The sequence below is a fragment of the Lissotriton helveticus genome, chromosome 7 (assembly GCF_964261635.1).
Source record: "Lissotriton helveticus chromosome 7, aLisHel1.1, whole genome shotgun sequence".
In the NCBI taxonomy this organism is placed as follows: Eukaryota; Metazoa; Chordata; class Amphibia; order Caudata; family Salamandridae; genus Lissotriton; species Lissotriton helveticus.
The window spans coordinates 135,922,324-136,036,677 of record NC_136068.1 but is presented as its reverse complement, the minus strand read 5'-3'; the positions used below and the strand labels follow the sequence as shown (position 1 = coordinate 136,036,677).

The 114,354-nt window shown below is 46.9% G+C and overlaps 1 protein-coding gene across 4 annotated transcripts; it reads right to left on the bottom strand.

Annotated features, from left to right (window-relative positions):
• Nucleotides 1–22,417: 22,417 nt before the first annotated feature.
• On the bottom strand, nucleotides 22,418–113,645 carry C7H20orf96 (chromosome 7 C20orf96 homolog). Of its 4 annotated transcripts, none has more exons than XM_078651732.1 (12): nucleotides 113,072–113,645; nucleotides 81,155–81,307; nucleotides 80,590–80,644; nucleotides 79,201–79,324; nucleotides 75,977–76,104; nucleotides 47,038–47,199; nucleotides 36,109–36,208; nucleotides 35,615–35,772; nucleotides 28,270–28,371; nucleotides 27,025–27,111; nucleotides 26,005–26,123; nucleotides 22,418–24,294 (listed from the first exon to the last, which is right to left on the bottom strand). In XM_078651732.1, the coding sequence occupies exons 3-12, from the start codon at nucleotides 80,626–80,628 to the stop codon at nucleotides 24,234–24,236; spliced, it is 1,080 nt and encodes a 359-aa protein (XP_078507858.1). In that variant the 5' UTR covers nucleotides 80,629–80,644; nucleotides 81,155–81,307; nucleotides 113,072–113,645; the 3' UTR covers nucleotides 22,418–24,233. The 4 variants fall into 4 exon arrangements, with proteins under 4 accessions (XP_078507858.1, XP_078507860.1, XP_078507859.1 ...); XM_078651734.1 differs by having other exon boundaries at nucleotides 113,405–113,645; XM_078651733.1 differs by lacking the exon at nucleotides 81,155–81,307 and having other exon boundaries at nucleotides 80,590–80,642.
• Between the last annotated feature and the right edge of the window lie 709 nt (nucleotides 113,646–114,354).

Here is a 114,354-nt window from a genome sequence, read left to right as displayed (position 1 = left end):
ATAACCCCTGGGTGCTCGTCTGCCTCGCGTGCACTCTCCAGCGTTCTCTGACTGCGAAAGGGAGTCTATTTCCTCAGCTCTGTTTTCCCATATTCTGGGTGTCCCTTCTTCCAGTCTCTAGCGGCTTTTCTGTCCCGGGTATTTCTCACTCTTTGGAGCTGTCTTTGTAGGGCTGTCACTTTTGCAAATTCTGCTTTCCCAGGCCGGTCCTGAGTGTCGCAGGTTCTAGCCCAGTGGTTTTTCTGTTCCGGATATATATATCCTTACTTCTTTTCCTCTGTCTCCGGAGGGGCGTCTCTTTTCTCAGGATCTCACGTTGCCTTGTTTTGGGTGTCTCGGGGCAGAGCTAGAGTTGTTCTGTGTCTGTTCCTCTGCAGCTCTCACTTGTTCTGTTTTACTCTGTGTCCCAGGCAGGGACGTGCAGCCCCCAGAGGAGAGGCCCCGCCCCCACCAGGAACATGACACCCCCGCGAGTCGATAAACTACGCCCGCCCGACAAACTCTGCGCAGCATCCTTGAGCCCGGGTACCAGCCTGCCAGGCGGGGGCTAGGGATACCCTACCACGTGACCCGGCTCCTGGCAGCATCTCACTTTGACTCAGAGTGCACACTGTCCAACACACCACAACTGGGTGGCAAGAAACACATCAGGTTATAATTTGAGAAGTTTGTAACTTTGAAAGTTGCAACATATTGTAGATTCGTGTTCAGCCCGAGGGATGCTGGCAGGGGGCCCGTAGACCCCCTGACCTTGGGGTCCATGCCTTTGCTGCAAGTGGAGTCTGCCTGTATTATTTATTTATGTATTTATTTATGCGTTTTTATATAGAGCGAACTTTACCCGAAGGTGTCAGAGCGCTTCACAATAGGAACAGAACTGATACATGAGAACATTACAAGTGAGCAAATTACAAAAGCAAACGTTACATTACATGAGGCAAAAGCGACAATCGTGAACAAACAAAATACAAGAGGTAGCAAACGGTGCACTACAGGAGGAAAAAGTGACGTGTGCAGGTTACAAAAGCGTACAAAGTACAAATAGAGGTATAATACTGCAACAAATGGAGGACACTCAAACACAAGAACAAACGTTACGTAGGCAATGGTGGCACTTGTGCAAGTATCGAAAGCAAACAAAATGTAAGAGGTAGCAAACAGTGTGTTACAAGACAAAAGTGACGTGTGCATGTGATAAAAGAGTACCAGACAAGAATAGAAATTTTCTATACTATAAGGACTTCCTTCAGATAATACAGAGGGCGTGAATTAACTTTGGAAGTGTCTTTGAAGGAGGAGAACTTTGAGGTCAGTTTTGAAGGCCTGGGAGGAGGTGGTGGTCCTTAGGGGTCGGCTGACCCCTAAGGTTGTAGTTTTTAATACCACAATCATATGTGTCCCACAGTCGACGCTTGCCAGCTGAGTGGTCGCTCCCTTTGGCTGCGGTATCGTTGCTTAGCGCTTCTTGCTGCAAACTGTGTCTTTTAAATTGCCTGCTGTGCGCTTTGTGTTCCGCTTTGATTGTTTCACTGCTCAGATTGCCAGCGCGACTTTCCGACCTTTAAAGTGTATTCCCCCCAAGCGCCCTCCATTTTGTTGTTGTTGTGCTCCTACCTAGCCCGCCCCGCCTCCCAGCTGAGACGCCCTCGCCCCTCCCCCTCCACTATCCATATATGACAGTAGCTCCCGCGCGCAGCGTCCACGCGCAGCGTTCGCGCCCAACCCTCGCCGAAGGTGCGCCAAAGGTAAGCCCGTCTACGCCCGTCCGCGCCTGGACCGCGCCCAGCGCCAGACCCCCTGCCCCTCGCGCTGCCCAGCCCCCCCGCATTACCTACGATGCCGCCACCCTCCTAGCCCTTAACTCCGGTCGCGCCCCAAACTGCGTCCAAGCCGCTCCCGGACACACCCATGGACCTTTCTCCTGCTACTCCTGCAAATTCATCGGCACCGACAACATCTCCGCCACGACCACAACACAGACTCCTGACCCCAACCACCTACAATGCATCCTTCTCAACACCCGATCAGTCCACAGACACGCCATTGACCTATGGAACCTACTAGACACCATCTCTCCGGACGTCGCCTTCCTAACAGAAACTTGGATGAACGCTTCCTCCGCCCCAGACATCACCATTGCCATCCCTGAAGATTATAAGATCATTCGTAAGGACCGCACCGACCACACAGGAGGAGGAATCGCTATCGTCCATAAGAAGTCAATCCGCATCTCAACCAGCTCTGACGCCAATCTCACCAACTCTGAACACCTTCACTTCCAGATCCACATCGACCCCAAGACCACACTCAGAGGCTCCCTCCTCTACAGACCACCAGGACCCCGCGCAAAATTCAGTGAAGACATCACAGACTTCATCACTCCTCACGCGCTCCCCTCCAAAGACTACATCCTTCTGGGAGACCTCAATTTTCACCTTGAAAAGATCAACGACCGCAACACCACCACCCTCTTGGACAATCTCGCCAACCTCGGACTTAAACAACTGGTCACGTCCCCCACCCACATCGCAGGTCACACACTCGACCCCATCTTCACCTCCAGCAATCATGTCTCCTTCAGCCACACTACGGAGCTCCTCTGGACTGACCACAGCTGCGTTCACTTCACCTACAACAAACCAAAACCCACCAACCACCTCCAACCAACCCTGCAAAGAAACTGGAACAAAATCACCACGGACCAGATCTCCGCATCGCTCCTTCTAAACACCCCAGCCCACTCTTCTAACGCAAACGAAGCCGCCGCCAACCTCACCCTATGGTTATCCAACACCGACGACACCTTAGCACCACTGAAGAAACGTCAAAACAAACCTGCCAGCAAAAAGGCCTCATGGTTCAACGATGATCTTAAGAAGTCCAAGAAACTCTGCCGCTCCCTCGAAAAGGCCTGGAAAAAAGACCCAACTACTAGCACCAAGGACGCCTTCAAAAACGCCACCCGCACTCACCACCAACTAATCCGAAAGGCCAAGAAAACAGCATTCAAGGATCGACTTGACAACAACGCCCACAACAGCAAGGAACTCTTCAACATCGTCAAGGAATTTTCCAATCCCTCGGCCAACTCCAACGACATCACCCCCTCTCAAGCCCTCTGCGACTCCCTAGCCTCATTCTTCCACAACAAGATTGCAGACATCCACAACAGCTTCGACAACCAACCCGGAGACCAACCCACCCTACCTTTTGCTGAACATTCTCCCCCCGTGAACACCCTTAACGACTGGAACCCAATCTCCACTGAGGACACAATCCGCCGGATGAATTCCATCCACTCAGGATCCCCCACAGACCCATGTCCTCACCACATCTTCAACAAAGCAGACTCCGTCATAGCACCGCACCTCCGAGACGTCATCAACAGCTCCCTCAACTCCGCCACCTTCCCGGAAGACTGGAAACACGCTGAACTCACCGCCCTTCTGAAGAAACCCACAGCGGACCCCACCGAACTCAAAAATTACCGCCCCATCTCGCTCCTTCCATTCCCGGCCAAAGTCATCGAGAAAGCTGTCAACAACCAGCTCGCCGCCTTCCTCGAAGCCAACAAATCCCTCGACTCCTCACAATCTGGCTTCCGAACAAAACACAGCACTGAGACCGCCCTCATCGCAGCAACAGACGACATTCGAACTCTACTGGACAATGGAGACACAGTCGCCCTCATCCTCCTCGACCTCTCTGCAGCATTTGACACAGTCTGCCACAGCACCCTTTTACAACGCCTCAATAACATCGGAATCCAAGGAAAAGCACTTGAATGGATCACCTCGTTCCTCACCGGAAGAACTCAGAAAGTCCGCCTCCCACCATTCAAGTCCGAGGCCACTGAAGTCATCTGTGGCGTACCACAAGGATCCTCACTCAGCCCCACCCTCTTCAACGTATACATGAGCCCCCTCGCGGCCATCGCCCGCCAACACAACCTCAACATCATCTCTTACGCGGATGACACTCAACTTATCCTTTCTCTCACCAATGACCCCAGCACCGCCAAAACTAACCTACACGAAGGAATGAAAGAAGTTGCCGAATGGATGAAACAAAGCCGTCTGAAACTGAACTCAGACAAAACAGAAGTCCTCATCTTAGGTACATCCCCCTCTGCATGGGACGACTCCTGGTGGCCGGAAGCCCTCGGAAAAGCACCCATCCCGACAGACCACGCACGGAACTTAGGCGTCATCCTGGATTCTTCACTCTCAATGAATAGACAAGTCAGCGCCGTATCCTCTTCCTGCTTCAATATTCTTCGCATGCTTAGAAAAACATTTCGCTGGATCCCCACAGAAACAAGGAAAACAGTCACCCATGCTCTGGTCACGAGCCGACTGGACTACGGAAACACCCTCTACGCAGGCACTACCGCTAAACTCCAGAAGAAACTCCAACGAATCCAAAACGCCTCAGCCAGGATCATATTAGACATCCCACGCAACAAACACATCTCTGGTCACCTTAAAGACCTCCACTGGCTACCCGTCAATAAGAGGATCACTTTCCGACTGCTAACCCACGCACACAAATCACTCTACGACATCGGACCAGAATGCCTCAACTCACGACTGTCCTTCTACACCCCCTCCCGCCAACTACGTTCTTCCGGCCAAGCCCTCGCCACTGTACCTCGCATCAACAAGACCACCATGGGAGGCAGATCCTTCTCATACCTGGCTGCTAAAACATGGAACTCACTCCCCGCTTACCTTCGCCTTACCCAGAACCACCTAGCATTCAGAAAGCAACTTAAAACGTGGATATTTGACAAATAATCCTCCTCCCCTTTCTAAGCGCCTTGGGACCCTCTGGGTATGTAGTGCGCTATATAAATTCTCTGACTTGACTTGACTTGACAGTGCCCGCGGCTGGCGCTGTCCGATGTAAAGTATTGAGTAAGGGTGGGCGTAGTTCGCGAAGTAGCGCTACGCGAAGTGCACTTCGCACTACGCGAACTTCACGTAGCACTACGCGAGCTGCGTAGTAGCATGTTCGCACTGTGCAAGATGCGTTTTCAATGATTGCACAGTGCGGACAAGCATCCGGCACTGTGCAAGCATTGAAAACGGCATCTTGCACAGTGCGAGCTGTAGTTTTCTGCTGCTCGAGGAGATTATTACTCGAGCGGCAGCTTTCTCAACGCGAACAGGTAGTTTCTCATTGAGAGTGGTCGCGAGCATGCGCAACCAATCACAATGAGAAACCTGACCTCCTCGCGTTGAGAATCTCGCCGGGATGTCATTTTGCTTGCTCGCGGTCGCGAACATGACGTTCAGGACCGCGAACAAGCAAAAAATGAGCGCTGCACTACGCTACGCTGCACTACACATGTTCGCACTGTGCTACGTGCCGCTCGCGTAGTGCGAAGTTGGAAAAACTTCGCAAACTCCGCGAGCGGAGCGTAGTGCTTCGCCCAGTACTGAGGCGGGCTGGGCTGTCCCAGTGCATGGAAGCCCGGCTGGGAAGAGTTTGTCGTGTTTCCCCACAGTTATTGCGGCAACACCTGCTCGATTTCCTAAACCCCGAAGAGAAACTGTGGCCTCATCAGAGAAAAGAAAACCTGGGAGGTGTTTCTCGCCCTCTTCACCGAACCATGCTTCCATGATAGAAGTGCATTAACGGGGCGGGTACTGTTTGGTACTGCGTCCCCGTCAGAGTCCAGAGACAGCACTAAAGACATTAGGTTGGACCATTGTTCATTGTTGGGGGGGGTGCGGTGGAAGAGGTGAATATTTTGGTTACTGGATTCATGAACTATTTTCAGAGTTCTCAGTCACGTGGGCTCAAACACACCAGGTGGCCTAGCCTTGCACCCAGTGCTCTATGTAATTAGAACAGACATATTATATCCACCTTAAAACATTGTTCCACTCGATTTGGAACTTGGGTGATTGGTTGTAGTACACAGAGCCCACAGTAAACGCCAGAGTTGAGCACTCTGCTGAAGGACAGATCTATCTAGACCTGTACCTTAGCGCATAAGTACACTGTTGGTGTTTGGGGTCTGGGACCCTCTGTTTTTAGGTCTCGCCTGTCGATGCGCATGCGCATCGAGCAAGCGAGACTATAGGGGCTCATCGACTCTTTATCTAACTTGCAAGGAATCGTGGCGATTCCTTGCAGTGCCCGTGACTTTTAAGCTCAATGCGCATGTGCATTGAGCTTAAAAGCGCGTGCACAGCCGCCCGCATTCCTCCGACACCTTTGAAGTGAAGCTTAGCTTCACTTCAAAGGCCCGGCTTTTTCACACCCACATGCCGCTCTGCCCCGCTCCGCCCCCTCCCCTGAGTCATCCTGCCTGCCCTCGACGTTCCCCCCGCCCCCTCCCGCCACGCAATGCCGAGAGCTTGTTTGTTTTTCTTTTCTTTTTTTGACAAAGGAGGAACAACATCAGCGGAAGACTTTAGCAATGCCAAAACTTCAGGTAAAGCCATTGACCGGTGAAGCCTATTGGTTTTCCAATGCCTGTTGACTTGGTGACTGTTCTATCGAGTGGAGGGGTTTCCTCGCAGCTGAAGTCAGGTTTTGACAATCGACTTGGAGATGCAGGCCTCTTTACTATTGCGGTTGCTTTTTTTGTTGTTTTGCTATGATTAACCTCCTGTGTCTGTCTTGTTTTTTTTCTGTTACTGATGTAACCACTACAGTTCCTTCTGGGAGGCTTTTCTATGCATAAATGACCTTTCTGTAAATGACTTCTTAATTTGTTCTTACCAGGCCTCTCCTAGAGCTTTGGAAGTACTCTTCTCATCCATGCGCATTCAGCTGTGTGAAAGTACATTTGAGACCAGTTTGTAACTGGCATTTGTATAGCGCGCAATACCATCATTATTGCTTAATAGCGCTAGCTCAATCAGGTTCACTAGTCTGCGATGGATAAGGAATTGAGCTTTGTACTGACTTTTTTGACAATTTACTGTGCGTCCTGTTTGGTTCGCAAAGCATCCGAATATGTATTCATGATAGCTTTGTGCATGATGTACGTTCTGTTGTGTTTTCCGCGCATTCGCTGAATATGACTTTGTTCTGTCTGCACGCACCCACATTATTTCTAAGTCACTTTTCACCTTTTTGAGGCACAGCCTCGGTAGATTCTAGGTTCATGTTAAATTTTGTTAAATTTGATGTACAGTTTTAAGCCATTTTCATTGTGCGTGCTATATCCAGCATCCCATGTTAATATAGTGCTGAATACAAACTTCAAAAGTAAATTTTAAAATTTTGTCCGATGGGTTGTTGGTCAGAAATTTCCAGAGTGGAAGGGAAAAGCTGTTTTAAAAAGAAATTACAAAACAAATTCTTGTAGAAAGCGCACTGCACTGCTGTATTTTTTTTAATGCATATAGTGCTACTAATCACTTGTTTGATACTTATAGGGTCGATGTAGGGAATAACCATCTATTGTGTGGTGTACTCCAGATTGTTGCTCTGTTTTTGCTGGCTGTAAAATTCTGTGCACTTTACTCATGCTAACCAGTCGTAAAGCAACTGTGCTCCCCATTTTATGATTCCACTCTATTTACTTATCCACCTACATCCACTGTCTGGTCAGGACCCTCACTCACCCTCACCCTCACTCACCCTCACTCACCCTCACTCTCACTCACCCTCACTCACCCTCACTCTCACTCACCCTCAACCCCTCACTCACCCTCACTCACTCACCCTCACTCACCCTCACCCACCCTCACCCTCACTCACTCTCACTCACCCTCACTCTCACTCACCCTCACCCTCACTCACCCTCAACCCCTCACCCTCACACAGTGCAATAGGTCTCGGAGCATTTGAGTTAGAGCTTTTACATTTGTTTATGGCTTTTTTTCTTTGTAATTCTTTAGCATTGCCTACAGGAAACAAAAATGCTAAAGATTTACAAAAAAAACCCATAAACAATTCTAAAAGCACTAACTCTAATGCTGCGAGACCTATTGCATTTCCAATGCTTGTTTGTTATTCCTTGTTTTAACTGCCCTGCCTAAATTGAGCTTTTACTGGACATTAGGATTAATCAGAGCGATTTCCTGCACCAAAGATTATCTTAGTTCCAGCCACTTTCTAGGATAGATCTTGAACACATTAGTGTTTTATAAGTAATAATTCAAATGGGGCAGCATGAGTATCCAGTTGGTGTGCAACAGCACCAGTGTCCCTGGGTGACCAGTGATAAACAACCATACCACTGCAGTTACTATCCAGTACCATCTGAGTGCCCCAGAACCCACAGGAAAGGCTTCACATTGATGGACAGAAATGAGGATTTACATCAGAAACTTTTGCAGATGAAGACTCGATGCTGGGTTTCTGATGTAAATCCTCATTTCTGTCCATCAATGTGAAGCCTTTCCTGTGGGTTCTGGGGCAATCAGATGGTACTGGATAGTAACTGCAGTGGTATGGTTGTTTAGCCAATTGGAGGGATCTGTATACATTATTGATTTATTGTATTACTTTGTGCCATAGTAGAGTTAGATCCACTGACTATACTGCCAATCTTAGGCACATGGATCAGATTCTCTCTGAGTGGTTCTCCTGGATTGTTTGAGGGGACACTTATTTGTACATATACATCTTTGTGGGTTATGTTATGTGTTTATTTGTGTGTTGATTTCATATATGTGTGAACAATTGTATTGAGTAGTTCGTTTCCACTGTTGATGAACACTATTGCCGTTTCAAAAAATAAGATATATTCATGATGAACAATAGTCATCCAAGAGAGAGTAATTAAAAGTACTCGACTCAAGTTCAGTTTGTTATATTCATTCCTTTGATACCATTTTTTACTTATATATCAATTTGTCCTTTACCCAGGTATTGAAGGGTTAGTTGGGTATATCCCTGTGGTTTGTTTATGACCTCCCGACATATGTCCATGACTTGGTTGAGGCCACTCTAGAGGACCCAAGCCCCCACACATTCACCTGGACAGAAAGCACCAAGTGGCTTCGGTTGGAGGTCGCCAACCTGTGATGTCCTGACACAGGTCCACTTCTTCGACAACAAAGAGGCGCTTATGAAAAATACTTATGAAGGTGGAAAGATGGAGCCAACAATCACCTTAGCCAAACTCAGGTCCTTCAAGACAGTCACAGACATTTTATGATCTAAGGGGATGAGCTACCAGTGGGGCCACCCGTTCCAACTCCTTTTCCAATGAGAGAGCAGAGCATGGTTCTTCACCTAATGGAGGCAGCCCGGACGCTACTGGGGGTTCCCCTTCCAGGGGATTCATAGGGACCCCAGGGCACACTAGAAGGAGGGAGAAGTGGGCCACGGTGCTCCGGGCCGGTGGGCCCAGAAGCCCAATGATAAGGAGATTGAGGTTAGCAAGGAGAGCCTCCTCACCCACTTGCGAGGAGCTACTGGAGAGTGTCTGGAGCTCCGACAGAAAGGGAGGGCGAGGTGACCCAGGCGCAACACGATGACGATGCACTTTGAGGTTTGGCAGCCATATGCCAGATAAGGCACCAGCTGGCTTGCTCCATTCGCTTTTGGGGGTGGAGGGGGGCTGCGGGTGAATGGTTGGGTCGCTCATACACGGCCAATACTCACCTCTGACTATACACTTACTGCCCATCAGTAGCGATCTGGATGAGTGGAGACCGATTCCCTAGGGATAGATACCGTCCGCCATTTTCATTCAACCTCGGTTATTTCATGTTGATGTTTCTCATTTTGTTAATATGTTGGGGTACAATAAGTGATACAGCACCACCTGGAATTAGATATGTGCACATGGAAGCCTGCTTGTGCAGCATAGTGGGAGACCCCCTTTGCCAAAGCCTAGTAGACTGACCCAAATACATATGACACAGATACTGAAGGTGACTACATATAACGTTAGGAGCCTAAATAAACCAACCAAATGACTCAGTATTCTGGGGGAATTGAATAGATTGGGGGCAGACATATGCCTGCTTCAAGAGACACATTTACTTCAGGGAGACCAATACCAGCACTGCTCTAGAGCCTTCCTGCTACAATATCATGCCTCGGCGCGATGAAGACTGCATGGGTGGCCATCTTGTTTCGAGATGCCACAAAGTATAGTGAAAGATGGGTCCTGACTGATGACCAGGGTAGATGGGTGTTGGTGTTAGGGGATTGGGAGGGTACTCCCATATCGATTGAAAACCGATATGTCCCGAAAATGGGTCAAGAGGCTTTTTTGATCCCCATAGCTTGTAAATATACCGGGGTTAGTGTGCATCCCCCAAATTGGGGGAGACCTCAGACGTGTTAGGCATGCAGCACTAGACAAATCTCAACAGAGAGTGGGGGAGAGACTGACTTTCTCCAAGACGGGCAAGGCAACCCTTGATAAACTGGGCCTGATTCACTCTTGGCACTATCATCACCGAGTAGAGACTGATTATTCCCACTTCTCGGCAGCGCACAACGCTTACGCCAGAATTGTCTATCTCTCCCTGACCACAGACTTCTGACCCATGTGGAGGAGGTAACTCAAGAGCAGATGACCATTTTGGACCATGGCCTGGCCCAGATCACCCTACGCTGGCCTGGGCCCAATGCAGAGCGTCAAAGGGGTCTCTGGAGATTGAATGACACCCTTTTGAAGGACCAAGTAGTGCAACATGAGATTACAGCGGCAGTGCAGGAATACTTACAAATCAATTACACAGGGAAGGTGAGACCCCAGATAGTATGGGATGCTCTGAAGGCAGTGGCTTGGGGTGTTTCCATCAAGGAGGCGAGCCATTTAAAGCAGATGAGAGAGACTGAACAGCTCTGGCTCCGGGAGGACCTTCTCCGGCTCAGTACGGGACCATAAAACACACCCTTCCAAGAAACCTTGGAGGAAACTTACAGCACTCAGAGGACAGATTTGCACCTTGGAATAGGATAATTCCAAATGCATTGTCGCTCACTCTGGCACCCAGTTCTATGAGGGTGTAAATAAAGCTGGTTCACTACTCGCTAATAAACTACCAGCCCAGTGAACTAGGGGGTATGTCCGAGAAGTTAAAAACTCCGCAGGGGTCCTTCTGCTCCTTGCAAGAGAAGAAAATAGAGGCAGCCTCCTTTAAATCGACCACCTTCCATATCTGGGAGTGAGCCTAGCTCCAGACCTGTATACATGCGCCAGAAGCAACTTCAAGCAGCTGGCGTAATCCCTCAAACCAATGATTTCTTCCTGTCGCTTGCACACCCTTTCTTGGGTGGGGAGAACAGCCTCTTTTAAAATGAACACCCCCCCCTATATGTTTCAGGCACTCCTGCTTTAAAAATCGGCACTGGCACAATTGACGGGGATCTGTAAATCCTTTATTTGGGCCTTTATTACCTGGCGGCTCAGGTGCGCTATTGATGGAGTGGCTCCCCAGAGAGAAAGACATACTCTGGTGCTTCATTGATCAGAACATAATGGCCAGACCACTTGCTGAGGTCCTCTTGCTTCCCAGGAGGCAAAGATCCTGTAACCATTATGTCTCGCCGGTCACGAGGGCTACCCTTGAGGAATGGGATTACCTCTGTCGGTTTCAGGGAGTGTAGTGTCGTGTGAGTTTGTAATGACAGAACCTTTGTGGCTCCTGATGGACTCCGTGGAATTGTGACATAAGCATTAGAGCGGAGTGAATTGAATGTAGATTGAGAACGTAGTTTTCGCAATAAAACGCAGAAAAATAAAGACGTGTTATACTAAGCTCCATATGTGGCATAGTCATGGTGAGTACCAGAGCTGAGGATGACGCTAGTGGAGTAACTACCGTTCCATCTCCCCTGACTCTGATTCACAGCAACAGGGACTTTTCTCCAGTTTGAAGAGATCCCGGTTCCTGGCGAGGATCTCAAACAGCTGCTTTCGCCTCAGGGATTTCTTCCATAGGGATTCCATCCGCTCATTTGAGTAAATCAAACAGATATCACACAAGTTCGTTCGATCAGAAAGAATTTGTTTTTCTTGGGCTTTAGGGTGAGATCTGAAGGATAAATCCGTGCCCGCTGTCACATAGAGAGACAAGATTCCATACTCCTGGCGGCAGTATGTGTGACATCCACCGCAATCGCAGACTGCGAGTAAGAACGTTCGCTGCCTGTAGCTAGCCACGGTGGTATTTACCTATCTAAAGCAGACAGCCATATTAGGACATTTTTGTTGTGCCTCTGTCCATTTTACCCGTGCCTCTTTTCTGCCTTTCCTTGGACACCACTCCCCTCTCCATTTCACCAGCCTTGGTCCTCATGACTAGAGTAGAATGTTAGAGGATATTGATAGGGACATGAGATCTTTCACACAGGGCCCTCTGAGATCCCCTACAGCAGTGGTTCTTAACCAGTGGTCCGAGGACCTCTGGGGGTCCGCGAGGCTTACTCGGGTTGCGCAACTGTTTATATAAAGGTAAATAATCTTAAAATGAATACAGTAAAATTAGTAAAGAAGAAGCGCAATTGAAAATCTAGAACTTTTTTTCATATTTGATTGTGCATTAAACAAAATATTTAAATTTGTACTTGTTTGTGTATTGTTGAGAGGTTGAAATTCTAGAAATTGTTTAGGCTGGGGCTCCCCAGCTTCCAATAATGACTCAGTGGTGGTCCCCGGATTCCAGTTAGTCCACAAAAGTCAAAAGGTTAAGAACTGCAGCCCTACAGGGAAGCTACATCCTAACCACAGACACACGGTAGTCTTGGCAACTGAAATGGACATCCAACGTCACACTTCCTCCTGCCTTGAGTAAACCCTGCGGAGCAAACCTTTCTTGCCATTTGAAATACATAGTATATATTTGGAACGGTGGCATTGCAATTAGAATCGTATATGGAAATTTTGATGGGAGCAAAATAGAGTAATTTATTCACTCACGTTTATACGCTCATGTTTCCAAAGTGCAAATAAAGGTGTTCACAGGCGTCGTCTAGCATTTTAGTTGTTTGCTAAAGCCACAGACAGGGCACAGTACTACAGGGTGATCAGTGACAAGCATTGCAGCAACCATAACACATTTTTTTCATCATATTTATTTAGCACGAACTCGACCTGAAGGTATTGGAGCGCTTTAAATGAGCACCAGTTACATTAAACAAGGATACATCATTTTTTAGGCCCGGTGAGATTAAGTGATTTGCCCGCAATCAGAGGATGTTGAGCCGACGCTGAGGCTCAAACCTGGTTCCCCAGCTCCAAAGTCGGCTGATCTGGCACTAACGCCACATCCTCTCACACTGGGTTTAAATAAACAGACAGTGTACGGTTAAATCAGGCAGCCAGAGAGTACACATTCATGTCAAACAATTTCAAGCTGATGTCTTACATAACAGTTTGATTGTGGGTTTTACTTTCCCGTCTCTCAACCCACAGTAGCTCGAGATGCTGCCTTCTGCTGCCATCTTGTGGCCTTATTGAGACTTGAGACTTCGCAGATCATGGGTGGTGTAGGTAGACTCCATAATGCCTCAACTTTTAAACCGGCTACCCCTGCCCTAGAGATATACAAAACACAGTTCAGGTCTGCTGCGTTGTATGCTGCCGAACTCTGGGGACACACTAATGCAAGCAATCTAATGAAAGTAGAGCAGTCCTTCATGCGACATCTGTTTGGTCTCCCACAAAGCACACCCCTCCTACCACTACGCCTGGACCTGGGTTTGGAACCTATTACTGACTTGGTGGCTGCAAGACCCCTGCTCTACTGGAGAAGGCTCTGGTCTGTGCCAGAGCTTGAACCCTTTAGAGCAGAATTTAACACTATTTGGGGGCAGCTAAAGAACAAGAATATACCTTGGTTGGTCCATGTCAAGACTCTCTTTTATCAAATTGGCCTTCCCCAACTTTGGAACACACCGGAGGACAGCTGCATGAGGATGCAAAGGACTGTATTGGTGGCAGCTGTAAAATCGCACAATCTTAAATTGCTACATTGTTCTACCTCCCTGGGCAGACTGTCATCCGAGTTCCTCACAGTAAAAGTTGAATACAAGACAGAGGTGTTTCTGGACCTGGTGCAGCCTCCATTGGCAAGGAAATTATACATCCAACTGAGGCACGGCTCGTTACCGGTTGGGGCACTGACATCCAGATGGGCAAAAATGACGAAGGCCAACTGCCCTGCCTGTAACTATGCCAGAGAAGACATTGCACATATTCTTTTCTTTTGTCCAGCATACAGCGAAATTCGAAAATGCTGGATCATCCCATTATGTAAAAATCTTGGTTTCAGACACTGTGCACACGCCTGTAGAGAGCTAACTTATGACACTGCCCCTCCTATTGTTTTTGCCGTTTCCCGGTTTCTACTAGGCATGTGGCGGAGAAGAACTGTTTTTATACACAAGAAATAATGGACTGCTGTTTTCTATCCTTTATCACACCTTTGATAACCAAAGTTTAATAACTTTTTAATTCTAATGTATTTATGTTTTATCATTGTGCTTGTATATATTTTATTGCACTTTTATGGTCTCTGACCGAAATAAAGTTATCAAAGTGAAAGTTTGATTGTGGGTTTTACTTTCCCGTCTCTCAACCCACAGCAGCTCGAGATGCTGCCTTCTGCTGCCATCTTGTGGCCTTATTCGGAGTCGGGGAGAGATTTCCTAGCAACGGAAATAGAAAATCTGTTAACTTGTAAGCGGCCTTCAGGTCTATCCAAACCTTGAGCTCTCCATTGGCAACAAGCATTGGCAAAGTCTACAGGTCGTGCAATTGAGACCTTTTGGCTTTGTCAAGGAATGCTGTGTGTTAGACCTGGCATTTCTTGGCGTGATTACCCCTGACTTTTTGCCTCTACCTCCTCTATTTTTGGTGCTGTGGTAGATTTTGTTTTACCAACTTAGATGCTTTGGACACTTTGCCACTGCCAAACAGTTTCAAAGTGTAAGTGCTCCCTGTATAAAGTGTTATGGTAATTGGTTGTCCACGATTGGTATGTTTGCCTTACTAGTAAAGTCCCCAGTAAAGTGCACTATGTGTGCTGGGGCTGGTAATGCACATGCTACTACTAGGCCTGCAGCACTATTTGTGCCACCCACACAAGTAACCTTAAAGAGGGAACTCAGGCCTGCCATTGCAGTGCCTGCGAGCAGTTTGTGAAACTGCCATGTTGTCCTGGCAACTGCACCCACTTGCCAGACCTTACCCTTCCCTTTCTATGCACACCCCTATGGTAGGTCCAGGGTACCCCCTGGACAGCGTGCAGTGCATGTGAAATGTAGGGCATGTACCAAGGTGTGTACCATGTCCTGACAGTGAAAAAATCTCTATTTCGTTTTTCACAGTTGAAAGGCCATCTTGCCCATAGGATAGAATGGGAAGGCTGTGTAATATGTTTTCCATCCTATCTTCCCAAAGGCTTAAGATGGAAAGGTGAAGTTTATTATGCCTAAACTCACAAAATAATAACACATCTTTTTATGAAGGTGGTTTTTGCATTGTGTGTTTATAAGCCACTCTTTTAGAAGTGGCTGGGTTTTTGTGCTCTAACATTTGTGTGTGTCTCTGCCTGTTTGTGGATTGACTGTCTGGAGTTGAATGCGATAGGATCTGGGGAATGTCTTGACTCAGGGGAAGAGGTGAGACAGCAACAGGCTGACCTGCATCTGGAGTGTAGAGGGAGGAGTATCCCCTAGAGGTGAAGAGGCCTGGGTTGCTGTTATAAAACAATTGTCCCATCTCCTGCTGAGTGATTGAAAATCCAGACCCCACTAATCAAAGGAAGGTGTTACTGGCAGGGAGGCACCCAGAACTGGTTTGAACAGGGGTCAGCAACCCCTGAACAAAAAGACTTCAAAGCCATTGAGGGGTATAACTATGACAGCTGAAGCCCCTGAACTTAGGAGAATGGCTTGATCAAGATTGAACAAGACTGGAGCTATTTCGTGGTCAAGAGGAACCTTTGCCAAGGAAGAAACAACTGAAGAGACTGAAGGAAAGGACTGACCCTTGCTGTGTGTTCTGGGGCTGTCCTGCAGTTTGCTGTTTTAACCTAGGAAATGCTAAAGGGACTTTGTTGTGTACCCCTGCTTGAAAGGCCATTGCTGTGCTGTGTCCTGAAGTAACTTATCCCCAGGGGCCCGAGTTGAGCTGGCTGCCTGTTGCAGAAAGACAGGAACACAAAAGTTTCCAGGAGAGTCTCAGCGGCACTGTGTGTGCGTACTTGTTGCAGCCTGAGACCCTCGTAAGGTGTGCCCTGTGATTGTGGGCATTTGGAGTCCAAGCAAGGATCAGCAATGCAGTGTGCGTGTGCTTTTTGCAGCCTGAACCCCTTTGTGAGGATTGTCCAGTTATCGTGTGCACCAGAACCCAAGCGAGTCTCATCGACGCTGTGTGCGTGTGCTTGGTGCACCATGAGACCTTCGTGAGGATTGCCTTGTTAACATTTACCCGGAGTTTAAGTGAGTCTCAACGATGCTGTGCGCATGATCTTCGTGCAGCCTGAGACCTTCGTGTGGAGTGCCCGGTGATTCTGCACCCGAAGCTCAAGGAAGTCTCAGCGACGCTGTGTGCATGTGCCCTGTGGCAGCCTGAGATCTTCGTAAAGTAGCGGCCTGGACTGGCAGCCCCGGAGGAGCAGAGCCGCTGGCCCGAGCCCACAGTTGCCAATTCACAAAGTTTGAATTGGAGGCCCAGCCGCTGGATGAGGAGCGGAGTGAGTTTGCACCCCCCAGGTAATGTGTGTCGACTTCTGGGGTGGGGTGCGGGCTCAGAGGGAGACGCTCGCCTCTCGGCCTCTCTCATTTCAGCAGCGCGAGCCTCTGCTTTGGCTCGTATTGCGGCCCGTATTGCCAAGGGAGTGGCATTACCGGGGTCGGAGGGCGGAGGTGCACTTTTTTACTACACCATACCCGTGTCGGGGCAACTGTTGAGAGGCTGATTGCAAGTCAAAAGGAGTGGTGGATAGACCGCCTAAGGCACCGTGATTGGTGCCTGAGTGCATCACGCAATATTCTATTTCTGCATAACGGAGTACCTGACTGTTGTATTACACATTGCATAATTTCTGCATAACGGAGTACGTAATTAGAGTATTACGCATTGCATTATTCCTGGATAACGAACTACCTGATTAGTGTATGACCCACTGCATTGTTTCTGCATAATGACCTACCTGATTAGCATAATATGCATTGCATTATTCCTGCATAACGAACTACCAGATTAGTGTTTGACGCATGGCATTATTTCTGCATATCGAACTACCTGATTGTCGTATGACGCACTGCATTTGATTCTGCATAATGACCTACCTGATTAGCATAATACGCATTGCATTATTCCTGCATAACGAACTACCAGATTAGTGTATTACGCATTGCCTTATTTCTGCATAACGACGTACCTGGTGGTTGTATTACGCATTGCATTCTTTTTACATTGCAAAAATTCCTGATTCTAGCATTACAAACTGTATAACATGATATTAGGGTTACAGGAGAATGTTTAGAGGTGCTCTTTAATATCGCCAGAACTTACAAGGCCTGGCTGGTCTAACAACCGGCCAGGAGAAATAGTACACAAACTCATATGTTGGATTTATATCATGTGGTCTTATCGTATATCTTTTTATATTAAATGAATACTCGTTTTTATAAAACTTGTGTGGAGTCTATTTGTGGTGTCATCATTGGGTTGCTGTGAGCATGGTTGCAAATACTTTACACATTTGCCTTGAAGATAAGCCTGGCTGCTCGTGCCAAGCTACCAAGGGCGTGAGTGGGGCTATCTCAGAAGGTGACCTTCCTTTCCCTGACATGGAACTGCAGGTCCCTATTTGGCCTAAGGTCCCCACCTCAGCCAATCAGGGATGCAGGGTCTAACACTGTGCACCATGGTTAAAGAATAAAAGGAAGAAAAAAAACGTTGATGCCGCGCCTGAATATTCACCATCGAGCAGGTGTGCTTATCTTTCTTTTCTAATGGATTGATGGAGCAAGGTTTCACACGTACAGAAACTTGCTTGTATTCAGCCCTCTCGAAATAACTCATAATTAATTAATCAACATGTTTGTCTACTAACAGTAACCCGAGTGTCCTAAAATGGCCGCCGAGAACACGGGAACTTTACTGCGCATGCGTCTGCCACATCTACGTGGGGTGACGTATCTTTAGCTTTGGTGGGAAACTCTCGCTTCTGCGCACTAGTGCCAAGAAGGCTGCTTCATACTTACTCATACTAATGCACATGCAGCTGCTTGTACCAAACTTTGTTCGTTCTGCTTAACCATTAATGCTATAGTATAAATAAAGTAATGGGGTTAGAGTAGAGATAAGTGGTATACAGTGCATTCATTTATTTTTGTATTCTAATATGTTTCTCTTTGACTTTGTTACTAGCTCGTATTTGGGCCTGAAAGTGACACGAAACTCCATATTGAAAGAGCTGCGCCTGCGCAGAGAATCCCTGAAAGTCATGCAGCTACTGTCATTGAATGGCTGCCAACACCCTTCTTACCCACGATGTTCCTGGTAACCTGCTCATCTGACCTCTAGAGAGGAAACGAACAGACTGTTTCAAATACAATGTATTTAATTTGTATACCAATATTGCTGGGTAGAATAAAATCGTGAGAAAATAAATTATGGGTGGGAACTTGATCAATATAAGTCAATAAAGAATGATCTCATCTAAGTCTCCTCGTCTTTCCAACCAATCACTGAAGGGGAACACATAGATTTGCAAAATTTAGGGGTGTTACACTGCCCTCAAAATGGTATAACTAAGGTAGGTTTATTTAGAAAAATTGTCCGACTTGTCTGAGTAGCTGACCTGTAACCGACCCAACGCATGCTATAGGAGATCGAGAGCAGAGGTGCTGGCGGAGCACTCTGTCAGAAGAATCGAGGTGTTTGTGGGGAAATTATTGATTACCCAGTCAGGGTACCAAATTTGCTAGAGAGGGGTGTGACGCTGGCGTTGCACTTAGCAGAGGTCTCTTGTCCTGAACTGCACTGGTCTTGTCCCGTGGGCAACTGATTAGTCGGGAGCCCTGTCTTTTGCCGGAGCCCGTGGCCAGGATTGGTCCTTGCAGCATTCTAGGTAAATAGTATCCATGTGGTAAGTCCTTATGCAATTTCCTTTCTCACCCTTCCCAGGTACCAATGTCTAAAGATGTTACTGTGATTTCTTGCAAACTTTTCATCTTATTAATCTTATTCTTACTTATGAAATTTATGATCTCCGTAATTTGGAAGAAGGCTCACCTAAAACTTGCATAGATAAAGCTTCTAAAACTTCTCCTGAGTCTGTGGTTATTACAGCAAAGGTAAATTTGTTTAAAACTACTTATTTATTCTAACACCCTTTCTATCCCTAGGACTTATAGCTAAGGTGACAAGGATTGGTAAGTCATGGTTTACAGATATAAGTCCTAAAAGGACTCAAAGTACTGATAGGCTAAATATGGTAAACAAAGCAGGACTACTAGTTCAAAGTGTGAATGTTTTATGGGCCCAGGTGAGTATGGTAAATTGAGCTAGTGGTCCCACGCTCTATCACCGGGTCTAACACTGTGCACCAAGGTTAAAGAATAAAAGGAAGACAAAAAACGTTGATGCCACGCCTGAATATTCACCATAGAGCAGGTGTGCTTATCTTTCCTTTTCCAATGAAATAATAAATCGTTTCCACACTCTGGTCTGGCTGTGGGGATCAGTCCAACCGCCGCGACCAGCAATCAACATGAGGGGTAAACGGAAGCAAGGATTTTTTTTTCAAATAATTTCTTTTTAAAAGGTTAATAAACTGCCCTCTCTATCTTAAAAAAAAGGGGGAGACAGTATAGCGACAAATGCCCCACCGATTATTATTATTATTATTAACGAATTTTGTACCGCGCACGGTTACCCAGGGGCATCCCAGCGCCTATAGAGACCTAGAGCAAGCTGCTAAAACAGAGCAGAAAGAGCTACACTTATTCTGGAAATAGGTAAGTTTTCAGAAGTTTCCGGAACCTAAGAAGATTTGATTCTTAGGTTCCGAGGGGGAGCAGTGGAGAAGTGAAGCTCTGTGTTCTGCCTCTAGGGGAGAAAAGCAGGCTAGTGAGGTGCAGGCAGGAGTGGTGCATGGTGAAGAAGAAAGAGAAAAACACAGGAGATTCAGTATGCTTGTTAACATAAACTCTCACTTTTAAGCAAAGCTTTCCAGTCTGCCTGCCTCACAAGCAAATTCCAACCAACTTGGAAGAAGGGAGAGAAGGATGATAAATTAACACGTACATAGCACATGGATTATTGGTTCTGAGTTCAAAGGTCCTGAAGACCAATGGAAGAGAATTTGAAAAAGACACCTTAAAACTTGCAGATATATACCTCACCTGCTGGGTGCATGTCCTTTTCTCAACCTCAATTTTTTGCTCTTCAAAAACCTTTGAAACTCCAACAAAACTTTACATAGATGGTTTTGGTGACTCTCGTAATTCTTAGCATTATGTCAAGGGCCGTAGTCATGTGGAACGTGATGGAGTACACCACAAACTCAACTAATACCTCTGCCTTTTTTATTGAGGAGAAAAATACCAAATTCATATTGTCCGTCAGTCATTATGAACGTTAGATCTCATGAATCATCAATTAATCCCTAAGTAACTACAATAAATATTAACGTCTAAAAAGGGGAGGCCATATTTACATGATACATTTGATTACTAATTCATATTCAGTCCGCATAGTCACAGATTTTACGGAATTCCTTTTGTACGGATGCTCCTTTTGCTCAGTAACTAGCAGCTTCTTGCTATAAGGTCTTTTCTTATCTTTCTCCTTTCCACCCTGTCTTCTCTCTTTGTTCAGTCTGGGGACATTTAGAATGTTGTATGATGTCACAGAATGTGGGGTGACTTATGTTAGTTGACTCCAGACTGAGCAGAAGGAAGTGGCTCCTGGTGGGGCCTTCATATCATCTTACTTACTGGCCTACCTACCACCTTGGCAACCAACTTCTTCACCTCTGTAACCACTTCCTGAATAAAGATACTTTCTGGAACCACTACCTGTTTCTTGTGGACTTCATACTACGCCACTTCTAATTTAAAAAAAAGTGCCACAGCAGACCCCAGCTATGTGTAAGGGATAAGAGGCATTCTTTTAGTCCATTTCCGTGCCACACATTCAAGGAATGGTTATACCCACAAACATGGCACACTAATTTGGGATATTAGCATCACTTTCCAATACCTACGCAGTTAATGTCAGGTCTTTTATAGGAAAACCAGAAGCCCCTCTAGAGGATGGAGTCCAAAAATCATCAAGATGTGGGCAAGCATGTGCAACTCATTGACGAGTGTGGACCATATCAAGAACATTTATGTTCTGAAATCTTACATTTAAAAACAATAATATGGAATGTAATGCAACTGGTTAATCAGTTTATGTTGTTGCAGCTTCAAGTTGACACTTTTAAATGGCCGATGACCCATACTGATTGCCTCTAATGTCTTGTATGCTCATAGTACTCACTAATTTTCCAGAATATTTTGTAGCAATAGTAGTTAATCCGTCATCAAGCACTTTGCTAAATGAGCAATACAAAGCTGTTATCCCTAAACATCTATAATGGTTGTGTAATACATCTGAAAATGCGATTCTGTTCATTCCAATGTAATGTATCCAATGTTGTTAAAATAATCCCTTGTTTGCATGTACTTGCAGAAGCTATTCTGAGGAGCGTTTATGTTTATGTTCTTTAAGATAGGTCTCGCCTGTAATATATTTACCTATTTTAATTTAGAGCGTGAATACTGAAAAACAATAGACAAAATGTTTTCTTTAATTTCTTTCCCATTCTATCGTTCTTCCGCCTCCCTCCTCACAATGTTTAAAATGTTGTAATCCCTGTTACATTACCCTACTTAGTGAAGCTTTTACAAATTATTAAATATTTTCATGCTTATCATGCCATCTTTGTTATATATGATTTCATATCTTTTCTATTTTCAAATTTTAAAATATTAGCAGAATTATCTGTTATTAAATAATGATGAACTTTAATATCAAGGATGGAGATTTTGGGAGTGTGAACGGTCTTACTGACTGCTCTCGTTGTCCAATACATAAATGACTGTTCTGGATTTCGCTGCATTCATTCTTTGCTACTGATAATGAAGTTCATTTAAATTGCTAGCACACCTCCACTGTGAGGCCTTTCCATGTAAACCCTTGTGCTGAACACTTGATTCTTATCTTTACATTTTCTCTCAGCAAGGCCTTAAGGGCCAGCACTTATGGCCCAGTTTTAACTCCACGATCCTCCTCTTCCCATCCTTGAGCACATGGGCAAATGTTAATACTAATGTGCGAAATAAATCTCTATTTAGATATAGGTTATATACATTTTGGTTCACCGATTATTGACTATCCATTCCCACCACTGCTCTACACATTCTACTGACCGAAATTATGTTGTAACTATTATTCACAAACTTTTTTGTAGAAATGTGCTGAATTAAAAACATATTGACTTTAAGTAACAGGGTATAATAAAATGAGTTAACAGAAGACTATACATAGACATGCCAAGAAATCACTTACAGGGAAGAAAACAGTGAAAACTAAATACCACCAGCTTAGCCTGCCAATAGCAGCATCCCTCAAAAATCCAGACTGTGCAATTCTCTAACAAATACACTAAATATAGAGACTCACATGGATTAAATCCCCCTAATTCTACTGATTACACAACAACCGAATAATCCGTGGTCTATAAACACAAGAGGTGCCTCTAGATACAATTCTAGAACCACAAACCGCCACTAGTGCTAGTATCCTAAGTGCAAAAAAAGGGTCAAGATGCAAAGTAGAGATTCATATAAAAAGTGAAATAGAGAGAACCCATTCAGGATTATTGGTATCCCATCATTTCACTTAAAGTGCCCAGTGTCATCATCTGGGGTTCCAAACAACTCTTCTTCTCTCCTCACCAATCAAAGAGGAATGTTGAATGAGTTATATCCTCTTGTAGGGTTCTTACCAGAGGAATAAACATAAAGGGAACTCTTTCTTTTTAGAAAAGTGCAGTGAAAGAAAACGAGGAAATGTGTAGTTAAAATAGGATAGGCATCAGAGACAGAAGATGGTATTCCTCTTTGTTATAATCTCAAATTGCGTTCCCACTTAAAAACAGTGCAAGAGAAAGACAGCAGTTATAAATATTCACTGCTTGTATCTACGGTCGACATGTTTCAGCCAATGGGATAACTCTCCCTGGTGTTTATAGACCACAGATTATTCGGTTGTAGTGCAATTCTCTTAACACATTAACCGAAATGGAGTACACTTTGAGCCAATCCAAGGCCAGGTTTCATGCCCATCATTAACAATTTAGCGCTATTTACAGTCAATCCTTATCAAGATATAAAACAGCCAGTCCCACTCAGATGCTAACAGGCGCTTTGAATCCGGATAGTAATGGACGGCTCAATTCACAACACAACCCATCCAAATCAATGAGCAGCCAATTGGAATGAATTGATTTATTGGCTGACTTCACAGCTCATGGTGTGGAATATTGGTAAAGTCTGTGGTTACATTTCGTAGCATAAAGGAAGAAGTGATTATCTGTTGTATGGAAAACGTCTAAATGAAGGTCGACGAGGAAAGCTTTCCATTATTGAATAACAAAGGATATTTCTCATGGAATAGTAGGAGGAAATTGATAGAGGATTGTTGAGGAAAGAACAAGAAGTTACAGCCTTTTTAGATGGTAGGTGTGAATCTTGGTATTTCTGAAAAGGTAGTAGTAAAAGGTACCCATTAGGTGGTGGAAGAGAGGCTGCTACATTTTGGCAAGGATGGTGGAAAAGCGACAGCCAATGTTGGTGGTGAATGAGTATTAGCCAATACTAATGGTGGAACAAATTGGTAGTTGTGGTATGAATGATGAACGTGATGAATATGAATGGAAGAGTGCTATCAAGCATTAATGGTGAAGGAGAGGAGTGCCATTTGATGTTAATGATGCTGGAAAAGAATGCTAACCAATGATATAGGAGGGATAAGAGCTCCCTTATTTCTCCACTGCAGTGGCAGAAAGTGATTTTCATACAATGTTTTAGAGAAGTCACGAGGCACAAGGGAGGACAACCATACATTGATCACTTGGGTATGTGGCAGGGACAGAGTACAGCTTTATTGGAAGGATGAAAGGGTTTGATAAAATAAGATGCCATCTTGTCCTAGGACAGTCCATGTTCTTGATTGTAAACTCCTTTCAAAGGTAATGTAACATATTCTAGAGTTCATTCCATGGCTTTTGGAGCTATATGGGAAGGCGATTTGCCAGCGGAATGTCGAGAACAATCTCTGTGTCCGGTAGACATCTAGAGGGAAGGAAAAATGGAGAACCATTAGGAGAGATGGAACAACTGAAAGTCTCTTCAAAATCCCTGCCATGTGTTGAAAAGCAATAGCTCACTATGAAGAACTGGTAGACTTCATACAGGCTGTTAACTCTATAAGACCTGAACGGCTGTAGCATAGCTACCGCAAAATAGGCTTAACAATGCAGAAATTACCAAGCAGTGGCTTTACCATGCAAATGCCAAAAGAAAGAAAGAAAGAAAGAAGGAAAGAAAGAGAGAGAGAGAATACAGATACACACATACACACACATTTAGGTTTTAGGTTTACTGTTGGGTAACTGTTTAAGGTTTAGGGTTGAGTAGGGGTTTAGGGATGGGTAGGGGCATAGGGTAGTAAAGGTATTTTAGGTTTTAGGGATGGGTACAGCTATAGGGTTGTATGGGTATTTTTAGGGTTATGGGTGGGAAGGGTGATTTTAGGGTTGGGTAAGGGAATTGGGTGGTAAGGGTGTTTTTAAGGTTTAGGGTGGGTACGGCTATCGGGTGATAATGGTGGGTTTAGGTGTGGGTAAGGGTATTATGTGATAAGGGTATTTTAAGGATTTAGGGGGTGGGTAAAGGTATTGGGTGGTATGGGCATCTTAACCACTTGGATGCTAAGGCCTATTCCATCGTTGCCATGTAATTTCCATTGAAATGAATGGCATTTCCATGACGAGCTGAGCTCGTCATGAGCGTCCAAGGGGTTAAGGGTTCAGGGGTGGGTAAGGGTATTGGATGTTAAGGGTAATTAAAAACGAGGGGTTTGGGGGGTCTTCCCCCTAAAAATAAGAAAGGTACAGATGTGTAACACTTACCCTAATTATGCTTACCTTAAACAGACTTTTCATGTGTGGTACAGGCATGCGTGGTAAAGGCATATGTGTGGTAAAACATGTGTGGTAAAGGCATGCTGGGTAATTGACAGCATTGTAATGTCAGACAACCCGGGCATGTACAGCCTGACGTGATAGACTCTCCATCAGCCCTGGAGACCTTTCAGATGCTGGAGCCTAATGTAAATGCCTCAATATCTCTTTAGACCAGTCCACTTTCATCAAAGACATCCTTATTTAAAGTGTTCTTCTTGTTCAGTAGATCTGCATAGAGCAGCATTCAAATCAAATGTAACTTTTATTTGTATTTTGAACACAACAAAAATCATGTAACGAAGCCCTACTTGGCAGTGCTAGTCATTGTTTTATTTGGAATAAAGAGACACTCGAAATATTAAAATGTGACTTTAACTTCCCCTTTCCTTGGCGCTCAGAGAAAGGTTACGCCTGGTTTGATGTCTCTGAATGTAGAGCATCCTTGTGCTACAGAGCAAATCTAATTGTATGAAACAGTGTTGTATGTGTTAATACACTAAACAATGCAAGGACATCATTTGCAACCTTTCAAAAGCTGGGTTAGTGCCCATTGCTTCATATTTACACCAGATGAGCAAGATGTAAATTATCACAGCAATTACAGGTGGTGACATAGATGGAAGATATTTGGAAGGGAAAGCAGTAATCCAGATGGCATTAGCTGCCAACCCTAGGATGTCTTTGCCAACAACTGTGGCTGACTGTGGATCCCTCGAGCTGGGCAGGATCCGATGGGAGGCTATAAATACTGGTGCATGGCTGAGGTCAGGTTGAAAGAAATGTACTCCTAACTTGGTTAATCTATTCTTTAACATACCTGGGCCTTAGAAGCATGACATCTGGAAAGATGAGGAGTCGCCTTTGTTTGTAGCAGTCAAGCAGCTCAGAACGCTTCTCTTTAAGGTTCGCTATGTCCTTCTCCAGATGTCGGATTGCCTACAAAATCACAGGAGAAAGTGCTTTACAAATTTAAGCTCAGAAAAAGATAGGCAGAGGAATATGCAGACTGCACAAGCTCTAAACCTAAACAAGACTAGCTCTTAAATTATACTCAATGAACACTGACCATATTATATATGTTAGTTGTTTATAACCTTTCAAAAACATTTGCAAGGATATGAAGCCGTGAAATAGGCCAAAAGTTGTTGAGATCTCCAGCATCATCTGAGGGTTTCTTCAATAGGAGAGAGACTTGGCCAATGTTAAGGAAATCTTTGAAGACCTCCTGAACAAATGATAAATTCACTTGTGTGGCCCAATAGGATAATATCTGATAGCTCAGAGATTTAGCAATGACGGGAAGAATAGGTCCATGGAAGTGGATTGATAGTTTCACTTTTAGATTATTGGTGCTTCAATATTGTTTTGAGAAAAAGTTCTTTTAGTTTTAAAATTAATAAAGTCTTGCTTGTATAGGCTTTTGGGGGCATTTTGAATATACTGAACATTCATCCACTACATGGATCTATAGACATATATATTGACATGAAATGTTCTGGGGTCCCCATAGGCAGATGGGAATCACTGTAAGGTTTAGGACTATCAATGTAGATCCTATGGTGACCAATCTCAGATTTCAAATTGACACTGTTTTTTATACATTTAGGTAGTTGAAGCAAAACACCATTCATGGATTTAACTTTAACATCAAAGAAGTACCTATCTCTTCCCAATTACATACAACTTGCAAACACATTGATTCAAACCTCTGTAACTCAAGACACTTTGGTGTTGGGACCATTTCCAGCTTTGTCAACGTACCTCTATTTGAACATAATTTCCCAATCTCAGTGTTGTCCCAGAGTCCATCACCTTTACAAACAGCTGATCCGCTCACCTGTTTATGCTCAAGCACCTCCTTTGCCATGACCTTATTATGAAGTGACATTTGCGTCACCTCTGTTGGATAGCAGCACGTTGCAACCTTCCTCAAAAAGAGAAACAGAATTCAATCAAAGGGAAGAGAAAACATGAAACTATCAAAATTGAATGAATGCCCTGGTAAAATGTCCACCCAACTTAACTGAGTATGTGGTAGACCACATCAAGTAGTAACTGTAGAACGTTGTCTCTCAGATTAAGGCGATTTCACAAAAAGCGGTGCAGCCTAGTGTTTAAACAGATGTTAAGCACCACTCCCCGAGTCATAGAGCGTTTTATGGAACCTTTTCCTAAAATATAACAACCATTCTTCAGACGACGCAATGATTGGAAACAATCCTTATCCATTATCTCACGCAGCTTTAACAGAACACCTTAGGCAACTCACAGAGATGGCCAGTATTTTCCTTGTCCACTTCATGCATGGATAAGACATCATCCTTTTAAAGTATTTACCCCATGCTGCCAGATCATCCTTCTTACCAAGCATGCAGAAAACATTGTCTCAGGACATCTTTTTGGGCCACCTCATCCAGTGTCTTGAAAATCTTTTTAGGCCACCATACAGTGTTTACAAGCACTTTCATGGGCAACAAATACCACAGAAGTTCTGTAAATGCAGAGCTTCACTCCACAACATCTCACAGCAGTTGCAGGCCTTTCTGTGACATCTCATCAGCCATCACAGCGCATCACTGGAGATCACACTGAGCCTACTGACTACAAATGTTCTGCCTTATTCACTGTAAAGAGGCCTGAGTCTCATTCGTCATTTCATCCAGTGACTGCACCATACTATATTGGGCATGTACTAGAGAGCAATCCCTGCACAAATTCACTCAATTGAAGATGATTTTCTGAGCCAATTTCCCCTGGTGATGTGGACGGATCTTCTCAGAATGTAATCCACCATTTCAGAATATCCTTTCAGAAAATCACAACCATCATGGTATTAATCAAAACGATTGAGGTGATCTAACTCCTTCATCATGCCTGAAAAGCTAGAAGGTTACACCGGCATAGTTAAGCCACCCACAATTTACAAGCCTGAAGTTTGTAGTCTTAGTACTATTCAACCCCACTCCAAAACTCCATCAAAGTGCAAGCTATCGTTCAGGATACAAAGAAAACCCCAGTACTGAGCTTGAGGACAGACAAAAGACACAGTCTTTTCTAGAAAATGTGCACAGGCTAGACTTACTTCTACAGTTTTGTCCAGTATCTCTTTCTTTCTGCTTTGCACCATGAGTGATAGCTTCTCCATTTCAGTGTCTACCAAAGCTTCCACATCTACTCTCTCATCCTGTGGAGAACAGTCACAGCAGCATTTAGGAAATGAATGCATGGATCCTTGGCACACTTCATTGTCCCTCACCCTCCCACCACACTCTGCAGAGGATTCACTCTTGGTATTATCATAACCACTTGTCCGCATATAATTTTACCCCTACCACCACCACCACACCTATCATCTGCTGTTATTTGGGAAACCTCACATTGCTGCATTCCTCTTCAAATGAATACTTTAACTTTATTGCGTGTTGATGGACGTCACATGAGGGAGCCCAAGGGAATCAGTGATTCCCAAATTGGAGTGGGGAGGAATTGACCCTGTCATCATATTGAAGGGTGGCAGTAGAAAGAGAAGAGTTGGAGGGGTTATCTGTTGCAAGACGAAATGAGCTGGACTCCTGAATACAGGATGAGGACTCCTGAACAACGTACCAGAGCCAACCACAGCCTGAACCTATACTTTAAGAGTGGAACTGCGGGGGGAGGAGCTTCGCGCGATTCCAAGATGGACGCGTGAGCTAAGGGCTCCCGAGACCCTTTCCGCCTCCTGCGATTATCCTGCTAATGATCCTGATTATGACGATGGGTACTTTTTATTGATGCCCTGCTGATGTCCATGCCTTTTTCAAGAATTGATTTGGCCGCCGGATAACGGACTTGCTTCACTTCTGAATTCGAGGCCTACATTGTATGCAAGCCGGGGGCTTGAGTCCCCGAGGTACCCAGGTGGCAATCGAACAACAACGGCTGATGAGCCACGCCCTCTGCCCCTGGTGTACTTTCGGTTTCGTTTTTGGTCACTGTTGTGAACGCCCAGTCGTCGATCGGCACTCCAGCTCTGTTCACATTGCCAACTTTCGGCCAGCGCTGTGTCCCTACCCTCTCACCGTTTCGAGCGCGCCGAGACGGAGATTGTTTTGGCTAACTCCTACAGACCCAGTCGGAGCTCATTGCCCGTCATGCCGGCAGGGCGGTCGTTGAGAGGCGCGCCGCTAGGGGGCCGTCCCGAGGGAGGTTGCCCAATCTCAGACCATCGATCGATTTACTCGACCTAGGGGCTCCCCGGGCGGGTCGAGTGGTGCCCTAGAAGAAGCTGGTGATGGCACTCTTGAAAACGAGGAGCCAACTCTGAAGGATATTATGGGCGCTATTGCGAGTGTCCAATCCACCATGGGCCAGCAATATGAAACCTTGGCGGCCAAGATAGACACGGTGGCGATCGATGTCACCCTCATTAGAGCGGACCTGGGGAAAACCAACGAGCGTGTCAAATCCCTTGATATTAAGACTGCTAGTTTGACCACGGATGTCTCGGATCTCCAGACCACTGTCCGCAATCTTCGGACTACTTGTGATCTGTTCGCCAATCGGCTGGAAGATTTCGAGGGCCGGGGCAGACGCAATAACGTCCGCATCGTGGGTGTCCCGGAGAACTCTGCAGATTTGCCTGTTGATATCCTGGTGGAGGACCTCGTGCTGAAACATTTGGCACCAAAAGGCCTGAGTAAGTTCTTTGCAGTGGAGCGAGCTCATCGAGTCCCGGGTGGCAAGCCGAAGTTGGGTGCCGCTCCGCGGCCCATAATTGCCAGGCTTTTCAATTTCCGTGACAGAGACGCTATCCTGCAAGCTTCACGAACGACCGGTCCCACTAAATTTGACAATGTATCGATCAGTTTTTACCCGGACTTCACCCAGGCAGTCCAGAAACAACGCATGGGCTTCACGGGCGTGAAGAGGCGTCTCAGAGAACTGGGACTGAAATATGCTATGCTTTTCCCGGCCTGCCTGAGAATTGAGCATGAAGAGCGTGCGTTCTTCTTCGACCGCCCCGAGGTGGTTAGTGACTGGTTGGACACTTTGCCGACGCGCCAGGAGGACCCGGAGAACTCGAGAGGCGCTGAAGGAGGTTTGGAGGACCAGGAGCAGTGAGTCTACATCGGCGAGCCTGATTCCATGGCAGTGGCTCAGAGACTATGTTCTGTTATGGTGTGCGTGTCCGGGGGTGGGGGGGGGGTTTGGGGGATCTTCCTCCTCTGGGGATTTCTCTCTCTTTTGTGTAGGTTAGTTTAATGGGGCGACAGGCACACTGCAAGTTGGGGTGGCTTTTAGGTCTACCGCAGGGGTGCAGGGTGGGGGGGTTGCGTTTGATGGGTTCACTGGGGGTGGTGGGGGGGTTCCTTTTTCTTTGTTTGTTTCTAGGCTGTGCTTTGTTTTACATTTGTTATTATGTGGCTGTTTCGAGGTGGGGAGAGCGGTCCGCTTTCTTCTGGGATGGGGGGTGAGGGACTTAGGGTGTTGAGCTGGAATGTTAATGGTCTTGGGGACAAGATAAAACGTGGGATTGTACTACAATATTTGAAGAGATGTTCCCCGGATGTGGTCTTGCTCCAGGAGACCCACTTGGTGGGCAACACATGTCATGCGCTAAACAGACGAGGTTACCGTTTGGTGGCTCATTCCGGCTTCACCTCTGGATCGAGGGGGGTTGGTATCCTGGTTAGGAACTCCCTCCCCCTGGAGATAGATGGCACGGTGTTGGACGATAGAGGCCGCTACGCAGCTATTATTGGGAGATGGGAAGGGAAGTTGATTTCCATACTGTCTATTTATGTTCCGCCTGGCCTGCAGTCTACTACCTTCACTGATTTGGGTGAGGTGATTTTGGGCCTGCCCGATGGCTTGCTTGTGGTGGGTGGAGACTTTAATTCTGTGGTGAACGGTGAGAGTGACCGTAGCCCTCCCATGCTCCTCCCTACATCGCAGCTATGGCTGGGTAAATTCTTGGACGCCTTTGGGTTAGCAGACTGTTGGAGACAACTGCACCCTGGCCGGCTTCAGTGTACTTTCCACTCGGGAGCCCATGGAAGTCTCTCGAGACTGGATTGTGTCCTGGTGCCGGTGGTGCAGTTGGTCTCGGTGCGTGAAATCGGGCATTTGGCTAGAGGGATTTCGGATCACTCCCCACTATGGCTCCACATCGATATACACCTGGGGGCTGGGGGCCGGGTCGCCCCGATCAATCCATGGCATTTTCACAACCCCAGAATCAGATCGGAGGTGGTCAAGTGTATGAACTTTTATTTTACTGAAAATGAGGGGTCGGTGTCCTCCCCGGTCTCCCTATGGAAGGCTTATAAAACTGTGATCCGTGGTCAGACCCTGTCTTTGGTTGCTGGTGAGAGGAGGCGAAAAAATGAGGAGGTGGTAAACTTGGAGTCTGAGATTGCCGTACTGGAGGTACGGTTGGAAGCAGGGGTTACACCCGAGAACTTGCATGTCTTGGCCCTTAAGCAATCTGATTACAGGGCCTTGGTGACTGACTCGGCTGAGGCTATGAATTGTGTGCAGCAGGGGCGTCTGTATGATGTGGGTGATAAAGCGGGGAAGTTGATTGCTTGGCTGGATAAGCGAGACAGGATGAATCGTGTTGTGCCTGTGGTTGAGAAAGTTGATGGAACGCGAGTCGTGGACCCGGTTGAGATAGTTGAGGTGTTTGCCCAGCACTTTCGGGTTGTATACGCGCCGGTTTTGGGCTTGCCGGAGGAGGACTCGCGCTTGCTGCTTCGTGATCTTGAGTTGCCTAGTCTTTCGGAGTCGGACGGAGTGTTAATGGAGGCTGATTTTTCCATTGACGAGGTTACGCTCGCTATACGCTCCCTTCGCTCGGGGAAGGCCTCTGGGCCCAACGGTATACCGGTTGAGTTATACAAGCTATGCCCGGATAAGATGGCGCCGTATCTGCTTCGTATGTTTGCGGCATCGCGAGACCTTGGATCCCTTCCCAGGGACCAGAGACTGGCCTCTATTGTGGTTGTACCTAAGGATGGTAAACCCCGTGAGCGCTGTTCATCGTACCGCCCGATCTCACTTTTGAATGCTGAACCCAAGATATTGGCGAAACTTTTGGCTAACCGACTGGTTACGGCGATTAGCGAGTTGGTTCACCCTGATCAGTCGGGTTTTATCCCCCAACGCAATACTGCGCTCAATCTCCGTCGTCTTCACGGCGTCATCGCGAGGGCGGGGACTCTTAGCGAGCCGGCCATCTTGGTTTCTCTCGTTGCCTCGATGGCCTTTGATACGGTTGAGTGGCCACATTTGTGGGCTACTCTTGCTAAGTTCGGGTTTGGTCCGAAGTTTATTGCATGGGTCAAACTACTGTATGAGCAGCTGTTGGCGCAGGTTGTGGTTAACGGTAGAGTCTCGGAGCCCTTCGTTCTCGGGCGAGGCACACGGCAGGGATGTCCTTTGTCACCGTTATTGTTCGCACTTGCGCTCGAGCCCCTTGCTGCCTGGCTCCGTTGGGAGCCTTCGCTAAAGGGTATTCGGTGGTCCCCTGACTTCGAAGATCGTATATCATTGTATGCCGATGATATTTTACTGTACCTAACGTCCCCCCGTAAGTCACTGGGAGTCCTCTTTGATGTATTGAGTTCCTTTGGACGTAACTCCGGGTTGGTTATCAATTGGTCCAAGTCGTGTATCTTCCCGCTGACCGGTGGTCCTCTTTCTCTGCCCCGAGTATGCCCGATCCCGGTCTCTAGTGTTGGCTTTAAGTATTTAGGGATCTTTATCTCACTTGACCCAGTGATACGCTATGAGCGTAATTTGGTGCCTCCACTCGCCCGGCTTCGGTCGGACGTCGCTGCACGGTGTGGTCTACCCTTGTCCCCCTTGGGACGGGCGGCCCTGTTCAAAATGATGTCTCTCCCCCGTTTTTTGTATGCCGTACAAAACACACTTGATTTAGTGCCGGCTAGCTACTTTCGTGAAATCGAATGCCTTCAGAGAAAGCTAGTTTGGGCTGGCTGACCCCGTATTGCGTTGGCTAAGCTTACGTTGCCCTGGTACGATGGGGGCATAGCGTTACCTGATATACGAAGATACTACTGGGCATCTCAGCTGAGTGCTGTGAACCACGCCATGTACGGTCCAGTCTCAAATCCTGCATTCGGGATGGACCGGTGGCTGTTACCCGGGGGAGATTACTACAGGGCTCTCTACTCTCGGGGCGCTAGGAAAAACTTGACGGGACCCACTGAAGTGGCTGTGCGGGTGTGGGGCAGCGCGACCGCGGCTACTGGATGGGTAGATAAGCTGTCCAGGGCAACCCCTCTGTTTGCCGCGCAGAGGCTTGGTGAATTGTGGACGTCCAAGGGTTTTGATAGGTGGGAATTCATCGGTATTAGCAAAATAGATGACCTCTGGGTTAAGAATAGAGATAAGACCTTTGCTGAATTGAAACAGGAATACAGTTTGAATGACTCGGAATATTTTCGATACCTCCAGGTTCGTCATGCCATCGGGTCTGTTTTTCCAACCGGTTCTGATATTCCGGAGAGCTCCCCCCTGGAGGACAGGGTGCTGGATGGACATATCCCAGACAGCACTATCTCCCTTATTTATAAAAAACTTATCAATACTCGATCAGACTTGCTTGTTCAGCTTCGCAGTACCTGGACTAAAGATGTGCTGGAATTGGATGATGAGGATTGGCAGGCTGCGATCTCCTCTCCTAAGGAGGTTGCGATTCCGGCTCGTCTGCGACTCGTCCAGCTGAAGATTTTGCACCGAGTATATGTCACGGGGCCGCGACTGATGCATATGGGTTTTTCTGAGGATGGACTGTGTCGACGTGGCTGTGGTATGATTGCTACCTTTCTTCACATCGTATGTGAATGTCCGGAAGTTGTGTCTTTTTGGTCTGGAGTGCATGCGGTGATGAGTGAGGTGACGAATGTTGCGTTGCTACCTGAAGTCAGGCGCTGTCTGTTGAACATATGGGAACCGAACGACTGCACTGTTGCTCAAACTCGGTGGGTTACACTGGGAAACATGGTTGCGAAGAGGGACATTGCACAATTGTGGGGATCTCAGAGGGCACCATCAGTTTCCAAATGGGAGGAAAATATGGACTGGTGCATGTTCAGAGAGAAGACTGTTTATATCTCCCGTGGCAGGCCCCAAAAATGGGGTAGGATATGGGGCCAATGGAACTCATACCGTGGGGAGATATGTGATCCCCCTTCCTTGATCCCCCTGACACTCCTTGTTCCCCTTGATTATACGTTTCGGCTCCCCCCTGTACCACATTCTTGATATGTTTCTGGCTCTGGGTCCCCCTTTCCCCGCACCCTTCTTTTTCTCCTGGAGGTTCTCCTGCTTTCCATATTGTCTTTGATTGCCTCTCCCCGTATCGTATGGAACAGACACAACACTTTAGACTGCAGCCTCTTTTTTCTTTTTTTTTTTCTTCGATGTTTTTGTTTGCTTGTTTTCAAAATGAAACCTTTCCATATCTTATCGTTATAGATTTGATCAATATCGTGCACCATTGCTGCCGGACCCTTGGTTGTCGGCTGATGAGCTGTGTAATACTATACTGTTTTTCAGATATGTAACTGGCCGGCCCAGAGGCTAGTATGCCTGTAATTGTATTCTCTTTCATGTTAAATAAAGGTTTTTCAAAAAAAAAAAAAAGAGTGGAACTGCCGGATAAGAGAATGCAAACTTAAAGCATCTCTAGGGATCTAAGAAATGGAGTAACTTAAAAACGTCTAGCCGGAAAGTCACAATGTCTTCAGGACCTTTCCTGCTAGGGGGACACAGGCTCCTCAGGCACGGCCCATGGCCAGAGGCGAGGTCAAACCAATCCTCAATGGGCAGCAACAGTTTAGATAATCAGATGATGTATTCCCACAGAGGCACTAGCAGCATGAAGAAAAGGGCCCGGCCATGTGCATAAGGAATTTGTCCAGGGCGGAAAAGATAATGGCATCCAAGGTACTAAATCATTGTCTAAAAGCCGCAGGACAGAAGAACCCTCCGATATAAAGTCAATAAGATATTTAAGTCAGATGCACACAAATCTACATATTATAGTCTAAACATTGTAAATATTAACTTTCTCATCATTTGTTCTTGATTTGCATAAATCCCTCATCTTTCCTTGGTCCCAGGTTCTGTCCTGTGGAAACTTTTGACAAACACAGAAAGGTTTAGCTCTCAAGAAGTTAGTGCCAAGGCTAAAGGAGTGCCTGTGCTCATGTCTAAAAGATATCTCATGTTACATCTATCACCCCATCCTCACATTTCGCTGCCTCAACCTCTAAATTATTATGACATTGTCCCATGCCACTGCTCGATCTACCCATACGTATCTCTCCTGCTACCTGAATTTTGGCATTTGTGCCCGGACATTTGCTGGCTTATTTTCCTTTGCTTTCTGCCTAGTGCATGTTGCCTTTTCTTACCTGATGTTCCTCTTGAAGCTTGCGGATTTCCCTCTGAAGCTCAGCAATACGCAGGACTTGCACTGGGTACTCTTTGTCGCGGTATGTCCGCAAAGTGTGTAGCTCTTCCTGGGAAGCTTTCAGCCTGGCATTCTGTGCCTGCAACCGGAGCTCCAAATCTGAAATAAGGAGAAATATAATCATAAGCCCCAAAACTGGTCAGGTTACTGAGATCAGAAATCATCAATCATCTTCCAACCCCCTCACCAGGTAACAATGGCCAGACATCGTTTGACCAGCCTGCAAAGTTTCTTAAACATGGACAGGTATTTAGTGACACACATCTGACTTCAGATAAAGGCTTGGAATCTGAGATGCACTTGTGATTAAGTATCAAGGGCTGTGAATTATGTGACACCTAGTGTGAATGCAGTGCCTATGGATCCTGCGACACACGTCTAGGATCAAGGACCTGCTGGGACGCTATGTGACCCGTTATGGTTTGAACATCTTACCTATTAAACGCTGTGCTGTCATTACTTTGACCTCTTGGAGTTTCTGTCTGGCCTCACCGACTTGATGCTCACCCCAGGCTTGCACTGAAGCAATGGTCCCCTAGAGAAACAAAAGATTATCCACTAGAAAAAAACAGCAGCAGATAAAGAAGGCAGAACTGCCCGGAAAATTGTGGAGCAAGGCTCAAGAGTACATCCTGCAGAGAATATCAGCAGTAATGATCTGCCTGTGGCAAAACTATAGTCCTCCACCCACCACAAAGCATTTGTGCCATGGTTAGGAGCATTGGTTTTGCGCACACTTCTATCAGTCTTTGTTAACCTTCTGTGGCTCGTTGCCGGATTCTTACGGTGTCAACTGAGAGACAACACTCTCCAATACCAGGTTATCATTTGTGTTCGAAATTGAGTTTATGGTTGGCACAGGTATGCACCCTGTCCAAGCAGGAACCACAATACTAGTCAGATACACAGCACAAATTAACATGTGCTCACCCTCTGGTAGCTTGATACAGAGCAGGAAGGCGTACCTTAAGAGGTAATATGTAAAGTATTTGTGCAACACTTCAAACAGTAATACAGTGAAAACACCACAAAAAAGCACCACACCAGTTTAGAAAAATAGCTTATATTTTTATGAACAAAAGACGAAAACAACAAGAATCCAATAAGAATAACCGGAGTTATGAATTTTTAAAGAATAAATGAAAATGTAATGCTTACAAGTTTAAAGCGCCAACCGGGGATATCTGGTTGTGCTAGACTGGGGTAAATCCCAAAGTTCAGGCCGACCACGATGGAATTCGGGTTGGATACAGGGACCAGCCGTGGCCCACTGAAAAGTACCTGGGATGCTTCGTAAAAGGAGCTGAGATGTGGGCAGCAACGGAGTGAGTTGTCGGATTCGAACCACAAGATAGAAGGTGACACGTTGGTTACGAAATGCTGAATTGAAGGAGATGCGTCGGCCCTGAGCTGTGCAAAGTCAGAGATGTGTTAGGAATTGGAGGTGATACTCCACGCAGTCACGATGCAAGGTCTGAGGTCCACGCAGCAGTGGCGATGAGTCCACCTCAAGGGAGATGTGGCAGTTCTAATCAGCGCAACGCCGTTGATGCATGGATTTTAGAAGTTGCAGCACTTAATATCCACTTTTAAGGGCCCAGGCATGGATTGGTATCACTTGGCTGGGCAAGTTTTGCAGCAAGCAAACTCCAGGTGCTGTTGCTGGTTGAGAGAAAAGTCTTTGATGTCCTTCAGACTTAAAACATGGGTCAAGCCAGCATGCCCTTGCAGTCACGCTGGGTTCAAGGGAGATGGGTCCAGTCCTTCCTCAGCAGGGTAGAGGGTAGCAGGCAGCAGGGCAGCACAGTAAAAAAGCAGTTCTTCCACAGCAGCAGTCCAGCAGAGTGGCAGTCCTTGTAGCAGCACAGCAGTCCTTCCTCCGGGCAGAGTTCTTCGAAGCTCCAGTATTGTGTGATTTGGTGGGGTAGAGACCCAGTACTTATACCCAAATGTCCCTTTGAAGTGGGGGAGACTTCCAAGAGGAGCTTGAAGTGCACAGAGGTCCTCCCTCCCAGCTCTGGCTTCAGACTCACTCCAAGAGGGGGTATGCAGCCCTTTGTGTGGAGACAGGGCACAGCCTATTCAGGTATAAGTGTCAGCTTCTCCCTCCCATCCGGCCCAGGATGACCCATCAGGATGTGGATGGCCACTCAGTCACACCGTAGCTCTCTTTATGTGTGGCTGTCTAGAAGAAATGCACGAAGTGCAGCTGTCACCCATCCCAGACGTGCACTGGAGACATGCTGCAGTCACACAGGGCTAAGAGCACCAAAAATGACATCCTTTTAAAAGTGGCATTTTTAAAAGGGTAATGATAAATTCAAGTTTACCAGTAAAGAGGATTTATCATTACCATTCCAGTGATATGAAACATGACAGATCTACTCCTTCTGAAACTGGAATTCCAGGTTATTAGTGTAAAAAGGAATTCCCAATGTTAACCTTGTAGAGTGGGTCCTCCTCATCCCTCTCTTGCATGTCAGCCGGCCCGCTGCAATTCCTATGCTGCAACCCTGCATCAACGGAGATAGGATGAGCAGGCCCAAAAAACTGCTGCACCTACTCCTATGTCTGCTGCTGAATCGCACCGCTCCCAGCACCCATGGTATGGCTGGAGGCCCCACCTGATACTATACACAAGCACTCTTTGAGCTGCTGCATTGATTGTGACAACAATTTCCTCATGGGGAGTCCCATCTCCCATTGAGAGCTCCCCCGCCTCCGCTATTGATCTACAAAATCCCACCTGCCCACCCACACCCAATTATAGACCCACTGAGCTCGCTGTGGGTTGAAAGCATGTGGGAAGAAGGCCTCTGCTCTCAGGTCAGCCGGGGTCTCACATGCTTTCAGACTGGGACAAGTGTGCACTGCATGTTCTCTGCAGCCTACTTACAGTCCTTTGCTGCATCTTCAGCTGCCCACGTCCAACTGGGGTGTAATTTCCACAAGCTGATGAGGCGAAGTGGTCTGTTTTGGTTGCTTATGAGCAGACATTAACTATTCTCTGGTGAAGCCTGAGTTGATCACCCCCATTCTAGGTTTAGTGCACCTCCATGCCACATCGTTTCCTCCCGCATGGCAGCCATCTTCCCTGTATCCTTACAATCCTTCCCAAAACAAAAAACTAATCAGACTAGCCCAGATCTCATCACCTAGGGAAACGAAAAGAGGACTGTGCTGTTTCCACAGCTTGGAGCTCCACCTAGTAGGCTAGATATGAATGACAACCTAAATTAATAAACTTCATGAGCAACAAATTTACAAACTTCCAAACTGTCCTCAGAGGTCTAACACTTCCCATTCATGCTTGTAACCTGGACGTCTCCAAGCCCCAAATTCTACAATTGCTGCATTCTAACAAATCAAAGAGGAATCCGAACCTGTCTCACAAAGAATAATCACCATCCATTCATTGTAGGCACCGGATTCTCTTTCTACCTGGTAACTCTCACTCCAACCCTCTTTAACACACCTAAATACCACCATCTTAATCTGTGCCCTTACCCAACTACTGCCCCCCACTAGCTTAAATCTACTCCCCTCGCACCCAACTATGACCTCACACACTACCATCATGGAAAGATAAGGACCCAATTCCTTCTGCATAAAATTTCCGAAAAATCTCGCCAAACATGCCACGCAAAAACTACACATAGAAACTCATCAAAGATCACCCAGAAACATCAATACCAGACATTTACTACAATTCAACACACAGGGACCTTATAACGGACTTCATCTCCTACACCAAGAACCTGCCAAATGGAGAGAACTTCCCACAGCACCTGTATGTAACAAACACAATCAACATCCCTTATGGATTCAAACTCGCTATATCCCCCTCCCATAATGGCAGAGGACTATCTATTTCCATATACAGAAACTAGAACATCCTAATCCAAGCCTCAGAACAGAACCTCTTCGACTGCCATTTCCCCGCTCACTGTGCTTCCCTGCCATCCGCTCTCAACACCACTCTGCCTCCTCCCCCACTGAACATCCCCCAAAACTCTCTCCTCCTTCAACTGAACCCCCCCACGGCCCAATATCCTCATATCAGGAGGCCGGGTCAGTAGCGCCACAAACGTGTTAGGAAAGCAGGACATTATTGACCCAGGGGCGGCCTTAGGCATGTGTAAGCTGTGCACCTGCACAGGGCCACCAAACCCCACGGGCCACCACGCCAATATATATCCTTAATATAATAATCCTCTGAGGATGGATACATATTTGCGTGGCGGCCCCTGGCAGGGATTTGGCGGCCTCCGGCTCTGTTCCACTTCCAAACACCCTGACCCCCCCATCCTCCCCTTTCACTGGCCTCCGCGCTCCGCCCCGCTCGGACCCCCTCTTCCGGGGCCCCCTACCTGCGCTCCCTGCCCAGGGCCGCCATGAGCCTAGAGCCGCCCCTGATTGACCCGATGCTTTGACCTGCCTCCACCCGAGAGGCACTCCTCTGCCACAGCTGTCTCCTGTTCTGTATCCCCATACGGAGGAGCTTTGCTAAATCCCCATACGAGCATCCTGCTTTCATAACACGTTTGTGGCGCTACTGACCCTGCGTCCTGACCGGCTCTTGCCCGAGTGGCTTACTTCTCTTGAAAGGCAGAGCTTGGTTTACCTGAAACAATACGGAGGAATTCCGTTCCCACTTCATATCCAGTATTCCAGCTGCACTGCTCTGAAACTTACTTTGGTCTCTCATATTACTGACCTGAACATTGTCTTTTACCAGTGGTTGCCATTAGATCTCGACCTTGTCATCTCTTTATTTAACCAAGTGTGTTCAGCCTGGCCAGGAGTTCAGGCACATCCCACAGCCACTTCCTCGGATTTACCCGCCCTGAGGAAGGTGGGACCCACAACAGGTCGAACACCGAAATGCGTGTCGGCGTTGTTACACTTTTATGGACCACATCAAGCTTATGATTAATGCTTTTTGTTGTCATTACTGCCTTAATTAGACTTGAAAGCTGTTGATACACTTGGTGACATTTTGAGTAAGGATTTATGTACCTACAAAATACTATCATCAATGTTATTGTTGTTTGGTCACTTTGGTCCTTTTGTACAAGTTCTGCCTTTGTTGCTCTGAGTATGGCTGGACTCCTGATTTTCAGGACGTATGAGTATGTGTGGGTATGATTCTGTTGGTTTGAATGCGTGAGCGAGCATGGTGTGGGATGTGATATGTTTTTCCTTTTTTATTGACTATTTAAAACTCTAATATGTGAATTAATTATTAATACATTTTGATATGCTTTGAGTTTCTGATTGTGGGATGCCTTTGTCTATTGGCCAGCTTCTTGGGTGTTTATATACCAGCGACATGTAGTGCCTTTAATCAATTCTGTAGAGAACTCCCGTCTGAGTAGTCAGGACTGCCTCTTAGTCCTCCTGGACCTCACAGCGGCCTTTGATACAGGCAACCACAACATGCTCCTAAACATTCTCTCACATTGTGCAGGAATCAATGGTACTGTCCTTCAGTGGTTTGCCAGATATCTCAACCATAGCTCTCACCTAAACAAACTAAACAGTTCCACCTCACTTGCAACGTCTGTCCCACCAGGAGTTCCCCAAGGATCAATCCTGTCCCCTACCTTGTTCAACCTATCTATGGATTTTCTTGCAACGATCCTGAAACAAGCCAGAAATGCCTACTATTTCTATGCAGACGACACCCAACCCTACATTAAAATATCGTCATTTAAAGACATCCAGCGCCTAAACAACACTCTCTCCATTGTACAATCCTGGATGGCCAACAACCACTTACAGCTTAACCCCAACACCTTAAAGCTTAACGCCCAACAAAATCCGAACTCCTCCTCATTCAACCAAAAGGAAAATCCTATCTTGTCCATAACTGGCTAGACAACCTAGCTGCTTTAAACTGTAAACTATTGATATCCAACTCTGTTAAATCACTAGGGATTACACTAGACAAAAACCTGAAAAAGAAAGACAATGTCAATGCCTGAACAAAAATTGCCTTCTACATGCTGAAACAATAAAAAAAATAAAACCCTTCATGCCCTCTGAAGATCTAAAGACCGTAGTGCAATCCCTAGTCCTCTCCAAGCTGGAGTACGGTAACGCAACGATCACTGGTACCCCATAAAGCCACCACATCCTAATGAAATCCACTCAATGCAGCAGCTAGACTCCTCTCCGAGGAGAGCCAATATGATCACATCATGCCCACACTTAAGGAACTCAACTGCCAACCAATCAAAGCAAGAAGTATATTCAAAATGGCCTGCATTAGAGACATAGCGCTCTACACTGAGAAACCAATGTACCTCTTGCAAACAAGTGATCAAAAGCTGGCCCAAAGAGGCCTTTGCGAAGTTCAAACACTTTACTCCTGATTCCATCCAATTTTAGAATTAAAAATCACTCAGCAGCTTGTTTTCTGGTAACGCACCTAGAATTTGTAATGCTCATCCACAGGATATACGTGACAACCAATCATTACTACACTTCAGAAAAAAACCTTAAATTACTTCTTCTTAACAAATACCTGCACTCTCCCTCCTAAAATAATAAACTTCCCGTGATACACTTCCCCCTTTCACCATCTTAGAGCCTGAACTCCACTACTTCTGGAAATAACTGTGCATCTATTCCTACTACCTATGAAATAACCTACCATCGCAACCTCCGAACTTTTTCATCCATCCACGACACCATCTATTATATATTTTGATGAGTATATTTTTACCTTGTATGCCATGTATCTATTGTAGATGTTTACCCTGTATGCCTAATATTTTTCTCCTCATATGTATTCCTTATAAATATGCTGTGCAAACTTTGTATATTTATACAGGTACATTTCTACCTGGTACGTCTACTATCGTATTTATTTTTTACCTTGTATGCCTTCTATTTTTCTCCTCATATGTATTCCTTGTAGATTTTATGTGCAAACTCTGTAAAGTGCCCTGATACCCTTGGGTCAAGTTTGTGCTAAACAAAACAAAAACAAAAAATTTAAATAAATAAATTAAATAACCTATGAGGGGGTAGACCTCACATTGGTGAAAAACTGATTTTGGTGTTTTTTACTACCAGGACAGGCATAACTTAAAAGTACATGTCCTCATTTGTTATTACACAGCACCCTGTCCTATGGGCTACCTAGGCCCTACTTTAGGGGTGACCTATATGCACTAAAAGGGGGGTTTAAGACTTGGCAAGGGGTTTTAAATGCCAAGTCGACATGGCAGTGTAAACTGCACACACAGGCTCTGCAATGGCAGGCCTGCGACATGTTTAAAGTGCTACTTGTAAGGGTGGCACCATCAGTGCTTCAAGCCAACTAGTATCATTTAATTTACGACCCTGGGCACATGTAGTGCACTCTACTTTGACTTATAGATACATTAAATATGCCAATTGTGGATAACTCAATTAAACCATGTTTTAGGGGAGAAAAACATGCACTTTAGCACTGGTTAGAATTCGTAAAGTGCTCAGAGGCCTAAGGCCCACAAACAGAATTCAGCAAAATTGGAGGCAAGCAGGCAAAACGTTTGGGGAAAGACCACCCTACGGCTGACAAGTCTAACAAGATTCACGATCCATCCAGACCCATACCCAAATAAAAAAGGATTTGCCTAAAAATCATTTACCACATAATGAAACAAGTCCTCCACATTGAGGCTCTAGAGACATGACAGGAAATCCTCTCCTCAGACGTGTTAATCACCTCCCATATCGGTAGCCCACGAATTAAGCTCACGTCATTCCTCCCTCAGGCCACACTTAAACCCAACTCTGCCCCTCCTCCATACCAACATCACTCTTTTGTAGACCTGTGTTCCTAGTATTAAACCAGTGGAGTAGCTTGGGACCAAAATAAAAATTGCTTGCTGTAGGTCTGACCCCAAGTGCTCCAGTGGCATAAGGGAAGTACTGTATCAGCTATCAAAAGCAATTGAGCTGCATTTTAGAGTATTACTGATTTTAGGTTCTGCTTGAGGCACACTTCCATTATTCCTGTGCCTTTCTGAAAGCCAGCTGTATGGACAAGATTATATTTTGCTTCTAAAGATCAAAGGGTCATCTTCTTGGGGCTAATTGATCAAAGAGCTATATTGCTAGTTCTAGAAGGGACAGAGGTTAGTCACTGGCAAGATGGCCCAGAGTGCAAACTTTTTTCTCCACAAAACATGATCACTTATTTTATTTACTGGCCACACAGTAAGCGTCCTCTGTGTCATATTCAGAGTCTCGCTCACTTTAGTTTGGTGTGTGAGCTACACTACTGTGCAGTTACGAACCTGACCTGACCTGGTCTTCGCTCTTGTCCATCTTTAGAGTTGCGTGTAGAGGCAAATCTTGCGGTCCTGGTTGATCGACAATCTTGGCTTTAGGTTTTTCATTTTTTCATTACTTAACAAAAAGAAACAGTACAGTCCATATGATCTTTATAATTAACTAGGATAGATCTATGATGTGGCAATAAAGGGCTGCTGGAAGCGTGTTAAGGGATCAAAAATTCTCTACTTCTATATCTGGTGTCACAACATTTAGTCCTGCCCGCAACCGTCTTGCTGCCAGTCCATTATTCCACAGACTAATCACCAACATTGATGCTTGTTTTTTGCGTTTTTCACAGGCTAGTATAGTTCGCTAATTGGAGTAATTAGTTTGTGGTCTGCACTTGCCACATCCTCTCAAGGCCCTAAAATGCGAAATACAAAGTCTTTGCCACTGAGGTACGGACGCAGTATGTCAAATGGGGTAGATCATCTGGAGAGAATCTTCCACTCACCACCCTTAAAGGATTTGTTCTCACATCCTTCTCCATTATTTTGCATGTCTTTGCTCAGGGGACACATTAAAGTCACCTAACTCAAAGTAAGGTTGGAACCAATGTCCTCACTTTCAATCTCTTCCAGTGCTGCCAGCTTTCAGTAAGACCCTTCAAGCTCTTTATACAGCTTTTCCCTGGCCCTCTTCCTTCATCCAAATTCCAGGCACATGAATGGAGGTGATCAGGTATGTAGTATTTGCATTAAAAACTAAATGAGTAATACAATTAAGTAAATTAAATACCAAGGTCCCTTTGGCAGATGTGGGATGTGAAAGGAGGCAGACTCATAACACTTTTAAAATAGTTAGGAAAAAAAAACAAATTACAGACTGTTCTTTCCTTCATCTTAGGTCTATTGGCAGAGGTCAACGCTTGCATCATATGTGGCCTGAAAATGATGAAACAAACAGAGGGGAACAGTACAATCTGGAACTTTAACTGCAGTGGAAAAGGAACGTCTCCATGCTCAAAGCAAAGTGGCTGTAGGTGACTGTAAGGTGTGCTTTCAAAAATGCAATGTTCGAGTGGGAAAAGCACCTCCCTTGAGATGATTTTGCACTACTCACATGGAATTGAAGTGCATTATTTGCTGGTCTGGCAGCCCATTAGAAAGTGAGCTAAAAGGGATTTCAAAGAAAGAGGTTTGATTTCCCAGGAGCTTCCTGAATGCTTCTCTGACCACTGGTGTATCCAGGACCTCTGTACATCAACCGGTACAGAAGAGCTAGATTTAAATTAAACCAGCATGTCTAAAGCAGGCAATACTGTATGCTATCCCTGGGCAAAGCACCTGAGAGCGAACCCCCCCCCACGAAGTTTACATACTTAAGACACAATCTACAGGCCCTTAATGTAAAAGAGAATACGAGTGGCACTAACAAATTGGCAGATTCTGTGCCGCCACTGATGAGGGGAAGACCAATCCTTTTTAGAACTAAGAGAGCTAACATAGGCTTTGAGTAACTTGTCCGCAAGAAGTTTTTTCAATAAGCAAGTCCCAAAACTGACATCTGCAGGTGCTGACTACCCCGCACGACGCAGTCTCTTGTTTTGGTGGGATTCAGCCATAACCCTTTTGTCTTAGAACTGAAAAAAGGAAATGCTAATTTATTAACACTATGCAAAAGCAAGCAAAAAGATACAGGTCCTGAATTTCTAAAGAATTCGAGAGAGCTATGAAAAGGCTCCATCTACTGAGTGATACCAACAGTGTGGTAAAAAGAACAATGATCCATTTTTCAGTTGATACATGGAAAATATGCCTGCAGTACTTCCAAGCAAGTACATCATAGCACTATGACATGATGGGCTCAAGCAGAAAGGATCACCTAGAGCATCAAGGCAACCAGTCTGGCCTAAACTGTGAGGCGTCTGTAAATGGATCCCCGGGGAATACACAAGTCCATATGGGCAGAGCAAATAGCCTGGGCAACCTGAAAACAACACTACACGTGGCTCACTATCAAGACATATTTGGAAAGCAGGACAATGCCGCCATTTTCTTGCTATTTTCCAATAACATCCGCTCTTCATCCTCTTACATGAATTACTTACTAGCCAGAATGGCATCTTTATTGGTGAGTTGACATATTAATTTGCTGTTCATGTGTGAACGCTGCAAATGTGTATTTCTTTGCCTAAAGGCCAACAGTGTAAATTGTTAAGTTAAACCTAATCCACTCTTCTGCTAGGGAAGTCTTGTGTGGGTTTGTATGGCAGTGCACCATGATGGAATCAGAACATAGAAGTTGAAACATTGCTTGCCTTGGGATTGCTTCTCAGTTCCAGGTCTGAAGGAGACAGAAACTGGATTTCCCACTCTTCCAGCTTAGTAGTCAGAAGTAAAGAGCTTCTCAGCTACAATCCTGTAGGGATCAAGGGGAACCCCATTTGCTGTTGCACTCGCCAACCTATACAGAACCTCTTAATATTAACGTTCCTGTAGGCAGAAAAGTGGACGCTGTATTATCAGCATTTCTCAAAGTATAGTGTAATACTGCATATCCTCCATTCGCCCATCCAAGGACTTCTCTATCTGTTAGCAGAAACAAGTGTCTAACTGTTTGAGTCCTAATCATGAATTGATCACATAATGCAGTCAAGAATCAGGCCAGGCCCAGGCTTACCTAACGCACCTAAGTATTCCCTCGCCCAGACTACTAACCCGAATAGTGAACCAGACAATTACTCTAACTAGGTACTTTTAGTCTAGATTAATTTCTCTGAAACAGAGACATTTAGAGTGTATTACCCTGAAAAGCAATTAAATCAGATTTGTATTAATGTGATTTGTTTTAATGGAGTTAAGAAGCATTAGCTTGCTTAACTATATTCTCAGATTCTTTATCCAAAACCCTCTATAAAATGCATTTTTTCGATTGTATTTCCAAACTGTCACTCCACTACTTGTTAGATGGCAGCATTAAAGTTAGACTAAGTAGGAATTAATAACAGATTGCTTATTTAATCTCCTAGAAGTGGCTTCACGTAGTATTCAATAATCTGCAATCAAAGCACCTAATGGCACGACTCACCCCAAATCGGTCATACTGCTGAAGTAGACTTGTGGCCTCGGCTGCAGCACTTGCATCTTGGGTCTCTATGGTTTCTACCAGACCCATGTTGGCCTCCTCCAGGGCCTTGCTGTGCTTCTCCAACTCGACCACCGCTAGCTTCCGAGACTTGATCAGCATATTCTAAAGGAAAGAGGCTTGCCGCAGTCAGATACTGTCTTGTGAAGTTTATTCATAGTCTGCTGAAAACTTTCAGAGACCACCAATGAGTAATATCATACATGTATAACGAGAATAATCAAGAGATATAAAATTGTATTGCATAAAGTTCCATATGTGTAAATATGGATAATTAGAAATTCAGACTTTCAGATATTGCTGTAAGAAAAAAACGAAATGTGTATTTTTATAATTTTTTATTTACATATATATTTTTATGTTTTCCTCAATATTTTAATATAAAGTACTCATAGATACAATTGAAACCCATGAGCATCTAATCAAATAAGTATTATGAAAACTATTCAGTGACCTAGATACATGTATAGTATGAAGTAATGTTTGAATGAATATATATATATATATATATATATATATATATATATATATATATATATATATATATATATATATATCACTGACAAAAACCATAGGTTTCAGGCCTTATATAGTTAGGAATTAGCATTTAAAAAACCTTTAAAATTCACTCAAAAAACTATAAGTTTTAGGGGTGTTATGGTTAGCTGGACATTTCACTCATACAAAACCATTGAAATTGCTCTTATATAGTTAGTTGTACTAACTATATTTCGCGCACCCGCAATCCGCTGCTGATGATGTCACATATTACATCATTCATGACATGGTTAGTGACATCACTGATGACATCTCAAATGACATCACTGATGACATCATCCAGTGAATGTGGTTTGCTTCGTTATTTAAATGTGCATTACTAGCAGCCCGTCCCGACGTTGTCCGGGTATGAATTGCTGCCGGCCAGTAGTATATTGTTTTGTAGGATTTCGTTTTGATAGCATTTCTTATCTGTGACAGGCCTGTGAAACGCTCCGATTCACAGTGCACTGCTGATGCACTTAAGAGTGCGCGTTCAGTAGTGTGTGAACTCGAGTTTCCCTACTTTATTTTTCCTTGCAATATTATATAGCGCGAACTCGACAACATGGCATGAGCACAACTTACATTACAGAAGAACACATTCATATGTGGTAGGCACGGGGAGACAAAGCAATCTGCCTGGAATCACAGGATGTTGAGCTGATGCCGAGATTCGAACGTAGCTCCCCAGCTCTAAAGTTCGCAATTCTAGAACTTGTGGCGGGGGGTATGTCTAAAAGTGTATGTCGGTGCTGGCCATCAATGAGAGAGACCTGTGCATTTTTCAAATCGGAGGTGAAAAGATATGCGTATGTTGCTGGAGATGTGGGTCGCCGTGCCACCAATGTACTTACCGGGGGAGGGTAAACACCCATTATTCCGCAACTTTCTTTCCGCATACCATCACTCCGCATACTTTCATCACGAAAGTACCATGACTCCACAATGCCATTATAACGCATGGCATTACATTTTATATGCGTTTTCCACGCATACATTTGCAACGAAATTCGTTGTAAATGCATGAATGGTAAAAGCATGTATTTTTTTTAATGTTTGGATAAGGTAAGTATTGGTATAGGGGTATATGTTTTGGGGTACTGAGGTATATGCTTTGGGGTGTTTGGGTATTTTAAGGGTTCAGATATTGTTTTGGGTTATGGGGTACAGGGGTCGTTTTAGGGTTTAAGGATAGGTATGGGTTTTGGGGTACAGGGGTATTTTTAGGGTTCAGGGCTAGGTTTTGGGGTATAGGCGTATTTTTAGGGTTCGGGGTAGGTTTGGGTTTTGGGGTACAGGGGTATTTTAAGGGTTCAGGGCTAGGTTTGGGTTTTAGGGTACAGGGGTATTAGGGTTCAGGGCTAGGTTTGGGTTTTGGGGTACAGGGGTATTTTATGGTTCAGGGCTAGGTTTGGGTTTTGGGATACAGGGTTATTTTTATGGTTCAGGGGTAGGTTTGGGTTTTGGGGTACAGGGGTATTTTTAGGGTTCAGGGGTAGGTTTGGGTTTTGGGGTACAGGGGTATTTTAAGGGTTCAGGGCTAGGTTTGAGTTTTGGGGTACAGGGTTATTTTAGGGTTCAGGGGTAGGTTTGGGTTTTGAGGTACAGGGGTATTTATAGGGTTCATGGCTAGGTTTGGGTTTTGGGGTACATGGGTATTTTTAGAGTTTAGGGATAGGTTTGGGTTTTGGGGTACAGGGTATATTTATAGGGTTAAGATGGGTTAGTGTTTAAGGGTGTTGGGGTATTTTAAGGAGTAAGGGTGGATTATGATTATGGGGTGCAGGGGTATTTAAAGGGAGCAGGGTGGACACCCGGAGCTGGAATTACAGAACCTGGGAAGAAAAAACAATGAAATATTGGGCACAACGCTAGCTTTTTTTCCGTAATCCCGCGCCCCGCACACGCCCACGCCCCCAGCACACGCCCACAGCACACGATATGAGACATGGCATGAAGGGCGGAACGTACCACACGCCCCCAGCGTTTGTCACGCCCCCAGCACACGCCCACAGCACAACGCAGACACGCCCACAAGGGACTACTTTGCTGGCACGGTTCTTTTACCTTTTAAATGTATATGGTGGGCGTCTGCATAGCCTATGTCCTTCTGCTGCAACTGCCCTTTCCAACGCTGTATTGGGTGTTGTGATTGGTGCTGTTGTTCCTGAGATTACCCGCCTCAAAGGTTTGGGCTCTCTCTTTATTATATTAGTATAGATATATATAGCAATTTGCATTGAAGAATGAGTGGATATATAAAAATAAATATTTGGATGGAGGATTTAATAGCAGTGTAATTGACTGTTTACTTGACCAATTTATAGTGTCTCACTAATTATAGTGGATAGTGACTAAACTGTTTGAATATCTGTATCACTTTGTCAGTTGTTGTGTAAACTGGTTCTCCAGTTGGTTACTAGCTATGTGAAAGTCTATATTAGTTATTGATTAGTTAACTGAGTATTTGTATGGGAGAGTGAATGTGTGTGTGGTTCGGTGGGGGGTGTGTGACTGCCCAAAGATGTGTGAATAGTTGATTCACTAGATATATGAAGTTAAAACTACATGTTCTAACAGTTGTTTGGGTGAGTGAATATCTTTATGGGTGTGGTGATGAGCAAATATATTTCTCAATGGTACATGTCCAACAAACTAGAAAAATAAAAGGCAGTGTATGTGTCAGTTGTTGTATATAAATAAGTATACATAAGACTCAATGATTGTGTGAGTGACTGTATGGATAACTTTATACTTGTAATAATGATTTTATAATTCACTAAGTATGACTTACTATCTAAATGAATAGATGAAGTTGTGTTTGTATATGTGTGTAGCTAAGTAAATATGTAAGTATGATCCATTGTTTGCATAAGTGAGTAGGATGACTTCATATGTGAATAGGATGTGTGCTGGTGTGTAATGTCGATTTAGGTGTATAAGTATTTTTGATAGTGTTCTATTGTTCATTGACAGCATGTATGAGTGAATCTACAGGTAAGTGATTAGTTGTGTGTATACATCTATGAAACACTGAGTGTGTTTTTAGATACTTGTATTGCTGTAACAATGGATTCAAATATGATACTCTGTAGTATTTTACAAAGAGTGATGAAAGATTTTACTAGTGTATGAAAAGGTGTATGTGATTGTCACGTGGATGATGTCATCAGTGATGTCATCAGTGATGTCATTTGAGATGTCATCAGTGATGTCACTGACCATGTCATGAATGATGTAATATGTGACATCATCAGCAGTGGATTGCGGGTGCGCGAAATATAGTTAGTACAACTAACTATATAGGAGCAATTTCAATGATTTTGTATGAGTGAAATGTCCAGCTAACTATAACACCCCTAAAACTTATAGTTTTTTGAGTGAATTTTAAAGGTTTTTTAAATGCTAATTCCTAACTATATAAGTCCTGAAACCTATGGTTTTTTCAGTGAATTTGCAAGGTTTTTTAAATGCTAATTCCTAACTATATAAGGCCTGAAACCTATGTTTTTTTCAGTGAATTTCAAAGGTTTTTTTAATGCTAATTCCTAACTATATAAGACCTGAAAGCCCACCAGGAATCTCCAGTATGCGCCAGGGGACTGCATTGCAGAGAGGTGTAATGAAGTCACGCCTCTTTTTACACCTCTCTGCAACGCAGACCCCGTGCATGTTTGAAGAGGGGGAACTAATTCCCCTTGCATACTGGGGGCCAACTAGCCCACCTGGAACCTCCAGTATGCGCCAGGGGGCTGCATTGCAGAGGTGTAATGAGGCTATGTCCCTTGTTACACCTCTCTGCAATGCAGCCCCCTAGCGCATTTGCTGAGGGGGAACTAATTCCCCTTGCATACTGGGGGTCCCTGGAGGCCAACTAGCCCACCAGGAGCCTCCAGTATGCGCCAGGGGGCTGCATTGCAGAGAGGTGTAATGAGGCCACACCCTTTTTTACACCTCTCTGCAACGCAGCCCCCGTGCATGTTTGAAGAGGGGGACCTAATTCCCCTTGCGTACTGGGGGTCCCTGGGGGCCAACTAGCCCACCTGGAACCTCCAGTATGTGCCAGGGGGCTACATTGCACAGAGGTGTAATGAGGCTATGCCCCTTTTTACACCTCTCTGCAACGCAGGCCACTGGCGCGTTTGCAGAGGGGGGACTAATTCCCCCTGCATACTGGGGGTCCCTGGGTCATATCTGCCCGTAAACGCCGATATTCCGAACGATTGAAAATGACTTTTCTTGAGAAACATTTGGATTTGAATTATCATGTCCTATACTTTGGAATTTTTGAAAGACTGACTTTGAGGATGCTATAAATTACTCAAGTCTGCCCGAATTGTGTGGGTAAAATTGATACCTAGTCACTTTGAATAAGAATGTACTTACGTCTCGTCTAACATATGGAAGAAATATCTAGTTATATGACAACAGGATACCGACATAACTTGAAGGAAATAAGAACGCCCTGAAGAAGTTCTGTTGTACAGAACGAAACGCGTAGGCTGGCTGTGGTACATAAACTTAAGGAAAATAAAAGCATTTGAATATGCACCAAGATTCAGCGCTTCAATAAGGACTCTAAGTTATTTGATTTGATTGGACTTATTGTGCAAGTAGTGCTGTGCCAAACTTTGGAATATTCTCCACTACTCTCTACTACTTACTCTCTACTACTCCACTACTCTCTAATACTCACTCTCTACTACTCATTCTCTACTACTCTACTACTCTCTCTCTCTACTACTCACTCCCTACTACTCACTATCTACTACTCTCTACTACTCACTGTCTACTACTCTCTACTACTCACTCTCCACTACTCTCTCTCTACTACTCACTCTTTACTACTCACTCTCTACTACTCTCTACTACTCACTCTCTACTTCTCACTCTCTACTACTCTCTACTACTCACTCTCTACTACTCTCTCTCTACTACTCACTCTCTACTACTCACTCTACTACTCACTCTCTACTACTCTCTACTACTCACTCTCTACTACTCTATCTCTACTACTACTCTCTACTACTCACTCTCTATTACTTTCTATTCTCTCTCTCTGCTACTCACTCTCTACTACTCTCTACTACTCACTCTCTACTACTCACTCTCTATACTCACTCTTTACTACTCTCTACTACTCACTCTCTACTGCTCTCTACTACTCACTCTACTACTTACTCTCTACTACTCTCTACTACTCACTCTCTACTACTCACTCTCTACTACTCTCTACTACTCACTCTACTATTCACTCTACTACTCTCTACTGCTACTCTCTCTACTGCTCTCTACTACTCTCTACTACTCACTCTCTTCTCTCTATTACTCACTCTCTACTCCCTACCTCTCTACCTCTCTCTACTTCTCTCTCTACTAGTCTCTACCTCTCTACCTCTACCTCTCTACCTCTACCTCTCTACCTCTACACCTCTACCTCTCTACCTCTACCTCTCTCTACACGCACACATATACACATATATATATGCATATATATGCAGATGCATTTATATATATATATATGTATGTGTATATATATATACATACATATATAAACATATATAATCTGCATATCTATATAAATACAAATATGAATGCTTGCATACATATACATATATGCATACATATGCATTTTATTTACATGAAAGTTTTAAAAACACTAATAAAAGCAAAGCTAAAAAGCCACCTCATTACAAACAGAATGGCTTTAACTTAAACGAGGGCGAGATCTATTACATTTTCAATGCTTGTTTACTTTGGTTCCATCAAGAAGGCATTCAGATGTGTCACACATTTGCCATAAATTCTGAATGTTAGCACTCTAGTTGCTCATTAGATCACTATAGTAAAGCTACTGCTCACCAGGGAAGTCTGCTGCTGGTATTCAAAGTGCATGTTTCAGTCTGCATGTCAGAATTTGTTAATGAAATAGAAGAGGATTTGAGAAGTCACTCAAAATGTGCCCTAATTTTTGTTTCTGAAGCACTAATCATACTCTCTATGGCAAAATGAACCCCCTCATTTTGTTCCTTTTTAAATTAAATGTTTTCAGACTTACCACTTCATTCCAATCAAGATGGCTTCTGGTGTGCCATACTTTTGTCATAAGTAAGACTGTTAGCGCTCTAGTTGTTCTTTAGAACACTCTGGGACATTCTGTCATTGAGCTATACTTGGGCTACATCTGGGTGATATTTGGGCTACATTTGGGCTCTTTTGTCTCTGGTGGCCATCTTGGGAGACTGCATGTCAGAATTTTTTAATGAAATAGAAGAGGATTTGAGAAGTCACTCAAAATGTGCCCTAATTTTTCTTTCTGCAGCATTAATCATACTTTCTATGGCAAAATTAACACCCTCATTTTGTTCCTTTTTAAATTAAATATTTTCAGACTTACCACCTAATTCCAATCAAGATGGCTTCAGGTGTGCCATACCTTTGTAATAAGTAGGACTGTTAGTGCTCTAGTTGTTCTTTAGAACACTCTGGGAAGCTGCAGTAGAACACAAAGGAATCAACTGACAGTCTCTGTCCTTGTTGGATGTACATGTTTTACTGAGAATGTCAGACTTCATTCTCACATGACTGAGAAAGATAATATGAATTTACAGAAAATATGCTTTCAGTTTAGCTTATAGATCCCCTTCCAAACCACTGTGGGAAAAGCATGAGATAATAGTTTTCTTTCAAACATGATTCATGATATCCCAGCAGAAGGCTTTTTCACGTGGTAAAATCACCTTAGAACACACCACAATTCCTAAAATGAGTATGGGACCATCAACAAATGATTTATAATGTAACTTAAGTCCTAAAACCTTCTATTAACTGCAATGCTTTTTAATGAGGTGCTATCATGTATAATGGTCCCAAGATGGCTGCCAACACTTCTTGGATGAAGTGCTGACAGTCAATTAGATCTCACGATGAGATGTGTGGTTAGGCTCCGCCCAGATATATAAAAGATGTTCTCAACAACTACTGGAGGGATTTACACCATTTAAGCAAAAGCGTGATCTGCGAATCAGACTCTACCATTTTGCCAAATTTCTTGTAATTCCGTTAAGCCGTTCAGGCTGTAGTCGTGTCTAATCGTCCTATGGAAATTAACATGGGGAAAACACGTTTTGGGACCCCCTTTTTTCTCAGCCCCCACTTCACAAATCCCCCCAAAACTTTCAGCGAAGGAGCGGAGCGGAGCGGAGCGGGCCATCTTTTTTGAGAAATTCGCGAAGATTCATCAACCGGTGCCAAAGTTATTTCCAATAGAATGTTGCGGATTTCCTATGGAAACTAGGTCCTAACTATATATACCTAATGGGAACCGCCAGTAGGTAATACGCCAATCAATCAATATATATAAAGCATGGGCTAATCCTCGATAGGGTATGCAGGTGCTTGCAGTACTGGAGACTTATTCGAGGTGAGGTGCCAATCTTGAACTGAGGTTCCTTTGTTATATGTATTTTGTGATTTTATTCCTAATAAAAAGTGGTCTTGTTCCATGTATTGCTTTGTGGATGATACAAAGCAGTTTGAAGGTGGATCTTCTGGCAACCGGTAACCAATGTAGGGCCCTCAAGGCAGGGAAGATGTGGGCTTGTGACTATACATTTAGGAGTAGTCTGGCTGCAGAGTTCTGAATTCGTTGTAGTTTTTTCATAGTTGATAAAGATGATCCGTGGTGGAGGTCATTGGCGTAATCAAGTATATACAGTAGAAGAAAGATAGTAGCTTGGACCTTGTGTGGATATCCTAGGTGGGGAAGGATGGGTTGCGGAGTTTTCATAGTAATGAAACTTGCGCTTGCTACCTTGTCCACTTGGGCATTCATTGATAATTTAGAGTCCATGGTAATTCTGAGGTTTCTTACTTCCTTAGATACTTTAGGAGGTGGTTCCAGATCGTCAGTTCAGGTACAGAGAGGATCATAATTATTTTCCAATTGCCATATGTGTGTATTTCTGTTTTGGAAGTATTCAATTTGAGGTGGCTCCATGCCATCCACTGATCAACAGCTCTGAGACGACTGAAGATTTTTGAGTTTCCATTGTCTTTGGGGCTTTCCAGTTTTAAATGTATTTGTGTGTCATCAGCGTAGTTATAGCATGTGAGCTAAAATGTATTGATCGTCTCTGGTAATTACTACATGTAGATGTTGAAGCATGAGTGAGATGATAGAACCTTGAGGGACCCCAGCTTTTGGAAAGTAAGGTTTGGATGAGAAAGGGGGAGTATGGATGGCATTTGTCCTGTTTTAAAGGTAGGATAAGAATCTGGTGAGAGTAGCCTTTTTATGCTAACTTTGTAGAGTATTTGGAGTAGAGTGTCATGGTCAACTGTGTCGAAGGCAGCTGAAAGATCCAAAAGAAGTAATGCTGCAATCTCGTTGTGGTCTACTGTGTTTTTAGAATCATATTAGATGGCAATTGGGGACTATTCTGTGCCTTTTCCTTCACGGAATCCTGTTTGGAAGTCGGAAAGTATGCAGTTATCTTCATTGATTTGTGACAACTGGCAGAATGCTGCTTTTTCTATCAGTTTGCCCAGGAAAGGTCCATTTTTAATCAGTCTGTAGTTTGGGTCATGAAGGTGCAGGTTTGTTTTCTTTAATAATGGGTCTATATATGCCTTTTTTAAGTCTTCTGGAAAGATTACTATAGTTATAGAATTACTGATGATTGTTCATACTGGTGTAGCAACGGAGGTAGTCAAAAGAATGTTCTTGGAGATTTGTGGTGGACAAGGGTCTGAAGGACAAGCGTCTGGTCTACTTGCTTTGACCAGATCCAAAAATTCACTTTGTGATAGTTGTTTGGGAGAATGCGGATGCTGGGATAGCCTACCCCTGAAGGATAGGGTGGAAATGGGTTGGTGCTAGTGGTTTTCCTATGTTTAAATAGGAGACCAGGCTGCTAGTAACACTAGAGAAGAAGTGGTTAAACGTGTTGTATGATACAATCTTGTGCACAAAGGTGCTAGTAGCCACATTATTATGGACTATGAAATAACACATGGCTTGCACCATCGGAATCTGTGGTTACCTCAAACCTCTCATGCTAGATGGCACCTGAACTAGATGATGCTTATCATGGTCCCAGTACAAACAAGTACACAGCTCTTAAACAAGGAGTGTAGCCTAATTAATAATTTAAAATGTGCCTTTTTCAAGCATCGTTTTCTACTCATAAATGTAACTTTTTTTTGGAACAAGGTGTACTTTTAGCACACTCATTTTGATACAGAGTGGGGAGGTGCCGGGGACAGTAGGGTCCTGGAGAAATGTCACAGTTGTTATATTTTGGGAAGAGAGAGCAACCAGACGTATATCACATTAGGAAACATTCATCAGAATAAATGCAGCAGGATTGTTAAGCAGCTATTGTGGATTCAATGTTAAATCCTCGTTTTAATGGAGTAAACCTTTAACCTTTCCACCATTCAAAGGGATACCTCACCTGTGTGGGCTGAACATGAGGAGTGGTCAAAGATGAGAATCTTCATGGGAATGTATCTACTAGGAAAGAGGTTTTACCCTGACACACATTTTACTTTTTGTGTAAAGATAACACAAAATGGTTGAACTAATCAAAACCACCGTCCACAGACATTTTGTCCAATGGAAATGATATGCCTAAAGGTAGTTGGTTTTGGCTGGTAATGCCATTTCTAAGAAACTTCGGATCAAAAAGCAGTATTTTGCATGCCTACTAAAGTTCTTACTTTAAGATCAAAATATAATTAGGAAAAGTGAAACTATATTTTTTTAAATGCTGACTTTAAAAACGATTTGATTGTAAATAAAGCTATTTTGAAAAAAAACATGATGAACTTGGTGCAAATGCTTCAAAATATCCAATGCAGTAAAGTCAACTTTCTTTCTTTTTGAAATACATTAAGAAAATAGTTTTGTAAACTTGCACATCATTTCAAAAATGATTCTTTTAGTACGGGTATGGGAAGTGAACTTGTACAGTGGGCAAAGAGATGCAGTGGTGGCTAGCACAGGTAAATGTGGTGAGGCAGTGAGACGGTGAGATGGGGCAGGGTGGGGGGTAGTGGAATTTGACATACGGCGGGATAGTGAGAAGTAAATAAATAAAACCACTTACTGCACTCGACACATCGCCAAGTCGGTGATGCGGCAAGCGAAAGGTAAGTGGTTTTATTTACTTCTCACTATCCCGTCATATGTCGAACTCCACTACCCTCCACCCTGTCCCGCCTCACTGCGCTTACCTGTGCGACTTGGAAATTCAAGTCAGCATCTTAGCAAAATAAAGTTTCCTCTACCATAAGGAAAACATTAAGGAGGGCCTCAACCTCATACCTCACAAGACCTTTGGTATCCCATGACACATTTTTCATGACATCATTGTTTCTAGAATTGATATATGTCTAGTGGATCTGTTTGGAAAACATGAGAGCTTACATTTATTTTTAAAAGTAATATCATGGGGTTTGTGACACTTCGGCTAGAGGAGGAAAAGAAAGGACTTGGATATGATCACCTATGCAGCCATACTCAACAGTCTCCGGAGAGGTCGGAATGACAGACTAAGCACAATGGCCCTGGTCTAGAAAAACAGTGGCAGGAGTTTCTGATGAAATTTATACTTAAGAAAGCGGTTCTAGCTTTTTTTTTGTCAAATCTTTTTTGACAAATTTTTCTTTTATAATGGTTTTCACCAGTTTGATGACACCAATCTGGAGAAAATCATAATTAAAGAAATATTGTTTTTAGGTCTCGGCTAGACAACGCATTTGCTCTCCGAGACATTGTGTTTATGGCTAATGGGTTTGGAGGTGCCCATTACTTTCCATTAGTTGGCTTCATCGTCCATCTCATTAGCTTGCATCCTGTTGGTCAGCTCTGTCGCCGGCACTTCCCTCTTCTTTCCTGTGATACTCCCCGGGAGCAAGTGCCAAGTACTTGTGTCCTTACACTGCTTGCAGTTTTGGGATTTTTTTTTTTTGCTTGACGCACTCTACAAAGTACATCTTTTGTAGCTGGCTCTGCCCTGCTCATCTTCTCCCTTCCTCCCTTCCTCCCTGCCAGTGTCATGTTTGCTTCTTACCTCCCTCCTATTTTCCATGTGTTGGCTCCTCACCTACCACAATTTAGAAAAAGCTGGTGTAGTACTTTTTTTTTACCTTCTCTGCATTCTTCCTTTCTAATGACAGGCTGTGTCCGATCAGCAACTCTGTGCCTGGCAAATCTAGTTTTTAAACCTGTGTTTTTAAAACAATTACTGTGACATCGTGCATTTAACTTCTGTGCCCTACCTGTTGCCATTCCGGTAGGCGCCTCGTTCCACCGCGGCAAGTGCCGTTTGTAGTGGAGGGCGTTCACGACCTGGGCCCGCCCCCGGAGGGTGTCTACAGCGCCAGAGGCGGGGTTGGTGCCTACTTAGGGACCTCGGCATTTTCCCGCATGGCGGGTCGCCAAAGGCGAGCCCGTCTGCGCCCGTCCACGCTGGTCCGTCGCCAGTGGCCGGGACCCCTGGTTGGACAGTCTGCCGGCATGGCCCAGTTTGACCGTGAGGAGCTACTCGCTCTTCAATGTCAGTCGGCCTGTGTGGCCCATTCTTGGCACCCAGGCTCATACTATCTGCGGTGTGACTATTGCGGCTTTGAGGCCACGGAGGTTGTCTTTACTCCACCGGCCTCTGCCGCTGAGGAAAAAACTACTGCGAGCCTACAGATACTAAGCCTTAATTGCAGGTCCCTTGTTAAACACCACGAGGACATTCATGAGCTTCTTATGGATTGTTCTCCTGATCTGTTAGTTCTAACGGAAACGTGGCTAACTAATGACTCACTGGCTATCTGGGCTTTAGCCCTTCCCCCTGACTATCTCATTCAAACTCAGAATAGATCTAAAGGAAGGGGGGGGATTGGCGGTGATTTTTAAAACCATCTATTCCTGCACTCTTTCCCCCGCAAATATAGCCAACTGTGAAAGCGCTCTTTTTAAGTTAAGGGTCTCAGACATTTTCACTCTCACTGGGCTTTTGATTTATCGCCCCCCTGGGCCAGCGAGTGCTTTCCAGGAGTCATTGGTTTCAAATGTCTCTGCACTTATTTTGCAGTCAGCTAACTTCAGCATACTGGGGGATCTCAACCTCCATCTGGAGTCCTGTGACTCCCCGGCTATATTGAAGTTTCTAGGCGACCTAGAAGCCTGCCAACTATGTCAGCTGGTTGAAGGGCCTTCCCATTTGGCAGGTCACCTACTGGACCCTGTGTTTTCTAACATCCAGGGAACTTTAGTCTCTACCCCCAGTCCTCTTAGCGGGACGGATCATTTCCTGGTGCAGATCTCTATTAAGATCCCAGCTGGCTTTAGGGAAAAGCTTCCTCCTCCTCTCTGGAGACGCCCATGGCATAAACTTGATGGTGCCCCGTTTGAGGCTAGACTAATAAACTCCCGTTCAGATTGGTCTGGCAATTTGGAGGAGGCTGATTTAGCCTATAGAGAGTGGATCAATGAGTCCCTGGATCATTTTATACCTAAGAAAATGTCAAGACCCAAACGTAAACAGTCCCACCCATGGTACTGTGAGGCGCTTACAATTAAAAAAAAGCAGTGTAAGGTACTTGAGCGTACCTGGAGGTGATCTTACGACCCTGTAGCCAAAACCAACTTTAGAATCGCCACCAAAGCCTATCATAGACTTATAAAAAAGACCAAGGCTAGTTACTACACTGATTTGATCAGTGCCAGCACTAATCGCGCTAAAACTATCTTCGCGCTAGTGAAAGAGATGACTAAGTCACCTGAGGGGATTAACAACATCATAGTGTCTGACTCGCAATGCGAAGAGCTTGCTTGCTTTTTTATCAACAAAGTCCAAGGGATCTATAATTCATTCAACTCTGGTGGCTCTTCTATGATTTATAGATCTATCACAGACCCATCGAACCTTCCCTACTCCCTCCTAACTTTTCCACTCATCTCACAGACAGATATGGAACTCCTGGCTTTAAAAATCAAGTCTGGGTCCCCGGAAGATCCTGTCAAACCAGAGATGTTTAGATTGTTTCAGGATTCAATCATGACTGAAGGGCGGGAATTGATTAATAAATCTCTGCAGTCAGCTACTATCCCCAAATCTTGGAAACACGCCAAGGTGGTCCCCTTGTTAAAAAAAACCCACCCTGGACCCTTCCAAGCCAGAAAGTTTCCGACCTATCTCCCTGCTTCCGTACTTGGCTAAAGTGGCGGAAGCACATGTAAATTCCATCTCGACTGTTTTTTTGGAGACTAACGGGATCTTGGAAGAGTCTCAGAATGGATTCCGTGCTAAACATAGCACGGAGTCGGCCTTATTGGCCGTTACGGAACATCTAAGGGTGGCTCAGGACATGGGTAGCACCTCAGCTGTGGTTCTGCTGGACTTGAGCGCGGCGTTCGACACGGTCTCCCATGGGATCCTGCTTAGGAGACTGTGGGAGATAGGTGTCGGAGATGGAGCTCTGGATTGGTTCGTGTCATTTCTATCTGACCGTTTCTTCCAGGTTCATGCTCCCCGTACTCATCCAGCAGATTTCCATTAGGCTGCGGTGTCCCACAGGGCTCTGCCCTCAGCCCCACGTTGTTTAATGTGTATGTCCGCCCCTTGGCCATGTTGGCAAGGGAACGTAACATCAAATTAATTTCCTATGCGGACGATACGCAACTAATTTTCACCTTTTCCAATGACACCGTGGGGGATCAAGCCAAATTTCAAGAAGACATCCTGGCCATTTCCAGCTGGCTAACAGAGAACTGCCTTCAGTTGAATTCATCTAAAACTGAAGTCCTCCTTATTGGCACTGACACTCAGAAGTGGGATGAGCAGTGGTGGCCCCCTACATTGGGCCCACCTCCCACGCCCAAGAGGGAAGTTAAAAATCTGGTTGTGATTATAGACAACTCACTTACCCTTGATTCTCATGCCAAAAGAGTAGCTGGCACTTGTTATGGACGCCTACGCTCTCTAAAACCCATTCTCGGCTTTTTCGAACCCTCCATCCGACAGACAATTGTCCAAGCTATGGTCTTATCCCATCTAGACTATTGTAATGTCCTTATGCTTGGTTCCAACTTGACAGTCGTTAATAGACTGCAAAGGGCTCAGAACGCTGCAGCCCGCATTCTGTTTGGATTGCCGAAACGCTGCCACACCTCCCAGGTTCTGCGTAGGCTACACTGGCTGCCCGTTAAACAACGCATTCAATTTAAAACACTGTGTGTTATTCATAGACTGCTTTACTGCCTGGGCCCCCAAATCTTGCAAGGAATCTGCTCCTTCTATGTTCCGTCGCGTGCTCTCCGCTCTGCGGACCTTTCTCTTGCCCGTACCATCAAGATCCGGAGGTGCAGAGCTGGAGGCCGATCATTTAGGTATCTGGCCCCAAAACTCTGGAACTCTATCCCTTTAAGTGTGCGTACTATTACCGACCATCTACGCTTTCGAAAACACATTAAAACCTGGTTGTTTTCCTCTATTTAGGGTTCCCCTGTGAGCTGACACTCTGCCGCCTCCACTCTGGTCGTTTTGTAATTAGGCATGTCCGCAAGCGCTGGGACGCCTCATTGCTGGGGTAGCCATGCGCTATATAAGCATATTATAACATAACATAACACCCGGCCAGCAGCTGCCCTCAGCCTCTGGCTTCGGTTGGCGTTGGAGCTCTAGCAGCGAAGGAATGTGGAACTGTCCCGAAAGCAGTAGCTACACCAAAAGCCATAGTCTCCCTGGCCCCTTCCCTTAGCCAGCCTCCTCCTTCCTCCTGAAGCTCTGTTCCCTATCCCAATGCATTCCCATTCCAGGCTCAAGATGGAGAGTAGCTATCACCGCGGCAAAAAGAAGTCTGGCAACTGCGCTCCAACAAACACCATTTTCTAATAAAAAATCCAGGCTTTTTCTGCACAATATGTAATTTTTTAATATACTGCTATTTACGAATATTTCTTTGGCAAGAAGTTTATTTTATATAATAATCACGTGTGATTGCCTGCATGTGCTGTTAACATCTTGTGCAGATCCAATATTGCAGCGCCTGTGTTCCAACTTCCACACATTTGCATGTTTTAATAAGAAAGCTGCCCGATGCCAAGAGAGTTCACCCTGCCATGGACCTCAAACTGTCTTGTAGAGTACAACCTTTAAAACGTTTGCCTTTATACAGTTGGAAACACATATTCTTACATTTAATGCAAAGTATCCCTTCAATTTTGTACAAGAGGTTTCATTTTTTAGGTCTTGGCTTTGCCAGTGCTTGTTTTACAAAGGATGCAACAAAGCAACACAACGACCTGCTTGTTCCAAATCACATTCCATGTTGGAGCAGTGGGCCTAATTCTCAACAGGATGTTTTTCTCATGGAGGACTTCACTCAGAAAATCGTATTTTGCAGGTGTATTCGTTGCACTTAAGTCACAAGTTGTACATATTAATTACTACCCAACTAAATGGTTGCCCCATGATCAAACTTCGAAGAACACTAGATTGAGTTAATGTCTGCACAGCCTCTACTACTTACGTATAAAGCTTCACGCAGATGTTCACAGTGGACACATGGCCGACTGAGCTATTTTACCAGAATTTTGTGAGATTACAAAGGATTTCTGCAACAAACACCATGATCACGGAGGCATAAAATTTAGCTATGAATCTTTGAATTGCTGTTTGCAAACAGTGCTCAGCAGCAGGTGCATTAATCCTCTGAGCTACTGTCTGGCAATTAATATTTGTGACTAATGATTGCACACTGATCTCTTCAATACATCCAGTATTCACCGTACATATCCAATTAATATTAAAATCTGAAACAGTGATTAGGTTAAAAAAAAAAAGTAAAGTGCATAAGCTCAGAGTTTTTCTTAGGAGCCCATTCGCCGCGTGGTGCCAATTGACAATGTTACCCATTCGCTGGCGCTACCAGTTGACAGAGTTGCCCAATACCAAGGCTGACAATTACCAGCACTCCTTTTTGGTGACTGAAACTTATTTTTCATTACCTGACTTTTACACAGTACAAGAACAACAACAAAGAAGGGTTATGGCTGGCAAAGTAGTCTGGAAGTGATTCACCCAGGTTTATCCTTCATGTTATTTGAGACCAAACAAGAGTGAATAGGAAAAGTGGCCAATAGAAAGAGGGTTACTACAAATATCAGAAAAGAATCTTGCTGGTGTTGAAAACTAATGCACATCTGGCACTAGGTAATATGTATATGAATCACAGTATAGTCAGGTCCATCAGAGGTTTTGTGGGGCTCTGGTCAGAAAGAGTATATAGGGGCCCTCACTAATTTATATATCAAGGAGCACCTCATATCCATCAAGAGAAAATGGTTTCTGTGGAAAAAGGTTTAACTTTACAAGGTAACAACAACATTTCCAGATATCTTCCTGAGTACAGTGCTGTTTGCGTAGTGCCATCTAAATGCCGGCGATACCCCACCCTATCCCGGACTGCATTGGCCTGTGAGCTTTACCCACAGGGAAGCAGAGGGTTTGCCTATGCTGGTACAACTAACATACTATTGGAACTGCGGTCCTACAATATCTGGGGAAAGTGCACCTTTCCCAAAAAATGCATAGAATGGGCATATATCACTTCAACTCTATTACTGGAATGTTTTCTGGAAAGCAAAAAGTTCTCCAGATGTTGTAAAACAGTGTTGAAATGTTCTAATTTAGCATCTTGGCATCATCCCAGCAGCTGATGTCCTCAGGATGCATCTGAAGGCAAAATATTAGAAATACCGACCAGTGCCTATTTAATGGTGATCCAGAGTTAGATCGACTGAGGGAGCAAGCTTCTCATAGATTTGTGCAGCAGTGTCTTAGGAGAAAGGCTGTCGATACTGCGGCAGGTAGGGTAGAGAGGGCAAGTGCAGACGAGTTGTAGAAGAAGCAGCGACGATTTGCAAATGTCTTGTCATTCCGAATAGACACACAGTCAGACTGGACTATAGAACAATTAGGGAGTGCCATAAGAGCTGGTCTGAGAGGTCAATGTGTATGCCAGAAAAATTAGATTTAGAAAAAAAATGTTTGTGGTAAGGCGGGAGCGACTTCAATGTTAACATTTCTCTTTTACAGCACAATAAATCAGTGAATGACTTAGGTACTTACTACACTGTACTGTCATCTATCTTTAGTGAGGCTATTACTGATATGAGGGGGAGATTTTGAATTGCATTTTCTGAAGTTGACAATCTGAGGCAGATAAATGGCCGATTTCAAAAGTAACAAGCATTAGAAATGCAATCGGGCTCGGATTTATTTGAGTTTGAGCTAATGGCATTGTAAATGGCAATGTATTGTTGCTATGTGTTATGGAGTGTGTTCATGTGGTGTGTACTGCCAGTGATTTCATTGTGAGTGTGCGAATATTGCACCGTTACTGCCTGTGATGTCCTTCTTGTGAGTGTGAGAAGCTTGCACCTCTGCTGCCTGTGGTCTCCTTGTGAGTGTAAGAAGCTTGCACAGCTGCTGCCTGTGATGTCCTACTCACTACTCTACTCTACTCACTACTCTACTCTACTCACTACTCTACTCTACTCACTACTCTACTCTACTCACTACTCTACTCACTACTCACTACTCTACTCACTACTCTGCACTCACTACTCACTACTCTACTCACTACTCTACTCACTACTCACTACTCTACTCTCTACTCACTACTCTACTCACTACTCACTACTCTACTCACTACTCTGCACTCACTACTCACTACTCTGCACTCACTACTCTACTCACTACTATACTCTGCACTCACTACTCACTACTCTACTCTACTCACTACTCTACTCACTACTCTACTCTACTCTACTCACTACTCTACTCACTACTCAACTCACTACTTTCTACTCACTACTCTACTCACTACTCAACTCACTACTCACTTCTCTACTCACTACTCTGCACTCACTACTCACTACTCTGCACTCACTACTCACTACTCTACTCACTACTCTACTCACTACTCAACTCACTACTCAACTCACTACTCACTTCTCTACTCACTACTCACTACTCTGCACTCACTACTTTAGTCACCTCACTACTCTACTCACCTCACTACTCTACTCACTACTCTACTCACTACTCACTACTCTACTCACTACTCACTACTCTGCACTCACTACTCACTACTCTGCACTCACTACTCACTACTCTGCACTCACTACTCACTACTCTACTCACTACTCTACTCACTACTCACTACTCTGCACTCACTACTCACTAATCTACTCTACTCACTACTCTACTCACTACTCTGCACTCACTACTCACTACTCTGCACTCACTACTCACTACTCTGCACTCACTACTCACTACTCTGCACTCACTACTCACTACTCTGCACTCACTACTCACTACTCACTACTCTACTCACTACTCTGCACTCACTACTCTGTGTGCCTGGTGAAAGCGTGCACTGACGGCTGGTGGTGTGTGTATGCCTGGTGAAAGTGTGCACTGATGGTTAATGGTGTGTGTGTGCGCCTGGTGAAAGCTTGCAGTGACGGCTGGTGGTGTGTGTGAGCTTGGTGAAAAGCTGATTACCCTGCATACTCACATAGTGATTACCCTGCATACTCAAACACTGCTCACCCTGCACAGTCACACACTGCTTAACCTACACACGCACACACTGCTCACCCTACACACTCACACACTGCTCACCCTACACACTCACACACTGTTAACCCTGCATACTGCTCACCCTGCACGCTCACACACTGCTCACCCTGCAAAGTCACACACTGCTCACCCTGCACACTCACACACTGCTGGCGCTGGACACCAACGTACTGCTCACCCTGCATACTCACACACTGCTGACCCTGCACACTGACACACTGCTGGCCCTGGACACCAACGTACTGCTCACCCTGCATGCTCACACACTGCTGACCCTGCACACACACACACTCCTGGCCCGGGACACCCACATACTGATCACCCTGCATACTTACATACTGATCACCCTGCATACTCACACTCTGCTCACCCTGCTTACTCACACTCTGCTCACCCTGCATACTCACACTCTGCTCACCCTGCATACTCGCACTCTGCTCACCCTGCATACTCGCACTCTGCTCACCCTGCATACTCGCACTCTGCTCACCCTGCATACTCGCACTCTGCTCACCCTGCATACTCGCACTCTGCTCACCCTGCATACTCGCACTCTGCTCACCCTGCATACTCGCACTCTGCTCACCCTGCATACTCGCACTCTGCTCACCCTGCATACTCGCACTCTGCTCACCCTGCATACTCGCACTCTGCTCACCCTGCATACTCACACACTGCTGACCCTGCACACTGACACACTGCTGGCCCTGGACACCCGTATACTGATCACCCTGTATACTCGTATACTGATCACCCTGCATACTCAAACACTGCTCACCCTGCATACTCACACACTGCTGACCCTGCACACTGACACACTGCCGGCCCTGGACACCAACGTACTGCTCACCCTGCATGCTCACACACTGCTCACCCTGCATGCTCACACACTGCTGACCCTGCACACTCACACACTCCTGGCCCTGGACACCCACATACTGATCACCCTGCATACTTACATACTGATCACCCTGCATACTCACACTCTGCTCACCCTGCATACTCACACTCTGCTCACCCTGCATACTCACACTCTGCTCACCCTGCATACTCGCACTCTGCTCACCCTGCATACTCGCACTCTGCTCACCCTGCATACTCGCACTCTGCTCACCCTGCATACTCGCACTCTGCTCACCCTGCATACTCGCACTCTGCTCACCCTGCATACTCGCACTCTGCTCACCCTGCATACTCGCACTCTGCTCACCCTGCATACTCGCACTCTGCTCACCCTGCATACTCGCACTCTGCTCACCCTGCATACTCGCACTCTGCTCACCCTGCATACTCGCACTCTGCTCACCCTGCATACTCGCACTCTGCTCACCCTGCATACTCACACACTGCTGACCCTGCACACTGACACACTGCTGGCCCTGGACACCAACGTACTGCTCACCCTGCATGCTCACACACTGCTGACCCTGCACACACACACACTCCTGGCCCTGGACACCCACATACTGATCACCCTGCATACTTACATACTGATCACCCTGCATACTCACACTCTGCTCACCCTGCATACTCACACTCTGCTCACCCTGCATACTCACACTCTGCTCACCCTGCATACTCGCACTCTGCTCACCCTGCATACTCGCACTCTGCTCACCCTGCATACTCGCACTCTGCTCACCCTGCATACTCGCACTCTGCTCACCCTGCATACTCGCACTCTGCTCACCCTGCATACTCGCACTCTGCTCACCCTGCATACTCGCACTCTGCTCACCCTGCATACTCGCACTCTGCTCACCCTGCATACTCGCACTCTGCTCACCCTGCATACTCACACACTGCTGACCCTGCACACTGACACACTGCTGGCCCTGGACACCCGTATACTGATCACCCTGTATACTCGTATACTGATCACCCTGCATACTCAAACACTGCTCACCCTGCATACTCACACACTGCTGACCCTGCACACTGACACACTGCCGGCCCTGGACACCAACGTACTGCTCACCCTGCATGCTCACACACTGCTGACCCTGCACACTCACACACTCCTGGCCCTGGACACCCACATACTGATCACCCTGCATACTTACATACTGATCACCCTGCATACTCACACTCTGCTCACCCTGCATACTCACACTCTGCTCACCCTGCATACTCACACTCTGCTCACCCTGCATACTCGCACTCTGCTCACCCTGCATACTTACATACTGATCACCCTGCATACTCACACTCTGCTCACCCTGCATACTCACACTCTGCTCACCCTGCATACTCGCACTCTGCTCACCCTGCATACTCGCACTCTGCTCACCCTGCATACTCACACTCTGCTCACCCTGCATACTCGCACTCTGCTCACCCTGCATACTCGCACTCTGCTCACCCTGCATACTCGCACTCTGCTCACCCTGCATACTCGCACTCTGCTCACCCTGCATACTCGCACTCTGCTCACCCTGCATACTCGCACTCTGCTCACCCTGCATACTCGCACTCTGCTCACCCTGCATACTCGCACTCTGCTCACCCTGCATACTCGCACTCTGCTCACCCTGCATACTCGCACTCTGCTCACCCTGCATAACCTACACACGCACACACTGCTCACCCTACACACTCACACACTGCTCACCCTACACACTCACACACTGTTAACCCTGCATACTGCTCACCCTGCACGCTCACACACTGCTCACCCTGCAAAGTCACACACTGCTCACCCTGCACACTCACACACTGCTGGCGCTGGACACCAACGTACTGCTCACCCTGCATACTCACACACTGCTGACCCTGCACACTGACACACTGCTGGCCCTGGACACCAACGTACTGCTCACCCTGCATGCTCACACACTGCTGACCCTGCACACACACACACTCCTGGCCCTGGACACCCACATACTGATCACCCTGCATACTTACATACTGATCACCCTGCATACTCACACTCTGCTCACCCTGCATACTCACACTCTGCTCACCCTGCATACTCACACTCTGCTCACCCTGCATACTCACACTCTGCTCACCCTGCATACTCGCACTCTGCTCACCCTGCATACTCGCACTCTGCTCACCCTGCATACTCGCACTCTGCTCACCCTGCATACTCGCACTCTGCTCACCCTGCATACTCGCACTCTGCTCACCCTGCATACTCGCACTCTGCTCACCCTGCATACTCGCACTCTGCTCACCCTGCATACTCGCACTCTGCTCACCCTGCATACTCACACACTGCTGACCCTGCACACTGACACACTGCTGGCCCTGGACACCCGTATACTGATCACCCTGTATACTCGTATACTGATCACCCTGCATACTCAAACACTGCTCACCCTGCATACTCACACACTGCTGACCCTGCACACTGACACACTGCCGGCCCTGGACACCAACGTACTGCTCACCCTCCATGCTCACACACTGCTGACCCTGCACACTCACACACTCCTGGCCCTGGACACCCACATACTGATCACCCTGCATACTTACATACTGATCACCCTGCATACTCACACTCTGCTCACCCTGCATACTCACACTCTGCTCACCCTGCATACTCGCACTCTGCTCACCCTGCATACTCGCACTCTGCTCACCCTGCATACTTACATACTGATCACCCTGCATACTCACACTCTGCTCACCCTGCATACTCACACTCTGCTCACCCTGCATACTCGCACTCTGCTCACCCTGCATACTCGCACTCTGCTCACCCTGCATACTCGCACTCTGCTCACCCTGCATACTCGCACTCTGCTCACCCTGCATACTCGCACTCTGCTCACCCTGCATACTCGCACTCTGCTCACCCTGCATACTCGCACTCTGCTCACCCTGCATACTCGCACTCTGCTCACCCTGCATACTCGCACTCTGCTCACCCTGCATACTCGCACTCTGCTCACCCTGCATACTCGCACTCTGCTCACCCTGCATACTCGCACTCTGCTCACCCTGCATACTCGCACTCTGCTCACCCTGCATACTCGCACTCTGCTCACCCTGCATACTCACACACTGCTGACCCTGCACACTGACACACTGCTGGCCCTGGACACCCGTATACTGATCACCCTGTATACTCGTATACTGATCACCCTGCATACTCAAACACTGCTCACCCTGCATACTCACACACTGCTGACCCTGCACACTGACACACTGCCGGCCCTGGACACCAACGTACTGCTCACCCTGCATGCTCACACACTGCTGACCCTGCACACTCACACACTCCTGGCCCTGGACACCCACATACTGATCACCCTGCATACTTACATACTGATCACCCTGCATACTCACACTCTGCTCACCCTGCATACTCACACTCTGCTCACCCTGCATACTCACACTCTGCTCACCCTGCATACTCGCACTCTGCTCACCCTGCATACTCGCACTCTGCTCACCCTGCATACTCGCACTCTGCTCACCCTGCATACTCGCACTCTGCTCACCCTGCATACTCGCACTCTGCTCACCCTGCATACTCGCACTCTGCTCACCCTGCATACTCGCACTCTGCTCACCCTGCATACTCGCACTCTGCTCACCCTGCATACTCGCACTCTGCTCACCCTGCATACTCGCACTCTGCTCACCCTGCATACTCGCACTCTGCTCACCCTGCATACTCGCACTCTGCTCACCCTGCATACTCGCACTCTGCTCACCCTGCATACTCGCACTCTGCTCACCCTGCATACTCACACACTGCTGACCCTGCACACTGACACACTGCTGGCCCTGGACACCCGTATACTGATCACCCTGTATACTCGTATACTGATCACCCTGCATACTCAAACACTGCTCACCCTGCATACTCACACACTGCTGACCCTGCACACTGACACACTGCCGGCCCTGGACACCAACGTACTGCTCACCCTGCATGCTCACACACTGCTGACCCTGCACACTCACACACTCCTGGCCCTGGACACCCACATACTGATCACCCTGCATACTTACATACTGATCACCCTGCATACTCACACTCTGCTCACCCTGCAAACTCACACTCTGCTCACCCTGCATACTCGCACTCTGCTCACCCTGCATACTCGCACTCTGCTCACCCTGCATACTCGCACTCTGCTCACCCTGCATACTCGCACTCTGCTCACCCTGCATACTCGCACTCTGCTCACCCTGCATACTCGCACTCTGCTCACCCTGCATACTCGCACTCTGCTCACCCTGCATACTCGCACTCTGCTCACCCTGCATACTCGCACTCTGCTCACCCTGCATACTCGCACTCTGCTCACCCTGCATACTCGCACTCTGCTCACCCTGCATACTCGCACTCTGCTCACCCTGCATACTCACACACTGCTGACCCTGCACACTGACACACTGCTGGCCCTGGACACCCGTATACTGATCACCCTGTATACTCGTATACTGATCACCCTGCATACTCAAACACTGCTCACCCTGCATACTCACACACTGCTGACCCTGCACACTGACACACTGCCGGCCCTGGACACCAACGTACTGCTCACCCTGCATGCTCACACACTGCTGACCCTGCACACTCACACACTCCTGGCCCTGGACACCCACATACTGATCACCCTGCATACTTACATACTGATCACCCTGCATACTCACACTCTGCTCACCCTGCAAACTCACACTCTGCTCACCCTGCATACTCGCACTCTGCTCACCCTGCATACTCGCACTCTGCTCACCCTGCATACTCGCACTCTGCTCACCCTGCATACTCGCACTCTGCTCACCCTGCATACTCGCACTCTGCTCACCCTGCATACTCGCACTCTGCTCACCCTGCATACTCGCACTCTGCTCACCCTGCATACTCACACACTGCTGACCCTGCACACTGACACACTGCCGGCCCTGGACACCAACGTACTGCTCACCCTGCATGCTCACACACTGCTGACCCTGCACACTCACACACTCCTGGCCCTGGACACCCACATACTGATCACCCTGCATACTTACATACTGCTCACCCTGCATACTCACACTCTGCTCACCCTGCAAACTCACACTCTGCTCACCCTGCATACTCGCACTCTGCTCACCTGCCCTCAGCGAACTAGCATCCACCTGGAAACATTTCCAGAGAGGCCATGGACTGTATGGGCTTGGAACCATTTGGCGGTTATACAGCAGCGAGGGAAACTGTGCCTGTTCTGTTATGTATTAGTGAAGTGGCTGCATCAGACAGGGTTCAGAAAGTTCAAAATGCCTAAACTTCATTAGAAATTACGGAAGTCTGGGAATGTGCATCAGTCTTGCAGTCAACAGCCTGTTCTAGAAACTGTGGGGCAGTGAAGTTTTTAAAAATCTGATTACGTAGACAACGTCTCTCTCCTCCGTGTTCTGGATCATTGAACTGAAACCTACACACATTCAAACAACGGACGGACACACTCCCCTTCCCAGACCCTAAAAATAAACAGTCAGCACACCATCGCTCATTATTCTTACAGACTGTCACGCAGAGGCAGAAAAAAGACACCCCGTAGCAACTTAAAACAAGAACTACAGTGTGGACGAGCATGTATGAGTCATCTTCTGTGAGCCTCGCCTGCTGCCTCTCGTCATTTAACATTGAACGCGCTCACCGCTGTGAACGCGTTCGCATCATCTGGCTTGCATTACACGGGCACTCTGACAGCTCGTAATTAAGATTAATCACTCTGCCATGCTCGCTCTCGCACACAAAATGCCACATCGGGCACGCGTACATTACTTACAGCCTATCACTTCAAGGCTACTACATACACAGCACAGGGAAGACGAATCACTGACCAGATGCCAGAAAACGCAAAGGAATGTGTGGAATTCCTCTCACCAAGGCCCTTCTTCTTCTTCTTCTTTTTTTTTCTTATAACATTAGGATCTCTTAACTCCTCCCCCAGGAGGGGGAGGAGTCCGAGCCCTAAAAACCTGGCTGATCTTACTGGTATTGGGTCTTTAACTTTCTTTGAAAGTGATTACACAGACATTAGTGTTAAATGTTTTAGCTGCTTTGTGGACTTTGAAATTATTAGCCAGAAGAAAACTGATAACTTATAGTTAACTGATAACTGTACAGATAACTGATAGTTAGGGTAAACATACCCTAACTAACAGGCAGCCGACAAAAAGATTGTGAACTGGCTATCTAAATTATCACCAGGGAAATTTTAAAAAATCTGTCAAAAAAGGAAATGCTCTTATTACCATGCTGTGGACTTCATGCCAATTCCAAATCATGCCAACTCAAAATTATCCACTGAAGCAAGTGTGCATCTTTATGGCCTATCAACTAACCAGATGCAAAATACCGTGAATAATCCTAAAATTCCCAAATGTTTACATAATTACCCGAGCAGCACACTTGGCACTCTACTGTATATATGCAATTGAGTAAATCATTTAATACGTGGAGTCAAAAATGTTGTGTTTTAATGAGGACATCTTTGCTTCACATAAAACAAATGCAATATCAAAAAAATATATAATCAAGTACAAACAATTTTGAGCAGGGATTTAATGTTGAAAACTGCATATCCTTCGATTACAAGATTTTTTTAGAAGTTGGAGATCAAAAGAACAGCTGAAAATTGGAAAGAAGTGGTGTAAGTTGCCATATTTAAAAAAAGAGGTAACCCTGAAAATCCCAGCGACTACTGCTAGTTTCTATAATGTGACCTCCAATTAAATTATTTGCTACAATATTACCGAAACAAAGTGTTGGAAGATTAAAGACAATAATGTTTTTCCAATAATGCAATTAGGGTTCTCTCAATGCCATTCTATGGTGCACCAGGGGATCTCTTCATGTCTAATGACAATGCTTTCCTATAAACCGCAGGATAATCCACTATAGGGTGCGCTGAGTTTTTGAGAGGTATTGATTCCATTGATAGGTCAATGATTTGTTATAGCTTAACAATTTTGGGTTTTTCTGAGCCTCTATTTAATATCTTGGTGAACTTACATTTAAATACTGGGACCTAACTCCCCAAAATACTGATTCAGAAAGTTAAGGACCCAAGATTATCATAAGGGCCAGCGTGAAACGGGCTGTGTGCGCCCACCAACTTTATTTAAGATTTATTTAAGTGCTCTTTATACTATGCTATCACATATGGGTTTATTTCCCCCAACTCTTCAATTCTTGAATATCAGTGCAATATAAGATGTAAACTAATTGTGGCTGGTAGTGTTTCCCCAAGGGTCTCCACTGTATGTTGGATGCACTATCTTAATATTAGAGCTGTAACATCCTAAAAGTGAACACAGTCAAAGCAACATTATGATATTTGGGAGGCATACATTTTGATGCCAATGGAATTTGGAGGGCTGCACTCCAGAAAGTGTTAGTGCTTACAAATATCTTGGCAAAATATCTGACACATCCTCAGTGGAAGCTGGTAGGGAATGGTTGGGGGGCAGGGGGTGAGGTGGGACACGGGGAAAAAAATGAAAAAACAAAACCAACCATACCTGGTGGTCACCGTCACCAGCCACCGCCTCTCCTCCGTTGCAGGAAGCACCCAGGTTCTCAGACTCCCAAGACCAATCACAACGCTGCCTTACAGCAGCGTTGGGATTGGTCTGAGTGCAGTGGTTTGGCACTCATAAGTAATATTTTTGAAAATAAATGCTTTATTTGCTAAGATCAAGGTATGAGCACCTACTCCATAATGCAGAATTCAAGCCTAGGTATTTTGGCTTTGAGTGGTCTGAGTATTCACTACCCTCAGAGAAAAGACCATCTGAAACTAAAAGGTGATCTTTCCATTCTGTTATGAATAAACACTCCCTCCGCTACCATAGACCACCTATGAGTGCAAGCAGGAGAGGATAGTCATGAATTTGAGAAGGGGCGCCATCACCAGAGCCAGGATAAGATGACTCAGGGGTCACTGAAAGATGATGGTGCCACTTCCTAAGGGATAGGAGAGGTCAAACATGGATGCAGGAAGGAAGGGATATCATTAAATATTAGAAGTGAACCTTTTACTATGGACAGAAATCGGTCTTTACATGGAGGGGCGTCACTGGGTACCAGTGGCGGCTCCTCCGCTAAGGCGGAGGAGCTTTGCCCCATTGCATTGGAGGAGCAAAAGAAAGGAACAAATAAAATGATGACTAATGTTATTATCATTTTATTTTGTCCTCCTGCTACGACAGCTTGCATGAGAGGGCGGGTGGGGTTGAAGAGGAGGGGAGGAGGGTACAACCCTCCTAAGTGAGCAATGACTGTTTGGTCAGGCCCTCTCGGGCTGTCTAAACCAGTCATGCGCACTTTCCCCCTTCTCCATGCAGGCTGCACTACAGCTTGCAAGGAGAACATACCCACCCCTACACCCCCTGGCTGAGCGCCGTGTCACGGCACTCAGACCAATCACAATGCTGCATTGCAGCATTGTGATGGGGAGCGCGGGAGCCCTGGTGCTTCCTGTTTCTTACAAGAAGCCACGAAGAGGACGCAGGAGAGACGGCGGCGGCCAGCCAGCCGGCCAGGAGGTACGTTTTTTTTAGTTTTTATTGTGATCAGCCCACACCCCGCCCCTGCCCTCCATTCCCCACCCCCCACCCCCCTCCCACCTCACTGTTGCTTCCAGGCAGCAGCCACGACTCCTGGGGACAGGAAACAGACACACACATGCTGACTGCCAATGACTGATGATCAGGAGTCACAACATGAAGGCACATACCTGTAGGATATTTTCCTCCTTTGGCTGTAGAGAGCGTTTGCTTTTCTTGGAGTGCTTTCGTTTGGACCTTTTGCGCCGTGGGGAGGACTGTGTTCCCACAGTGATGGCTGCATTGGCACGATGTGCACCTGTCCAAGGTAAAAAGAGACATATGCCTTAGGTACAAAGAATGGATTTAGAAAATAGCACTGATCACAGGGGCTTGGTGTGAGAGAAAAGCTGTAAGGGTCAGAATATCAACACTGGCTCCATGAAGTAAAGCTGTAGGAGAACAGATAGAGGTAACAGTGCAACTGTAATGGTTGAGGCGTCACATGTTGGCGACAGTGGCAGATCATAAGGGCACGATAACCAGCCATAGGTAGTGGTGCAGTATTAAAAGCTACAGGAAACAACATGGAGACTCTAGCATTAGGGAATGTGCTAAGGTAAAAGTAACCAAACATAAGCACAGCAATAGAAAGAGGTGTGACACTAGAGCTGTCAGTCACCCTCTAGGTGACATCTTGAAACATGAGACAATTTCTCTCTACTTTTAAAGACAGAGTAAAATAAATCTATATCAGAAATAGGCACCTAATATATTTCATACTTTCACCCAAGCAAGTAAAGCCGTAAATCAACATATAAATGTTCTACACCACCTTCCCACTACCTTCAGTTTGTCTGCTGTCTGTAGAGCATGTTACCAGATGACTAATGTTATAAGATGGTGGTGAACACAAAAAAAGCAGGGACAATGCTGGAGAGCCACATCTTGAGGATGGATCAGATTATAATATAGAAGAGGGGACATATGCAGCAGCTATAATAGATGCTGTCACATAGATGCTTATGTCTTGAGCCTATTGAACTGATTGTTGTGGATCGGAGGGTTTTATGTCTGTAAAGCTTGTATAGCATTTCCTTTTAATTCTCTTTCACAGGTCAACCCAGAATCCAAAAGACTCAAGTGCAATATCTACATTCAGGGCTGTGGAATTGTAGTAAATATCTACTTCTCCAATGGACGGAATGCTTCATAAATAGCGGTACCTGTTTTCCGTTTTTACTGATTTTTAAAGATAAATACAGACAAAAAAATATTGTGTTTCCTGTCTGTATTTATTTTTAGAAGTGGAAAAGTACAGATAGTTTTGAGTGATTCTCCTTCCTGAGATTAATGGCTTTCAGGCCATAGTTTTACATACTGGCAGCATGGGGAATTACAAAACGGAATGAGATTTGCTTTAAATTACTGCATGTCTCAATATATATTTGTGCTATTATGCTATTTTTGTTTCACGTGGTTTTATTATTTTTGGCAGTGTAATGTGCTAAAACCTGACAGGCATCAAAGTAGGTGTGCACGTTTAACTGTTAAATAAATGCCGAAATATACAAGTTGTCACATCATCTGTTCACAAAATAAATATGGACACACGCCAATAAACTGGCCACAAAATATATATGGATAAATACAGACAGAAAAGTTAAAAAAAAGCCCTATTCATAAATCTGCTTGTTCTATACAACAGTCCTCTTGTCCAAGGGATCTGATAATGTCATGGTATGGATTTTAACAACTCTCTCATTATGTAATATTTCTGCTTATAGGTCGACTGTAAATATACAATGGTTCTATCTAGGTCAACGACATGCGATATGTGCAGACACTTTAGCTCTGGTAAATAAGAATCCTAGAACTGGAGGAGTGCCCAGATTAAAAAAAAAAAAGCTTCATGTGCATACAAATGATGGCAATAGGCTATTCGTGTACAGTGAACATTACATTACTTAAAATGTGACTTTACATTAGAGGACTAGCTCTACGAGAAGCTGGAAATAACTGACTATAGAAGACAGTGCCATAGGGAAAGCCAAATGTGAGCATCAGATGCCAGACAGTGTGGCACAGTGGTGACGAGCGTGCCAGGGAAGTAGTTACAAGGGAAGGTGGTAAAGCACCAGCCCTGAGAGAAGATGCCAGAGCAGCAGCTCATGGGTGTGTGTCAAGGCTCTAGCTAAAGGAAATGTGCTGGAGTTTCTGCCAGGGTGTCAGTTACTGGTCAGGTTTTAGGGCATGGGATACTGTAGTGTGTGCCAAGGTGCCAGCTAATGGTTGTGTGTTATGGCATCAGCTACTGTAATGTGTGCCAGAATAGGGTGCTAGCTACTAGTTGTGTGCCATGGTGCCAGCTACTGGTTGTGTGCCAGGGCATCAGCTGCTGTAGTGCGTGTCAGGGTGCAACCTATTAGTTGTGTGCCATGGCATCAGCTACTGTAGTGTGTGCCAGGGGGGACAGCTACTGGTCGTGTGCCATGGCATCAGCTACTGTAGTGTGTGCCATGGTGCCAGCTTCTGGTTGTGTGCCATGACATTAGCTAATGTAGTGTGTGCCAGGGGGGACAGCTACTGGTCGTGTGCCATGGCATCAGATACTGTAGTGTGTGCCAGGGGGCCAGCTACTGGTCGTGTGCCATGGCATCAGATACTGTAGTGTGTGCCAGGGGGCCAGCTACTGGTTGTGTGCCATGGCATCAGCTACTGCAGTGTGTGCCAGGGAGGACGGACAGCTACTAGTTGTGTGAAATGGCATCCGCTACTGTAGTGTGTGCCAGGGGGCCACCTGCTGGTTGTGTGCAGTGGAATCAGATATTGTAGTGTGTGCCAGGGTGCTAGCTACTGGTTGTGAGCCATGGCATCAGCTACTGTAGTGTGTGCCAGGGGGGCACCTGCAGGTTGTGTGCAGTGGCATCAGCTACTGTAGGATGTGCCAGGGTGCCAGCTACTGGTTGGGAGCCATGGCACACAGCCAGTAGCTATGTGTGCCAGCTACTGGCTGTGTGCCGAGGCATCAGCTACTGTAGTCCAAGTAAGGGTGGTGGCTACTGGTGGTGTGCCAGGGCGTGAGCTCCTGTAATGTGTGCCTGGTTACTGGTTGTGTGCCAGGGCGTCAGCTCCTGCAATGTGTACTGGAGCACACTGGAGAATACGCCACACCACCAGTGACCGAGCATCTGCAATCTTCCACAGGAGACGGAGTGCGCTGGAGCACCAGTCAACAAGACTAACTGATCAGGTACAGAGGAGCAAGTAAGAGCGCCATCTACAGGAGGCTGAGGGAAGCTGAGAGGAGGGTGTGAGGTGGGTGGTGAGGGATCAAATCCCAATATGGGAACCAGACCTGGGACATTGGCTAAGAAAGGTAGGCCATTAAAAATAGATGCTTAGCTTTCCTTACCATGCTTGCCTGATTTCTCCAAGATTTTGTCAGGAACCAAGCTTTTTGCAATGGGTGGTAACAAAGATATGCGCGTCAGAGTCTTAGACTCGCTCCCCTTTATCCTTTGCCATTGACTGTAGTCCTACAGGAAACAGGAAACAAAGATCATTTCATGTGAGTATGGACCCTCCATTCATTGACCTGTGGGAGGGGGATGCTCCACAATACCAGAGGAATGAGCAAACACTTCCTTCTCCTGTGGTCTGTGGTTTGCCTCCCCCATCCTGCCCAAGGCAGGCTTGCTCACTCTATCTGTAGGAGCCAGAACATCATGCAGTCCCTGACTAATGCCATTCCACCGACAGGAAGGGTTAACTCTTCTGTAGCAAAAATGAACTACCCGAGGTCCCGTCTGAGACAAAATAGGCATTAGCAAAGCAAATAGGATTCGCCTTGCGAAGCTGGTCAATGGGAATCTTTTTTTTTTTACTACAAACATAGTCCTCAAAAACAAAAACAGAAGTAAAATATATCACTGCCTAAGTGGTGGTCTTATGCTTATAATAAAAAAAAGAATTTCATTTTGGAAAAAATTAACCATTGCTCAGACTTTTTTTTAGTACAGTATAGGCACTTTCTAGCATGTGGGTAGTCTTTTCAATTTTAACGCACACCGCAGGAAAATATGATATTATTGGTGCAAACAAAAGGTACGATCTGCTTTGAATTACTATAACCTCAAGACATTGTTTAAACATTAAAAGGATGAAGATCAAAAAATAGTAAAATAATAAAAACATAAGTTCCCAGAGTGAAGTACTGGCACAGAAATGCACTTCTTTTTAAGAGATAGTAAATTGTGAATGACGGTTGATCAGACTACTGGATGAAGAGGGTAGCCCCAAAGACCTCCCCCACCCGAGTATGTTTGTATATATATGTAGAGTTCTTAAGTATGAATATTTTTGGTCACATGAACCTAGCAATACAGCTGTTTCTAGCAAGACCGAAAAAAGACACCATGGACAGTATAAAATTCGATAACTAATGAAAGCTACAGATATTGATGGACCAAATATTTGTATTCTTTTTGAAAGGTAGAACACATATCGTCTACATCCTTTGGCCGGCAGGAGCTATAGACATATCACATAAAGGTACCACAAATGAATATAGGCCTTTTTTCGCATGCGTTTACAAGGAATTTTGCCGGCCCAAACTACAGATAATTATATACATATAACCAATTACCACTTATAGGCCTGCGGATCACTTACAGTTCTAGAGATATGACTAAATAGCACTGAAGTCAACAGGGGAACGATGCTGCTATTAACCACCTATCTGCCCGGTTTCTTTTTTAATTTCTTCCAGAAGGGATTGAGAAAATATGTTTTTAAAACATACCGTTTTAAGAAGTTTCTCTGCGGCTTCCGTAAAGGCCATCTGTCAGCAACCACCTGTAAAGGTGAGAATTAAGGTGTAAAAAACGATGGCATCCTGTGAAAATTAATTGAGGCACAGGACGTTACTGTACATGCATGTGGCCTGTGCCACCCATGGGCTCCAGGTGTGGGACTCGGATGCAGAAACAACAATATTTACCAAGAAAACAGCTCAGTTTCCTGCCGCAGAAATCTAAGTTGAGTGAGACCTCAGCTCCAAGTATTCTGGGTAAAAATGTCACGTCATCGATATCATTTCTACCTTACAAAAAATGATTGCTGTAATCTCTCTTCCCTTATGTTAATAGTAGGCGAATGAAAAATTGTCTAGCAGTCGCGACAAAGAATTTTCAATTCTATTAAGGACAAGGAGGCGAGGATTATGCTTCTCTTATCTTTACTGACAAAAACAGCAGCCAATAAACTTTAAACTGGCATGACCCCGGAATGACAACCCCCTCCACCAGTCTGCACCAATCATTGTCCAGTCCAACACATAACAATCCTTGTAAAACCGGAACCTTCCTCTTTTTTTGCGATTTCCTCCGCAGTCCAACCAAGACCGGAACCCAACGTGGCAACTATTGCATCCTCTTGTCCGAAGGGGAACACTTCTCCTCCTCAGCTGAAACCAGCTCAGCCCGCAGAAATCTTTTCTCAGGTCTGCTCGTGCAGATCACCTGAAATGAAAATACATGTCGTAATGGCTATTCCAACAATAAGGAATACAACAAGCCATAAACATCATTCGGGTGGGTAAAATACATCACATCTTCAAATCTCCATACAAAGTAGATCACTGTCAACCCGGGTGGGATAATCCTCGCCTCCGTGTCCTTAATAGAATTGAAAATTCTTTGTCGCGACTGCTAGACAATTTTTCATTCTATGTCAGTCCACGGAGGCTCCGATTATGCTAGTTTAAAGTTTCTCCACCACCACCGAGGCCACATCCACAATAGGTTTATGATAAAACGTTTTAAAAGTAGATTCAGATGACCAATCAGCCGCAGTCATGATTTCTTGAAGCCGAGAACCGGCACCAAAGGATTTTGAGGCCATAGCCCCTCTAACAGAATGAGCTCCAAATTTGGGGGAATCAATACCCGCCAGACTCAACAACCAGGAAACCCACCTGGCCAGAGTAGCATTGGCGACTGGGCGGAAAGGTCTCTGTAGGGAAATCAACAATTGACCAAAATCGTTCCTAAACTCTCTAGTACAATCCTCATATACCTTTAAACACTTTACTACACACAATGTACTGTGGTGAGGAAATGCAGGATAGGAAATACATTTTGAGTGTGTCTTAGTTCGCTTCGAAATTGTAAAGGAAACTCCCGTGGGAGTAAATACTCTACCTGACAATTCCAGTGCTCGAATGTCCGATACTCTTCTGCAGGAAATCAAACATAGCAAAATCGTAAGTTTCGCTGAGAGCTGCTTCCTAGACAGACCCTCATTAGCCGGCCAAGCCGATAAAAAACGCAAGATAACAGAAACGTCCCAAAGTTCAGTATACTTGGGTTGAGGAGGGTTCACCAGCCGGATCCCCTTGACAACCTTACACACCAGTGGATGTTCCCCAACAGGTTTACCATCCACGTGCGGATGTCTGCCGAAATAGCTGATCGGAAAGTATTCACCGATCTGTATGCCAAGCCCGACTGTGCCAAATCTGCCAAGAAATTCACAATCATAGAGATATCTGATCCCACTGGATCTCCCTGCCGTTCGTTACACCAACCAACCCAACGTCTCCAAGCTGACTCATAACGCTTGTGGGTGGAAGGTGCCCATGCCTGTGACAAGAGAAAGAGAGTGTCCTGAGAAACTCCCGGCATTTGCCAGGGTCTCTGGAAAGTCTCCACGCCATGAGAGACAACTGATCCAGAAGGACCAGCGGATGTTAAAGGCCCACTGGGTCCGTAAGAAGGTCTGGAAACGACGAGATTCGCACTGGTGATGCGCATGCAAGACTCATCGCGACCCGAAACCACGCTTGAGTTTTCCAACACGGGGAGATCAAAATCACCTCCGCCTTCTGCCTCCGAATCTGAGCTAGAACCCTCGGGATCATGATGAACGGAGGAAACGCATAAAGAATGCCCGTCGTCCACGATTGAAGAAAGTCGTCCGAGCTGATCGCCAATGGGTCCGGACGCCAACTGAAGAATTGGGGCAACTGTCTGTTGAGCCGTGAGGCAAACAGATCTATCACACACGGACCCCATAAGTGGTCCAAAGCCCTGAAAATCCTGGGACGCAACCTCCAATCGCTAACATCCCTGAAATACCGAGAGTTCCAATCCGCTGTCACGTTGACAGATCCCGGAATGTACTCTGCCGTCACCGAGATTTGATGGTCCAGGCAACAATGCCAAAAGTCCTTGGCTATCTCTGCCAGGAGTCGAGACCTGGTGCCTCCGAGGCGATTTATATACCGTACCGCGGACACATTGTCCATGCGTAGGAGAATGCCACAAGAGATCTTTTGAGGGGATAGAGTGCGCACCGCAAAGGAACCCGCCAGGAGTTCCAGGCAATTGATGTGGAGATTCAATTCTTCGCGGGACCAGCGGCCCCCGGTCTCCACAGAGCCGCAACGGGCTCCCCAGCCCCACTGGCTCGCATCCGACTCTATCACCACTTCTGGGGTGACAGCAAAGATGGCTCTGCCGTTCCAGGCCTCCATATGCTCCAACCACCAGTTCATCTCCGTGCGAGCGTCCGCCGACAGGGAAACCTGTTGAGCGTAAGTCACACCCTTGCATAGATGCAATGCCTTCAATCGTTGCATAGCTCTGTAATGCAAGGGACCCGGAAAGATCGCCTGGATGGACGAGGCCAAAAGCCCCACCAGACGTGCTAAGGTCCTCAAGGAAATTGTCGGAGAGACAAGCGCTTTCCTCAATTCCTTCTTGATCGCCACCCTCTTCTTGAGCGGTAAGAGCAATTGAGCCTTCACTGAGTCGACCTGGAACCCCAGGAATTCCATAACCTGTGAAGGTGTCAGAACGGACTTCTGCAAATTCAAAAGGAAGCCCAGTTCCTGAAGGAGGTGAACCGTCCATGACGGATGGAGTGAAACAACCTCCGGCGAGCATCCCAAAATCAGGATGTCGTCTAGATAAATGATCAGCCTTACGCCCCTCTCCCTTAAGCACTGAACTATTGGTTTCATCAGTTTGATGAAACACCAGGGAGCGGACGAGAGGCCAAAGGGCATGGCGGCAAACTCGAACCACTTGTTGCGCCACTGAAATTGAAGAAAGCGTCGATGCTGTTGAAAAATGGGCACCGTCAGGAATGCGTCTTTCAAGTCCAGACGTACCATCCAATCCTGTTCTAACAGAATGTCGCGCAGTAGGTGTATGCCTTCCATTTTGAAGTGCCGATACACAACCCATGCGTTGAAATCTCTGAGATTTAAAACCAGTCCAAAGCCCTGGTCTTTCTTGGGAACCACGAAGACGGTGCTCGCAAAGCCCTGAACGTGTGGCAAAGTCTCCACTACTGCTCCCTTTCTGAGCAAAGCCAGCACCTCTGCGTCTATGAAACTCTGTTCTTGTAGGGAAAAATGCAGTGGCGCGGGCGCTTGACGCTGCGCGGGGGAGGCATAAAACTCTATGTGGTACCCTTGGACGGTTTGTAACACCCAGGGATCGGTTGTTAGCTCCCGCCACTTGTGAATAAATAAGGCCATTCTGCCTCCCACCATGTGTTCTGTTGCACAAAGAACCCGTACCTGAATAGGAGTTGTCTCCTGAATTATTCTGTTGTCCTCGGTAGTTTCCTTTCTGTCCTCTGCCACGACCTCCTCGATTACGGGAGGGATAGAAGTTGGAGCGCTGGTAACCTCTGCCTCGTTGCTCACCTCCACGTGAGGTCTGATTAACACCTCGGACGGACCCTCGACCTCGCTGACGTCCGGCCCTGTCAAAACACCGGTGTGAAGCACCTTTTTGATCGTAGTCTGCGCCTTGTCAAGCGCTGAGAAAGTGGCGACGTACTTGCCCATTTCCTTAACGAACTTGTCTCCGTAGAGCATGCCGTTAGTAATAGAACCTGGTTCATTGGTGGCCATCTCTGCCAATTGGGAATCAATCCGCATCAGAAAAGAGCGTCTCCGCTCTGTGGACAGAGCCACATTCGCATTTCCCAAAAAGCACATGGCGCGCTGGGCCCATTCCATGATATCAGACGTATCCATAGGCACGTCCTGTTCCTTGGCCTTGACCGCGGCCTCCAGAATTTTAGTAAGGGGTCCAGAGACGTCCAGCAATTTGTCCTGGCACCCCCGCCATGCTCTATCCAGCCCCTTTTTAGGGTCCTTAGCGAACTTCCTCATGAATGCTGTCATGGTAGGATCAAGGTCCGGAGTATCCGTCACTTTCCCTATCACTGAAGGTCTGGGGCATTCCGATCTCAACGTGGCTCGCACCGCACTCTCAAAACCTTGACGCAAGTTATTGGTGACATAATGCGCAACTTCAGCACAGGGCACCCATTCCGTGGATCTAGGGTGAACCATACTATTAGGGTCAAACAGAAGGTTCTTAGGGACCTGACTATCATCTGCCTTGTATGCCGCATGCTTAGTCTTCCTAGCCTTCTTTTTAGAAGCAATCGAATCCACCTCCGAGTCCGAAGTACCAGGTGGCGTCGAGGAGGAATCCCCCGATGTCTGATAAGCCGTAGAGCCATGGTCCCTCATCACTGACTTGGCCATCTGCGCTAACTTGTGGTCCTGGGACTGAGCAGAGGTATCCCCTTTGCGTGAGGATTTAAACTTTCTCTTGCCCGAGGTATGATGGGACTTAGTAAAAGGCTTTAACGACCTTAATCAGGGTTTTACTAACAGAGCTCTGGTCGTGGGTAGCCAGGGCTTCACCTAAGTTCTCCTCCAATTGTTCTTCCTCAGGCTCATACTGCTCGTATTCATTGAATTCGACCCACTGGTTGCCCTCCTCGGCGTAATACGCCATATCCAAGTGGAAGGAGGTGAGGAGGAGATTAACAGGGGGGAGCAACCCAGGGGTGCCTCTACACACACTCTGCAACCCCAGTTGCCAACACACCACAGAGGCAGGTAATTATACGGTGGAAGGAGACCCCTATTAACATTCAAGCTCCCCTAGAGCAAAGCTCCTAATCCGGACACGCTCCGGTCAGCGTTCCTATGAGGCCAAGGATTGATGCAGCCTAGAAACGCGCACTTCGCGAGGAGCCGGTAATGCAAAATCGGAACTCGGCTCCTCGCGCATGCGTGTCGTACTGGGGGCACACACTCGACTGCTCCCTGCGCGCGGGCAAGCCGCGTCTGCCGCCTCCTGTTCCACCGCCCCCTAACGCGCTCAAACGCGCAACGCACACCGCAGGACGGCGGACCGGGTAACGAAGAAACCCGACGTCGGATAAAGTCGCGCAATAGCGCTATACAAAGTCGCGCAATCGCGCAATACCAAACAATCACAAAATCACACACCATAAACCCCCTTACGCTGAAGCAAATAAGGGAAAGGCACTTAACTCGCTGCTGCAGCAGCAAAGAAAGAGGAAGGTTCCGGTTTTACAAGGATTGTTATGTGTTGGACTGGACAATGATTGGTGCAGACTGGTGGAGGGGGTTGTCATTCCGGGGTCATGCCAGTTTAAAGTTTATCGGTGTTGTCTCGAGCTTCACAGGCGCCATACACATTTACCATCACTAGAGGTCGCTGTGAGCAGCAGCAGCGTTCGCTTACCCGGAGAGGTGAGGAGTGAGTGCCAGGGAGATGAGACGTAAGAGTCAGGAGGGTCAAGGGTGAGTGCCAGGGAGGGGAAGGGTAAGTGCAGAGAAGGGGAAGTTTGAGTGCCAGGGGTGAGGGGTAGCTGCCAGGCCGGTAATGGGCTAGTGCCACAGAGGTGGAGGTTGAGTGCCAGGTCAGGGGGATGAAGGGTGAGTGCCAGGGGGATGAAGGATGAGTGCCAGGGAGATGAAGGTTGATTGCCATGGAGGTGAGATGTAAGAGTCAGGAGGTTCAAAGGTGAGTGCCAGGGAGGGGAAGGGTGAGTGCAAGGGGTGAAGGGTAGCTGCCAGGCCAGGGGGGTGAAGGGCTAGTGCCATGGAGGTGAAGGGTGACTGCCAAAAGGGCAAGTAGTGAATGCCAGGAGGGACATGGGTGAGTGTCAGGGAGGTGAAGGATATGTGCCAGGGAGGGGAAGTATGAGTACCAGGAGGTTGAGAGTGAGTGTCAGGGAGGTGACAGTTGAGCGTCACGGAGAGTCATTGCTGAGTGCCAGAGAGGGAGACGGGTGAGTGCCAGGTGCGAGGAGTGACTGCCAGGCCTGAGGGGTGAAGGGTGAGTGCCAGGGAGGTGAGGGGTGAGTGACAGACTGCAAACAGTAGTGAGCTGGTGTCTAGAAGGAGGTGCGGAGATCATCACCCGGTGTGTGCCAGGCTGGGACACACCAGTGCCAGGCCAGACTTGGGTGGATGCAAGAACCTCTGAAAGGCCGGTGCCAAATCACTCGTAACCTTAGTACAGGAGTGGGGTGCGCAGGAGAGAGTAACATCTTCAGACAAGAAACTATTCAAAATCCTGAAAACTCCACTTTATGGTCCTGCAACCTTATGTGGTTGTGTGTGTGTGTGGTTGTGTTTGTGTGTGTGTGTGGTTGTGTGTGTGTGTGTGTGTGTGTGTGGTTGTGTGTGGTTGTATGAGTGGTTTTGTGTGTGTGGTTGTGTGTGTGGTTGTGTGTGTGTGTGGTTATGTGTGTGTGGTTGTGTGTGTGTGGTTGTGTGTGGTTGTGTTTGTGTTTGTGGCTGTGTGTGTGGCTGTGTGTGTGTGGTTGTGTGTGTGTGTGGTTGTGGTTGTGTGTGGTTGTGTGTGTGGTTGTGTGTGTGGGTGGTTGTGTGTGGTTGGGTGTGTGGTTAGGTGTGTGGTTGGGTATGTGTGTGGGGTTGTGTGTGTGTTTGTGTGTGTGGTTGTGTGTGAGGTCATGTGTGGTTGTGTGTGTGGTTGTGTGTGTGTGTGGTTGTGTGTGTGGTTGTGCGTGTGGTTTTGTGTGTGGTTGCGTGTGTGGTTGTGTGTGGTTGTGTGTGTGTGTGTGATTGTGTGTGTGTGGTTGTGTGTGTGGTTGTGTGTGTGTGTGTGGTTGTGTGTGTGGTTGTGTGTATGTGTGGTTGTGTGTGTTTGGTTCTATGTGTGGTTGTGTGTGTGGTTGTGTGTGTGTGGTTGTGTGTGTGTGGTTGTGTGTGTGGTTGTGTGTGTGGTTGTGTGTGTGGTTGTGTGTGTGGCTGTGTGTGTGGTTGGGTGTGGTTGTGTGTGTGAGGTTGGTTGTGTGTGTGTGGTTGTATGTGTGGTTGTATGTGTGGTTGTGTGTGTGGTTGTGTGTGTGGTTGTGTGCGGGTGTGGTTGTGGGTGTGGTTGGGTGGTTGTATGTGGTTGTGTATGTGGTTGTTTGTGTGGTTTGTGTGGTTGTATGTGTGGCTGTGTGTGCGGTTGTGGGTGTGGTTGTTGGTGTGGGTGTGTGTGTGGTTGTAGGTGTGGTTGTGGGTTTAGTTGTGGGTGTGGTTGTGGGTGTGGGTGTGTGAGTGGGTGTGGTTGTGTGTGTGGTTGTGTGTGGTTGTGTGTTTGTGGATGTATGTGTGGTTGTGGTTGTGTGGGGTTATGTGTAGTTATGTGTGTGGTTGTGGGTGTGGTTGTGTGTGGGTGTGGTTGTGGGTGGGTGTGTGTGTGTGTGTGAGTGGTTGTGGTTTTGTGTGTGGTTGTGGGTGGGTGTGGTTGTGTGTGTGTGCGTGGTTGTGTGTGTGGTTGTGTGTGGTTTTGCGGTTGGGTGTGGTTGTGCAGTTGTGTGTGTGGTTGTGTGTGTGGTTGTGTGTGTGGCTGTGTGTGGTGTGGTTGTGTGTGTGTGGTTGTGGTTGTGTGTGTGTGTTTGTGGTTGTATGTTTGGTTGTGGGTGTGTGTGGTTTTGTGTGTGTGGTTGTGTCTGTGTGTGGTTGCATGGTTGTGTGGTTGTGTGTGGTTGTGTGTGTCTGTGTGTGGTTGTGTGGTTGGGTGTGGTTGTTTGTGCGGTTGTGTGGTTGTGTGTGTGGTTGTGTGTGTGTGTTTGTATGTGTGGTTGTGTGTGTGTGGTTGTGTGTGTGTGGTTGTGTGTGTGGTTGTGTGTGTGGTTGTGGGTGTGTGTGGTTGTGGTTGTGTGTGTGTGGTTGTGTGTGTGGTTGTGTGTGGTTGTGTGCGTGGTTGTGTGTGTGTGGTTGTTGTGTGTGTGGTTGTGGGTGTGTGTGGTTGTGTGTGTGGTTGTGTGTGGTTGGTTGTGCAGTTGTGTGTGTTTGTGTGTGTGTTTGTGTGTGTGGTTGGGTGGTTGTGTGTGTGGGTGTGTGTGTGGTTGGGTGTGGTTGGGTGTCGTGTGTGGTTGTGTGTGGTTGTGTGTGTGTGGTTGTGTGTGCTTCTATGTGTGGTTGTGTGTGGGTGGTTGTGTGTGTGGTTGGGTGTGTGGTTGTGTGTGTGGTTGTGTGTGTGGTTGGATGTGGTTGTGTGTGTTTTGTTGTGTGTGTGGTTGTGTGTGTGTGGTTTCGTGTGTGGTTGTGGTTGTGTGTGTGGTTGGGTGGTTGTGTGTGTGTGGTTCTGTGGGTGGTTGTGTGTGTGGTTGTATATGTGGTTGTGTGTGTGGTTGTGTTGGAAGGGGCGACCCCAGAGGAGCAGGATATACTCTCCCGACCACTCCGTGACCCAGCTTTCCCAGGAATACTGCCGAGACCTAACGTGAGGTCCTTGCCGGTGAGGACTTTGTGTCTAAGATCGTACACACTGAGCTTACACCACACTTATGGACGGACACCACACCGTGGATTTCAGTATCAAACTTCTTTATCAAACAGGAGAAATTATGCAAAATGAATACGTATTTACAAGAGCGATCGAGGGATCATAAAGTCTCAGTTGTAAGGAGTAGGGAAGCGGGATAGTCACAGTATGGGGCCAGTACGAAGCGTACCCTGCGCACATCTCTCAATCCTCGAGCCGGGGGATACGGAAGATGGAGGTTGTACTGGCTGCTCCACTCACTTCTTCTCGAGCCAGGTAGTACAGGTAGCGCCGATGGTCCAGCCGGACCAGAGTACTCCTCGAGCCGCGACGAGGTCAGCAGGGCTCGATCCGGAGTGAACAGAGTTTCTGTTGGCTCTTGGGGAGCCGCGACCACGTCAGCAGGGCTCAGGATGTTACACGAATGTCCTTCTAGTTGCAAGGGTGAGCTGCGATGAGGTCAGCAGGGCTCCGAGGTTTCACAGTTCCTTCTCCACGAGGATGAGCCGCGACAACGTCAGCAGGGCTCGCACAAGTTCCAAAGTTCAAGTATCAATCTTCTCCTAGAGTGGCTGAGCCGCGACCAGGTCCGAAAGCTCTCTTGTCCAGGATTCCACTGCCCGCTAGTTCTCTGGCGGGCCTTGATATAGTGCAGTGGCCCTTTGATGTCCGGATCCTCGCAGGCGGAGATCTCTTGGAGGATGAACCTCCGAGTCTGGTTCCGGAGGGCCAGGATGTATCGAAACACATCAGGGGGGGCCAGGGGCGCCGCCTCCCAGCCTTCCTTGACCAGGCTGAGGGGTCCCCGGACGGGGGTGCCCGTAGAGCAGCTTGAAGGGGCTGAACCCCAAGGACTTCTGGGGGACTTCCTGGTAGGCGAACAGGAGGCAGGGTAGGAGGATGTTCCACTTACGCCTCAGGGGCTCTTCGAGACCCATGATCATCCCTTTGAGGGTCCGGTTGAAACGCTCAACCAGGCTGTTACCTTGGGGGTGGTATGGGGTGGTGAACTTATACGTCACCCCACATTGTTGCCACAGAGACTTCATGTACTTGGAGATAAAGTTGGTTCCTCGGTTGCTCACCACTTCTTGCGGGAATCCCACCCGGGAGAAGAGCCCCATCAGGGCCCGCCCCACTACAGGGGCTGTCACCGTCCGGAGGGGAATGGCTTCGGGGTACCTGGTGGCATGGTCCACCAGGATGAGGATGAACCGGTGGCCTAAGAAGGTCCGGGGGTCCAGTGGCCCCAAGATGTCTATCCCCACCCGTTCAAAGGGGGTACTGACAACGGGGAATGGTTGGAGGGGAGCCTTGGGCTTCCCTCCGCTCTTCCCACTGGCCTGGCACGTGGGGCAGGACTTGCAGTGGGTCTCCACATCGGCGCGCATGCGGGGCCAATAAAAATGTGTGACCAGTCGGTGATAGGTTTTGTCTTGACCCAGGTGTCCCGCCAGGGGCACATCATTGGCCAGGTTCAAGAGGAAGCCGCGGAAACGTAGGGGTACCACCAGCACCCGGGCTGACCCTAGTTCGGCAGACTTCTGTTCTCTATATAAGAGGCCATTTTCCCAATGGACAAAATGGGAACCGGATTGGTCACCGGCAGCCTGGGCGGCGGCCTGCTGCCGCGGTCCGACTAGAGAAGGACAGGAGGTCTGTTCCAGGCAGAACGCCTCTCGGGAAGGTCCTCCTTCCTGGCGCCACTGGGCTAACTCAGGGAGGTCGTTCAAGTTCTGGGTCTGCCCGACGGGAGGGCCTAGAGGACCTGCGCCGGGGTCGATTTCTTCCCCTGGGGGTAATCAGAGGACTCCGGGTCGCTCGCTTTCCTCCTGGTCGTTGGAGGCCTGGCTAGGGGTCTCCGGTTCCACCCCCCCGGGGGTGGACATTCTGGTGGTCATGGATCGTGTGTTCACGCATGCCCATTCGGGCAGGCCCACCATCTCTAGGTGAGTTTTTCGCTCCACCTGCTTCCACGGGGAGCTCTCCAGATCGTTGCCCAGTAGACAGTCCACGGGCATGTCGGTGCGGACAGCTACTCGCAAGTCACCGGAGACCCCTTCCCACTCAAAAGGGACCTGAGCTATTCGGCAGGTGCGGACGGAATTATCGGCTGAGACCACCCGGCAGGAGGCGTGGGGTATAATCTGGTCTTCTGTGACCAGGTGGCAGCGCACTGCGGTGATGCTTGCTCCTGTGTCGCGGAGGGCCCCTATGCGGTGTCCGTTGACTGTCACCTGTTGTCGGTACTTCTCAGTGTTGTTGGGCAGGGGGGCTCCCGGGACCATCTCCCTATCCCAGAGGGAGACTAATGACATGGCTGCTGGTTCCCACCCCTCTGTGTCTTCTAACTCTTCCTCCTCTAGAGCAACCGAGGCTACCTGGCGTGTGGGGGGACCCGCCGCAGCGGGTTTCTTGTTCAGGGGACACTGGGGGTCACTGGGGGCCACTGGCATAATGCCCAGGTTGCTGGCACTTGTAGCAGGCCGTGTTGGGTCGGGGTCCCTGTCTACCAGAGGGGGGCCCTGCGCTAGTCACGGAGGGAGAGCTTTGGGACTGGTTTCAGGGGGGGCTACGCTGGGGCCCTGACTGGAACTCCCGCTGCCTACCTTGACCTCCCCCTCCTCTCTGGCGGGAAGATCCCTGTCCATTTCGGCCATAGTCTCCCACTGGCCCCCGGTGGACCCGGGTGTTCACCCAACGATCTGCCTCGACAGCGAGCTTCCGTGGGTCCGTCAATTTGCTGTCCAGGAGGTGCAGTCTTAGTTCCACAAAACAGTTTGTGGATAGGTGTTCCCAGGCGATTAAGTCGAATAGTCCTTCAAAGGTGGTAACCTGGCTGCCCTTGATCCACCCTTCCAAGGCCCGGCTGTAGAAATTCATGTATTCTACCCATGTTGTGCCGGGGATCTTTTTGCAGTCTCGGAACCGCTGCCGGTACATCTCCGGGGTGAGCCCATATCTGGCTAGCAGAGCGTCCTTCATATGTTGGTAAGAATTCAGCACGACGGGGGGCAGGTCCAGCATGGTGTCTCTCCCCTCACTGAGGAAGCGCCCCCACAATCCGGCCCCCCAATTCTTCTCGGGTACCCGGTGGGAGGTCATGGCTACCTCGTGCGCTTTGAACCACTGCTAGATGTCGTCTCCCTTGTAGTACTCTTTTACTACATCCTTGGGGATGTGTACTTTGGCCTCCACCGGGGAAGGGGTTTCTCGGTTCCCCGGGGCTCGGGTCTCTTCACTTCTTGCATTTAGTTCGATTTCCTTAAGGCTGCGCTCATGTTCGAGTTGGAGTTTCTTTCCCTCATGCTCCCTCTGGAGCTTCTTTTCTTCTAGTTCCCCTTGTAACCGTAATTGTTATACGGCCAACTTTTTCTCGGCCAACTAGAGCTCTCCTTCTATTTTGAGTCTCGCTAGCTCTAGCTTGTGGATTCGGCTTCGTTCTCGGTCTGTCAGTTCCTCTTGTGACAGACCCCTCTCCGTGCTGAGACTCCGGGCCAGGGGGTCGGTTCTCTCTCCTTCTTGGGCGCTGGTTTCGTTCTGCGGCCCTCCCTCCCTGCCGTCTCCTTCTGGTGGGGGGAGGGGGGCCCCGGACTCTACCCAGGCTGTCAGGGCTTTCTGGAAGTCTTCTTTGGTGCTCAAACCAGTGGTAGTGATGTGAAGATCTTTGCAGAATTGTTTCAGTTCTCTGTGGGTATAATCCTCCAAAAGGTCCTTTTGGAAAGTGGGCTTCTCGCTCGTTCCAGTGGAACTCATGATTGCTCTTTTCTCTTGTTGTTCTTGTGTCTTCGTTCCGGTGGTGTGTCAGTCGTTTACTGTACGATCTCTAGACGTAGGCTCTTATCCTGCCGCTTGCCACCAATGTTGGAAGGGGCGACCCCAGAGGGGCAGGATATGCTCTCCCAACCACTCCGTGACCCACCTTTCGTAGGAATACTGCCGAGACCTAACGTGAGGTCCACGCCGGGGAGGACTTTGTGTCTAAGATCGTACACACTGAGCTTACACCACACTTATGGACGGACACCACACCATGGATTTTAGTATCAAAGTTCTTTATCAAACAGGAGAAATTATACAAAATGAATACGTATTTACAAGAGTGATCGAGGGATCATAAAGTCTCGGTTGTAAGGAGTAGGGAAGCGGGACAGTCACAGTATGGGGCCAGTACGAAGCGTACCCTGCGCACAGCTCTCAATACTCGAGCCGGGGGATACGGAAGATGGAGGTCATACTGGCTGCTCCACTCACTTCTTCTCAAACCAGGTAGTACAGGTAGCGCCGATGGTCCAGCCGGACCAGAGTACTCCTCGAGCCGCAACGAGGTCAGCAGGGCTCGATCCGGAGTGAACAGAGTTTCTGTTGGTTCTTGGGAAGCCGCGACCACGTCAGCAGGGCTCAAGATGTTCCACGAATGTCCTTCTAGTTGCAAGGGTGAGCCACGACGAGGTCAGCAGGGCTCCGAGGTTCCACAGTTCCTTCTCCACGAGGATGAGCCACGACAACGTCAGCAGGGCTCACACAAGTTCCAAAGTTCAAGTATCGATCTTCTCCTAGAGTGGCTGAGCCACGACCAGGTCCGCAGGGCTCTCTTGTCCAGGATTCCACTGCCCGCTAGTTCTCGGGCAGGCCTTGATATAGTGCAGTGGCCCTTTGATGTGCGGACCCTCGCAGGCGGAGATCTCATGCCTCGGGGCTGATCGTCGGAGTTTCCCGTCGGCTGGCCCTTTGATCCTTTTGAAGATGCGCCCGGGGATTTCCAGACGCCCAGCAGGGTCTGGAGCCAGCTCTCGGGGAGGCCAGAGGTGTGATCGAAACTCCTGGGCCTTATCTCACTCAGAGGAAACCCTCTACCCCCCAGCCGGGCATGGCGTGTCTGGAGCCTAAGTTTCGCTGGGGCCAGGGTCACGCCGGGGGCTAGGGAGTCAGGGACTTTGGGAAGGGTAATGGCTGCCGGGGGCCCTGTGTGGGGTACAGGTTCTGGGCGCCCGGTACCGGGAGGATGGATGGCGGGATGCGGGGATGGTCGTCCGTCGGTAGGGTCATGTGGGGGAGCGGGGCGGACAGGGAACGGGACGGCCAGGGGTTTCTGTGTGCAGGACTAACTAACAGGGTGCTGAGGAACGGGGGGAGAACCACGCCACAAGGCCAGGTCCAACAGGTTGTGGTTGTGTGGTTGTGTGTGTGTGGCTGTGGGTGTGGTTGGGTGGTTGGGTGTGGTTGTATGTGTGGTTGTTTATGTGGTTATGTGTGGTTGTATGTGTGGTTGTGTGTGTGGTTGTGGGTGTGGTTGTGTGGGTGTGCGTGGTTGTGTGTGTGTGCATGGGTGTGTGTGTGTGGTTGTGTGTGTGATTATGTGTGTGTGTGGTTGTGTGAGTGTATGGTTGGATGTGGTTGTGGGTGTGGGTGGTCGTGTGTGAGTGGTTGTGTGTGTGCGTGGTTGTGTGTGTGGTTGTGTGTGGGGTTGTGTGTGTGGTTCTTGTGTGTGGTTGTGGGTGTGTGTGGTTGTGTGTGTGTGGTTGTGTGTGTGGTTGGGTGTGGTTGTTTGTGCAGTTGTGTGTGTTTGTGTGTGTGGTTGGGTGGTTGTGTGTGTGGTTGTGTGTGTGGTATGGTGTGGTTGTGTGTGGTTGTGTGTGGTTGTGGTTATATGTGTGGTTGTGTGTGGTTGTGGTTGTGTGTGTGGTTGTGGTTGTGTGTGGGTGTGGTTGTGTGTGGTTGTGGGTGTGTGTGGTTGTGTGTGTGTGGTTCTGTGTGTGGTTGTGTGTGTGTGGTTCTATGTGTGGTTGTGTGTGTGGTTGTGTGTGTGTGTGTGTGTGGTTGTGTGTGTCTGGTTGTGTGTGTGGTAGGGTGTGTGGCTGGGTGTGTGGTTGTGTGTGTGGTTGTGTGTGTGGTTGTGGTTTTGTGTGTGGTTGTGGTTTTGTGTGTGAATGTGGTTGTGTGTGGTTATGTGTGTGTGGTTGTGTGTGTGGTTGTGTGTGTGTGGTTGTATGTGTGGTTGTGTGTGGTTGTGTGTGTGGGTGTGGTTGGGTGTGGTTGTTTGTGTGGTTGTGTGTGGTTGTATGTGTGGTTGTGTGTGTGCTTGTGGGTGTGGTTTGGGTGTGGCTGTGTGAGTGTGTGTGGTTGTGTGTGTGGTTGTGTGTGTGGGGTTGTATGTGTGGTTGTGTGTGGTTGTGTATGGTTGTGTGTGGTTGTGTGCGTGGTTGTGGGCGTGTGTGGGTGTGTATGAGTGGTTATGTGTGTGGTTGTGTGTGTGGTTGTGGTTTTGTGTGTGGTTGTGTGTGTGTGGTTATGTATGTGGTTGTGTGTGTGGTTGTGTGTGGTTGTGCTGTTGGGTGTGGTTGTGCGGTTGTATATGTGGTTGTGTCTGTGGTTTTGTGTGTGTGGTTGTATGTGTGGTCGTGTGTGTGGTTGGGTGTGGTTGTGTGTGTGTGGTTGTATGTGTGGTTGTGTGTGTGTGTGGTTTTGGGTGTGTGTGGTTGTGTGTGTGTGTGCGTGGTTGTGTGTGTGGTTGTGTGGTTGGGTGTGGTTGTGTGTGTGTGGTTGCTTGTGTGGTTGTGTGTGTGGTTGTGTGTGGTTGTGTGTGTGTGGTTGTGGTTGTATGTGTGGTTGTGTGTGTGTGGTTGTGTGTGGTTGTGTGTGTGTGCGTGGTTGTGTGTGTGGTTGGGTGTGGTTGTGGGTGTGTGTGGTTGTGGGTGTGGTTGGGAATGGTTGGGTGTGGTTGTGGGTGTGGCTGTGGGTGTGGTTGTGTGCGTGGTTGTGTGTGTGGTTGTGTGTGTGTGAGTGGTTGTGTGTGGTTGTGCGTGTGTTGTGTTTGTGGTTGTGTGTGGGTGTGTGTGTGGTTGTGGTTTTGTGTGTGTCTGGTTGTGTGTGTGTGGTTGCGTGTGTGTGGTTGAATGTGTGGTTGTGTGTGTGGTTGTATGTGTGGTTGTATGTGTGGTTGTGGGTGTGGTTGGGTGATTGTGTGCGGTTGTGTGTGTGTGGTTGTGTGTGTGGTTGTGTGTGGTTGTGTGTGTGTGTGGTTGTGTGTGTGGTTGTGGTAGTGCGTGTGGTTGTGTGTGGGGTTGTGTGTGTGGTTGTGTGTGTGTGTGGTTATGTGTGATTGTGGTTGTGTGGGGTTGTGGGTGTGGTTGTGGGTGTGGTTGTTTGTGTGTGGTTGTGTGTGTGTGTGTTTGTGTGTGTGTATTTGAATGTGTGTGTGGTTGTGTTTGTGGTTGTGTGTGTGACAGTAATACTAAAAGCATCTCAAAATAGAGGAACACAAACATCGAGTTTGGAGAAAGAGAAAGCCAGTTGTAAGTCAAACGGGCACAACAAAGCATTGACACAACAACAAAACAAGATCCCTTAGTGAAGACTGAGTGCTGATAATGGATACACACAGCCCATCATCTTAAGAGTTCGATTGCAACCAATGTGCACTCAAACCTGCCCCCTCCTTGTGAGTTGCACCCCATATTTCATGAGTTATAACTGCCGCACACACCATAGCGCATTGAGATCTAAAGCGCTACATAGGTCTAATTGACTAACCAGCCCCCAACATGCTGTGCTTTTAAAGAGAATGTGCCAAAACTTTCAAGCTTCCTCTTCATGTCCTCATGAAAGCGCCAACGAACGGACTCCCTGAATGGTGCAACGGACATGAAGCAGCCACTGCGATCAGAAATAAACACTGTGAACGTTGTCCAGTTTCTCTGTAATATTTCCTTCATGTTCCTTAAGTCACAAAATAGTAATACTAAAAGCATCTCAAAATAAAGGAACACAAACATTGAGTTTGTGGAAAGAGAAAGCACATTGAGGCAGCGATGGAAGAGAAAGTTACGGTGGGCATGATATTGCCTGACGGAGATGCACCCACTGGGGGAATCCCGAACGCTTGTATGCGCGAAGGCGAGGGGCGGGGGCAGGGAGCAAGCAAGAGGAAAGACAGATGGCGCTGAAGGCTGGCAGTTCGCGTCTGAACACAAGCATGTCACCAGCGAGCAGCACTTTGAAAACTCACCTACTAAAGTCTCAGAGCAGCGCATGCGCGCTGACTCAGTAAGACCTAAAAATAGTGTTTGGGCCACTTAGCAACAGAAGCAGTTCTCTGTACCAACCAAAAGTGCAGCAATCAATGGTATGGCAGGTGCAGTGACACCAGGTGCCCGAGGGGTCCTCTGAACCCTGATTATTGTTAGATTTTACTGTAGTATGGGGTTCTCTTTTTCATGCTTGCCTGAACCAGGGCCAACGGAACCTTTGCTATGGCACTGGTGCAAAAATTTGTTTGAGCTGAGGACTCTCCATATTCTACCAACTGGGCAACGTGTTGTTAAATAGAGAAATGAAAACATTTATACTTGCCAAAACTACTGCTGGGTGTACATTAGAGAGCTGTCAGTCTTCCTTCCTTCCACAGTCATGCATCACAATCCTCTCCTCAGCCCCCATAGTTACCCATAACTAATTTTCTGCACTAGGGCAACATTAACACGGTTAAGGCCTTTGTGAAAAAAAATTCATCGTAAAGTGGCAAAGTGAGCAAGGGACCCATGTCTGGGCATACCCTGCCAACGTACGTCGAACAAAGCTGGGGGTGAGTGTCTGAAAAGTTTCAGCACTCCGTCTATCATCTTCTTGCGTTTGCTTTGTTCGCCCTAAGTTGGCAGGGTATGCCCAGACGTGGGTCCACTGCTCAATTTGCCACTGGATTCAAGCTAGCCTGGCTGATGAAGGGTGTTACGCAGAAACCAGCCCCAGGATGCTTGTTTCCGGTTAAGGGAAGATCTGGCTTGGCAGTTAGGTCCCATGAGGCACCGGGTCAAGACTGATTTGCATATAGCTGGGTCTGAACTGAGGTGACGAAGTGAGCTAAAGAACGATGATGGATTCAATCAGATCTGTGACTGGAGGTGAGTGTCTGAAAAGTTTCAGCGCTCCGTCCATCATCTCCTTGTGTTAGCTATAACATTTTGGCCACCACAATATAAGGGATCAATCAATCATCAGGAGGAAAGACAACATAGATACGAATTGAGTTAAATTAACAGGTAACTGTGGTAGATACGGAGAGCCAGGACATCTGGCAGCTTTCTCTTACAATTAAAGTTTGGAGTAGGATGGCTGCATTTAGATGAGTCAAGTATAATACGGTACCACAAATCCTAATAATTCTTGATAATCTGCTGTCTAACATTCAAAGCCATGCCAAAGCTACCAACAGAAATATAATGCTTGTGGTCAGTGATTTTAACATACCTTATAAACGTTGAAGCAAATATAAACTTATAGCTGAAGAGGTGGATCAACATGGGGGGTTCCATCTCTTCTTGGCCCATTCACTTTCAACCACTCCAGAGTTTTGCCTCAGTTAGGTACTCTAATGCTAAAGCATGGTATTGAGCTAATATTGGAAGAAACGCACCGGGCTTCATTTCACATCCCACCTGTATATATTAATTATATAATCCTAAATCAAGCAGATTGGCACGTGATAACTGAATGAGCCGAAAGTGACCACGAGCCTTTAATATTGCATTTTGAAGACCGTGTTTTTTATATGCTAAAAAGGTGCCCAAAATTGAAATTAATCGAATGGTTTCCAAAAAGAGGAAGTGGATAAAGTGGGATTCAAGGGAGATGATGAAAGCCCTGCCAGACATATATAATGTGGGGGCTATCCACAAAGGGAATCTTACAGGTGAGTAAATCTACACATGTAAATTTACTCTTCCACTTTGTAGTAATGTTACTACTTTAGTTTATCACCATTTACAAGTCTACATTTACTACAAAGTGTAGGCTTACATGTTTAAACCTCGTGAACTCAGGGCATGGGGCCTAATTTATATGTGCAGAGTTAATACTTAGATCTGCTCCAACAGGGCACACATTGCTCTACGGTAAAGTATAGGGGGGAGTTTAAAAGTGCATGAAAGTTTTTTTTTTAATTAATAAAAATATTTTTAAAGACAAATATTATTGTCAATTAATTTACAATGTTTACTTTAAACGTAGAGTACAGTAAAAATGCTACAGCATTATTAACTTAATTTTGAATTAAATATATAATTATTTTGAATATGTAAAATTGTAATTATTTTTATAAAGATTTATATAAAGAAAATCCCACCCAAGTTAAAAAATATATATATATATATATATTATGTTATAAAGACTATTTGAAGTTATGTTTAGAACTAATGTAAATTAATTATTTAACAACATGTTAGTTATTAACATATTTTATAAGAAACTAATTTTTATATATATATGTATATATATATACGTCAAACCAACTTTCTGGGTAGAAAAGAAGGAAACTCGAGCCACAATCTCCATAAGCGTGATAGATTTATTTCAGCAAAATGGTTCAAACGCCCGACGCGTTTCGGTGCAGCCGCACCTTGGTCATATAGATATAAGTATTTTAAAAGTTAAAGTAAGTTAATTTAGCATTAGTTCCTTTGGGGTTTTATTTTAAGTCCCTGTCTCCACTATTTTCTGTGGGAGAGTGTTGCAGTACCAGTGGTTGGCCAGGTGTGGTGCTGGGCTTACTCAAGGTCTTAGATGGAGTTCATTTAGCACTGTTTTGGATCTGTTTTGGATCTTTTTAGCCTTAGCAACTATAGAAGTGCAGGTTGTGATTCCAGTGGGCTTACTCTATTGTTATTTGGTGCATGTCCCTCCCTTGTTCCCTTCCAAGCTCTCACTTAATCCCTCCCTACTTATCTCTCAACCTCTTCACCTTTAGTAGTAAGTATTCCCCATTTTCAAGTCACGTGCCCTGGCCCTCCTACATTTACTACTATATGTATACGTTTGTGTGCGGAGACCTCTGCAGTCACGCAGAGATCTTCACACATAAAAGATGGCAGAGGCGCAGACCTCTGCATGTACGTTTGTGAACAGCATTTTGTAGTATGTTAGAAGTACTATAATAGTGTTTCTGGATGTACTACATAATGCAGTTTATAAACAGGTCCCATAATTTGACTTGTGCGCTTTTTCTTTTTTGATAATCAACTTTATTGATTTTTAGGAAACAAGGAAGATTAGCACTGAGAGCTCATGCACAGATATGCATAGAAGACATAATGGGTGTCAATAATAATGTACAACTATAGGCACAGCGAGTACACACTCTACATGACAGGAATAAACAATTTGCCGAAGGTAGGAGTCCCTCCCCCCCGGGTCCCCCTTAGCCCATCTCATTTGTCCATTCACCGCACACTCTTTGGTATTTGGTCTGGCATCCCCTGGCCTTGGACAAGAGTTTTTCTTGAGCAGCGCACCAGTCCACCCCTCGGGACTTGTGCACTTTTTCAATGCCGCTGTGGAACTTAAATATTATATTGAAATCCTTAATGAAAGCTGAGCTAATACAGCCTTTTAATTACTAAACCTTGTTCCTTAATGCCTAAGATATGGGGGTGGGCTACATCCTTAAAATGATAAATCATGGGAGGCGTGGCCAAGTGAGCCATCATGGCGGACGCAGCCTAACGAAGCTCCGTCCCGCCTGCCAGTTATCCGCCGTATTATCCTGTCTCCCCCTGCCCCGGAGCGCCCCAGTGAGAGAATCTGGCGTCGGAGGTCGTGCCGAGCCCTGGGCATAATCCTGGCCCGTTCGGCGTGCCGGGGACGAGAGGCGGCGGCCCGGAGTAGAGAGGCCCACGCCGAGTGCTAGAGCCGGGGACCTCGATTTTCTCGGGTCCTGGTGGAGTGTGCAGAGGCAGCACGGACGGCGTGGAGAGAGTTGTGCTGGTCCCTAGCTTGGCGGGACTGGTGTGGATCACCGGCGGCTCTGACAAGACCCTATGCGGCCCCCACAGACGACAGGACCCGGGACGCAGTGGCCGGCATACCGCCCCAGAGCTGGAGAATGGCGGTGAGGCCTGGTCGTGACAGTGAAGCCGGGTGCTCGATTTTGGCGATCCCAACAGCCATAGACCCGGGCAGTGGACTGAGTTGCGGGGGACCCCACCCCCCCTGGCTGCAGCGGGCCCGGAGGGGCACACAGTAAGGAGGTGTGAGGTGCTCCCCTTGGGGGGCGCGGCTGCGGGGGGCCAGTGGCGGCGGTAGCGGCGGTCTGGTCGGGCCGCATCCGTGAAGAGGGTTACATCGCAGCCTACCGGGGACGCGCCTCTGGCCCTGGAGCCCACGCCTGATCCTAGGTCTATCCTCCTTAACGGAGGGACCTCGAAGCAGCGGCCCATAGACAAATACACGGGGCCGAGTGGAGGCGCTGGGGCCTCAGGGGGCCCTCTGGCCCCAGGACCAGACAATGCAGCACTTATGGCGGCGATAACCCAATCCAGGGATATGTTGGATGCGAAGATAGGGGCGGTGGGGGCGGATGTCACACTACCGCGCCAGGACCTGCGAAATGCCGTGGCCCGCATCACGGAGGCCGAGACCAGAATATCGGGGGTGGAGGACGACGTGGCGATCTTGAAGCGGAAGGTGGCCAGTATGGAAGGGATCCAGAAAGGCCTAGCACTCCGGGCTGAAGATGCGGAAGGGTGGGCTCGGCGGAACAACCTGAGATTCGTGAGGTTCCCGGAGGGCTGCAAGAAGGGCAACATGGAGAATTTCTTGGCCCAGTGGCTGGAGAGCTGGCTCCAGCCAGATTCCCTCTCGCAATGCTTTGTAATAGAGCGGGCACATAGAGCTCTTATACAAAAGCCACCAGTCGGATCTCGCCCCCGGCCAGTGATAGCCAAGCTGCTGAATTATCACGATCGGGACGCTATCCTGAGACAGGCGCGGGCAAAGGAGCCTCTCATGTGTGACAATCAGAAAATCCTGATCTTCCCAGACTACACCAGGCTCGTGCAGCAACAGAGGCAATCATTTACAGAGGCCAAGGCACGCCTGCGTGATCTTAAGCTCCCCTATGCCTTGCTATATCCTGCCAGCCTCCGAGTGGTCTATTAGTCCCATACTCTTTTCTTTAACACCCCAGAGGAAGTGTTCAACTGGACTGACGAGACAGTAAAAGTGAGGGCGCATACTCCGCCAGGTCGAGACTCAGATTCCTCATCAAATGGTGCACCGAGGCTGACCCCCCGACGATCACGGAGCAAAAGCAACTGGAGATCCAGATCTAGGAGACGCTCTACCTCCGGAGGGGCGGTAGATGGGAAGGCGGCTGCCCCCGAACCTTCGAAGGCGGATCCTTGAACATTGGACCTATAGGAGGCAGAACTTTGGCGCACGTATACATCCGTGGTAACTGGTAGGATGGGGGACTCCCTACTGAGTGTTCTTGAGACTACAGGGAACGACCATCAGAGACATTTGAGCTATAATGATTTTGTTGACACAGGGCGAATGTGGGTGGGGGGTGATGTATTAAGGGCGGACGCATCCCCGAGTTCAGAGGAGTTCGTTTTTCTTGGGGGGGGGGGGGGGGGGTAGTTGGGGGATTGGGCGGGTAGTTAATGGGGATCCATTGGGGTAGATGGTCTCCGGCCTCCCGTTGGGGTTCGGCGACATTCTATGCCGCGACAGGTACTTCAATGTTGCTGAGGTATGGGGGAGGTGGGGACTGGGGGAGGGGGGGGCAGTTGGAGGGGAGGTATAGGAGTGGGTGTTTGAGGGGAGCGGGGGGTGGAGTGGGAGTTGGGGGGGGAATGTTTGGCTTGCACTGCACAACGATATTGATGTCTCAACAGTTGGTATGTACACATCCGTTATGCTCGTCACTTGGGCCCTTGATTTGCATGCTCTTGGATGGCGGTTGACGGTCCAAGGCCGATGACTCCTAGGGCGTCTATACGGATTCTGAGCTGGAATGTAAGGGGAATGCTTGACAAGATAAAGAGGGGTGCAGTCCTGCGGTTGGGGAAAAGGGAAAGAGCGGATGTCCTACTAATGCAGGAAACGCATCTGCTGGACAACAAAACGCTTAGTTTGCAGCGCTATGGATACCAACAGGTCTATCATTCTGGGTTTGCGAGGGGGTCCCAGGGGGTGGCCATATTGGTGCACCGAAGGTTGTCCTATGTCCACTCAACACAGTGGGTTGATCCACAAGGCCGTTATGTGTTTATCAAGGGGATGATTGGTGAGGAACCGCTGGTGTTTGGGACTGTATATGCCCCACCCCTATTACAGTGGTCGCTGGTGGAGGAGTTGTTTGCGGTGTGGGCGGAAATTCCTGAGGTGATGGCAGTGGTTGGGGGCGACTGGAATGATGTCATGAATTGCCGAATGGATCGTTGTAGACCCGGGGGAGGACAGGTTACCCGACACGCCCACTAAACTTGGTGATATGATGCGGGGATGGGCTGGGTGGACACGTGGTGATACCTACACACACATAGCCGGGCATATACATTTGTTTCGGCGGTCCATAAATCATTTTCTAGACTCGACTATATATTCGTCCCCCACGCAGCTGTAGGAAGAGTGGACTCAGCGCCTATATTGCCACGGGGGCTTTCGGACCATTCTCCAGTCGCAGTAGACCTTTTGCTAGACAAGGGGCGGCAGCCTTTCAGATGGCACCTTTCCAAGTGGCATCTGCAGCAGGAATACTATAAGAAGCACATTGGGGAGGCCATAGCTCACTACTGGGAAGACAATGTTGATTCGGTGGCAGATGTCATGACACTCTGGGAGGCTCTGAAGCCCTCACTTCGTGGGGTGGACATCGCCTGGTGTGCGGCGGCCCGTAGGAAGCGTAGAGAGGACTTAGTGAAGGCAGCGGCGCATGTAGAGACGTTAGAGTAACGATGCAGTGTAGGCAGGGAGGGTAGAGAAGTGCGGCAGCTACTATTAGCTCAGCAGTCTTATGCGTCCTTGCTACTTGATGAGGCTAGGCAGGTGTGGCTGGCGACGCGGAGCAGAATATATCAATGGGGTGACAAGTTGGGTACAATGCTTCATAGGCTCTGCCAAAACACATTTCAGGCGCAGACATTGCCGGGACTCAGAGATGAGGCCGGGGTTTCGATCTCGCCTCCGAAGGAGCTAGCGGACAGCTTCGCACAATATTATGCCGCTCAGTATGCCCGGCGGGAGTGCCTCCCTGCGGAAGTGGTTGATAAATTTATCGCGGACCTTCCGCCACGTGTAATATCGGAAGAGGTGCGTGAGCGCCTCGAACTACCCTTGTCGGCTGAAGAGCTGGACACGGCCCTCAGGGAGCTTAATGCCGGAAAAGCCCCTGGGCCTAATGGGTTCCCGAGTGAATTCTTTAACCACCTTCAATTAGGTACTCACTATAGGGTGGCGTTAGAGGCGGCTAGGGAGCAGGGATGCCTACCGGCGGACTGGAGACATGCCGAAATAGTGGTGTTCTGCAAACCCGGAAGGCCCCCAGACAGACATGAGTCCTATCGACCCATTTCTCTTCTAAACGTCGAAGCTAAGATACTGGCCAAGGCGCTCGCAAACCGCCTTCTTCCCCATATAGCGGAGCTGATCCACCCGGATCAGGCCGGGTTTATGCCGCGTAGGGTGACGAGACACAATATTAGACGTGCGCATGTTGCGGTGGAGGCGGTTAGGGGCGTTGGTGAACAGGCGGTGCTCCTGCTGGCAGATATAGACAGGGCTTTTGACTCCTTGAGTTGGGTCTACCTGTTTGCACTCCTCCCACGTCTTAACTTTGGGCCCCATTTTATGTCGTACCTGAGGTTGTTATACACGGACCTGACAGCCTCGGTGAGGGTTTCACGTCTTCTGCATTTCCCATCGGGCGAGGTACTCGACAGGGGTGCCTCCTCTCGCCGTATTTGTTTGCCCTTGCTATGGAGCCGCTGGCGGCGTGGATGCGCATAGACGCACAATTGCGAGGTTTTGAATGGGAGACAGGACCGTCGGAGAGGATCTCGCTTTACGCGGTCGATTTCCTGTTTTTCCTTACTAATCTGAATAGGTCGGGGCCAAGAGTCTTGGAAATAATGCGAATATTTGGCGAAACGTCGGGGCTCTACCTGAACCCGCGTAAATCTACTTTATGGGTGCTGAGAGACCGCACAGGACTCGGATCATGGGCGTCTGCGCTGCAGATGGCGACGGGGGGCCTTAAGTATTTGGGAGTGTTTTTAACGGACTCATCCGCGGTCTCCTGGGAGCGCAACATAGTGCCAGTCTGGGACCGGGTTCGGACAGAGATGAAAACGTGGTCCCGTATGCCCCTTACACTCTATGGCCGGTCGGCTATTTTTAAGATGGTTGCCCTCCCACGCCTGCTGTACCAATTGCAGAATCACCCGTACCCGATTTCACCGCAGTGGTTTCGGCAAGTTAATTAGGTGATGGGACAATTCCTTTGGGCGGGGGGTGCCGTGCGAGTAGCGCTGCACACCTGCTTTTTAATCAACATATTGCGGAGGGTTGGCAACGTCCGATATTCTGTCTTACTATCAGGTGTCTCATCTCCTGATCTTGTACGAATGGTGGTATGGGGATAGGGGGGACCCGGCGTATGCCCTTGAGAGATCCCTAATGGAGCCCGATACTCTACACACAATTTTATACTCGGCAAGGCTAAGGAAGAGGTTGCCCAAGGCCACCCAGGTAGTCTTCCAGATCTGGAGGCAGGCGCTACGTCGCATGGGATGGTGGGGTAAGCTAACTGAAGAGACCCCTTTATGGCAAAATGGTTGGCTGCCGGCACTGGCGTCCCTGCAGGGCTTCTGAGGTTGGGATTCTATAGGAATTTCAACAATGGGACATGTTCTGAATGGCACGGCCCTTAAAGCGTTTCAAGAGCTTAGCGAGGAGTTTAGCATGCCTCAAACCCAGTTCTTTAAATATTTGCAGTTCCGCTACGCCATTGCGCCTAGCTTGGAGGGACTGGACTCCTTGCCCGAATTTAGCCCGCTAGAAGCAAAGGTATTTATGGGAGACTTGGAAGAAAATAAAATATCCTGCATTTACCAGACCTTAGTTACACATTGCTCCTCCTCTCTTCACAAACTGCGGGAATCCTGGGAAAGGGATGTGGGAGAGCTGGAAGAGGAAGATTGACGGGAAGCCCTTGAAGCCCCAAGAGGTGCAGCTATTGCAATGCGCCTAAGACTCATCCAATTCAAATACCTACATAGAGCCTATTACACTAGAGAGAGACTGTGGCGGGCTGGTCAGTGGCGGACTGGTCTGATTGAGTCCCCCAAATGTCTGAGATGCTGCCAAGAGGTGGGCACCTTCCTTCACACGCTATGGAACTGCGGAGCTTTGGCTGGGTTCTGGACAGGGGTATGGGACTGTTTGTCTGAAGTGTTGGGGTGGGACCTTCCTCGTACTCCACAATTAGGCCTCCTGCATTTCTTGGAAGGGGTGGGCGGTAATTTATATAAAAGGCATCTGTTGCTGCTGGGCCTTACCGTTGCCAAGAGGGACGTGGCTCAGGCCTAGAAAGAAAAGTGGAGAAGTGTGGCTCAGTGGTTAGAGGCGGCAGACCCGGAATCTGAGATCGGCCGTGGACCAGGGTTCGATTACCCGCCTCGGCGGGTCTCGGGCTCATAAATTCCACGGTCGCGACAATTCTCGCACCGGTGCCTACTCGACTCACGGGGTCACACTCTGCAACTCTGGGCAATAGATTGCTTAATCTCCACTACGGCCCCTCGCGGCGGGATGCCTGGCTTTCACCTTGTGGATTCCCTGCCGGGGGTCTCTCACAGGGGAATACCAGGACGGGTTCCCTAAGCAAGCGCGGAGATGCCCCAGGGTAAGTCCTGCGCTATATAAGTTTCATACATTTACATTTACATTTACAAAGAGCCACGGGCTCCTCCGATTGTGGTGTGGAAGAAAGGACTAGATTTTTGTATGGGGCTGGAGAGTCCTATCTTTGAGGCCAGGGGCTGCCCTAGGAAACATTATAAAATATGGAAGAGATGGGCAGATTACAGGGGTCTGTGGTTAGAGCCACCAGTACAACAGGAGGATTGCACGGGACTGGTGTGAAGGGGCCACAGGTGAGGCATTGTGTACATTGTTCTATTCATGTGACTTATATCAAGAACGAGACGAAATTGTGCAGGGGGTTAGGGTGGGATCCGGGCGGGGGGAGTTGGCAGTGGGGGGGTGGGGTGGGGGTGGGGTGGGTGGGGTACATGTTCTGTTTAAACTAATGTATAGATTGCTTCTCATTTGCTGATGTCTACTTGTTTGCAGTTTCTCCGGAGTGCGGAGGGCTGCGCCTTGTGTGCGATCTGTCAATAAAATTTGTTTTAAAAAAAAAAAAATGATAAATCATGTTTTGGAATGTATTGATGACTTTAGAAGTTGGGACAGGTGAGGATGTGAGGTTTTTCAGGAAGACATAAAATAATGTCAATGGAAAAGAAAACCAAACGGGAATGTGAACAGTGGGGAGATCTTCTGTAGGTAGCAAAGGACAATAACACATTCTTTCAGACACCTGAACAGTTATTAAGTCAGAGTCCTGTATAAAGTGTGATCATTGGCATACTGATTTCTCAACTTGACATAGGTAGAATAATTGTAAATAAAAGTTTAGAACAATTTACTTTGGAAGAGGTATTGGATGCCATTCAGTGCCAAAAACGGGTATAAGCATCTTGCCCAGATAAAATACAAACAGATGGGGATGAATAAAACTGTTATAAAAGGATAAACTGAAGACTATATAGAGTTGGCAAATAAGGAATGAGTATTAAATATCTAGACCGTATGCGGTCAGCAGTGCTCATTTGCGGCCCTGTGTGTATGCACACAATAAGAGATTTCAATCAGTACCAAAGCCTAAATAGTCTTTTCTTGCGATCGGATCATGTTATTTCCTGTGATATCATAATTATGCAAATTAGCATTCTTGAAGCATGAAAAATCCAACTCCTTTTCTGGACACAGAATATTGATAAGTAAGCTAATTATGAAAGTCAGGGGTATACTTTTGTGAAGTTTTGTATAATTTCAAATTTTGCATGCATTTTGATATTTTTTAACATTCCACTGTTGTAATTGATGTCAAATGTTATATAATATCCCTTACTGTGATATCATACATCCTAATTAGTTCTCACTCCGGAGAACTTCCAAAACGTGTGAGTTCAGGTAGATAGCGGCATTGCATGCTTCAGTAGTGATTCTGCCTACTTTTAACACTATATAACCTTCCGACCTGAGGTCGAAGTGGATGGGATCTACTGGGAACAACATTATCAAACTTTTTTTTAACGTTACCAAATCAGTTCCCATAAAGTTTGTTACAAAAGAACAGTTCTTGGTCGACCACTGCCATCTAGAGTTTCATCTGGCTGAAAGTGAAGGAATATCAATCGAAAGAAGGGACAGACAGCAATATGAATCCTGCAATATGAATCAAAAGAAGGGACAGACAGCTAAATAAGATACATATTGCCTCCGCAAAACACACAAGATGATGGACGGAATGTTGCACATTGGTAAAACATTCACCCCCAGTCACAGATCTGGGTTTAATCCATCGTTATTTTGCTCATCACGCCACCTGAAAGAAATGCAAAGGTGTGTAATTGGTTAATCGGCAAATATAAAGGCTACTTGGAAGCCAGTCTAGGATTTAATTTGAAGCTCTATAGTGGCAAAGGTTTATTCTTTTTCAGAGGTACTGTAAGGCTATTACCAGTCCTGGAATATGCTCTTTGAAATGAAAACCTATAAAAAGCGTTTGTACTAGGTGCTGTTTGATAGTGTATTACTAGAAATAGAGGTTGGCGAGCCACTTAAGGCTCGAGCCAGGTTTTAGATAGAGGCCTGGCGCAGCTCAAGGTCTACGTGGACCCTCGAGCTCAAAACAAGCCTATCTTTAATGTAGCTTCTGTTTGCCTCCCACGCTCTGCCGTTATGCACCAGCAACCAAAAACAGAGCACACACCTTTAGAAATAAAAATGGGTAAATTGCAGTGTGAAACCAGAAAACCTTGGACCATGATCCAAGGCAAATATTTTATATTACACAGCTTCAATTTTCTTTGTTATCAGATATGAGAGCAACTTCCAATACATTAGTTCTGGGTGTGCGCTGTACAAAAATATTCTGATGTCTTAATTTGAAACTCGTCTACATGCGACATAAATTCCTTATTTTTAATTTTAAAGAGACTATCATATTCTCACATGATGTTTGTAGCATGATTTACACAAGGAAGTTATAGCTGGGTCTGAACTGTGGTGGCGAAGTGAGCACAAAGAACAATGATGGATTCAACCCAGATCTGTGACTGGGGGTGAGTATCTGTAAAGTTTCAACGCTCCGTCCATCATCTCCTTGTGTTTGCATGATTTAGGTGACAACTATTTTCAGAGCTCGGCTTATTGATGGGTTCTTAGAGCCTAGCTAGATCCTTCGCTTAACTCTGGCTAGGCTCTGCTGTTAATTTTTTGGCTCACTCACCTCTAACTTAACATATAACTCTTGAAAGCACTGTAAGCACTTAAATGCAGAATCTTTTTGCAGTTGGTGGCAGCCTCTTTCTTGTTGTGTGCAGACTTTTTTATACTGTGTATGATATATTTTTAAACTAATGAAGTACATATCCCCCCTGCTTTCTGCCACAAGTTGGGACCTCATTGCACTAGAAACGTACACATCACTCTTCCACAGTGCACCAACCAAAATTCAAATCATTAATCATTACACACACAGCCCTCTGAAATTATCCAATTAAGCACCTGAGATTTCCTAGTTGGACAATTATTTGCCACAGATGAATTTTATTTGCATACTTTTCGCTTAAGGGTTGTGCATAAATTGTTCATGTAGTTATGTCTAGGTGAAAGCAGCCCTGCCATGTACCACACTTTGGGGTTAGAGTTACCCATTTTTATGTCTCGCCTACGCAGCGCGCATGCGCTGCTTAGGCATAAAGACCTTTTGCCGTCGCTTTGACTTTTCAGCCAAAGACGTGCATGTGTTTCATTGCCTTCAAAGGCAACACGTGCACGTGTGGATATTCACTTGCGGGAGTGCGTGGCGCCATATGGGAGCAATTATCGCTCCTGGCGCTGCACGCTCCCGCAAGTGAAACGCTTTCACTCACTCGCCCCCTCCTCTTGGTTTCCTCTCCTTGCGGCCTCCTTTAAGCGCGAGCAACGCGCTTGTTCTTTCTTTTGAATGACATGTGAGTTGGCATGTTGGGAGTTGCCATGAGCAGAGTGCCTGGAAGGGTGAGGATGGGCCTCTCGACGCTCCCTGTCTGTTCACCCCACCCCACCCCACCCCAGTGACTGATCTTCGTGTGCGCGTGTCATGGGGCTATCAGTGTGCGTGAACTAACGCCCGTCTCCTCTCTTTCCACTATGGAAGATCAGGGCTACCGGGAAAGAAAGTTCGATGTGCTGGACACCTTTAGGGAATCCTGATCCTGCGCCCACCTCGTCTTGAAACACTTGAGTAAAGTAAGTCCCTGCGCATGTGCCCAGCCCTGAAAAATCGAGTGAGGTGTGAGCCGGAGAAGGTGCTGTCAAGAGTGCAGCAGGCGCAGTGGCACCGGGGCCCGACACTTTGACTCTTGCACTGCCTCGCATGTCCATGGCTAACCCATCAGGTCACAACGCTTTTCACGCAGGAACCGCTGTCCCGACTTGAGTAGCGAACCTGCCGGCCCGCACCCCCAACCCTTCACAACCTTAACACTGACTCACCGTGAGACACCCGGAAATGCAAAATCTGTCCACGACAGAGTGATTGCATCACCCCCTCCCCATCACACCTTGAAGAACTTCCTATAATGACATGACAGATTAACCCCCCCTTCCCGCAATGCACCGACAGGCAGGGACAGAGCTCCCACTTCATTCACTTTGATGCCGGGTGCTAATTACCGCACATCCTGTGACAAATCCGGGCTGACCTTTCACTACAGTGACAATCATCAGTACCTTCCCATTAAATGAAATGGGCACCATTAAACACCCCCGTGTATTACACCCCCACACACAGCTGTAGACTCCGCTGCCATGGATGGGATTGTTAATCCTCCCCAAGCGGCTAGTATCACAACCGGGGATGGGGCGGGGGGATGCTTGGTGCAGTGCGATGACTCGACAGTCCTGCAGCGCGTCATGTTTTAATACTTCGGGAGAAGGGCCTGTCTCTTACACCACTAAAACGCACATGCACTATGTGAAAGCAGGCCAGAGGGAGACTTTGAGAAAGTATTTTGAACATAAATTCATGGGGTAGGGGTGCATTTTTGCCTCGTTGATGTCTGATTTACAGCGCTCTGACACCTTCGGGTAATGTCCCGCTTTATAAAAATACACTAAATAAATAAAATTGTAACTCATGAAATTGGGGGCCTTGAGTATTGACGACTAATGTTTGCTGTCGGTAGCGGCTGCAGAATGAGGCCTGTGTGAATGATGGTTGGAGGATTTTCTTCTGTATTCTCTTTCCCAACCATTAGTTTAATTTATCGTAAATGGACCCTGGCTTCCCGCATGTTAACAATACCTGTTCCATGGTATTGTGTTCTGTACGGAAGCATTGCCATAGGCTATTGGCTCCAGTTTCAGCCAATGGCAGTCTCCTGCTGCTACTGTGTGAAAGGTCATCCCATTGTCTCTTGTTTCCAAAAGGGACCAGCCCGACCTCCTCGAATTTCTCCTCACTCAGTTTAGTAACCGGAGCAGCCAATAGGAAGACAGTTTTGTTAAAGCAGCAAATGGGAGGACAGCCTGATGCGCAGACTATCCTATTCACAGGAGAAGCCAATCCGGGACAAGTAGGCCCCATAGCAGCCTGCAACGCATCTATATTCTAAGCTTTCTCCTAGCTGAGCCTTTTAGTCACATCCTGTGTTCTAGTGTTAAGACTAGACTAACAGCGACCTCTTTTGGTAGGGTAGCTCTACACAAATGCCGCATATACTATTAAATGCGAAGAATTAACTTCTCAACCAGGCACCATGACGTTTCAAAGTTTGATATCTTAGGATATTCTGTTTCTAAGTTCACTAACAAATTAAATATCAATAGCAATTTGAGAAACTCGCTATCCAGTGTCTTTAATCCATCCTTCTGTATCACCAGTTCTTTGTCGCGGGTCTTAGACCCCAAACTGCATCACCCCTGCCTCGTTTCCCAGGTCTGTGCGTGGTGTGCTGCTCAAAGTGTGAACTCCAGTCCAGGTTTTTCATTTGAATGCTGGGACTTGTAGTCGTGTTTTATAATGGAGTCAACAAGACTTCACTCTGCAAATGAAACCAGCATTTGCAATGCAATAGGTCTCGCAGTTACATAAGTTTAAGCTATTGGCATTGTAAGAGGACAATGCCTTTTATTTATGTTTTCAAAACAAAAACAAAAGGCATTATTATTTGCAATGTCAATAGCTCAAACTCGCGTAAATGCGTGGCCTATTGCATTGCAAATGCTTGTTATGTATGGCCCCACATTGAACTATTCAGTACCACATTACAATAGCTCCTCTGTGCATTGCTAGAGGTTAGGATTGCCACCGTTCTAAGAGAAAAATACCGGCCATTTGATGTGTTTTTTAAGAGCCTGCAAAGGTCTGACATGTTACTAAGTAGGACATTCAACAAAATCAAAAGTATTTATTTGTAACATGATTTTTCTGCCCTTGTTTACGTTAATTATTAGTCGGGGATCGCTAACACAGCCGCAGCAAGGTAGCAGGTGGGGAGGGTCAATCACTCAATTGGGAATTTTTATAGCGCAGTTACTCACCAGTAAGGGTCTCAAGGCGCTGGGTGAGTTTCTGGAGACAACGAAACGCAGTTACCTACAAAAGTTATGGTGCAAACTGTCCTCAAACTGACAGGGTTTTGTTTACTTGGTGTGGTTGGTCTTCTATTGCAAGGCTTTTACATCCGTTTTCCAGGCTTTTTAGAGCTTTTCATCGCTCATAAGTGGGTTTATCTCTCTAAATGGATGTCGTTGGTTGGTGTTATGAGTGTCACTCTTTAAATGCACTGTGCCCGCTGCTCCAATATACGTGCCCACGCTCCGTAAAAATTCGTTGCAACATCCTCATGACCCATTGTGTGTCTTAACACCCACCTATTCTTTCACCTCTTTCTTGTCTTGACTGCCCTGCACCTTTCTATCCTTCAAATACGACAAGTGCGTCCATCACCATGGCTACAGCCAGACGTGGTTATGGAAAGCGGACTATGAGCTGAGGGTGCGTAGCAGGGCAGAGATAAGTAGGCCATCTTGGACTGGGGAAGCAACGCTTAAAACTAAAAGCAATCTTTCGCAGAGTTTGCACAATGCTGCTTCAGCCCTCACGCCCTCCCTGCGAGTCTGTCAGTGATCCGTCGTATTTAAAGTTCGGCTAGGACGAGGAGCGATCAATGAGCGCAACGCCCTCCATCAGATCTGGATCCGGGAGTATAGGAATAGAAAAAGGACTCGACTCAGGTTACCGGGTGTTATTACAGTGATAAAACTGGCAGCTCCAAAACGTACTCAAATATTAAGTAGCAGCGTGTGTTTTACGGGAATGCTTGTAGAGAAAGTAATGCCTTTGTTTTATGTTGGTTGTGGTAGATTATCTGAAAATGGAGCAAGTATCTTCAATGGGTATTAAAAATAAAATACTTATTTGGAAAATATGTTTCTACTGAAACCGAGAATACTGTTGCCTTTTTTATATTATGTTTTAAATGTGATACCAAGCTTTAATCGTCTTGTAACTTGAGTTGGACTAATATGGAAAGACTAGTTCCCAATATGGCCGCCACGTCTACGAGGCTGTATAACTCTCGACCACTTTGAGCCTAGTCTCTTTTTCTGTTTCATCAAATGTCAACGAAGGATCATTTGAACGTTTTAGTGTGTCCACTCGTTTCTATGTTGTGATCGCGAGAAGCAGAGGATGTTGAAATTGACGTTGTATTAGTGTCAGGAGTCTGGATGCGGGAGATAAAATTAGTCAATGGCCATTTGTAGAAACATTTAAAAATATTGTTCTTTGATTTAAGCAGTCAAGCAAGTGCGTAAAACAA

Coding starts and splice junctions, on each gene's coding strand:
- C7H20orf96 (XM_078651732.1), bottom strand. CDS start 80,628: ATGGCCTTTACGGAAGCCGCAGAGAAACTTCTTAAAACG. Junction 79,325..80,589: donor CAGAGAAACTTCTTAAAACG/GTATGTTTTAAA, acceptor TGTTTCCTGTAG/GACTACAGTCAATGGCAAAG. Junction 26,124..27,024: donor AGGTGCTTGAGCATAAACAG/GTGAGCGGATCA, acceptor GTGATTTTGTAG/GCAATCCGACATCTGGAGAA.